Raw genomic sequence first — 144,179 nt, 5'->3', positions numbered from 1 at the left:
GAAAATCAAGTACAAAAAAAAAAAAAAAGAAAAGAAAAAAATCAAGTACCTTGGAATCAGTTTAACTAAGGATTAGTTAAACAGTACAAAGAAAACTACAAAATGCTACTTCAAGAAATAAAAGAGGACATGAGGAAATGGAGACACATCCTCTGCTCATGGATTGGAGAATTAATATTGTCAAAATGGCAATACTCCCCAAAGCATTATACAGATTCAATGAAAGAAATAGATCAATACTTCTGAAATTCATATGAAACAATCCCCCCCCCATCCTACCCCATAGCTAAAGCAATCCTTGGGGGGAAAAATGGGAGGCATCACCTTCCCCAACTTCAAACAATACTACAAAGCAGTAGTAATTAAAACAGCATGGTGTTGGAATAAATTCAGACATACAGACCAATGGAATAGAGTCGAGTTTCCTGACACAGACACCCAAATGTACGACCTTTTAATCTTTGATAAGGGAGCAAGAAATGTGATGTGGGACAAGAAAGTCTCAAGGGAGCAATAAATGTGAAGTGGCACAAGGGAAGCCTCTTCAACAAGTGGGCTGTAAAAACTGGACAACTACATGTAAAAAAAAATGAACTTAGACCTCTAATGCATAAACCTCAGATCAAAATGGATTAAAGGCCTAAACATCAGTCCTTAATTCATTAGGGATGTAGAATAAAATGTAGGCAAAATAGAAGGATATAGAAGGAAATGTAGGCAAAACCTATGTAGGACATAGAAGAAAATGTAGGCAAAACCCTCTATGCCACTGAAGCTAAAAGTATCTTCAAAGATGAAACACCACTGACATAGAAGGTGGAACCAAAGATAAACAAATGGGACTACATTAAAATAAGAAGCCTTTGTAACTCAAAAGAAACAGTGACCAAGATACAAAGATAGCCCACAGATTGGGAAAAATTATTTACCCAATACTCATCTGTGTAATATCAAAGATGAGTATACAAGGCACTGGTAGAACTTTTCAAGAAAAAAATCCAACCCCATAAAAAATGGGAAGATCCTTAAAGAAGAAAGTCAAATGGCCAAAAGGCACATGGAAAAAATGTTCTACATCACTAATCATCAGGGAGATGCAAATGAAAACAACAATGAGATATTATATCACACCACAGAGACTGGCACACATCCAAAAGAGCAAGAACCAGTGCTGGCGTGAATGCGGGGAGAAAGGGGCTCTCATTCATTTGTTGGTCAAAATGTCAATTGGTCCAGCATTTTTGGAAAACAATATGGACATTTCTCAAAAAATAAAAAATTGAGCTCCCATCTGACCCCACAATACCACTTCTGGGAATATACTCTGGGGGCCCCAAAACACACAGCAGTAACATCATCTGCACTCCTATGTTCACTGCAGCACTATTTACAATAGCCAGAATCTGGAAATAACCCGAGTGCCCAAGAATAGATTATTGGATAAAGAAACTATGGTACATCTACAGAGTGGAATACTACACAGCTGTTAGGAAAAAATGAAGTCATGGAATTTGCTTACTACTGGATGGACAAGGAGAGTATCATGCTGAGTGAAATGAGTCAGAAGGAGAGGGACAGATATAGAATGACTGCACTCATTTGGAGATATAAAACAAAATAGTATGAGACTAATATCCAATGTGAGGGAAAACAGCAGCCAGGAGGACAATAGTTAGAAGTCAATGGTTGGAAGTTACCACAAGTGTGTGTGGAACAGAGGACAGTTAGGATAGAGAAGGGAACTATATGGCAATAGTGATTGAAAAGGAGCACTCTGGATAAGAACTGACTGTTGAAAGTAGTTAAAGAGATATACATGACAACATTTCAGTATCTGTATTGCAAACCATAATGTGTGTGTATGAGAGAGAGAGAGAGAAAGAAAATAAAGGAAAGAAGGAAGGAAGGAAGGAAGGAAGGAAGGAAGGAAGGAAGGAAGGAAGGAAGGAAGGAAGGAAGGAAGGAGGAAGGAAGGAAGGAAGGAAGGAAGGAAGGAAGGAAAGAAAGAAAGAAAGAAAGAAAGAAAGAAAGAAAGAAAGAAAGAAAGAAAGAAAGAAAGAAAGAAAGAAAGAAAGAAAAGAAAGAAAGAAAGAAAGAAGGGAGGGAGGGAGGGAGGGAGGGAGGAAGGAAGGAAGGAAAGAAAGAAAGAAAGAAAGAAAGAAAGAAAGAAAGAAAGAAAGAAAGAAAGAAAGAAAGAAAGAAAGAAAGAAAGAAAGAAAGAAAGAAAGAAAGAAAGAAAGAAAGAAAGAAAGAAAGAAAGAAAGAAAGAAAGAAAGAAAAGAAAGAAAGAAAGAAAGGAGAGAGAGAGGGAGGGGGGAGAGAGGGAGGGGGAGAGAGGGAGGGGGAGAGAGGGAGGGAGGAAGGAAGGAAGGAAGGAAGGAAGGAAGGAAGGAAGGAAGGAAGGAAGGAAGGAAGGAAGGAAGGAAGGAAGGAAGGAAGGGAGAGAAACACTTGCCATAGAGGCAGAGAGGGTGGAGGAAGACTGGGGATTTTGGTGGTCAGAAACGGTGAAGGGACTGGGCATTGGAACTTGATATGACTGAAATCCAATCGTGAGCAACTTTGTACTTTTTGTGTATCTCACTGTGATTCAATTAAAAAAATATATCCAAACAAAAAAATTCAGTTGATAGTAGTCATTAATTACACTGATTAGTTATATCTTGCAATCCCTGATGGATCTAGGCAGTAAGCATCAATGACTGCTAAGAACATTCATTAGAACCTAATGAGGACTATAAAATGGATAGTCCAAGCAGACAACATCTGAACTAACTGATCAATCTTGACATCATAAAGCCAGAGACAACTGGATAGTGTGCGCTCCTGGCATGCATGCACAGCACCATTTACCAGATTATTACCACCTAAAGTACTAAAGTAAGAAATCAGAGCAAGCCTTGAGCTTACACCATTCCTCTCCTGGGAAGTAGAGAAACAGAAAAATCATCTTGGGCATGCAATCAGCAAAATCCAAAAGCTGGCCAACTCTACAGATGGATGGCAAGGATAAAAAGACATACGTGGGGGAACTGCTTGGTGCATGAGAGCCTTAAGAGACATCACCCTGAGGCAATCTGTGGTCTCTGTGAAGATTCCTTAAACAAACAAACATTGCTAAAATAACAATCCTGAAGCTAGAAAAAATGTACAGAGTGTAGTGTGTTTGCCTTGCATGTGTCCAATCTGGGTTTGATCCCTGGCACTCCATAGTCGACCCTCCTCTCAAGAACTGCCAGTGATCCCTGAGCACAGAGTCAGGAGAGAGGTCTGAGCAGAGCCATGTATGGCCTCCAAACAAACAAAAGTTATTTATGAGACCATCAGGGAAATGAAACAATATATTTGATGATATTAGGAGTTGAAATTTGTTTGGTTTTAATAGTAGCATTGATACCTTAGATTAGGCAGCAACGTTCTAGAGAAATAAACTGAATTTCCCATTTCTCCGCGCCCGCACCCCCAGAATGACTGACGAAGAGGACGGAGCTGCTTGGGACACCGGCAGCCCACCAGCAACCTGCAGTATGTGACTTGAGAGTTTCCGCCAGGTCCCCCGAGCGGGGGCCTGGCGTTTCTCTTTTTTTTTTTTCTTTAATCTATCTCTCTTCCCCTCAACCTCTGGGCACAGCACAGCATCTATCCCACTTCTGAGCACAAAATGGAGAGACGCACCCAAGTGCGCGGCGCGGCTGACGGGGGATCGAGGGCGGGGAAGTACCGGTCTCCGCCCACATCGGACACTTAAAGAGAGTGCAGCCACGTGGGCTTTCCCATTTCTCCGCGCCCGCACCCCCAGAATGACTGACGAAGAGGACGGAGCTGCTTGGGACACCGGCAGCCCACCAGCAACCTGCAGTATGTGACTTGAGAGTTTCCGCCAGGTCCCCCCGTGCGGAAATCTCTCTCTCTCTCTCCTTCAACTTTCTCCCTGGACTTTAGACAGAAACCCAAAACCGCGCGGCCGCTGCCGCGGCCGCGCGACTTAATGTCATCTTAGTATCAGCAGTATGTAATGGTTCCTTCTTAATGGGTCGGACTTTTGTGGGTGATCCTAACAAGAGTAGTAAGTATTTTGTTGAAATATTGAAGGCAATCAAAATGGTAGCCATCTCTCTAGACTGAACTAAGCTATATCCCCACGCTGGCTGAGAAGAAATATCCTTCTTTCTCGGGAAGAAACGTGGCGTGGTGTCAAACATAGTGTGATGTCCATTAAGCAAACAGACCTGGTGGCGTGGGAATGGGAAATAAGGGGAAAAATTAGGTACATGGACCAGTGGGACGCTGGTGGTATCTCGAGCCGGAGCCGATATCAGCGCAAGAGCTTTGGTTCCAGAAACTGCTTCCAGACACTCTACTAGACTATCAACTAAGCCAGAGCCCCACGCCGGCTGATGACGGGAAATAACCATCCTCTTCGGTTTTTTTTCCCTTTGTCAGACAGCGTGGCGATTACTAAACAGGCGTGAACTCGGTGGCGCGGGGCAAGGGGGAAAAAGAAAAGTTATGTAACAAACAGCAGGACTTAATATCTCTATATGCTTAGTAATGGAGAATTATCAAATGCCTCATTGGCAATAGGACTGTCTTTTTCTTTTTGGGGGGAAACCCCAGCAACGGTAGTGAGTTGTGTGTTGAAACATGGAATGTAATCGAGATAAGCGCAAATGAAGTGAAACCTATCACGTATAAGGGTGGGGACTAGGGAGGTGGGAGGGGGCGGCAGATAGACTGGGGGGGTTGGGAATGTAAGATGGGCACTGGTGAAGGAAGGGGTATTTGAATATTGTATAACTGACATAATCCTGAGAACTTTGTAACCCTCCACTTGGTGATTCAATAAAAAAAAAAAAAGAAAAAAAAAAAAAGAAATAAACTGAATTTCATCAAAATTTAAAACTGGCTTGGGTCAGAGAGATAGTCCAGGGGTGAAGGCACTTGCTTTGCACATGGCTGACGGCAGTTTGATTCCTGGCACCACATATGGTGCCACTGCCAGTGTGTCCCCCACCAAAGAATAAATTTAAAAAATTCAAGAATTCTATCCAGGAGCAGAGATAGTGCAGAGTTTAAGGTATTTGCCTTGCAAATGGCCACGCCCCAGTTTGATCCTAAGTACTCTGAAAGCAAACCCCCAAGAATAGTGCCCCTCCCCCACCCAAATAAAGGTGATTTAGCATCACACATTTGACATGCATAGTGCCCCTCCCCCCACCCAAATAAAGGTGATTTAGAATCACACATTTGACATTCACAGGGAGGGGTCAAGACATTTGCCTCCTACCTTGTCCAGCCTGGTTTGATCTCCAGCACACTCAGCCGAGTGTGATCCCTGAATACTACTGGGTGGGGCCAAAAATCCAAAGAAAAAAAGAAACAAAACTTGCATGAATCATAGGACACCAAAACAAAAGTAAAAATATTAGGAGAAAATATTTTCAGATCATATTTCTGACAAGAGTCTAGGACTGGAGAGACAGTGCAGTGGGTAAGTTGCTTGCCTTGCAACCAACTGGATAAGATTGACCCCCACCACTCCTCCCTATTTTTCCTTAAAACATATACAAGGGCCTGAAAGATAGTACAGTGGATAAAACACTTGCCTTGTACAAGCTCGCTGAGTTTGGTCCCTGACACTGCATATGATGCCTGAGTGCAGCCAGACGTGATCTCTTGAGAGCAGAGTCCGGAATAAGCCTTGAGCCCTGCCAGGTAGGGTCCCCAGACAAAACAAAACAAAAATTTTAAATCAACCTGTTGGTAACTGTCAAGTCACAGACAAGCTGGCGTTGAATGAAAGCTGCGGAGTCAGAGTACACTAAGCATGAATTGGACCTTACAAAACTCCTGTCACTTTGCTCTTTTCTCTATAACTGTGGAACTAATTTCCAGAGAAAACAATTTACAGTCCGGTTTGGAAATTGTAAGAAACATTATCATACATAGCTTGGGTTTTGCAGGCTGGTCTCTGTTACACTGAATAAGCTCGATTGTCATAGAGAGGAGTCAGATGGGCTGGCGAGTTAGTGCAAGGTCAGGGCATTGATCTTCATGTGCCGCTTGAGCACTGCTCGGTATAGCCCGGGAAGCCCCCCAGAGCACAGCAGGCACCACCAAGGTGGCCCTGGAAGTCTCTGGAACAGCAGGGATCTCACAGCTCTGCTTCTATGGGCCCTGGCATTTGGCTGAGAATTGTTGGGAACGGCCCCCAAGCCACACTCAGGAGACACATATTAGGAAAAGAAGAAAACAGGAAGACACTATGGAAACAATATTCCAGTGTTGGGCAGGAGAGATAGTACGGGGCTTAAGGCACATGCCTTTCACATGGTGACCCCAGTTAAAATCCCTGGCACCACAAATCCCTGAGTCCCTCCAATATAGTGATCCCTGAGCTAAGAGCCAGGAATATGCCCTGAGCACTGTCAGATGTGACCCAGCCCTGCCCAAACACCCAAATTCTTGTGTTCTAATAAAAACTTTGTTTTCCAAGTGTATTGCTTATTATTTGATGTATGGATGGATTTGTTCATAGATGATGGATGGGCTTACAGGTACAGTTTAATTTCTGGTCTAGGAGAATGAGATGTCCAGTGTCAAAATCATCTTCTCTAGGCTAAATTACAGAAAAAAAGAAAACAAAGCCCACTCATAGAAGCTGGAAATTCTAGAACTAAATGATGTGTCACAAGAAACTTAAAAGGAAGACAAACACCATCTTGAACCAGAACCTCCCAACATCAATTCCTCACAATTTCACTTGGATCTACAAGTGTATGGAGGAGTATGGCACCCTCAAAGCATTTTGTTCTGTGAAACAGAAATCAACTAAAACAATACACTCTAGCTGTAAATAAAAACAACCTCGAAATCCAACCAAGAGGAGATATATTTTAGAAACTCTTTTTTCAAAATAAGACAGTTTCTAAGTCCTGAGAGAATGTACAGTTAGTAGGGCACTTGCCTTGCACACAGTTGACCTGGTTTGATCCCTGGCACCCCATATGGTCCCTCAGCACTGCCAGGAGTGATTTCTAAATACAGAACTAAGAGTAAGTCCTGAGCATAGTCGAAGTTCACCTCCCCCAAAAAAACACCCTCAAATTAAAAAGACAATATCATACATATTCCTGGGAAGAATTGTTTTAAAGTTAGTCTTTTGATATCAAATACTTCAGGAGAAACTGCTATCTCTAATCCTGATTCACTGTATCACTGTCATCCCATTGCTCATGGATTTGCTTGAGGGGGCACCAGTAACGTCTCCGTAGTGAGACTTGTTGTTACTGTTTTTGGCATATCAAATACACCACAGAGAGCTTGCCAGGCTCTGCCGTGAGGGCGAGATACTCTTGGTAGCTTGCTGGGCTCTCCAAGAGGGTTGGAGGATTCGAACCCGGGTGGGCCGCATGCAAGGCAAATGCCCTACCCACTGTGCTATGGCTCCAACCCCTAATCCTGATTAGCAGAAATAAATAAAAGTAAATATAATTACTCCTAATATCTAACAAGTCTTTCATTTGTGCCAGATATTGTCATACAATTTGTAGTCACATTCAATCCTTGCAATATCTAAATCTCTTAAGAAAAGCCCAAGCAAACCCTGGGTGCAATGGATTTTTAAAGAATGCTGGAAGATAGATGGTGGTAGACGAGTTAAGGGAAGATATTAGAATTCAGAGGCCTGAGAAGTAGGACAGGACATAAGGTGCTGGATTTGCATATTACAGACCCCCGTTACAACCTCAGCTCTGCATATGGCACCTGGATCACTAGAAAAACATACCAAAACCAGAACTCAAAATACCACCAAACTGATGCCATTTACCCTTTATTTTATCCTCTGGTGTCATCCACTCCTGTACTAAACTTCGTCTGTTGCGTTTGAGAGCTGAGAAATGGGCAGAGTTGGCATGAACAATAACAGGAATGAACAGAGTTCCAGGAGAAGCCTTATATATTGGTGGGGGAGTGGGGAATAGAGAGAGGGGGTGAGGCGAGGATAGTCCTAAAATCCAAAGAGTTCTCCTGCTTTCTCATTTCCCCTTTCTATTTTGATTGCGCTCACACTTCCCTGGTGTTGGTTATGGAGAATTCAACTAGGGCCAGAGCTAAGGAAGGGAGACTTCCTGATCAGTTAATGAAGCTAAGGCCCATAACCTGTGCTTTCCTTTCTCCCTCCAATCTTCCACTGCTCAGATCAGTAGGTGACAGAGAGAAGGCTAACTAAAGCCCCACTATTTTGACCAAAGAACCTAAATGAAGAGATCCAGGGAACCAGAAATTACTGGGAAATTGCAGAGAGCAACAACAATCTCAGAAAAGCTAATCCATAAATTCTTACTGTCTTCCACCCTAGTTGAGACTGTGATCCTAATGGGTGCGCCAAACACTCTGAAAATTGACTCATAAGAGCCCAGCATGGAAACTGCAGATTGATCAGTGGCTGGTGCACATGAGGGGATGGCAGGGAGATGGAAGGTATGACAGAAGAAAATTGGCAAAGGAGGGGTCAATATAATGTAACTGTTCTGTATACTGTGTTGGAGTCAAAGCAATAATAAAGCAGGTAGGATGCTTGCCTTGCATGCTGCCAACCTGGGTTTAATCCCTGACACCTTATATGGTTCCCGGAGCCCACTAGGAGTGATCCCTGATCTCAGAGTCACGAGTGACCCTTAAGTACAGTTAAGTATGGCCCAAAACAACAACAACAAAAAATTGTTATGTGATAGTGGTTACATGAATTTATGCACTGAGAAATTATATATGTATGTATTACATATATTATATATACATATTTCACATGACTTTTACCCCCTGAGTTTTCTTTTTTTCCTTTTATGGGGACACATCCAATGGTGCTTAGGAGTCCAAGTAGTGCCAGAGATCAAACTCAGGATCTTGCAGATACTTGGCAGTGAGATATGACTACCTCAAGGATCTGTGATGCAAGCACCAAAAACGGACTTGTTTACTTAAATCAAAAAGGGGTTCATATGAAGATTGATTGGCTCATAGACTTAAGAAGCACAAAGAATGAAGCCTGGGAAGGTGCTGCTGTGGGATCTTCAGGTGAGGACACCCCACTAACTTTGCTAAGTCTGGGTGCTCCATTTCATCACACTGCCTCTATCCTACAGGTGAGAAACCCCAGAGTGTGGTGTTCCTATAATTTGCCTGAGTTCACACAACTTAACAGGACTTAGCACTTGTGTTCTTCCCCATTGGGCAATGAACATTAAACATGGACCTGGGGCCCCAGTGATAGTGCAACAGGTAGGGCATTTGCCTTACACACTGCTGACCCTGGCCCAATCCCTGGCACCATATATGGTCCTCTGAGTTCCACCAGAAGTGATCCCTGAGCACAGAGAAAGGAATAAGCTCTGGCACAACGAGGTGTAACCCACGCACCACAATCTCCACGCCCCCCACACCCCAACACTCCCCACACCACAAGAGCTATATGGAAGCCATAAAGCTTCTGTTTAAAAGTGAGAAGAAACTGAAGAGAAACTCTACTTCCACCTTGTTCTGTGATTCAAGGGAATTCTAAACCCTACTGTTTTACTTCTTAATTTTGCCCAATAAAATATAAAAATGGAAATTTCTTACTCTATGTGATGATAGACTAAGGAAGTAGCATCTAAGCTTTTAGTTGGGGTTATGATTCCCAGCCAATTGGACCAGGAATTCAGTGCAGGGCCCCAGAATACTCCTCAGGGGGCCTGATACTGTGATGGCAGAATTAATCTGGGTTGGGCCCATGTTAGGCATGTACTATTGTACTATCTCCCAGCCCCGACATCTAAATTTTCTTCACCATATCCATCATCAGTTAATACTTTTTCAATATCACCCCCAATGTGTGTGCATTTAGAAGAATATATATCATGATATTTATATATTGAGTGAAATCTAAGTAACACCTAAGAAGGAAGAAAAGGATAAAACAATGTTTTATTATACCAGAAAAGGGGCAGAGAGGTAGTACAGGAGTTAAGAAGCTTGCTTTGGACATATCTTAACCAACCCCTTTATTACCCCCCACCACACACACACTCACATACAGACACACACACACAGACACACACACACACACACACACACACTAAAATCTCTAGGACCCCTGGAACACAGAGCCAGGAATAGCACTGTTGGATGTGTTCCCTAAAAATCAATTTTTTAAAATATCTCGCCCACACAGCAGAACCTGGCAAGCTCCCTGTAGCGTACTCGATATGCCAAAAACAGTAACAACAAGTCTCACAATGAAGACGTTACTGGTGCCCGCTTGAGCAAATTGATGAACAATAGGATGACAGTGCTACAGTACAGTGCTACTATAAAAATAAAACAGTACAAAATCATTTCTTATTTTATTGAGAAATATTCATGTGTGCTATGCTTTGCATATGGCTCAGATCCCAGGTCCTAAATTCAGCTTATTTTCAGATTTGTTTAAAATGCAAGCTATAATTAGGAAAAAATTTACAAATACATATAAATTGAAAGAAGTACACTATTAATTACCTGTGTTTATGAAACTACCATTCTTATTTTTTGAATCTCCTTTACCAAATATACAACTGGGGAAGGAAGGAAGAACCTGGTTAGCAAATTTCCATTTCTCCTCCTGTTGGGCAAACACTTGGAAATTGTTGTGGTTTTGTTTGTTTCTGGTTGTTGGGCCACACCTGGCGATATTCAGGGGTTACTCCTGGCTCTGTGCTTAGGAATCATTCCTGGCAGTGGCTCCAGGGATCAAACCCAGGTCAGTCATATGCAAGGCAAGTACCCCATCTGCTCTACTATCATTCCAGCCTTGGGAATTGTTGCATTTTTGTATTATTGACAAATGACTTCAAGTGTCACTGCAATTTTTTTAGCTAGGAAAATTTGAATAGACTAGAAAACACAGATTCTTACTTTTTTCTTTTGCAAGGGGCCTACCCAGCAGTTCTTGGTCTAAGGACTAATCAGTGAGGGTCTAATGGTTCAGTACTAAAAGACACCAGGGCTTCCTTGGCCCCTCCCCGTCCCTGGCAGTGTTGATGAGGCCATGTGGTATCTAGGGTTGAACTTTCGGCCTCGGGTAAGTCAGAGAAGAAAGACAAACACTTCTATTGTACTCAGATGTAAATGAATAAATAAAACTAAATAGAAACAAAACACTTAATCACAAAAACAAAATAGTGGCTATCAGAAAGGACAGGGGAAGGGGCCTGGTGGGGAAAAGGATTAATTGTAGAGGTAGTACTGTTGCACTGTTACCCTGTGCCGTTGTTCATCGATTTGCTCAAGCAGCCACCAGTAACATCTCCATTGTGAGACTTGTTACTGTTTTTGGCATATCGAATACGCCACGGGTAGCTTGCCAGGCTCTGCCGTGGGGGCGGGATACTCTTGGTATTTTGCCGGGCTCTCCGAGGGGGGCAGAGGAATCGAACCCGGGTCAACTGCATGCAAGGCAAACACCCTACCTGCTGTGCTATCGCCCAGTCATGGGCAATTGTATATGAAAGAGAGAAAATAAGACTTGGTGCTGAAAATAATGTGGTACAATTAGATATTGACTAACATCATTATACACCTGAAACATAATGTTATCAGCAATGTTTCATCAATAAAGGGTCCTTTTTATTTCTCAAAAAACTAGAAATTGAGTTTCCATTTGACCCAGCAATACCACTTCTGGGAATATACCCTGGGGGCCCAAAAGCACACAGCAGAAACAACATCTATGTTCAATGCAGCACTAATCACAATAGCCAGAATCTGAAAACCACACGAGTGCCTGAGAACAGACTAATGGATAAAGAAACTGTGGCACATCTACACAATGGAATACTATGCAGCTGTCAGGAAAAATGAAGTCATGAAATTTGCCTATAAATGGATGGACATGGATAATATCATGCTGAGTGAAATGAATCAGAAGGAGAGGGACAGATATAAAATGACTGCATTCATTTGTGGTACATAAATATATATATATATATATGTATATATATATATATATTGTAGATGACTAATATCAATGGTCAGGGAAAACAGGTGCTAGGAGGATTGGTCAATGGTTGGAATCAACCACAAGTGTTTGTGGGGCAGAGGATAGTTAAGATATAGAAGAGACCGGTATGATAATAGCTGGGAATGATCACACTGAACAAGAACTGAGTGTTAAAAATAGGTAAAGGATCAGACCAGAATTCATCAGGTGTATTGAAGACATGGTTGGCAAAACCCTCCACAATATTGAAGCTAAAGATATCTTTTAAGGCTACATACCAATGGCCAAGCAAGTGGAAACAGAGATAAACAAATGGGAGTACCTTAAACTGAGAAGCTTCTGCACCTCAAAAGATACAGTGACCAGAATACAAAGACAGTCTTCAGAATGAGAAAGAATATTCACCCAATACCCATCTGATAAGGGGTTGATATCAAGAATTTACAAGGCACTGGTTGAACTCCACAAAAAGAAAACATCCAACCCCATAAGAAAATAGGCAATGAAATGAACAGAAACTTTCTCAAAGAAGAAATTCGAATGGCCAAAAGGTACATGAAAAAATGCTCCTCATCACTAATCATCAGGGAGATACAGATTAAAACAACAATGAGATACCATCTCACACCACAGAGACTGGCCCACATCTGAAAGAACAAAAGCAACTGGTGTTGGCGAGAATGTGGGGAAAAAGGGTCTCTCCTTCACTGCTGGTGGGAGTGTCGACTGGTTCAGCCCTTTTGAAAAACAGTATGGATGCTTCTCAAAAAATTAGAAATTGAGCTCCCATTTGACCCAGCAATACCACTTTTGGGAATATATCCCGGAGATGCAAAAAAGTATAATAGAAATGACATCTGCACTTACATGTTCATTGCTGCACTGTTTACAATAGCCAGAATCTGGGAAAAAACCAAGTGCCCAAGAACAGATGACTGGTTAAAGTAACTTTAGTAAGTCAACACAATGGAATACTATGAAGCTATTAGAAAAGATGAAGTCATGAAATTTTCATATAGGTGGATCAACATGGAAAGTACCTTGTTAAGTGAAATGAGTTAGAAAGAGAGGGACAGACATAGAAAGATTGCACTCATTCGTGGATATAAAGTAACAGAATGGGAGACTAGCACCCAAGAACAGTAGAGATAAGTACCAGGAGGATTACTCCACAGCTAAGAAGTAAGCCTCGCATGCTGGGGGAAGAGGCTGCTCAGATAGAAAAGGGACTACCAAGTAAAGGGTACTAGGGGGGCCTATTCGGCACTGGAGATGTGGGCTGAAAGTAGACTATAGACCGAAATGATGGCCACTTAATACCTCTATTGCAAACCACAACACCCCAAAGGAGAGAGAGAACAAAAGAGAATGCCCTGCCACAAAGTCTGGGCATGGTGGAGGGGACCGGGTGGGGGTGGTGGGAAGAATGCTGGGACCTTGGTGGTGGAAAATGGGCACTGGTGGAGGGATGGGCACTCAACTATTGTATGACTGAAATACAAGCACAAAAGTTTGTAAGTTGTAACTGTACCTCACGGTGATTCACTAATAAAATTTTTTTAAAGTAGATAAAGGGATATTCTTGATAACCTTTTAGTAACAATTTTTCAAACCACAATGCCCAAAAGGATAGAGAGAGTGAGAGAAATAGATGAGAGAGAGAATGAGAGAGAAGAAGAAAAGCACCTGCCATAGAGTCAGGCTGGGGCTTGGGGGGTTATGTGCAATGGGAGGGAACCTGGGGACACTGGTGCTGAGAAATGTGACTGGTGGAGGGATGGGTGTTGCAACACTGTACAAATGAAACCTAATCATGAAAAGTTTTGTAAGGGTCTGCCTCACAGTGATTCAACAAAAAATAAATAAATATAAATTTAAAAAAAAAGGGTCCTTTTAAATGAGGTCATGGTGAGGCTGGAGCAATAATACAGTGGGTAGAGTGTTTTACACTATGAGGTCAACCCAGCTTTGATTTCCAGAATCCTGTATGATTCCCCAAGCACTGCCAGGAGTTATTCCTGAGAGCAGAGCTAGGAGTGAGCCCGGTACATCACTGGGTGGGTAACCCAAAACCAAACAAGAGGATAAAGCTAGTCTGAAGAGGTTAATGCTAGCCAAATCTGGGACAACTAAACATTAAAATAAAGAATATAATGTGTTACAACTTGTTGAAAAATCACAGGATCACACTTAGTGAAATAAAGACATGTGGAAAAGAGAAGTATCAACAAGTATTGTAAAAACAGATACCAAAACCATCTGAAATAAGTTTGGTGACTGATGAATAATAGTATAACAACAAAAAGAAAATATTTGAGATGTCAAATTACTTGAGTTTCCACTGACCAATGACAGAACTATTTTAACATCAATGAATAGAATATCTGTAATTATGTGCCTCTTGTGCCATCTTAGCACACCAACAGCCCTGGTCCAGAGACACAGCAATGAGTCCTGGAAGACACCACAGAACCAGAGATTTCTCCAGGCCCCATTCTGAGCCAGTTTCACTGGGGCATCCCAGATGGAGCCGGTGCAGTCTCCCCGCCTACTCCAGATGGAATCCCGGTGACCAAGAGCTTCCACAAGCAAGGCCCAGGTATGCGGGTTCCAGGACTAAATCTCTATGCCGCATGGTGGCAGAGATGCCGGGCTGTGCCTCCCTGGTTCCCCGCTTTCTCCTCATCCTGGCTGTCACCCACACAATGTGCCTCCGGGCGTCATCTTAGTGCACCAATCACTTTGGTCCAGAGATCCCAATTGAATCCCAAAATGGATTAGTGCCCTACAGAAATGTCTCTGGAACTCACCCATTCACAATCTAGTACTCCAGAAGCATGTGGCTGCGGCACCCAAGATACTCAAAATGAGCAATGGACAATAAATGATCTAGCATCTGCCCCTGGCAGGCAGGCTTGAATGGTGGTGGGAAAATTCGAGCAAAACATAATGCCCAAAGTAGAGAGACAGTATTGGGGAAATTGCCTGCCTTGGAGGCGGGGTGTGGACTGGGATGGGGAGGGTATATACTGGGGACACTGGTGGTAGAAAGTGTGCACTGGTAGAGGGATGGCTGTTTGATCATTGTAGGCTGAATCTCGAACATGAAAGCTTTGTAACTGTATCTCATAGTGATTCAATTTTAAAAAAAGTAAGGTGGAGTTCATGCCCAGTTCAATCAGCTTAATCAAAGGCTGAATAAGTAACAGTACTCCTACATTTAAAAGAAAAAAGAGTATCTGTAATAAGCAAAAACTCATTAATTATATTTAAATACAAGAGATCATGCATGAAAAAACTTTAAAATATCTTACTGGCTATTTTTTGAAGTAAAAATGAAAATCTTGGGCTGGAGAGATAGTATGGTGACTAGGGCATTTGCCTTACAGGCAGCTGACCTATATTTGATCCCTGGCATCCCGTATCCAAGCACTACCAGGAAGAATTCCTGAGTGCAGAGATAGGAGTAAGCCCTGAGCATCACTGGGCATGGTCCGAAAGAAAACAAACAAAATCTTAATTTTATTATTAACCTGTAAAACAACAATAGTGTGTTGAACATAAGAGCTATAATACACTTATTACTGAATATAACAGATATATGAGCATATGTATGAATAAATATGGTATCATCTATTTTGTATTTTACTTTATGCACCAGGATTGATTTATCATATTGTTGAGTGTAGGCATTGGATTCCTAGCTACAGTAAACAGGGTTTCATATATACAATGTTCCAACACCCCTCCCTCAACCAGAGCAGCTGCTTCCCTCCACCACTGTCACCTTTTTTTGACAGATTCCAGGGAACCTCAGGTTAACTAAATAGTTGCTGAAAGAAACTTCTCTTTACAGAAGTATCCCAGCTAAGAACAAAGGGTAGATAAAGGAATGAGAACATTTCATTTTGCAGTCTCTAATGAGCTCATGGAACTAGAAGGTAAACATGGACGGCTGATAACATCACTCAAAGAGGACCATCTGCACGTAACACACATGATAATCCTACACTAAGCAACTCTGAAGTAAGTCATCACAGAGAGAGACAGGAAGCAAACAAAAAACAACCCTGCAGCTGACCAAAGATCTAGAGCCAATTTCCAATTCTTGATAAAATGCCAAGACTGTTTATTCACCACAAAGTCAATTGGGTAAAATCCAGACCAGTCACTGGAAACTAAAGAATGTGTAGGGTACAGGAAAGAAATTAAAAGACTTAAGAGAGACATAAGCTAATTACAGCCTAAGAACCTAAGTCTTGATTTAAACAAGCAAACATTTAAAAAAGAATTTTCGTGGCAAACAAGAAGAAATGAAAATCAACTTTCATTCTTGTTGGTATTAAGGAATTATTATCAACTTTTTATGATCATTGTCATTGCTTATATTTTTAGGATCCTTTATTCTTCAGAGATACTACTGAAATATTTTTTGATAAAATGATATAGATTATATTATAAAATGATATAGATTATATTGGCAGAATCTCTTGCCCCTGGCCTGGCTGTCTTCACCCGGGCCCCTCAGAGAGGGGTGGGTTGAGTTCCCCTCCCTGCCCCGAGCAGAGTCCTGGCAGCCGAAGACCTCTGGAACCCAGCCACAGCCATGCCATGCTCAAGGCCACTCTCCACACGTTCAGAGGAGCCTCACGAATGAAGGAACTGGAAGAGGAACGCAGGTGTGCGGGACTCAGGACTGAGATCTCCAAGCCTGCTTGAATCAGGACTGGGCCTCCTCCACCCAGATCCTCCTTTACAGCAGCTAGGCAATCACACCCAGAAACTGCCCCCAGCATCGAGTAATTCCATCAATGGCCAAGATCCAGAGACTATAAAACAAAGCTCCTGGAAAACTAGAGTTAGACCATTTATTGTCTAGTTATCCCTCTCAGAGAACCCGGTGAGCTACCGAGAGTATCCTTCCCCCCATGCAGAGCCTGGCAAGCTCCCCGTGGCGTATTCAATATGCCCAAACCGGTAACAATGATGGGTCTCATTTCCAAGACCCTAAAGGAGCCTCCAATGAAGCATCGTTGGGAAGGATGAACAAAGAGAGGCTGCTAAAATCTCAGGACTAGGACGAATGGAGACGTTACTGGCACCCACTCGAGCAAATCAATGAACGGGATGACAGTGATACAGTGATAGATTGTATTATAAATGATGTAGATTATATTATATTGAATGGTATAGATTGTATTATACATTCAATACAATTCTTTTGAGAATTTTCTTTAAAATACTTGAGGAAGAAAGTCCAGGTTTACATAAAAGAGATTAGCCATGAAGATACGAAACAATCCAGCAAGGAGGGCTTTTGTCTTGCAGACCAGGAAACCAGGTTCAATCCCAGCGTCTGAGGTGGTTCCCTGAGCACCATCAGGAGTAATTTCTTAGTGAAGAGCCAGGCTAACCCATGAACATCATTGAGTGAAACCCCAAACAACAACAAAAGATTAGCCATGGCAATGCCCAAAAGTGGAGAGAGAGGGGGTCGGAGAGAGGAGGGGGGAGGGAAGGGGAGGACAGGGGAATTGGAGGGGAGAGGGAGGGAGAAGAGGAGATAGAGGGGAGAAGGAGAGAGAGAAAAAGAGAGGGAGAGGGAGAGAGACTTTCGTGTTCGTTGTCTCCAATACAAGGCCAATACATAAAGTGCTCACGGGGCACTATCCTTGTTAAGACAGTGAGTGAGTACAGCAGTTCTGCCCTCACCACCCTTGCCTCACCACTCACCACTTAACCCCGATGAACCCTGGCATCAGCAGGAAGAAAGAATATGGCTATTTTTTATTTGTTATTTTGTTTGTTTGGGAGCTACACCTGAGTATGCTTATTCCTGGCCCTGCACTCAGAGATCATTCCTAGCAGTGCTCAGGGGGTCCCTATGGTCCCCCTCTTCTGCCCCAGGAACTTGTTTTACTGAAAGGTTCACAGGCGGGACCATCTTTGCTGTCAATAGTGAAAAATCCTTGATGGCTGTAGCACTTGTCCGGTCTGTACAGGCACCTGGTTTGATCCCCTGCACCCCATGACCTCCTGGGTACTGGAAGGTGTCATAGCTCTCAACACTGCTGGAGAAGTCTCCCCTTCTCTCCAGAACCCCCCACCCCCCAAAAAAATTGCAAGAACTTAGCAACTCTTAGGACACTTTAGATAGGGATGGCATTCCAGAGCTGGTATCATTGAGGACTTTTTTTCCTCTCTAATTTGCACAACTGCAGTGGAGCCTGCACCGGAAGCCCGGATGAAACCAGGTCACTGGCTGTTTTCCCAGGGAGCGGCACGATAGTACAAGCTCCTGGCCGCCAGGGGGTGCGTGATACTCACCATAGCGTCGGGGAAAAGCGTCAGTTCCAGTAAGAGGCTTGGAGGGGAAGCGCCAGTCATCCGCCCTATCATCCTACTCCAGCCCTGAAGTCCTGAAGAAGGTGCGGATGGCCTCCCACACGCACGCACAAACGCCACCCTGCACTGGAGGGCCTTCTTGATTTCCCGTAACCCCCCCCCCCCCAACCCCACCCCACCTCTGCAATCCCCGGCGGGGTCCATCAGCCTCCAAGCGCCTTTTGCTAATTCCAATCAACTGTGCCAAACTGTGTTCCCAGATGAAATCCGTGCTTCCTTAACCAATCAGGGTCCCATTCGCAGTAGGTGCATTTCAAAAGGGGGACTGACTTTGTTGTCACTGACATCAGGATGTCACTGACATCAGGACGGGTAAAAAGACGTTTCAATGTCAGGTGGTCAGGGGCCAGGAAATCACTTTTTCAATTTGGGGCACAGGCAGTGTCATTCTGCAATCCTCCCACCCCCCTCCCCCCCTGGACAAGGCCAGCACAGACTCGCAGCGTCACACACACACACACACACACACACACACACACACACACACACACACACACACACACACACGTGTTTGCAGACAAGAGAAAAATGCCAATTCTCAGACTGGCTGCTCCTAGTTTTCCTCCCTGGTGATTTCCCCCGACTTGGCTTCTGCAGGAAGCAGATCTGCTGTTCTCCCAGAGGAGGCCAAATGTCACAACGATGAGAGAGGGGGGGGGAACTGCTAGCAACAAGGGGACCCTAAAATGAGAGAGCAGGGGAAAGGTTGGAGCCCAGATCCCAAATAGATCATTTTGCAGGAATGGAGTGAGGGGGAGGGAAGGGAGCTGAGGGGGGATGATGAGAGGGGAGAGGAGAGAAGAATAGGGGAGAGAGGAAAGAAAGGGAAGAAGAGATAGGAGAGGAAAGGAAGGGAGAGGAAGAGAGAGGAAGAGAAAGCAGGAGGGGAGGAGAGAGGTGGGGAGGGAGAGAAGAGGGGAAGGGAGAGGGGAAAGAAAAAGGGGGAGGGGTGGGGGTAGGGAATGAGAAAGGAGGGGAGGGAAGGAGAAGGGAGGGGAGAGGCTGTACTAAAGCTGATTCCTTTGCTGCAGATCCCTCTGGTCCCTTGCCTCTGCATTCCTTCCTGGATTCTGCCCCACCCCCACAGAGCCCCCTTCTCTGCTGAGATCACAGAGTGATAGGTTAGCGGGATGCTCATCCCAGTGTCACCTAGCAACGTGGTGTTCATAAATAACCACAATCATCTCTTCTCCAAAAACGGCGAAAACTTCTTTTAAAGACATCAGGGAAAATGCTTAAGCTTTTTCAGAGGTAGTGTGAAATATTCCCTTGTCTCGGCCCTGCTATTCCCAGCCTTCCTCTTCCCATTGGCAAGTTGATCTCCCAGCATGTTTATTGTTTATATTCTGCCTTTTTTTAAATGCACATTTCCTTCTTGGGGTCACTAGCAGCTGTTCATGTAAAAATCTCCCAGTAGTTTTGTGAACTTCATTCAGCACAAAAACAACTCAAAGGCCAAAAACATTCCTAGTTGAGCCTCATCCCGTGCACTTTAGGAAAAAAAATCAAATTAAAAGTTGTCAAGTACTAACACTGGAAAACAATTACTTCTGGGTAAGTTAAAACTGCACTAACCAAAGCAATGTTTTACACTTAAAAGATTGAATGGGAAAGAACAAAAAGGGTTCCTTCAACTATACTTTAAATCTGCACTGTAGCACTGTCATCCCATTGTTCATCGATTTGCTCGAGAGGGCACCAGTAATGTCTCCATTGTGAGACTTGTTACTATTTTTGGCATATTGAATACGCCATGGGGAGCTTGCCAGGCTCTGCTGGGCGGGCAGGATACTCTCAGTAGCTTGCCGGGCTCTCTGAGAAGGATGGAGGAATCAAACCCGGGTCAGCTGCATGCAAGGCAAATGCCCTACTCACTGTGCTATCGCTCCAGCCCAACTTTAAATCATACATGCAATATTCATAATTTGGTCTTAGATACATCTCGAATACTGTGCTAGGTAATGGACGACACAAAGAGAGATGGTTATGCCATTAAGAGGTTAACCCCATAGTGAGAAACATTACAGAACTCTCATGGCAGGCGAGCTAAGGCAGCATTCAGGACAAGTGCCAGCCTTCTAATTCTGTCAGTGTTGTAGATGGGGGAGTCACTTCTGAGCATCCTTCATATAAAAACTGCAAGCACTCTGCAGAACGCTGATGTTTTATAGTAGAATTGAGTTTTAGGTATTTGGTTTGTGCAAGGAGGTGCAAGCTGCTGCTATGTACTTTGGGGAGCAGACTGGGCAAGGGGCTGGAGCTGTCTCTTCCTATGTTTAAGAGAGACAGAGGTCCCTTTTTGCACAGGATCCTATTTCAGATGTCCTCAGTAAGCATGATCAGCCAGAAACCAGGGGCAAATGCAAAACGGAAAACTGAAAAGAGCTGAACGGCCTATGGTCAAGGAGACCAACATGGGGTGGAAAAGTTCCCTGAGACCCGTCACAGAACATACCAGGAAGGAACATACAAGGGGAGGAAGGGGAAACCAGAGAGACGAGCTACAGAGGAAGGTTGACCTCACAGTCAAGGAAAACTTCTAACCCACAGAGCAGACAATGAAAAAGACAAAGAAACAGTGAATGCAGGTGCCAACCTCATTCTCCTCCTGCCTTCCTAGCTCCTGCCAATGCCTTCCACTGGGTAACTGGAGGCCCAAAGACAGGGCCCAAGGACAGGGTGATCCTGCAGAGAACGGGGCCTCAGAAGAGGTTGGAGAGGGGAGAGTGACTCTGGGGATGGGGGTGGGGGGAAACAAACAATACCCACAAGTCACATGCAAATGGAGATGTTAGTGGTTCTCAGTTATGCAAACCTAGGAGTCAGGGGAAAAGGTCAAACACAAGGACATATATTTGGAAGCTCTTCCTTCGGTTAATAGATAGTGATGAAAGCCATGTTTCCAAAGGAAATCAATCACTCAGATAAAAGGGCTGAGTCCTAAACCTGAAGACATAATTTAACCTTGGTCGAGAAGGAGAAACTAGCTAATGAGACTGAAAAGGCAAAGCTCAAGAATTTGAGGAAAAAACCCAAAAGCCAGGGAGATGGTTCAAAGGGCTGAGCATAAGTACAGACTTCATATGTGGGAGGCTGGAGTCTGATTCCCAGCCACACACGGTCCCCTGAACAGTGCCAGGAATAGCCCCTGAGCACCATACTGGGGCTGAGACTAGCAACCAGGGGTAGACCCGGGCACTGCCAGGTGTGCCCTTCTCCCACAAATAAAAATCAGCAGGTGATATTCCTAGAGGTGAAAGAAAAGGGGCCATAGCGATAGTACAGCAGATAGGGTGCTTGCCTTGCACATGGCTGACCCCGGTTAAATACCGGACATTCAGCATGATCCCCCAAACCTGACTGGAGTGATCTTTGAACAAAGTTCCAGAAGTCAGCCCTGAGCACCACTGGGTATGACCTCCCAAAAGAAAATGTTTCACGAAAGGAGAAGATGAGCTACTGTCCTGCATGAGGCTGAGAAGTTCGAGCATTTTTCCTGTCCACAGTAGCAGGAAGTAGCACCACCAGGCACCAGTGGAATCATTTAAGCTGAACTTTCCAGATTCAACCCACATACAAGAAGCCACCTTCAATTCTTTTCTCACCATCACCTTCAGAATGATGAGGAATGGGGCTGCTTTAGCTTCTATCACTTGGATAAAACTGAGGAGTTGCCCTTTTTTCCTGCTCACTCTCAGTTGTAAGTACTCTCATTTTTCATGGCTACCTGGGTTTTCTTCCCTTTGGGTTCTCAGAACCAGAAAGGTCCTTAGATCTCAGTCCACACAGTGTTCTCCAAGTGGACAGACCAACAAGCAGAACCAGCCTAGAGAACACAGGAAGCAGGAATGTCTGATCTCATCTTCTGCACTTTCCGATTCTCCTTTCAGCATCCAGTCACACCATGTTACTAAGAAAACCCCCAAATGAAAAATGATCTCAGCTCCCTTGCTGGTGGCTTGTGATCACCAAGGAAAACAGAGATGGTAAATTGGGGGACTTTGGTCCTCGGGACATGTGCATCAAGGGAGAATCTGAAGAGGGAGGAAATGCACAACACTACCTGTTACTTAAACAAACAAAAAAATGTACAGTGCTCCTATTCTCTTAGGTGATGGACATTGAAATGATGAATACTAACCCACAGGGAAGGGTCCGAGGAAGATGCTGCTGGAGAGAGGAGCTTGAAAGAAGAAATTGGACTAAATCAGCTTGTGCCAAGGGAGATGCCAGAGTTACCCTCGCCCAGGGACTTTCACCCTCATTTTAATGATCATGTACAAGAGCAGAAATCAAACATACTAATGAAACATGCAACCCTTGTCAGAGCACAACTCCACCCGGGGCACAGCTCAAGGAAGACATCACCTCTACCTATTGTGAGAAACTTGAGGCCAGGGGCGATCTCCTGGTTTGCTGTGCTTAAGAGCAAGAACTGGCACAAGTCCAGGGGTGCATGCATGCAGCCAGCCTCAGTTCAATTCCTGGGTCCATTTCCTTCCTAATACCCACTTGAAAAGACTAGACCCATCAATTAATTTTTTAAGTCCCATGGAATTATAATGTATGTAATCACATAAATCAATGTTAAGTATGCTCATGAAACTATAGTAGGCATAGCTAGTCAGATGTTTGTTCAGGAAAAAGCTTTTTTTTCTGAGCTCCTGATGAGCAGAAGTTGTCAGGAGAATGCATGAAAGCTAGACAGCCTAGGGCAGGCATGAGCAAAGGCCCTGAGGTGGAAGGGAGGAAGCTTAGACAGAAATAAACCATGGAATGGCCTGGAAGGTTCACAGAAATGCTATAAAGGGTGTGTGTGGATGTCCTGGGGTCAATGGAAAGGGATCAGAGGAGGACAGCTCTTGGTCAGATTTTAAGTAAGAGAAGGAGAGGAAGGGAGATAGGCCGGGGCATGGATGAATATGAACTAAAAAGTTTAACAAAATCCAGTCCTGACACCACGGCAGCTCAGAGCAAGGAGGCCTATGATAGTGGCCCCCAGAATGGGAATTCAGGGGTGGTAGATCCAGAGGTTAGGTTACTAGTTAGGTTACTAGATTGGTCAGCTGATGATGACATTTACCAATATCTGCAGTCAGGAAAAGGCAAATGATTATAAGTAATGTGAAGATCACTACTCCAGTATCATTATTTCTCAGTCTTTTTCTGACTGTGACCACCTTTTTTATTTTTTTTCCTTTTTGGGTCACACCCAGCAATGCTCAGGGGTTACTCCTGGCTCTGCACTCAGGAATTACTCCAGGCAGTGCTTGCGGGACCATATGGCATGCCGGGGATTGAACCCTGGTGGGCCGAGTGCAAGGCAAACATCCTACTCACTGTGCTATGGCTCCGTCCCCCTGTGACCACCTTCTGGTCTTGTTTACTTCCTGTGCCCCATCGTAATAGTGACTCCCTAGTCTCACACCATGGCCCCTCCCTTTACACAATTTTCACTTGCGGTCCACTCTGAAATATCCTGTGGGTCTGCTGGAGACCATATCGTTCTAGTGGAGAAACAATGCTTTATACCCTTAACAGAACCTACATGCGACTGTCGTTTCTCTTTTGTAGGCAACCATTAAGGACTAAATGATCACCAGTTTTGTTGAGGAGACAATGAGCTACTGAATGTGGTGCTTCACTCCTCACTACAAGACAATGATTTGTATAAAATTCGTCGGCCTTTTCAAGGCAGTTTACGTCATTCAGCATTTTATTTCATCTACACCAAAATCTCAGCAGTTCCCTGCTGATCCTTGAGGACTGGTGCATTCAGTCTCCATGCAATTGTGGTGTGTATTTCTGGGCATGGCATCAAAACCTGCAGCTGCTAAATCCATTATGAAATCTTAGAATCTCAGGTTTAAGGGAACATTAGCTCTCCGTTCCTTGCAAACCACTCACTCTGCGACAAGAGGCAGAGCTGGGCTTACAGTCAAATAAAACAAATACACATCCAATTAGTACTCACAACCTCTGGCAGTCACTGTGTTACTTTTTTTTTTCTTTTTGGGTCACACTCAGCGATGCTCAGGGGTTACTCCTGGCTTTGCACTCAGGAATTACTCCTGGCAGTGCTTGGGGCACCATATGGGTTGCTGGGAATTAAACCCGGGTTGGCTGCGTGCAAGGCAAACGCCCTACCCGCTGTGCTACCACTCCAGCCCCTGTGTTACTTTAATACAAGGATTTTAAGGAGATGGTTGGAAAACCGAAGACTTGCCTCAGCATTAGTCCCTGTCATGCTAACATGACAATCTATTCTGATAATCAACAAGTCTACATCAACCAGAAAACAGTGTGTGGTTGCAGGGCTGCAGGCACCAAGACACAAAGTTAAACAGTCCCTCACCATGTCCCTCCTGGCCAGGCTATTTTTGGCTAAGGGTGTGGAGTTTTTGCTTGAGGGGACATCTGTGGTGCTTGGGGGATCATCTGTGGTGCCAGGGATTGAACTGTGGTCTCCTGCGTGTAAGGTGAGCCCTTTAACCCCTCTACTAAAGTGCCCACACCAGGCATTTTTTTTTCTTTTTGGGTCACACTGAACAGTGCACAGGGGTTACTCCTGGCACATGCACTCAGAAATTACTCCTGGTGTGGTGCTCAGGGAACCATATGGGATTCTTGGAATCTAACCCAGATCGGCCACATGAAAGGCAAATGCCCTACCTGCTGTGCTATTGCTCCAGCCCCATACTAGGCATTCTTAACTTTTCTCTTAAAAAGTTATTCCTATGATCTTGACAGAAGCCCAGGTGAATAGGCAAATGTGATCACTCTGTGCGCTCCAGCAGGCTGATTTATAGAAGGCACCCTAGGGTGTAAATCAGGTGGTTGGGGAATTTAAGGTCTACTGTACTGCTGAAGAGAAAAAAGGAGATAAGAGATAGTGTGACTGGAGCGATAGTGCAGTGGGTAGGGCGTTTGCCTTGCATGCAGCCGACCTGGGTTTGATTCCTCCGCCCCTCTCAGACAAGCTACCAAGAGTATCTCACCCACACCGCAGAGACTGGCAAGCTACCTGTGACGCACTCAATATGCCAAAAACAGTAACAACAAGGCTCCCAATGGAGAGGTTACTGGTGCCCACTCGAGCAAATCAATGAGCAACGGGATGACAGTGACAGTATTAAAAAAATAGAAGCACTTGCCTTGCAGGTAGTTGACCTGGGTTCACCCCCAATACTGCCTATAGTCCCTAGCACCACCAGATGTGCTGAGCACAAAACTAAAAGCAAAAGCAAATAAACAAACAAAATAACCCAACTAAACTTCTTATATTGACACTCAACCCCCAGACTTCTGAGATCATAACCATCTTCACAAAGAATTGGTGATTCCTTTCTTCTTCAAACCCCTGAAGCTTATTTGGTCTGCAGGCAAGACATGAAAGAGTTTCATATCGAGAATCCAATCAAACTGCAGTCACCTTGAGACATCCATCTGCCTCAGGTCACCCATTTAGCAAACATTCCTGAAAGTCGTTTGTATTCAACTGTTGTATTAGGGTCTAGTTGCTTGATAAAAACATGGAAATTGGGACTAGAATAGTACAGTGGGCAAGGTGCTTACATTGCTAGGACCTAGCTCTCAGGCCTTGCTTGAAATAGTCTTGTTGTCAGTGGGGGTGGTGGGAGGGATACTGGGGACATTGGTGGTAGGAAATGTACACTGGTGGAAGGTTGGGTGTTCGATCATTGTATGACTGAAACTCAGTCATGAAAGCTTTGTAACTGTATCTCATGGTGATTCAATAAAAAATGTAATTAAGAAAAAAGAAGTAGTCTTCTTGTTGTTCGTGTTTTGTTTTGGCGCCATACCTGTGCCCAGGGCTTTCTTCTGGCTCTGAGCTCTAGGATTACTCCTGGCAGGTCTCAGAGGGCCATAGGGGATGCCAAGTATTGAAACAGGGTTGGTCATGTTCAAGGCAAACTCTTTATGATCTTATTAAAAAAGATAACTCCAGGGCAACTAGACTGCTCATAGGGTGATTTAAACCAGCAATATTTTCCCAGAAGTAGACACTGAATTAAAGACAAAGATAACCTAGGCTGTAATCTTTGGTCCTCCAGCATTCCAAACAGGATTAGGGATGAAAAAGTCAATGAAAGAAAGCAAGGGCCATCTTCCTCTACGTTCTAAATCCCATCTTCTTGTCACTGCCACTATTTTTCCTGTCCCTAACCCTAGCCTGCCACTCCTGGCTACTATTTCCAAAGACAGAGGTAGATAGGAAGGCTTAAAACTCAAATGCAAACATCTGAAATATTTGGAGATGTAGTCCATACTCCTTTCTCTTCCATCCACTCATGCAGAAACCACAGTATCATTAGTTAAATTATACATTTAAGTATTAAGCAGAATCACTGTGTGTGAAAGATTTTGTTCAAGAGCAATATTATAATCAGTATTTGTAAGTCATAATGATTTATCAAATAGAGAGACAGATTAGAAAACCTAATTATATGAATTGTACTTGGTTCCTTTCTGGGAACACCTGGCTGTGGTCAAAGCTTACTTTTGGCTCTGCTCAAGAATCTCTCCGGGCTGCATTTAGGGGACCAAATTGGGTTCAGAGGATCGAGCCTGTGTTGGCCATGTCTTAATTTTCTGTTATATTTCTCGTGTCCCTGAATTAATACTTGAAAACATTAGTATTTGTACCTTGCAGAAAAGGAAACTAAATTTAGGGGGAAGGCATAAATTAAATGCTTACTAAAAGTTGCTTAACTTTATATTTTTCCACTTCTACAGCTCTTCCAAAAAAAGTTCGAAACTTCTGGGTAAGAAATATGAACACTGGGTAAATAATGGAAGTAAGGAATCTACTTTTGAGACACTGGGATTACATCCTGCTGTGCTCAGGGCTTACTCTTGGCTCTGTGCCCAGGGATCACTCCCAAAAGAGCTCAGGGAACCAAATCATTCCCCAAAGGGCTCAGGGAACCAAATCATTCCCAAAAGGGCTCAGGGAACCAAATGTTACAGTAGGGCACACAGAGAAGTACTTATATTTTAAAATAATATAACAATATAATGCACTGTTGTATTTCTCTGGCCCAGAAACATACTTTTTATTTAATGTTGGAATATAAAGGTCTATGGAAAACAAACAGTAATAGCTGATAAACAAGGTATTAGAAGTAAGATAATTTGGGGAACTGAGAGTAGGATAAAGATATAAGAGTACCAGTGTCCTGATCAAGCTAAAAAAGAGGTAAGGCAAAAGCAGAGCAATCAAGGGACAGCTTCAGAGAACATGTACATGAGATGCAGAAGGGAGGGACCCTCAGAGACATGCCCTTCTCTGCAGTGCTTTTATATTGCACCCATATAGATCTAAGTAACATGTAGCCAAACATTGTTTTATTTACCAAATATTCACTGAATTTCTAAGCACTGTAGCACTGTAGCACCGTAGCACTGTCATTCCATTGTTCATCAATTTGCTCGAGCAGGCACCAGTAATTTCTCCATTGTGAGACTTGTTGTTATTATTACTGTTTTTGGCATATCGAATACGACACGGAGAGCTTGCCAGGCTCTGCTGTGTGGGCAGGATACTCTCAGTAGCCTGCCGGGCTCTCCGAGAGAGGCGGAGGAATTGAACCCAGGTCGGTCGCATGTAAGGCAAACACCCTGAAGGATAAACAATGTTTAAATAAGTCACTACCCAGAAGAAATGATCTTTTTGTTATAGAAAATTTGATATGTACATGAAAGAACTACCCTGGACAGGCAGAGAACGTAAGGTTTTCAGTGGATTTTTTCCCTTTGACAGAGACTTGTGGAGACGGAAATTCTGTCCACAGTATCTATTTCTCAGAATGGCTTTCCGTGTTCTGGTAATGGCCAGCATCTGGAGGCTGACACCTTTGCTGAAATGTGCTGGGGCCAGGCTAGAAAACGAAAGCTTCCCGTGGAATATTATGAAAGGCTGGCGCGGGGCCGTAAGTACAGCTGGTACGGTGTTTCCCGTGCACTCGGACAACCTGGGTTCGATCCCCGGCATCCCATAAGGTCCCCCAAGCACCACTAGGAGTAATTCCTGAGTACTAGAGACTAATCCTTCTAATCCTTGAGTATTAACTGGCCAAAATGTTCGGTTTATAGTCTACTTTCAGCCCACCTCTCCCATCCCAAGCGGGCCCTCCTAGCACCCTTTACTTGATGGTCCCTTCTCTATCTGAGCTGCCTTTTCCCCCAGTATTCGAGGCTGGCTTCTAAGCTGTGGAAGAATCCTCCTGGTACTTATCTCTGCTGTTCTTGGGTGTTAGTCTCCCATTCTGTTACTTTAACGTTCCACAAATGAGTGCAATCTTTCTATGGCTGTCCCTCTCTTTCTGACTCATTTCACCTAACATGAGACTTTCCATGTTGTTCCACCTATATGCAAATTTCATGACTTTATCTTTTCTACCAGCTGCATAATATTCAATTGTGTAGATGTACCAAAGTTTCTTTAACTAGTCATCTGTTCTCGGGCACTCATTTTTTTTTTTCCAGATTCTGTCTATTGTAAACAGTGCTGCAATGAACATGTAAGTGCAGATGTCATTTCTACTATACTTTTTTTTTGTATCTCCAGGATATATACCCAGAAGTGGTATTTCTGAGTCAAATGGGAGATCGATTTATTGAGAAGCATCCATACTATTTATCAAAAGGGATGAGCCATTCGTCATTCCCACCAGCAGTCTGTGTGTGGTTGACTTCTATCTTCAGTGCATCATGGTCTGCAAAGATAATTGATGCAATTTCTATCTTCCTGATTCTATTGAGATGTTTTGTGGCCCAGTACATGGTCTATTTTGGAAAATGTTCCATGTGCACTGGGAAAAAAATGTGTATTCTTTCTTTTTGGGATGCAAAGCCCTGTATAGATCTATTAGCCCTCTCCTATCTCTTCCTTCAAAGCCAGTTGCTGAGTTTTAATCTTGTAGGTCTATCTAGAGGTGATAGGGCAGTATTGAAATCTCCAACTACTATTGTGTTGTTAACAATGTCCTTGTTAAAATCTGTTTGCAGTTGTTTTAAGTATTTAGCTGGTCCCCCATTAAGTACGTACACGTCTAGGAGTGTGATTTCTTCCTGCTGTACATATCCCTTGACTAGTAAAACTTGGCCTTCGCTGTCCCTTCTAATCTTTTTCAATCTGAAATCTATGTTGTCGGATACTAGTATGGCCACCCCAGCTTTTTTTTTTTTTTTGAATATCATTGTTTTTATTCTGGATAAAATTCTTTTTTTTAAATTTATTTTTTATTAGTGAATCACTGTGAGGGTACAGTTACAGATTTATACGTTTTTGTGCTCATGTTTCCCCCATACAAAGCTCGAGGACCCATCCCTTCACCAGTGCCATTCTCCACCACCAGTAAACCCAGCATCCCTCCCACCCTCCCCAGTCCCATCTTCCCCCACCCCATACTGCCACTATGGCAGGGTATTCCCTTTTGTTCTCTCTCTCTGATTAGGTGTTGTGGTTTGCAATAAAGGTGTTGAGTGGCCATTGTGTTCAGTCTCTAGTCTACATTCGGCACGTGTCACCCTTCCCCCGTATGACCTCCGACCACATTTTACTTGTCATCTAATTCATCGATTTGCTTGAGCGGGCACCAGTAATGTCTCTATTAGTCCCTGTCGCGTGCTAGTGTAGCCCAATGTGTCTGCTTGCTCCAGGAACACGAAGAGCCTCAAAAAGTTTATTCAAGGTCTTGGTGAAGAAGTCTGACCATCTTGTAAGTGGGTGGCCATCACCCCAGCTTTTTTGAGGGAGTTGTTTGCTTGCAGGATTGTTCTCCATCCTTTGACTTTGAGTCTGTGTTTGCTCTGACTGTTCAGACATGTTTCCTGTAGGCAGCAGAATGTTGGGTCTAGTTTCTGAATCCATTTTGCCACCCTGTGTCTTTTAACTAATGCATTTAGACCATTGACATTGAGGGAGATTATTGTCATGGGTTTTGTGCCATCTTTCTGTAGGGGTTTGTTGTGCTTATAGGGTTTATTTCTTGTCTTATAGTAGCCCCTTTAGTCCTTCTTTTAAATTTGGTTTTGGGTCTATGAAGTTCCTGAGCTGTTGTTTATCCATGAAATCATGTATCATTCATTCCCTCAAGTTTGAATGAGAGTTTAGCCGGATAAAGTATTCTTGGTGAGGTGTTCATTTAATTGAGTTTTTTCACTGTGTCCCACCATTGTCTTCAGGCTTGGAGGATTTCCTCTGATAGGTCTGCCGTAAATCTAAGGGGTGCTCCTTTGTATGTAATTTTCTTCTTTGACCTTGCTGCTTGCAGCTTTGTGTCTCTATGGCATCCATAATTCTGACTATGATAAGTCCTGGAGTCTTTTTACTAGGGTCTCTTTTAGCTGGCACTCTTCAGGTTCCTTGGATCTGTATGCCTGCATTCTCCAGTCTGGGAACGTTTCAGCAATGATATTTTTAACTGTGACTTTTTCATTGTGGTTGTCTCCCTGTCCTTCTGGTACTCCGATGATTTAGTGTTGTTCCTCTTGAAATCATCCCCTAGGTCTCTGATTCGCCTAGGTCTTTTGCCACTGCTTGTTGTTGCCTGCAAGCTTCCTGTAGCTGATCTTCAAGCTCACTGATTCTGTCTTCGGCTGTGGCCATTCTACTATTGAGGACACCCACTGAGTTTTTAATTTCATGTACAGAATCCTTAATTTGTGACACTTTATTTTGTAGCTTTTTTATATCTGCTCTCGTTTCTTCCTGTATTTTCTCAGCTGTCCGTTCATTGTTTCTTTCATGTCCTCCTTTAATTTCCTGGATGTCTGTTGAGCTATTTCTTTGAATTTATTGAACATCTTCAATATTCCATCTCTAAATTCTTTATCAGAGAGATCATATTTGTGGGCAATGCTTGTTGAGGTGCCTGGACCCTTTTCATCATCTTCTCCTTCTGGTGGGGATTTTCATTGTTTCTTCATGTTTTTGTAGTAGTGTGGTGGTGGAGGAACCTTCCAGTTCACTATCAGTATTGCTGTCTTCCTCTCAGGTGCTCCTCAGCTACTTTGGTGAGGCCTCTAGTGAAGTTTTGGAGGATGTGTTATTTTACATTGGGCTTGTAGAGCTCCTAGTGACACCAGTATTATGGTGCAATTGGAATACTCTATTGGACTATTGTCCTAATGTGTTTGAGATGGCCAGGATAATCTCCATAGAAGTAGGTAATGGAAATGAAGACATGATTCCTGAGTGCTAGGAAAGGGGAAAATAACCCAAAATAGGCCACACCAGCTTCTGCGGAGGCCACGTCCACTACCTCGATGTGGTGAGGTACCAGATGGGATACAGAAACCTGGAAAAGGAAGAAAACTGGGACTGGCACTGGAGGGTGGCTCAGGGGCAGATGGTATGGTGCTCGGAGAGGTGGGATAGCTCAGGGTCTGAGGAGACAGCCGAGGTATGGGTGCGGGGGAAGTGGCATTCCAGGTTCGATTACTGACCTGGGAAAACAGATGACTTCTTATATTTATTGCAGCATGACTCTTCTAGGGATAAATTCTTTCAGTCTTTATTTTTACTAATAAGTTTTTATTTTATCTTTGCTCTTGAATTTTTTTTTTTTTTTGCTTTTTTTGGTCACATCCAGTGATGCACAGGGGTTACTCCTGGCTCTGCACTCAGGAATTACTCCTGGCTCTGCATTCAGAAATTAAGCCTGGCAGTGCTCAGGGGCTGGAGCAATAGCTCAGCAGGTAGGGCATTTGCCTTTCACGCGGCCAACCCGTGTTCGATTCCTCCGCCCCTCTCGGAGAGCTTGGCAAGCTACTGAGAGTATGGACCCCGCACAGCAGAGCCTGGCAAGCTACCCGTGTGTATCCGATATGCCAAAAACAGTAACAATAAGTCTCTCACTGAGAGACGTTACTGGTGCCCACTCGAACAAATCGATGAGCAACGGGAATTCATTCATCCATTCAGTGCTCAGGGGACCATAGGGGATGCTGGGAATCGAACCTGAGTCGGCCGCATGCAAGGCAAATGCCCTACCCACTGTACCATTATTGCTCCAGCCCCTGCTCTTGAAATACATTTTTGTTGGATATAGAAACCTTACATGTTTGTCCTTTGTTTACTTGATCCAATCTTGCCAAACGTTTATAGACTTTATTAGTTTTCTCAAACCCCACATTGACTCTAGTGATCTTCAATATTGCATGTTTCCTAGTGTATTCAATCCCAATTATACCTTTTTCTTTCTTTATAGACTTTCATCAGTTCAATTTTACTGTTTTAACCTTTCATAGTGGATTCTTCAGTAGTTCATTAGTTTTACGATTTTTAAAATATTTGCATTTGAAGCTATAAATTTTTCTGCAAGTACTGATATTACATGTTTTGATGTTTTTATAAGTTTTTACCAACTATACCTTTCATTCACAAGTTATCTAGCAGTGTGATCCTAATAGTCTGTTTTTTATTTTTTTATTTTATTTTTTTCCTAATTATTAATTTTTTAAATTCTTTTATTGAATCACCATGTGGAAAGTTACAAAGCTTTCAGGTTTAAGTCTCAATTATACAATGCTCAAATACCCATCCCTTCACCAGTGCACATATTTCACCACCAAGAATCACGGTATACCTCCCCCCTCCCCCCATCTTCCCAGGCCCCCACCCCGCATATTGTAACTGGTAAATTTCACTTTACTTTCACTTTACTTTGATTACATTCAGTATTTCAACAAAAAATTCACTATTATTGATTTGGAGTTTCTCCCCCCTAAAGTCAACCTGCTGAAAAGAAAGCATTTGATAATTTGTTTTCCATTGCTGAGAATGAAGAGATATGAGGTCAGGAGGCTGCACTAGCAGCCACATGGTTTTGGATTTCTGTATTTTAGTATTTTAGTAACTAAGTCCAGAGAAATATCTGCCAGAAATCGCAACATTGTAAGCTTATACCTCTCAGCTACTTTATATTCCACATATGAGTGCAATCTTTCTATGTCTGTCTCTTTCTTTCTGACTCATTTCACTCAGCATGATACGTTCCATGTTGATCCACTTATATGCAAATTTCATGACTTCATGTTTTCTGACAGCTACGTAGTATTCCATTGTGTAGATATACCAGTTTCTTTAGCCAATAGTCTGTTTTCTTTAATTGCTCCTTAATTTCACAGATGTCAGATATGTGAATCATTTACATTTATTTAAATTTTGTTTTAGGGGCTGGAGATATAGTACCTTGGGTAAAATGCCTGATTTGCACATGGGTTACCCAGGTTGGATCCCCATCACTCCATATGGGTTCCAAGGCCTGCCAGGAGTGATTGAGTGATCCCTGAGTATAGAACCAGAAGTAAGCCCTAAGCACACCCAAAAATAAATAAAAATAAATAATAAGGTAAAATTTGCTTGGCCAAATAGCCATAATTTTTAGTTTTCTAGGTATGTTTGTAAAAGCATATTCTATAATTTCATATAGATATAATACATTAGATTAGGTTTTTAAATTATATAATACTGAACCTAAAAGTCCCAGAAAATTAAAACTGAAAGTCAAGGTCCAAATTATTTCTGTACAAATTTTATATCTGATTTGCTTTTCAAAGCTATATCACTAAAAATGTAATACCTAACCCTGCTTCCCCACCAAGATTACTCCTCAGGCTTATCCACATTAACATTTCTCTAGACTTAATTACCCAAATTATTCTATTACTTGTTCTCTTCTTCCATTCAGCCCATTTAATTTATTAGGATATCCTTTTCATTACTCTTCAAAAACCTATGTAGATTTTGTCCACATCTCTGATCTTCACCACCATTTCTCTGATCCAAACAACAGCAACTCATGAAAACTAGAACTTCCTAATTGATCTTCCTTTTGTTTCCCTCTCCCAAGTTTTCAGCTTCTGTTTTTTTAAATTGCGAATTTTAATGCGCCCTTTAACCTAAAATCTTTCCTGTCTTTTCTATATAGAATGAACATGAAACTCCTTACTTTGATTTGTAAAGTTTGTATGATTTGGCTTCTGTCTCAAAGCTCATTTTGCTGTGAGTCTAGCTTTTCTGTAACCCACAAAGCTTGTCCCCACCTAAAGGACTGCATTTGATGGGACAGACAGGTTATGTTATTCACACAATTCCCAAATCATACAAAATATTCACTGAGAGTAGACCATTCTCTGGGAAATCCTTGTTCACAAGGGCACTCAACAATCCAAGCTTCTTCAATCTTGAGGTTCCCAGATTTCAGTATGCAACTTTAATATGATTATTATGGCAAAGTAAGTATTATCAGGTACTACATTAGCCTAGATATTATAACTATCACATCTTCAGAGTAAATTTTTCACAAATTGCTCACAATCCCACCTGGGAAAAGTGTTAGCCTCATCTATATCGGAGAAAATCAAGACAGATGTGACTATCAAGCTATTTCCTACTCCTGGAGGTCATGCCCTACTAATTTTTATGGTTTTGCTTTTGGGTTTACTCCTGGCTCAGGGATCACACCTAGTAGGCTCAGGAGACCATATGGGTTGCCGGATCTAACCCAGGTCAGCCACATGCAAGGCAAGTACCTTATCAATTGTACCCTACCATCACTCTGACCCCAGTCCTGCTAATTTTCACATTGTTGATTTCATATCATTATCTGGTCTTCCATATCAAAAGTCATTTTCTTGTGCTGTCATTGGCTACCTAGCCAGTGTGTCCCTGGGAAAATCTTAGAGATGTAGAGAGGCACAGAGATTGGGTAAACACAACTAAATTCTGCCTTAATTATGACCTCAATAATTGCTTTGATCCACACACAAATCAACCTACACCCAAAGGAGACAAGCTAAAATACTATATTATTACTGCAGCCAGCCTAATGTCCTATTCTTCCAAGTGATATGTTTCTTCTCCACAAATCTTTAAGCTAGAAGTTAGCTTATCTGCTCTCACTCCAACATATTTAATATACAATGCTGAAGAACAGAGTAACTACAACAAAGACTTTCATTTGAAAAGAAGAGAAATAGTAATATAAAGCAGCGAGTAGTCTATAGCAATTCTCCCACTTGGTAGAAACACCAGGAAGGTCTTTGTTAGAATTATTGTGTTATAGGGCCTGTCTGGATAATCCAGACTATCCTGTCACACAAAGAACCTCCAGCCAACATTTGTAGGCTCCAGGGACCCATACCTGTCATATTTGGGGACCATTATTCAGCCTACAAAAGTGAGTTATTCTTTTGGGACTGGAGAGAGCACAAGGTGTAAGGCATTTTTCTTTTGCAGGGCAGCAACTGGTGCAGTCCCCAGCATCACCTTCTTTCTTTCCCTCCCTCCCCATCCCCACACACAAGCCCAAGCACTGCTGGGAGATAAATCAGGAATAAGCCCTGAGCACTGCTCAGTATGGCTCTAAAGCCAAAAATAACAAAGAGTTATTCTTTGTAACTGAAGGGCCTCCAGAGGCCACACAGACTTCTCAGCAGGCTTCCTTCAGGTGGAATTTGAGTGGTCCATGAGTCTTGGGGAGGGGCAGGTCACAGTAATGCTTAGGGCTCTGCACTCAGGAATCACTCTTGGTGGGGGTCCGGGGACCATATGGGATACTAGATTGGCTGTGTGCAAGGTAAGTGCTTGATCTAATGTACTATTGCTCTGGCCCCAAAAGGGTCTTGTTCTGAATTAAAGTTTTTACTATAATTTTCTAAATCAGATCATTCGTGAGTTGAGCAAAGGGGAGCTTGAAAAGAAAACTTTTACAGAAAGCATGCCTAGGAGGTGTCAGGCTGGGTTGCATCCCTGGGTTGCATCTGCAGTGCAGACCTGGCTCTACCCCCCGAACACTGTGGTCTGTAGCTCTTGGTAGCCCCAGTACCACCTGGATGACCTGATGAACAAAAAGCCAGTCGTCGTCATCATCATCATCATCATCATCATCATCATCATCATCCTGTTGATCATCGAATTTCTCGAGCAGTCTCAGTAACAGCTCCATTCATCCAACTCCTGAGAATTTAGAAGACTCTCTCTACTCATCCTTCCCAATGATGCTGCATTGGAGGCTCTTTCAGGGTCAGGGGAATGAGACCCAGCTTGTTTCTGGTTCTGGCATATTAATACACCATGGGGACCTTGAGAGGCACTCCCATGTGGGCAGAAAACTCCCAGTAGTTTTCCAGGTATCCCAGAGGAAGAAGTAGGCTATGAGATATTACGCGGCCGCTATGCGTCTCTTTAAGTCTCTTTAAGATAAAGTGCCGGGGCTTTAAGTCTCTGGATGCTGGCCGCTGAGGGATTTACACAGCGCCTGGCGGGGTGGGGGTGGGGGTGGGGAGGCAGTCCCTGGGTGTGACTGCCTAGCTACTAGGAAATGGGGAATCTGGGTGGAGGAGGCCCTGTCCTGATCCGAGCAGGCTTGAAGGTCTCAGCTCTGGGTTCCACACACCTGGGTTCCTCTGCCAGTATTTTCATGCGTGAGGCTCATCTGAACGTGTGGAGAGGGGCTTTGAGCATGGCTGTGGCTAGGGTCCGGAGGTCTTTGGCCACCGGGAGCTCTGCTCAGGGCGGGGAGGGAAGCTGGAGCCCATCCCCTCTGAGGGGGCCCCGGCGAAGACAGCCAGGCGTGTGGGCAAGAGACTCTCAGTCACGTATTATTAGGCTTTTTTTGGGGGGGGGGGTGGGGAGGCATAATCAGTGATGCTCAGGGGTTACTCTTGGCTCCTGCATTCAGGAATTGCTCCTGGCAGTGCTTGGGGAATCATATGGGATGCTGGGGATGGAACTCTAGTTGGTCATGTGTAAGGCAAGTGCCTCACCTGCTATACGATGACTCCAGCCCCTAGATTTGTTCATTTAAAAAATTAAGTGAAGGGGATGAAAGGCCTAAAAAAATTAATTTTCTATGGAAAGCTTTTTCTTTTAGAAAGTGCTAAAAAATAGAATGATCTATTAAGACACACAAAAATTAGGGCTGGAAAATGGCTCAAAAGTCTGAAGCACATGCATTGACTCCTGGGCTTGCACCCTGGCATTGCAGGGTAATCCACGCACCGCTGGATGTGCCCTCCCTCCGAAGAGATACACATCATAAGAAGTAGACATGATTTTAATCAGCTGTACATCAAACCATATGAGTGATACCAGCATTTACTAAGCACAATAGATTTAATACTGCTTTATTATCAGGAAGCCAGTAAAGGTCACTTTGTCAGAGTGTAAAGTGTTACAAAAATCGTATCACAGAAGCTCAATCTGACCTCCCAGTAAGTCACTTCCCCCCCACTCCTTTAATCTTCAAAGCCCTCTTAACGCCTTTAAATGGCTTTAATACTGTTGGCAATTATGGGGCTAATCTTATACAAAGTGCTCTGAAAATCTAGTGTTACTTGAGTGTCATTTGTGGGTAAGAGTAGGTCAGTGGGCATAATAGAAAAGCCAAGATGAGAGAAAAAAAGCAACGAAGGGCTTTGAAGAGAAAACCAATGAACTAGAAAAATGTAATAAGGGAGTAGAAATCAGAGCAGGGGAGAAATCAGAGACTTCTGTAGGATACCATAAAGAACACCTCCAGAAGCCAAATGATAGAAACACCTAGGTTTGAGTTTTAGTTTGCCCCCTTCATTAGGAATATGGTGACTTTCTTAAACCTCTATATGTCCTGTGTCCTCCTCTGTGAAATGTGAACAATCATAACAAATTAAGTTACAGTATCTGATTTAGTTTTTGCTTTGTTGTTATTTGCCTTTTGGGCCATACCTGGCAGTGCTTAGGGGTTACTCCTGGTGGTGCTTGGGTGACCATATGGAATGAAAGGAATTGAAGCTGGGTCAGCCACTTGCAAGGCAAGCACCTGACCCACTGTACTATTGCTTCAGCCTCATGTTAGCAGGTGTTTTGCCTTGCACACGGCTGACCCGGGTTCGATTCCTCTGCCCCTCTCAAGAGAGCCCAGCAAGCTACTGAGAGTATCTTGCCCACACGGCACAGCCTGGCAAGCTACTCGTGGCATATTCAATATGCCAAAAACAGTAATAAGAAGTCTCACAATGGAGATGTTACTGGTGCCTGCTCGAGCAAATCGGTGAGCAACGGGTTGACAGTGATACCGTGATAATTAAAGTTAAATTCTCTGTCCTCATTACCTGCTTACAAGGTATAAGTGGAAAGAAAAGGAGCAAAGTTGACCAAATATCTAATTTAAGAAAAAAACATTGTGAAGCTGTAATATTGAAAAATGTATTCAACAAACGTAAGTAAAAGGGTCTGCGAGTGGTAAGTGGCTGTAGAAGTGTAGGCAAGAAATAAATGGAAGTCTGAATTGATACAGCAGTGGGGTACATGGAGATATCTTCCCATTTGAAATCTACTTTTGAGTCTTTTGAAGATGGTCTGAATTGAGCAAAATGACCTAATTATTAGGGGCCAGAAAGATAGTACAGGGGTTAAAGGACATGTCTTGCATGCAGCTGACCCAGCTTGATTCCCAGAATGACATGGCCTACTGAGCACAACTGTGGTCCTGGAAACTCACAAGCACTATTAGATTGACCCAGGTAAATCACCCAGAAACTCCTCTCAGCAGTTTAGGAGAACTCAGGTAACCCCGCCCCACCCCAAAGATGAATTATTGAGCAACTGGGTAAATTATAATAATGAAGTAGACTGGTGGTAGAACAAGCTTGGAGGGAGGAAATTAAGAGTTCTGTTTTAGACTTATTAGTAGGTAGTAGGGGAGCTGGAGCAATAGCACAGAGGGTGAGGGTAGGGCGTTTGCCTTGCACATGGCTGACCCGGGTTTGATTTCTCCGCCCCTCTCAGAGAGCTTTGCAAGCTACCAAGAGTATCTCACCCACAAGCTACCCGTGGCATATTCGATATGCCAAAAACAGTAACAAGTCTCACAATGGAGATGTTACTGGTGCCCACTCAAGCAAATTGATCAGCAACAGGATGACAGTGACAGTGACAGAGGTAGTAGAAGACTAATTTCAGTGAAATAGTTAGGACAAAGCCTGAGGTACTAGAAAAAAACCAATATCTGAAACCAGTATACATACAACCTCTAATATCTGCAAACAGTACCTACACACAGTGTCCCATACCAAACCTCCTGGTACAATCCTATCACTCTCAGAATATAGCTGGACTGTACTTCTCCCAATGACCTAGAAGTCTGCACGAGATGACACCTGCTACTTCATCTCTGTAACATTACCTCTTTTCTTGAGTTCTTCTAGTCATAAAATCAAGTGCTCCACCAGTCCTAGTCATACAAACCAAACGTCATTCTGTTCAGTCTTTGCATTTGTTCTTGAAGCATATAACTGGACTATCTTTCCCTATTTTCAAGACTTTCTCTCACTACTCTATAAAATGGCACACCTTCCCAATATTCTTCAAGTAATTGGGTTTGCCCAATAATAGTTGTAATGAGTTTTGTATGCGGAAGAAAGCTCCATAGGGTAGTGTGTGTGTGTGTGTGTGTGTGTGTGTGTGTGTGTGTGTATGGGCGTGGTGGTGGTGTCATTTTCAGGGAAATTAATTTTAAAAGGCAAAAATTCAGAATATCAATCATCTGATTTTAATGTTTTCAAAATATTCCAAAATTTTCAGTAGTGAACTGTTTCACTCAAGCTCTCAGAAAACCATAACCACCGACAGACAAGCTTCTATTAACTTAGGGAGGGTTTGATCTTGAGGAAAAATAAAACAAAGTTGACCATTTCTATAGTTTGTATTTTACAGTTCAAATTGTTCATAATTCCCTAATTGGGCCTATGTGCTGATATTAAAAGTGACAGTTACACCAATCTGAAGTTCTCACCTTTCTTTGGTTGCTGGAGGTGAGGGGGGCAGTCATACCTGGCCGTGCTAGGAGCTACTCCTGGCTCTATGCTGGCAGATCACTCTTAAGTGCTTGAGACTAAACCTAGGCCTCCTGAACATAGACCATGTTTTTATATGCTTACCTCACTGAGCTAGCTTTCTGCTTCAAATATGTGTGTTCTTTTCTTTAGAGGAAAATAAATCTTTTATCTGGAGTTACATCCAAGCACAGTTCAGGAGCCATTCCTGCCTCCCAGCACATGTGGCCCAAACACCTCCTATCCCACATTAAAAAAAAAATCCGAGATTGAGGGAAGAAGGAGTTCTAATCTCAGCATTCTGATATGCATGTAAACAGTCTGATACTGTATGCAACTCTGGCTCAAAGACAGACTTTGTGGAATAACTGACAAATGGAGGAATGGCTCACCACTTGAAGAGGAAAAATACAGAAACACATACAAGACACCTTTGGAAGCAGGGACTTTGACTGCAAGGTATCATGATGTGTTGTGAAGGCCTCTATTAAATTTGACTGACTGTTTAGGTCAATGCCACAATTGGACAAAACGAGAAGAGCTTCATATTAGATAAATGAACATTTGAAAATGTTCATGCGTTATCACAATTTTACTCCCAACTCTTTTGTTCTGAGGTTCCAGCTAGTGGTGCTCTGGGGCTACTTCAGGTATGTGGCTTAGGGGGCACTGTAGTGGCAAGATCAAACCTGGATCTCTGGCATTCAAAGAATGCACACTCGTTCTCTGAGCTAATTCCCAAGACCTTATTCCCTCAGTCTTGGTGACTCCCATAAGCCATTCTGTAGATACATAAACACAACTAACTGAGAGATAAATGTAAGATCCAGAAACTAAACCAAATGTATGGGAATTAAGAACTTTAAAGTTATTAAAATTGTTCAACCTTAAACAATAGAACTTTGTGTATGTATGTGTGTAGCAAGACCGTTTTTATTAAACAAAATCTACTTAGAAAGATGCGAGTGGGAGAAAGGAATACATGTTCAGGAGAGAACAAGTTTGAAGGGCAACAGGGCAACAGATAGAGAAGCAAAGAAGACACATTTTCAAGGAAAAACAGACTTGAAACCAAGCTTAGGAATGTTTTTAAACCTCTTGAATCTTTTTAGTATGAGAATAATACTCATGGTATTTATGTATTAAAAGTAATCATTTAAAATATATGAATACTAGACAAAAGAATCATTTTCAACTACAATTGTTTTGTTATACTTTTTAAACCCTTATTCTAGGGATATCCCTAGAACAGCAAATTGAACAGTAAATTTTAAAACAATGGAGACCAATTTTTATATTACTGATTTTTGTTTCTTTAGGGACCATTGTGTGTGTCACTACACTGACAGCAAACACAGAAGTTCCTAGTTTTAGTGGCTGGTATTAAAAAATATTCTACTTATATGTAATTTTAACTCGATGTGAAGAATATAGAGAAAATTTCTGAAAACCTATAAATAAGCACAAGACTGATAAGTAAAACTAATTACTTCAAAAACTAGAAAATGCTTATTTTGCGTCTCAGCCTAGTAACTTTCATTTAAAACTGTGAAACTGACTCGGACAAAAGTTCAATAGACATCTTAGGTTAAAATTTTTCCACTGATAAATGAAGGTGGTTAATCTGAGTTTACCTAAGATTAATTGTCCCCAAACAACTATACTAGGTAACAGATTATGAAAACATTTGAATGCAAAGATGAATAATTATAATATACAGGACTTTTCAGCTGAAAGTGTACCTTAAAATTATGATCAAAACTTTAACTTTCACTACTGCTTTTTCCTCTAGTAATGATCTCTTACGCAATTCTTATGTTCTAGAAGAGTAAGAAAAAGTCCTTATATATTTCATGATAGGTTTAATCAGTAATTAAACAAATTCTTATATCATCTGATTATGTCCAATTACATGGGTCTGATGTAACAAAACCAGTTACAAACTTATATATGCATCTTTACATTAAATACCCCAAACTATCAAGCTATTAAACTAGTATCTAAGGAAATACATTATGACATGAGTTTAAACAAATTTTCATTGCTTATTAGAAAGAATGCAGTCAAGATTCTAATGGAAATATACAAGTGAGGCACTTTCAGGTCAAGAATAGAAAGCGAATGAGACTACACATTGGCAATGTTCACAAAAATCTATGTAAATCTTTAATACAAAGGTTTTTCAATTAGATTACTCTTGAAAAGTTTCCAACAAGCAACTTATATATTTTAGGACTTTCAAGAACAATGCAACATTTATCAATTTATCAAAGCATGTAAGTTTTAAAACCACCTGGCTGCTAGATAAGTTATCTTAATATCTTAAAACTTATTTTGGCTGATATAAATTACCCTCAGTTGTGATTTTCAAAAAATATTTGATTCATCACAAATGGTACTATCTTTGATTTGTAGACCAATTTAAGAAATGCAACAATAACTGCAAATTTCTAGCGCTTTCCCTTATACTTAAGAATGTTATTATGGATGTCATCACAACTTTGTTTTCCAGAGAACTAAAATTTTCAGTTTTTTTTTTAATGAAAGAAGATGTTATACTTGATGTATCCTCAGGTTAAAATTTAAAGCCAAATTTTTTTTTTAAGTCCTTTTCTAATGTGAAATCACAAAACCTGAATTTCTAAAGAAACTTATTTTAATGGATACTAAGAAATACCCCTGTGGCACTGAGAGAAAAAAGAAAAGGTAAAACTTACCTAGGATATTAGGATGGTACTCACTATACACATGAATTCAAAGTGCATTTGCATTAATTCAAAAGATCATTTTAGGCACTGCTGAATACCAAAAAAATAGGTAGTTTCATATTTTCCCCTTTAAACCTTAACCCCTCCCCAACACAATCTCAGAAGTATACATACACACACTCCCTTCTGAAGTTGTTATGATAAAATATAGGTGATGTTTATTCTTCAAAATTTCTCCCTGGTTGGAAACGGGAGGAAAAGTAATACCATTTCAATAATGGTTTTTCTGAGTTGAAATACTTGGCTTTGTAAATGCTTTAAATGTGACTACAGTTCCAAATATTAATAACAATTCAAAACAGGAAATATTTTTTAAAAATGCTTAAAATCTTTTGACTAGACACTTGATTCATTGTATATCACCGTGACCCAATAATTTTTTTTTTTAATAAGACACTTGGAAAGATTCACTTTCCCAAGCATATTCACTTGAACTATATTCAAGATTACTTCTTATTCCAGCTTTCTTCGTTTAGAGATGGGTCACCACTTAAAGAACCCTTTACAGGCGTCACCATCTCATGCCTCAGGTCTATAAATGATCCAGCAGGTGGTGCTGAAGTACCTCATGTCTCTTCAGAAATCAATGACTTCCCTCACAAGTGGGGAGCTGGGGGTGGGGGGTCATTAAAGAAACATCAATTTAGAATACAAGCTGACTAGAGCAAAATCTTTCTTGTAATATCATCTAATTACATAATTTTCGATATCTGCTGTTACCTAAGTAGTTTTGTTTAGCCATTTGCTTTTACTACCTGATTAAAAGAGAAAGATTTTAGAAGAAAACCAACTGGCAGTGCCAAGTCTGTACGCAGAACAAGAAAACGTTCTTGAATATACCTATAGTCATGTTTCAAGTGAGGAATTTAAACTCTGTTATTTGTTTTCATGTAAGAATACTTATTTACTCGAGAAATTTTTTCATAGGGAGTCAGATAACAGTCTTCTTAAACAGACTTGAAGACAGGGTATTAACTATAAAGATCCAAGGTGAAAGAAAAACCATTTCATCACCATAGTTTTTAATGAAGGAGACTTGTTTAAAATTGTCAAGGAAAAAAAATGGGGACGGGACAGCAAAATCTTAGCAGCAAAGTGGTTAAACAAATTGAAAATATTAATGCACAAACATTAAAATATTAAAGCATATATGTTGCATATAAAATACAGTACAGAACCAGGAGTTGCACTATAGTGATTAGTGCTTAACAGAGAAAATGATTAAATTTGTTCTTCCCAGAAGTATATACACAGTTCATTTCCACAGCATTTTCCTATATAGCCAGCAAGTTATTTTCTTCAGTTATCCACACCTTGCTCAAACCTGAATTATAAACTCAGCACTTACAAATATGAAGTCATTCACAAGGAAAACCAGTATTTTCATTTATCAATAGAAAGTAATTTTTAAAGTTAACAGTCTATTCTAGAAAACCAAGTTTAGCTGAAAACTTCAGGGATGAAGATCATCTAGTGCAGCAGCGCCCAAATATATAAACAGTAAAAATAAATTTAAAATTGCTGCTACAGTGTCATTTTTTGGACTTAGTTCATCCAATTGATTTTAGTACAAAACTAGAAATAACCTCTTTATAACATCTATAGTTATCAATATATTTTTCTTCTTTTCAATGTGAAATAATACTTCAAGATGATCTATATACACAATGTTGTCAGTTCAAGCTGTCATATAAATATAAATGCTTTTTTTAAAAAAAAAGTATTTTACAGACAGATAGTGTTATATACATTGCTCAGATTGATCTGGGGCAAAAGAAGAGAGCGAACAGAAGTGTGATATGTTAAAAAATAAAATAAAATAAAACCATACATAAACACCATTTAAAAACCTGCATAGAAAATGGTAGTGATTTTGATTTTTATCATCTCTGAAACATCAGGCCATTACAAAAAAGGCACACTTCTCGACCGTTTCCCTCTAAGGGAATGTTCTTAAAGAACTCCTTACTTGGTTAGAGTTTTAATGTAACACCTTAAAAAAAAAACAAAACCAGACAACTTGACCCTAAAGTTCTTTAAACAATCTGTTGGAACGTTTATCCAACTATTTTGTAAATAAAACATCCAGTAACACAATGCTCTGTAAAAGAAATAGATTTATATGTACAAGATATTTCATTAACAATGTTGGATTAAATACTTTGTGGGATAGTTTAACACATACCTTAGCATAAAATAATTTTGCTCCTGGCCAGTTTAAATAAAAGAAAATGCAACTGAGAAAAGTTATCATTGTTATGTGTATAATAAACATTGAGGATTAAGCTAGAAGTTAGTAACACAGCTGAACATATTCTGATTTAGCACAATGATAAATGGAAATCTCAGAAAGATTTGTTTTACACTAACTATCCAGTTACATTTTTTGCCTTGTAAAAACATTTGTAAATGCAATTAAGATTTTTTGAATGAGGAAACGTTCAAAGAAAACAACTTGCTGGTTTCAATACCACAAAAACAAAAAAAAAAGCAAAACAAACAAACAAACAAAAAAACCACCAACCCTCAAAAAAACAAAAACAAAATCAAAACCCTCATTTTTCTGTTTACTCAGTCTTTTTATATAAAAATAAGTGTTACATTCTCATCAGAACATTAGACAATTACATCTGTGCTTAACAAAAAAGTTGGTCACTCAGAAAGCTATTAGAATATTTTTAAGAATTTTAGATTACCAGAATGTACAGATAAAACAATATAAACTGTAGTGAAAAGGAAATGAGAATGAAAATATCAAATCATTCACATGAACAAAAATGTTATTCACTAGATGAGTAAAATATTCAACATGGAATGGAATGTGACAGTAGATATGTGTACATCTACTTCTGAACTAGGAAGGGAAAATTTTTTTAATATGCAATAACTCGTACCTTATATTTAGTTAAATATAAACATTTGTTATTTTACACATAAAACTGCTTTCAAAAACAACTAATAGAAGATTTAGTTGCACTTGTTTTATTTCTTAGAATTCCCAAGTGTTAACTTTTCTTAGACTGAAATCAAGTGTCTCCTAGTGGACTTTTAGTTGATATCTTAATGAATTCAAACCTTTAAAAGGCCCATCACCTAATGCATAAATATACAAAAACACCGAAAATTAATCCCTTTTAGTTGTATCATATTTTATGTCAATTTTATAGCCAGAACCCAGAAATGGTTTCCTTTTGCAAATACTCTTTATAACCTGTTACAAGGCATGCCATGTACTTCCCAGTAAAAGTTAGGCATGACTAGCATTTGTAAAATGCCAAGAACTGACTAGTTCTGCTGCCTCCGCCTGTGGCCCCAATGATACCAGGCAAGATTCATAGTGCTTGCCAAAAGCTTCCACAAATCCAAGTTAACTAATTCCTGGAAACAAAGGTTTTGAGCTCATTTTAAGCACGGAACCCTTTCATCCAGCGGCTTTATGTTTCCCACCACAGCATCCACAAGCCTCACCACAACGATGGCACATTCTCAAAGGGACATAGCAGCACATACATGGTACAATGAAAGACAAAGCTACTAGGGCTAACCATCGTAAGCAGAATTTGTCCTCACTAGTGTCACATGAACAGGGATCAGAAAAATCTCCCTCTGAGTCTGACATACAATGATACAACATGCTCTCTGCACAGAGCATGCAACTGACATGATATATGCATCTTTTAATAGGGTCTGGAGCATCCTGACACTTCCCCCTGCCATTTTCTTCGTGATTAAACCTTTCTTGGCAGTACACGCAGCGAGAACGTTCACCGTCTTCTTTTCTTCGTTTTGACTTCTTAAATTTTAATGAAGAAGGCTGTGTCTTAAATACCACAGAGTCTTTGAGTGAACTTAACTTCGTCTCATCCCCACAAGAGTACATATAGTCTGGTTTTTTATTGTCTAGTTTAGAAAACTGAATAGGGGATTCAGTATCATCTCTCTCCAAGTCATTTTTCCACATGTCAGGATGTCTGTAGTCTGCATATCGACGTATTAAGATATCTCGAGGGTTTATTCTGACAATTTCATCCTCATCTTGAAAGCTGACATGTCGGATGGATTTCAAAGGGACCTAAGATGATAGAAGGAAATCTGTAAATCACTAGTATCCATTAATCACTGAATCCCTGTCTTTGGATACTGACACTATAAAAATCAGCACCTGACCCAGGGCAAGCTGTTTATCAGACATTTTGGAATTAGAGTTAAAAATAAGTAAATAACCATATTTTTCAGGGCCTGGGAAACAGCTCAGACTTACCATGTCTGTGTGAGGCCCTGAAATAGATTCCTGGCATCACATATACACACACACACACAAAAAAAAAAAAGGTAAAAAAAAATTTTTTTTTTCCCAGGTCTGAGCTAATGGCAGAGTAACCAGTCAACTCCATTAAATTAACAGTAGTGCTACAGAGACAGTACAAGGGTTAGGGTGCTTGCCTTGCATGTGGTCTACTTTCGTTTTATTCCTAGAACTGCATTTGGTTCCCAAAGCACTGCCAGAAATACAGAAATAATGCCTAAACACAGTACTAGGAACTGCATTGTGAATACTGCCATGCCTATCCTCCTCCCAACAAATTAATTTACAATACACAGTGACTTTCTATCAGGTCATTACACAGGGGCAACCAGACTTAAATAAAAAAATTAAGTATCTAAGTTAATAAAGCTCACAATTACCCCTGCAGATTTATACACTAAAAAATTTTCTAATACAATTCAACTATATGAAGTCTTTAAAAACCTGGATTATTTTTGTGTTGTTATATTCCATATACAAAAGACAAACTAAGATAACTTACCCTATTTTGGGACTTGACACTTCCACATTCCTTAGATATTTGCCGCTGTGCATATTCTATACTTCTGCTCTGAATGTCTAGACCTGGATGACTGAATGTTATCTAAAACACAAAAATTTCTATTTAATTGACAAAAGAGTAAGTTTCTTATGTTTAACAAAACTTGCATATGCTGTATATCCCAAAACTTTACCTATTGGTAGTGAACAGCTTTAGAGTGGTTTGATAAAAATCATTAATTCATTTTTCTTTACAACTTAAATTCTAATTTTAAAAGTAGTACAGGGCTAGAGCAATAGCACAGCGGGTAGGGCGTTTGCCTTGCACTCGGCCGACCCAGGTTCAATTCCCAGCATCCCATATGGTCCCCTGAGCACTGCCAGGAGTAATTCCTGAGTGCGTGAACCAGGAGTGACCCCCTGTGCATCGCTGGGTGTGACCCAAAAAAAGGCAAAAAGGCAAAAAAAAAAAAAAAAAAAAAGTACAACCTTCTGGCCTCTGTGTTCCACATATAAAAAACTTAAAAGTTGTCCCTCTGTCAGAACAAGTAAAATACTAAAACAACAACAGTAAAGACAACAACGAAACTAGCAATTTCTATTGCATATATTAGAGGAGAGTTCAGCGCAAACCACTGCTTCCATGATGGAGAGTGAGAAGGAGACGCAAGTTTACCAGAGCAGAAACTCATGAGTGGAAATCATTGCAGAAGCCAGTATTGGGGTAGTAAAGTTGGAACTGTGGATGGCAAATTGCTAGAGGCCACAGTGAGGACAATTCTGAAAGAAACTCCAAAGGGGGTCCAGTCATAGTGGAACCCCCAAATTGTGAGTTTACTGCTAGAAATTCAACCATGTTTCCACAATAAATATCAAAAAGGTCCTAGGATGTCTCAAACAGAAAGGATGAAACAAGCCATTTTAAAATATGTCAAAGCATTCGATTCTTGGCAAGACCCAACCTTACGAGAAACTAATCAAGAGCCTGAGCAGCTGTGTATAATTAGGACCTATTTGAACTGGTTGAAGGGAAACAACCAATTCCTGCCAACTATACATGATCTTCATAAGGGGAGAGGGGGAAAAAAAACTACTATTCACAAGCATTTATTATTCGTAATTGATCTAACAATGTTTGCTCCAAAAAAAATATTAACAAGGGGTCAGAGAGATAGTACAGGAGGTAAAGCACTTGCTTTGCATACAACTGACCCAAGTTCAATTCCCGGGACCCCATATGAATCTCAAGAGTTGTCAGGACTGATCCCTGGGCTCAACGGGTAGAGGGTAGGGAGAGGCAATAATCCAAACATCAACAACAGACAAATGGAATAAAAATTTGTGGTGCATATGTGTGTGTGTGTGAGTGTGTGTGTGTGTGTGTGTGTGTATGAATAGGAATAGTATACAGCTGCAAGAAAACATGATGCACAGTAGCACAGTACTGGAAGAGTACTGCACTGAATGAAATTTGTCAGAGGGTGGAAGACAAGCATTTGATGATCTTGCTCATCTGTGAAACAGGGAAACAAAGAGAATAGGCAATGTAACTGGATAATAAACTGCAAGTACAACGAAACAAACTGAGAATGCCAGATTTAGCTGAGGTGGGGTGAGGGTGGGGATTAGGGAGACTAGTGGTGGTATAGGGGCCTGAATGGAAGCTACTGGGCATTTTGGTGGTGGTTAACTATATTACACCAAGATAGAGTAATTGTCAATGCCATCATACACAATCTTAATTATAATAAACTAAACAAATATATAGGGATTAAAAAAGAAGTACTTCAAGAAAAATTTAAAAGCATAATTAAAATTCTGTAAGACACTGAAAACTATGGGAAAACTGTGAAAGAAGTTCTTTAGTAAAAGCTAAGATTGCACACAGTAGGGGAAAAAACAAGTAATCTAAATTTCCATTTTGAAAATCTAGAAAAAAAATTAAATCATAAGAAAATAAGAATCATAGTAGTAATGAATTGACAGAAATCAAATGGAAAATATTAATGAAACAGGCTGGTCTTTTGAACACTATCAACATTATGTTCACAATTTAATAACCCGGATTAAGTGGATAAAATCCCTTAACAGGCATAATTTCCTAAAACTCACAAGAAGAAATCAGTCAACTAAAGAGAGCGATACATATTCAAGAAGTTGCATCAAATAGACTTCCAAAACAGAAGGACCAGATCCATATAGGTTCACCGGTGAATTCTACCAAATATTTAAGGATGTGAATAACATTTACCACAATTTTAAAAAGAGAAAAACACTTCAATTTAGTTCTTTTTTTTGGGGGGGTTGGGGCCATAATAAGCAATGTTCAGGGGTTACTCCTGGTTCTGTACTCAGGAATTATTCTTGGGCAGTACTCAGGGATCCACTGGAGGGAGAGGGATGGAATCTGGGTTGGTTGTGTGCAAGGAAAGCACCCTATCAACTGTACTCTAGCCCCTACAATTAAATCTTCTGATAAAAAGAAAAGATGGCCTATTTTAACATTAACACATATGTAACTAAGTTATCTAGTTATGCATTATGATAACGGGACCTCTGATTTTCCATCAGCTTTGGAAATAATAAAATGTGGTGACGATAAAGAAATTGGAATTCAGACCCGAATTCAAGAAGCCATTTCAAAATCCTGCTCAATTGGTAATCAACTATGGTTCACTTACCTCTCTGAAGTTTTCAAGCCTACTTGCCTTTTTCTACAAGGTGAATGCAATTTATAATCACCTCACCAATTATCACTGTAATTTTTGGGAGAAAAGTTTAATATTTTCACTTTGACCCACTAAGCAAAATTTAATCCCTCTGTCAAAAATGGCTGACTGGGTAAATTTCATTTTGGGGGATGGATGAGTATTAATTTATGTAACTTTGACGAACATTCACCATCTCCTCTCATTCTACTTTCACAACTATATTAATCAGTGACTTAGTCTAAAATGTGAATACCTGTGCAAAATGAATTTTCCTGTGGTCACTAGATATTGAAACAATTATATTTAACAGTTTTAAACTAGAGATTGTCCAGGTATAATTGCCTTATTCACTAGGATGACTAGAAATTTTTGAGTAAATAGGAGTCTGAGTGGATTGTTCTGAAATCCCAAAATCCTGGAGAAGGCATGTAAAGTCATTCAGACTTTATTCTTGTTATTATTTCACTCAGAGGAAAACTGAATCACAAATTTTTCCTTCTTGTGTTTTTTTAAATATAATTTAAAACCAGATCTTTTGCTTGCTTTCCCACACTGCCAGGTGAGATTCATCTCCAGCCCTTTTGAAACCAAAGACAGATTTCCCTTTCCTTTTAATGAGGTTGCTCTGCAATGGACCATATTAACCAACCTGTTGCCATATCTCGAGACACATGGCTGCATACATGGCCATGTGATAGCTCTACTCATCAAATTTCACACTGCTCAATTATATTTTCTATCACTGGGTGATGAGTGGCAGAGAAGAGAGAGAACAATTCCCAGCTTCATCCCTCAGAGTCTCCCAGGGAGACTAACTACATAGATTCACCCTCAGTACCTTGCAGGAACACTGCAAGTCCAATAGGGAAGAAGTGTAGAAGGCCAAGTTCAATGAGTGACAACACTAACACAGAAGACTCAACCAAGACCAGCAGTTCTACAAATCCTCAGAGAGTGACTTTAGTGACTCCATGCTATGTCTAATGAGCTCAAAGAAATGATTACACAGGGCAGGTAGTCAGTAAAATACAAGTATGAGAATAAAGTATGAGAGCTAAAAAAAAAAACAAAAAAACCCCTGTACAATCAGAAAAAGACAGAAGTGAAGAATATGGTAGGTGATATAAAAACTCAATAGAAAGCCTTGGCAACAGAACAGCAGCAGCTGAGGAAAACATCAAGGATCTCCAACATGAGATGAACGAAATCTCTATGAACAGTGAAAGATGGGGGAAAAAAACCTCTGAAAATAAATGAACAGCACACCAGAGAATGGAATGAGTTTAAGATGAATGGTAAGAGAATCAGCAAAGTCCTTTCTCAGAAACAGGCAAACTTGACAAAGAACAGTTAAATCATATACACAAATTTCGAGAGTTGAGGAACATAGGCAATCAAATGCAAGGGGCCTGAGGGGTACAAGCAAAAATATGCAAAAAGGGAAAACTCCAAGACACACTGTGCTCAGAATGATAAAAATCAAGGACAGTGACAGAATACTTATAGTAAGATCAAGACAAGGAACTTACATATAAAGGAAAGCCCTTAAGACTCACAGCAGATCTATCAAATGAGACTCCATAAGACAGATGAGAACAAAAGGATATAGTATAAAAATGAATGAAAAAAATACCTCACTAAGAATACTCTATTCAACTAGGTTTTCATTCAGATTTGAAGGAACAATAGAATTTCACAGATGACAACAGTTTAGAAAATCCACAGCCTTGAAATGAGTACAGCAGGTAGTCTTAAAGAACTTTAAAAGACAGGACAGAACTTAGTCCTATACTAAGTCCCTCTCCATCTGCAATCTCTCTTCCTTTCTTTTCTGCTTTCCATAAATATATGTATTTACTTCAATAAATACACAGAAGACAGGTCAAACTGTCTTTCCAGAACATGGCATCAAGTATGGGGCTCAGTCATGGCATTTATAGCTGCCCTCTATTAAAGTAACAAAGGTATGTTTACTCCAAGTTTGCTAAGAGATTTTATACATTTTCAGTATTTAATTAAGGTTTAATTTACACTGAATGTTTAATGACTGATTAGGTACGTTTTTTTAAATTCAGACTTTTTTAATTCTTTAAAAATTATAGTCTTTACCTATTACTAGAGACACTGAAGCATTATAATACAGTATGTTCTAATATAAAGCCCAATATTCCCTTTCTAAGAATAAAACTTTTATACACTTATGAATCACTTGTATCACTGTCATTCTGTTGCTCATCGATCTGCTCGAGCAGGCACCAGTAATGTCTCCGTTTGTCCCTGTCGTGTGCTAGTGTAGCCCAATGGCGTCTGCTTGCTCCAGGAACAAAGAGCCTCAAACTGTTTGTTCAGGGTCTTGGTGAATAAGTCTGGCCATCTTGTATTGTAGGTAGACGGCCAGGCTTTCTTTTGACATCCCGTGGAATCCAGTTGGTAACAGCTTTAGTCCAGCGGTTGTCTCTAAATCAAATCACATTATATCACATTACATGTCCTGCCCATCTGATTTTTGATGCCTTGGCAAACAAGACAGCGTCCCTGATTCTCAATCGTTGATGGAGGTCAGAACTGGATTACTTCTCTCACTTGAGTGAAATGTGATATTCCAAGCATAGCTCTTTCGGTTCCTCTTTGGGAGATCCGAATAGGGTTCTCATCCTGTTTTCATAGGGCCCAGGTCTCTGAGGTGTATGTTAGTGCAGGAAGAACGGTGGAGTCGAAAAGATGTGCCTGGAGCTGAAGGTTCTTCGTCCTCTTAACTTCTTCGATGCTCTTGAAGGCGTTCCACATTGCTCTCTTCCTCCTGTGCAGCTCAGTGCCAAGTCGTTCATCATGTTCAGTTCTTGACCCAGGTATACGTAGCTGCTTCATTCAGAGATATTCGTTCCGTTAAGAGCTAATGGAACATCAGGAACTAGTCCATTTCTCATGAACATTGTCTTCGTGATATTCAGCTGCAGTATGACCTTTCCACAGGCATGGTCCAAGTCGGGCAGCATTTGTGACGCTTGGCTAATGTTCGGTGTTATTAGAACAATGTCATCAGCGAAGCGGAGGTGGTGTAGTTGCCAACCATCTATCTTCACTCCCATTCCTTCCCATTCCGGTCATCTCATGACGTTTTTGAGGGTGGCACTGAAGAGTGTCGGTGAAATGGTACTGCCCTGCTGAACCCCTCTCTTTACATCAACGATCACTTCCTTGTAGAATGGTGAGATCCTGGTGATGAATCCGTAATACAGCTCTCAGAGGATCCTGATTTACTGAGTTTGAACACCCTGTTTGGCTAGGGCTTCGATGACCACTTCAGTTTCAACAGCATCAAAGGCCTTCTTTAAATCAATGAACATTAGACAGAGCGGCATCCTGAGCTCTCGTGAACCCTCAATGAGTTTGGTCACCGTGTGGATATGGTTGATTGTGCTGAATCCTTTCTGGAACCCGGCTTGCTCACATGGTTGTCCTTCATCTACTGTTCTGCCAATCCTATTTAGGATGACTCGAGTGAATTAACTTGTAGATGACAGACAATAGGCATATCGGGTGATAGTTGCCGATGTCGTGGATGTCTCCCTTCTCGTACAACAGGAGGGTCCTGCTGGTTTTCCACTGGGATGGAACCTTGCATTTGGACAGGTAGCGTGTGAAGAGCTGAGCCAGTGTATTGACGAATACTGGTGGCAGATTCTTCAGGTGTTCAGGTCTGACCTTGTCTGGACTGGCTGCTGTACTCGTCTTTACCGACAAAATGGCATGTCGGATTTCTGATGGAAGAACGCTGGAACGACATATCCATCCTGTGGAATTTGGTATGTGGGCAGGTGGACATGGTTACCATAGAGATCTGAGTAGAAGTCGTTAATAACCTTTTCCATTGCCCTTCTGGAAGACATGATAGATCCATCAGGATGTTGGAGGGCAGTCATCTTGGTCTTGGTAGTTGGCGAAGGACAGGCAAGTGTTGTGAATACTTTCCCCGGCTTCTACCTCATCAGCCAACACTGCTGCTCTTCTCTCTTTGAGGTCTTTCTTTATCGCTTCTCTGCACAGCTTTATGAGCTCAGACGTTAGCTTGTGACTGCCTGAGGCTCACGCCAAACCACGTTGGCAAATGAACTTGGTAGTTTCTGAAGACAGGCGTCTCTTTGTGGCTTTCTCTCTCTTGGCATTCCTCGCACAATCATGGAGGTGCTGAACCAGTCGATAGTATTCCTCGATGATGTTGTTGATGATGGCATCTTGCCATATTCCTGCAATAGTGCCAAAGAGCTCCCAGTTGGTAGTCATTCTGGGAGTCAAAACTTTGCAGCCCTTTCTCCCCACTCCATGAAGTAGAATTTTGCATGAAGTTGATGGTGGTCTGATACTGTTTGGAAATTTGGGATGACAGCGATACTGATCAGACAAACTGTCCATTGAATATGATGTGGTCAATTTAATTGTGGAACTGTCCACCGGGAGACTCCCATGTCCAGCGTTTAGATTTGGCCTTCTGGAAGTGCGAGTTACCATGGATGGTCTTGGTTAACATGATGAACTCAGTCTCACTCTTACCCTGTTCATTCCATTCTAGGCCGTGGGTCCCAATGTGGAGTTCTTCGGATGACTTTCTGAATGGTCCTATCTTGCCATTAAAATCACCAACAATCAACCTGTACAAGGTGTGGTCTTCTTTATGGAACTTCTCCAGCTCCATGTAGAATTTCTCAATTTCTTCTTCATCGTAGTTTGATGTTGGTACGTAGATGACGAAGACAGAAACTGCCGGCAATGAGCCACATCTACTCAAACGTAAGCATCCGATTCGAGTTGTTAGGTAACACTTATGAATAAATAAGTTTATTCAGATTTGTAAACTTATGAATAAGTTAATTCATATTTTCTTCTTAAAAGTTTCTTCTCTTCACTCTTAAGTCTTAACAATTGTGGAATTTACCTATTTCATGTAATTTTTTTAATGTATTAGCACAGAATTGTTCACAATACTAATTTTTAAAATATAAAAAAGGAATTTTTTTTTAAAGCTTTGGGGCCATACCTGCCAATATTTAGGGGTTGCTCCTGGGTCTGTGCTCAGGGAATTACTCCTGGTGGTACTCAGAGGAACATATGAGATGGCAATTGATTACCTGGTACACCATGTTCCAAGGCATGTGCCCTATCACTTGCACTATATTTCCAGTCCCTCTTCACCCCCCCATCCAAAGAAATATAGTTTTTGAAACAAACTTCACCAACTTATCATTGACATAATTTTATACTTTCATCTATGTGTGTAGGTGTCAGCATCTTCACATAAGAGAGACTCCTCCCATATATAGAATAAAAAAATAACATAATAAGGGAGCAATATAGTCCAAGTCATCGGAACTGAAAATTCTGTCTACAGAACTGAGCTTAAATGGAAGAAGGGGTCCTTGAGACACTGGTGGAAGGAAGTAGGCTCTCTGGTAACGGATACGTAGTATTAGAATAATGAATATATGAAAAATATGATTAATAGTATCGCAAATCCTGGCACCTCAATTAAAACTTTTAAAATTTTAAAAAATATAGTACACATGCATAAACTAAAGCTAATTCTTATCCCCAAAATGAGGGTGCTACAACTGTGAAAATTTTCAGGGTTATATTAGTAAAGGTGCTTTGAACAATAAATCTAACACATATTAGGCACTGACTACAGTAAAGAATACCACCCATAATCATCAGATTCTATGAAATACGAAGCTGCTTATTTATCATGGGAACATTTACTTTATTATTACATATTATGCCATACTTGGCAGGGCACAAAAGACTAGATAGATGCAGTGCTAGGAGTCAAACACTGTGTCAGCTGCAGCTGCATACAAAGCAAGTGCCTTAACATCTGCATTATTTTAAATATCATGGCAACATATTAATCTGAACTAAGGAGGGGGGAGAAAAAGAAGAAACAAGTATCATTTCTAGAAATATCATCAATAATTTAGTAATTACTAAATTCATGATTAGTCAAATTCTTAATGACTGCATGAATTTTTCACTGATAGTAATGAGAATTTGGCATGTTTTACTAATGGAATCAAAAGCACTTGGTAAAGCTCCCAAGCAAGCACTATAAAATCTCATTCTTATTTTACACTTTCCCCTCAATTTCTAAGATAATTACAGGTGGAACAAATGTTTAAACCTAAATGTAAATGTTGTGCATTTACATAATTATTAAAAATACTAAGGATTAGAATTAAAGTCACTAACCCTACTCTTGTCCTCCCCACAAGTAGAAAAGATTTTTAGAAATGTCACTGTTGTCTTTGGTAATTTTTTCCCTTTCTGCAAAAGGTAATAAAAGACACCAGGCTGAAATACTTGCAGGGTTCATTGTGCCTTCTCACAGTTACTTCGATGTAGAGGGGGAAAATGTCAAGAATCAACATTAATTTCAATTCTACGAAAACATACTGGATAAACAGACACATTACAAAATAGTAATCTTCTTACAAAAAGTGTGTGTGTGTGTGTGGGGGGGGACCTTAAGCAAAAGATAAAAAACTGGCTTGTCTGATAAATGGTCAACATGAAATGCAAGGACTATAAATTAATGTGATGTATATGGATAACTTCATTTAATAATTAAAATTTGTGGAGTTCATGCCCAATTCAATCAGCTTAATCAATGACTGAATAAATAGCAGTAATCCTAGATTTAAAAAAAATAAATAAAATAATTAAAATTTACTTGTCATACTTGTAATGACATAATTTACTTGTCAATCTTATACTTGGATACCATCTAAAAAAGAAATTGGAAGTGTGACACTGACTATTCAATTTACTAAATGTAGGTACTATGAACACAACAAAGACAAAACCAGAACATCTCACATAACTGTTTTCATTTGTAAGGTTACCATTTTAATTTGTAATTCTTTATTCACTAGAATTTCTACAGGGTTAAAGTATAATAAATAATCTAATGCAGTCTGAAATAAGCACCAGCACTGTGCCTTAAGAGTCTGACACAGATTTTAGGAGGATTGTGAAATCACTGCTCTCTGAGCAATCCAGTCCCTGAAAGCCTAGTCACTTTCAAAAGCCGCAGTGTTCAACAAGGAAAAGCTTATGCCCCATACAGGATCCATGCTGTCATCATGACTCTTACTGAGACTAATTTATTGTAAGTGACCCACATTTCCTGGAGGTTTAAGAAATTACAATCTTTAATTACTCTGGCCAGGCAACCTTCCCTTTCTTCCCAACTGGGACCATAAACAGCATAAAAACTAACCAAAGCTTATTTTTCCTGTATCTTACCGAGTCTCTAATTCAGTTATAAGAAAATTAATAGGTTTATAGAACAATCTCTGGGCTTTGAAGATTTCACCTTAAGCCAGATCAATACATCAACCAACAAAAGTCAGACCAATTGGTATGTTCTATCTCCAAACAACAGACAAGCTCATGAGCTTATTTCTGCATGTGGTGGCATATGTTCAAAATCCTATGAGGCTAGGCCAATTACTATTCCTCATCTAAGGCAAAGTCGAAATAACACCTAAAATAATCTGATCTTTTATAGGGTTTCCTCGGGTCTCCACCTGAAGAAAACTTAACTAGTTGTCACTTTCATGGAACCCTGAAAGTTCTCTTTGGATATTCCATATCCAATCTACTATAGCTTACCTAACCATCTATGCTATATCTAATCATTTCTCATTACTTCTTCTTACTCAAACAGATCTTTTATTATAGCCTTTAAGTTGTTCCTAATTCCACACTGACCATATTCTATTTCCTAAATAATACCCAGTTTTTAACTTACACATGATACTTTAATTACAAATTAAAAACCTGCCCTATATCACACTAATAGCAACATCACTCACCAAAGTATAATTACACAAGGCTTTCTATTTCTCTAAAAACTGAATTCCTTATAATATCTCTCCCAGATTTTCATATGGCTGATTTTATATTAGGGGGCATCGATGCAAGGCATCGATCCCTGGTAATACATGGCTTCGCAAGATTGCTATTTGTAGACTTGGAGGTCCCCATACTTCACAGAGTGGTGGCCTTGAAGGTTCCTGATCATTACAAGTGTGGTCTTGGGTCCCCGGCACCACAGGGCACAGCACCACATATTTTAGGCCTTGGCACTAATATACTGACCAGGTTTGCCAAAGAGAACCAGGAGTATACGTCCAGGCACCCTGAGAACCGTGCGTGGGGCATACCCTCAACAACCCATGTCTATATAAATACCTCCTCGGAGGCTTTTCCAAAGCCTTTTTCTATAGAATCCTGTCTCAGTACAATTTCCCATGACTTTGCTTCACTGCCCTTAAAACTGTCTAAAATGCAATTTGTTAACATATTTGCCTACTGACACTAGCATCTGCATCATTTGTATTTCTTTCCCTTTCCCCTGCTTCCTTTTATTATTCTTATGGGGCTGGAGAGATATATCTTGCACATAGCCAACCCAGGTTTGATCCTTGGTACCCTATGGTCTCCAGGATTTAAAAACTGCATTTGCCTGCATCTAAAAAATTCATAAAATAATATCTATATTACATATATGTATCCTACATATATATGTATTCTACATATATGTCATATATGTGTAATATATATATGACAAATATACGTAATATAGATATATGTAACAACACTGTTGTCCCATTGTTCGTCAATTTGCTCGAGCGGGCACCAGTAATGTCTCCATTGTGAGACTTGTTGTTATTGTTTTTGGCATATCAAATACGCCACAAGTAGCTTGCCAGGCTCTGCCATGCGGGCGGGATACTCTCGGTAGCTTGCAGGGCTCTCCGAGAAGGACGGAGGAATCAAACTTGGGTCGGTTGCATGCAAGGCAAACGCCCTACCCGCTGTGCTATCGCTCCAGTCCATATATATGTATAGATATATAAAATATATGTTTTACAAACCTCTCTCTAAAGTTAGAAACAGATTATCTTGTTCTATTTGATTGTTTTGGGGCCATACCTGGCAGTGCTCAGGATTTACTCTTGGCTCTGTGATCAGGAATCATTCCTGGCAGGGCCTGGGGGCCATGTGTGGTGCTGGGGAATAAACCAGGTTTGGCTGCAAGCAAGGCAATCACCCTACCTGGCATATTATCACTCCGGCACTGTTCTTTGTTTTTAGGGTCCCACCTGGCAGTGCTCAGTTCTTATTTCTGGCTCTGCACTCTGGGATCTCTCCTAGTAGGCTCCAGAGACCACTTTGGGTGCCAGGGATCAAAACCATGTCAGCCAAGTGCAAGGCAAGCATTTTAACTGCTGTACTGTATCACTCCAGCCCGAAGTTACTGCTCCTTCTTACAAAATATGGAATTAGTTTAGATTATTAGGTCTAGGCTGGAATGCCACGTAGACTAAAGGTCTGAATCTGATATTCTAATAGTCACAACATAACTATAAAATGATGTCACACAAAGACTTTAAACCATGCAGATATAGAATGAACAGATGTTTAAAGAGAAATGGGGATAAATGCTCATAGGTGGATGTGGGGAGGAAGGGGAGGGAATGAGGAGGGAGCTATCTAATGACTTTCCAGATCTTTTTAAAGAGGCTTAAGTGCATTCATTTTTAAAATAACAAGAAATGAGAAAGCTTTCCTTGGTTAGGAATGAGTGTTATCGGCAACCAAACGAGCCTAAATTTATCAAGTTAATCGAACTGGAGGATAACAAGATTAGGAGTAAGTTTAGAGTCAATAAAGGATTTAAGTTTTGTAATACACGATTTTTCCCCAAGGTGATGTTTTAATTAATTATTTTTCTTTCAACAAATGTTTACTGGATGCTACCCTATTCTGAATTTTTTTAATGCATCTAATTTTGTACATGTGAATACTGCACATATTTATCTTCTTACCTGATTTTGTAAATAGCCTCTTCTGGCATTCAAATCCTCAAAGGGAGGTCTGGAGCTTCTAAAAGGCTCACTGGTGACAACTGTGTCTTGCTGGAAATGATGATCTTTCACTAGAGAACTGGAGGAATCTTCTTCAACTGCCTAAAAGAAACAGCCTCAAATTCATCAATTGCCAAGGGGAAAAAAAAGATACATATATTTTCACTCTAACAAGTACTTAGCAAATCAGTATGTACAATGAACTCTATCTCACTAAGAACGGGCAACTCCCCGAACTCAAATCTGTATACCTTGTTTAAATATAAAATTTCAAAAATCAACTTTCTGAGCAAAATGAGCTCTTTTAGAAAGGAATCTAAGAAGAATTAGAATACTAAATCTGCTAACTAAAACAGCCAACTTTAAAAAGATCTTCATTATAATTTAGACTGACACTGGATACACCTACAATAAATTATTAGAATGAAAATACAATTCAAGTGCTAGTTTGCAATTTTAAGAACTTTGAAAAACAGAAAGTAGGTAACAAGGACTGTATACAAGGAATTTAAAAACCGCTATGTGTGGGGGTTGAGAGGGAGGAAGAGACAGCATAACACAGCAGTGCCAAGCTAGCCCTGCTCCTCAGCCATCCAGGATTTCCACTTAGTCTGCTGCCTGATCTGAGGAGGAAAATGCAGTGTCAGTGTCATTTACCTACACTATAGAATGAAAGTATTTTGCTATTTTCCAAAACAACCATCTCTAACATTCTTATATTTAAAATTAATCAAAACTAAATATTTGTTTTTGAGACACACCTAGTAATGTGCTCAAGGCTAAATCCTGGCAGTTCTTAGTGATCCACACACTATACTGGTGATTCAATCGAGGACTGGCCACATTCAAAGCAAGTGCCTTACCTCCTATACTCTCTCTCCAGTCCAAAATCAAATCTTTCTTAATTTGGATGAATACAAGCGTCACAACTCAGTCAAACTTGAATAACTTGCACTGAACTAGAGTCCCTTAAAGAAGAGTAGTACAGGGCTGGTGACAGCATAGCAGGTAGAGTATCTATCTTGCATGCAGTAAGTATATCTGGGTTTAATCCCTACATTCTATATGGTTATCCCAACTCCACTAGGAGTGACCCCTGAGTGCAGAGCTAGGAAGTAAGACCTAAGCACTGCTGCAGGATGGGTGTCTCCCTTCCACCCCAAAGAAAATGACGCTTTTTTAAAAAAAAAATTTATGACCGAAAATGCCAAAAAACTTCCACAAGAACACAAGTCTAATAAATGATATGTACAATGACTATACATATATATGCATGAGAGGCCAGAGAGCCTGCAGGGCACTTCCCAGGTTTGTTTGCCAGCACCCCATTCGGCCCTGTCAGCTCCAATAGGAGCATACCTTGAGCGCAGACTTGGAAGTAAGCCTTGAGTCCCACCAGTGTGGATCCCCAAATTCCCAAAAAAAAAAAACCAAAAAAAAAAACACCAACAAACATATTTGAATGAGTTCTAGCTTCAGAAAAATCCTCTGCAGTAGTGCTATGTACCCACTTTAAATGTTTTTATTTTTGTGTTGGCAAAGGCTCATTTATCTTATCTATAAATCAACCCATACCAATATTTAATGTACCATGGAAACCTGTTTTAACTATCAGGAGTTGGTGTAATTATTAGCCTATGGTTGCTAAGAGATTATTTATCTTTTTCCTTTTCCAAGACTACTATAGCAATTTTGTCTTTAGAGGCAAAAAGATACCAGGGTAAAACAAAGTAATTCTAGCTGTAGCTCTCCATTAGAACATTAGGCTAGATAACAGCTCTAGAGAAAATAAGAACACTGCTTCTTCTCTTTCCTTCTATTCAATCTGGGGCTATATGCACACACATTTACATACATACACACACTACTATTATGCATATCTTTTAAATGGATGATTCCAAATCTATTAAATGGATGATTCCAGATCTTTTAAATAGATGATTCCCAATAAATAATCAAATGACATATCACTCAACAACTTCATTTATATAATTGCATATCTAAAATCATAGATTTGAAAATGTGTGGCTGGGTCATATTCAACAAATGAGGATTTTATTGATAAAGGGTTTGTTTTTGTTGGGGGGGGTCATACCCTGAACGTGTTTAGAGCTTGCTTTTTTTTTTTTCCAAATGGAATCACCACGAGATATGTATAGTCAAAAAGTTGTTCATGATTGGGTTTCACTCCTACAAAGTTCCAATACCCATTCCTTTACCAGTGCGCAATTCCCACCACCAATGTCCCCAGTTTTCTACCCACCACCCTCTCCCCACCAGCCTGTGTCTGTGGTAGGCACTTTACCCCTCCCCTTGCCTTCCCCTCTCTTGCTCTCTTTTTCGTTTTGGGCATGATGGTTTGCAATACTGGTACTGAAAGATCATTATGTTTGTGCTCAGGGCTTACTCTTGGCTCTGCACTCAGGGATCACTCCTGGCAAAGCTCAGGGGACTATAGGGAATGCCAGGGATTAAACCTGGGTCAGCTGTGTGCAAAACAAATGCCCTACCTGCTGTACTATCGCTCTGGCCCCAATCAAACTGTTTTTAATGCTTGATATATTACAAAAAATGTGAGGATTTAAAAACAGAATTAAATGTTTGAACTTCTAAACAATAACATTTGAGTATTTTAAATCATACTCCAAATTTTGCAAACAAAAAAGGTATAGAAAAGGAGAAAAAATTACAATCTTACTAACATATCAAAATCATCATTAACATTTTGATGTAATTTCCGTCAGCCATTCAATTAAAATCTGACAGTTGTCTCTAATTCTGTTCATTGCTACTTTTGGCTAACTTAAGGATAATAAAAAACTACCCACCCTCTGAGCTAAATTTTTTCCATCTAAGACCTTTCTCTAAAAACAACAGTAACATATAGTATTTTCTTTCTTTTTGTACCACACCTAGCTGTGCCCAGAGATTACTCCTTGTTCTCTACTCAAGTATCACTCCTGGCAATGCTTGGGGGAGGCAAATACAATACTGAGGATTCAAACTAGGTATAGTCATGTGCAAGGCAAATACCTTAACCCCTGTACCATCTCTTGGCAGGCCGCCCCCACCAGCCCATCCATAATACACAGTATAAAACATCTGAACACTGTAATGAGTGATAAAACAATATGAAATGGATGTAAGTCTGAGCTGATTTTTTTAAAAGTTTGGCAAAAAATGAAAGGAAAACAATGTCTTCATTCTAAATTAATTGACAAAAAAAAAAAAAAACCACCCAACTACCTTTTTACTAAAAAGTTAGTCTGGTATTATTTATTTTGTTCAGTAGTGGTAGTTACACAGCTTCAGATAACCAGTTTAGTCTTTCTAAATATTGAAACAGTAAATTATCTTTCCAGTATTTTATTCTAGGAGTACAGTCAGAAATGTAAACTAAAAGTGACGTAAAAGGCAATGTGAAATAAATGTTCAACAAGTCGTCACTGACTAGACTAACATACACACATATGCATACATACAAATACTTACATGATATAATGGGAAAAATACAAAGACTCAGATTGTGTATGTGTGTGCACTCTACCACTGAATCACACCCCTGAGCCCAAACGAGATATAATTTTAAATTTAAATGACTAAGTTATGAAACCTTTCCAAGATATGAAATAGAAAAATGAACCAACAGTCTGTTTACTTATGATAGCTGACGACACTGAATTATTCAAAGTATAAAGTTGCTCACCAACAAAAACCTAAATGTCTTACAAACTATCGAAATATTTGTTGAATTTATAATACTTAAAATGCGATTTCCAGGGGGCTGGAGATATAGTAGAGCAGGTAGGGTGTTTGCCTTGCACACAGCCAACCTGGGTTCAATTTCCAGCATCCCCCATAGAGTCTCCCCCCGCAAAGCACCACCAGGGGTGCAGAGCTAGAAGTAACCCCTGTGCATTGCTGGATGTGACCCAAAAAGCCAAAAAAAGAGGAAATTTCCATTCCACTTTATTTAGCATCTTCATATATAAAATGAAATGCATATTGTTTATATTTCCTGAGTTTCAGAAGAATGACTCCTATATCATGAAAACTCATATATCATTAAATAAATAACAAACAAAGGTAAATTTAATAGTTTGGCAATTTTAATTATGAGTATTATTTTACATTTTACCAAATATAAAATATTCAAAAAATTGCCTTATATTATTACCATTTCCCTCTTCTCATGATAAACATTTAAATTACATAATTAGGCTCATTAGATTTAAACTTACTTCTTGGCTATGAAAGAGATGGAGACCCAGTCCCGATCTCAGGGCTGGGTCCTCCCCATTTTCCAGTAGCTTGGCAGCCACATCCACAAACTGCCTCCTCCTCCCCCGCTCCCTGTAAACCCATCAATGGCCAAGTTCCAGAGACTAAAAAACAACGCTCCTGGAAGCTCGAGGCTGCTTATAGCTTATTTCTCCCTCTCAGAGAACCTGGCAAGGTACCGAGAGCACACAAGCTCTCCGTGGCATATTTGACATGCCAAATACAGTAACAATAATGGGTTTCATTCCCCTTACCCTGAAAGAGCCTCCAATGTGGCACTGCTGGGAAGAACAAGTAAAGAGAGGCTGCTAAAACCTGAGAGGTAGAACGAATGGAGACATTACTGGTGCCTGATCGAGAAAATCGTTTATCAATGGGATGACAGTGATGAAAGAGAAAGAGAAGCAAGATATAGTATCACCTGTACTGAAAAATAAAATTTAACCTAGATAGTGTCTAAGAACACTGGGAAAGAAAGAATAGAATTAAGTGAGCCATAACTTCAAATACTACCTAAAATTCTAATTAAAGAAAAAGTTAAACTTCCCTTTAAGTTTATTGTCAAGTATTAATGCATAATAAATTATCACAACATAACTTTAAGCAACTTTTGTTATCTTATAGTTTCTGTGAAGTATTTAGGAGAAACTTAGTAGAACGGTTCTGGTTCATAAGTTTTTTTGTTTTTAATCAGGTTACATTATATCTACCTGTTTGTAGTTTTGTGAAGGCAAGCTACAGGCCAGATGACCTGCCTCCAAGATGACTTTACTGGTTGTTAGAAAAGCTCTAGTTCTGCCTTGATTCTTCGCAAAATCTCTTTATGGTACCTACTTAAATATCTGTACAAAGTAGCAAGCTTCTACAAAGTGAGTGATCCTAGAGAGCACATATTTGGCTTACTACTCCCTTTTCAAAATTAAAAGCAAGCCAACAAAACCCGAAAATATAATCACAACACCTACAGCCACCCTGAAAATCTACCTTCTTTAATGGAATAGGAAGCAACCCCCTAACTCTACCCAAGGCAACACATACTCCCCTCTGAATCATTCCAGTGCCTCCTAGGGGGAGGTATCACTACTCTGGGAAAGACAGGACTACAATATATACAGAAGTATGAAAAGAAACTACCATTGTTTGTTGGATTCAGAACAAATTATTTACATTTTTCTCATATCCAAAATACACTTATCCACACCACTCCCAAGATGCCCCCCAATTTTTATCCCTTTATAGCAACAATTTCAAATCCAGAATTTTCTTCTTCCTCCCCCTTGTCCAGTGCCAAGGACCAGACCCAGGGCGTCACATATGCAAGACACATGTTTTACTGCTGAGCAAAATCCCCAGATCCAGGATGTTATTCTTTTTTATTAATTATTTTTTTAATAGTGAATCACCGTGAGGTACAGTTATAGACTTACAAACTTTCGTGTTTGCGTTTCAGTCATACAATGATTGAGTACTCATCCCTCCACCAGTGCCCATTTTCTACCACCAATGATCCCAGGACCTCTCCCATCACCTCCACCTCATCCCCCCACCTCCACCCCGCCTCTGTGGCAGGGCATTTCCTTTTGATCTCTCTCTCCTTTTGGGTGCTGTGGTTTGCAATAGAGTCATTGAGTGGCCATTGTGTTCGATCTATAGTCTATATTCGGCACGCATCTCCCAACCCGAGCAGGTCCTCCTAATACCCTTTACTTGATGTTCCCTTCTCTATCTGAGCTGTCTTTTCCCCCGGCTTCCAAGCCATGGGGCAAACCTCCTAGTCCTTATTTCTACTATTCTTGGGTGTTAGTCTCCTATTTTGTTACTTTATATTCCACAGATGAGTGCAATCTTCCTATGTTTATCTGTCTCTTTCTGACTCATTTCACTTAGCATGATACTTTCCATGTTGATCCACTTCTATGCAAATTTCACGACTTCATCTTTTTCTAACAGCTGCATAGTATTCCACTGCGTAGATGTACCAGTTTCTTTAGCCAATCATCTGTTCTTGGGCACTTGGGCTTTTTCCAAAATTTTGGCTCTTGTAAACAGTGCAGGAATGAACATACAAGTGCAGATATCATTTCTACTATACTATTTGCCTCTTCGGGATATATTCCCAGAAGTAGTATTGCTGGATCAAATGGGAGCTCAATTTCTAATTTTTTGAGAATCACCATACTGTTTTCCAAAAGGGCTGAACCAGTCAGCATTCCCACCAGCAGTGAAGGAGAGTCCTTTTCTCCTCACACCAGGGTGTTATCTTAATGTATCCATATACAGATAAAACTTTGGGTACAGTTCCTTAAAGAGTTCCTTTGGTATAACTTCTCCCAATCTAAAGTCCTGTGAACTATAAAGACAAATTATCTGCATACACCCCATCTTCCTAATACTACGGTAGGACAGATAGACCACAACTGCTTCTTGTTTATAAGTGATAAAAAATAAAGATATAAAGTAATTCTTAGACATGGTAGAAGTTCCTTGAATAGAACGTAAGATCTGAGAATTACTTCTCCACAACTCTTGGTTCTGCCCTTTGAGATCTGAATGGTTCTCATTTCTGAACCACTGCTCTATTTTACAGTGGCTCATGTTCACATCTGTCTGGAATATTTCAACTTTCCTGATACAGAAGTGCCACTTTTCAGTTCACACTGGTGCTATTTCTACCAGTGTCACTTTTAAAAGAATATACGGATCTGAGAGCCAGGGATATGGCTGAGAGGACTGGAGCACATACTGTGTATGCTGGATCTCACACTAGGTACCAACAGTTGCCAAGAGGAACATCAAAGCACAATGTCGGGAACAGTTCAGGGGCACCAATGGCTGTGGTTCCCAAAACAAAACAGTATCATGGGTCTCTTGTAAACCTTATTAGTTCACTTCATTAGATAAAATGCAAATAATCTCCAATAAGAAATTATTTTCTAACTGAAATTCCTGAAATGTTCTAACTTAAATTTCAAAATTTCTGAAGCAACAGTATAGCAGGTAGGCACTTGTCTTGCACTAGGCCAACCCAGGTTTTATCCCTGGTACCACCACATAAGGTCCCCTGAACATACCAGGAGTGATTCCTGAGTGCAGAGTCAGAAGTTAAGCCACAAGCACCATGGGGCGTGGCCCAAAAGCAAAAACCAAACATAAAAAAACAAAAAACAAAACCCCAAACCTTTACTCCTTCAAAGCACTTATAAGGCCATAATTTACTTATATTGAAGGATGATCAAAAGTATTGTTTCTCAACTGGGGGTTGCAGGAAATTTCAAGGTAACTAGGCAGCCACTGCAGATGAGGAGGTACGGGGCCAACTGAACATGGTGGGGGCAGGTGTTTGTATATAGCCAGAAAGTAGTTGAGAATCAAATGATCTAAGGCACACCTTAGATCTCTGAAGGTCACAGTAAGAATTTAGTTACACTCTTTGTTTTAATCTTTAGATAAAGCTACTCTGAGTTTCTTGAATTTGATCTTTGTGAAGAAGTCATTTCCTAATTTTAGTATAGTTGGTAGGTATACTGAGGCAGAGAATCTTCAAAACAAGTTTTGGCTCCTTTTTATTTAGAAGAAGGCCTGTCATAGCCTATAGTGGACCATAAGCAGACAAAGCAGCAATAGCTTTCATCTTCTGCTGAAAAATTTTCTCTGACCACCCAGCCTAACACTAGGAACATTTTCTACACCCTGATATTTTGTTGTAAGTGACAGTATTGCTAAACTTTTTGTCACTATACAATGAGTCCCTTTTCCAGTTTTTAAAATAGTCATTCTTCTCTCCCCATCCCACTTCCAGCATCTTTTTCATTTAAGACCATGCAGTCTCCTAAAAGGTTAACATTACAGCACCTAACTACTGGCCAAGTTCCAAAGTCTCTCCATATTTTAAAATTAAGTATATAATTACAACACCAAGGCTGAAGCATTCACTTTATTAGTTGTATACATCTATTTGTTTACCAAATAAATTATCTTCTTATCACTGCTAATGTGAATAAATGCTATTTTGTGTCATGACACTTTTATCAAGACACTAAAAATCATTTACTTAGGGCTCTCTATGTACACAGTAGTGTGAGGGTAATAAAAGTTTTATTTAAAAAAAAAAAGTCTCTCCATTCTAAAGTATTCATTATGACAGCACCACATTTTTAGGTACCAAAATTTGGACTTGTAATAAATGACCCCAATTTAGTGAATAAAGAATAAAGGTTATTTAAGCTAAATATTACTGAGGGTCACAGCTCAAGGAACAGCTTAACTAGGTGTTTCTAATTCACAGTGCCTCAAGAGGTTGCAATCAAGACACCAGTTAATGCTGTAGTCATTTGAATCCTCACCAACAATGTGATTCCAGGATAGTTTACCACACAAGCAGGGTTCAGGGACCTATATATGGTACCAGGGGTTGAACATGGGTCAGCTGTGTGCACGGCAAGCACCCTACCTGCTCTACTACCCCCGCAACCCCAACACATGCCCGCAACCCCAACACATGGACATCCTGATAGCTGCCCAAGTGTCCTTAGGAGCATTCTTCCAAGTAAGTGTACAGGGTCTTTTCATGACCTACCCTTGGAAGTCTGCTGGTTCTGGCTAAGAAGTAATCCATTAGGTACAGAACACATACTCAAGGGGAGGAAAGTCAGCTTCCCCCAAGAGAAATATTTGAAAAATTATGGGTAAGTCACTTGTGCAACCAACTGTGTAACTACCTCCGCTCCCAGGATCATAAATAGCAATGATAAAAGGAAAGAAAGTTGTCTTTTAATTAAGGCCAGTGATTTCCTTTTCAAGTCAAACTACTTACTTGTAAATCATCTTCTGCTCCTTCAGCTTCATTTTTTAATGCTGGGCATCCTAAGAAAAGAGGTTATAGTTAATTTAGCATAGAATCTTAGCATTTAATATTTTAGTACTGCAGATTATTTTATCATACCATTTTACCATTTTAGAAAACTGATTAGAGATCATTCTTGTCTGCCTGGCACCTAAACAGATGTTGGCCACTCATACTTGCTTTCTTAGAATAAACAAACTGATTGCTTTTATCTCATACAGGTAAATTCTTATTACTTAAAAATCACCCCCCCTCCCGCCCTGAATATGTATTATAATCTCCAAGTTCAATTCCCCCCCCAAATACTTAAACTGCTAAGGAGACTACATACATCACATTATCTGATGCTTAGACAACATGTATATACTATCCATTCACTTTTTCTCTAAGTGCTGAGGCAAGAAACAGCAATTACTACCCTGAATTAAGTTTTCAAATGCTTTGGGAAGAAAGGACAAGATGAACTGAATCCACAGCTATCAACAACCAATTACTGTTACAGACCTCTGTGCATCAATGTTTCTTTATGAGCCACACCTGGATGCACTCAGGGATCACTCCTGGCAGGGTTCTGGGTTATGGGTACCAGGGATCAAACCCAGGTCTGGCCCTGTGCAAGGCAAACACCCTCCCTACCTATTGCACTATCACTCCAGCCCAGATTATTTTTATTATGGAAAGTTATATAAGATAATTTAATGGGAGTGTTTAAAATCTATATACTGATAATAAAGTTAACCAGACTATTTTTCAAAATAATACAACAGGATGGATACCACAGTGATTCTAACTGGTTAAGAGTTTGTAAGATCCATGTAAAGTACCTTTTAAAAGGTTTAAACTTAATTTATTTTGCTCTTAGTGAAAGAAATAAGCTCTTATGGGAACATGAATGTAGGCTTAAAAGTAATTAAAAAATTTAAACCACCTAAATTCCAGCAGGCATGGATAATGACTTTCTCTTCGAAGTAGAGATTCTTTAACACTATTAAAATATCTGGGGAATTAAAAAAAAATATTCTGATACCAAAGTATAGTCCCAAAGCAATAATGTCAGTCTCTGAGGGGTCAAAAATAAGGGTAAAACATGTCTTTGAATTTTCAAGTTTCTTACAGTGGTTTGAGAACCACATCCATTGCTGGAAAACACATAAAGATCAGTATTCATCTTACATTACCAACACTCAAATTCAATCTGAATAATATAATCGTTCACTACGACAACATTTTCTTATCACATTTGAACTGCCTGGGAATTTATTAAAGCTCCTTTCCAATTCCGAGTGAGCCTGACTTAAGTGATAGAGTGAAAAAACTGGTCATTTTATGTTTCAAATATTAAGCAAAAGCTCAACAAGTCACCTGGCCAGAATTAAAGGGTTCTTATAATAAAGATTTAAATGACTGCTATCATTTCATGGAAAAACCTTTCTGAATTAGAAATCAAGTATTATTTTTACCAAATTCCAGTATTTTAAAGCAATTAAGCTATTTAACCAATTTCATCCATTAACATTACTGGCTGTTAGTATGCATTTCTATGTATTTCTCCGTAGTCTGTTTCATAATTTAGTTTATTTATTTTAATTTTCCAACTGAAAAGCTGTATTCAAAAATATAAATCACAATACTATCTGGCATATTTTGAATCATTTGCTTTATATAGGTTATTGCTACTAAGAGATAATTTTCTTTCTCAAAGAAAACAGTGGGGCCAGAAGATAGGAAGGTGCTTGCTCTGCCTGTACCCAATTCTGGTTTAATCCCCAGCAATATATACGGTCTCCAGAGCATCACTAGGAGTAGTTCCTTAACAGAGAGCCAGCAGTAAGCCCTGACAGTTATGTGTGGCCCAAAGCTCCCCCCAAAAGAAAAAGATAAAATATTAATAGCAATATTAGTTAAAAGGATTTTAGTAGCAGTCATACATATAACTTTTCCTCCATTAGAACCTCCATGCTTTATAATTAATAATCTTAACTGACAAGATATAAAAAAATCAGCCATTAGTCAATAACATGAGATTAAGAGTGCTACCACAGAATAACTGGAATTTATTCTATGAATTCTAGTCTATCATTAAGAAAGATATATCATTGCTTTCACATAGACAAACACAGAAAGAGAGAGACCTCAGTGGTATTCTGACTGCTCTCTACACCTTCTAGCTCTTTTTAAAAATAGTATTTGAATTATCTTAAGGCATTTATTGATAGGCTTTTAAAGATAATAATGTACTTGGTACAGACTTTGATGTAGCAAACATAGAATAGATCCCAAAGTTCATTAATTTATCTTCACCAATAGTGAGTTTTTAACACATCACAAAAGTTGACCTGTCTAAAGTTCACGGTATGCAACAGCAAAACAAATTAAGAAAAGTCAAAGGAAACCTACCTTGAGAAATATCCTCTATAGCTCTTCGAATACCTCTATCAAAAGCCCTAGCATCGGCAGGACTTTGAAAGGTAAGGCCAAACTTCTTGTCATCTATCTTCCAGTGGTGAAATGTTGGAGTGACCTTATTGTAAATGAGGTCTTTTTTAAGCATACATTCCAAAACCACCTGCCAAAAGTTAAATGCCAAAAATTACTATACATATGTTACACACATTCCAAAGTAGCTCCTAAATATAAACAGATTAGCAAAACGATTTTATGTAAATTTTTCCTTTTGGGGGTAACAGGGTGTCACAATTCCAATTTAGCTTTTGTGGTGAATGCATCTGTGAAGTAGAGCTTAAGAAGCAAGATCTCCATACTGTAAGAAATACTGTTATTAAAGTATACCTTTTGCCTGAGCATTCAACACAAATATGAAAATGGAATCAAAGAGCACTCTGGGAAGATGGCAGAATAAAAATATCAGGAATATGTCTCTATACCGCCCCCTCCTGTCCCTTTCTCCCCTATCCCTCAGAAACTGCACTTGAATCTAGGGTGAAACTGTCGGTGGGAAAGGCATGCTACTTCCATTGAAAGACATGACAGCAAATCAGGGTAAATTTTGGTCAATTTCAACTATGAGCACAGCATTTACTGTTCCATATTCTGTCACTTTAGCAAGTAACTGTGTACTTAAACCTGAACACAGCTTTAAAGGAGCTATGGTAAAAAGAACCTAGCCCTCCAAACTTCTGAGGTTTTTGTTTTGATCAATGCACTTTTGAGAACAGAGGTAAAGAAGTTAGTCATTGTCATTTCAATGTTGTTTTAAGATCCTGAATGAAGTAAATGTCAAAGTATTTAGTGGGCGTGTTTTGGGGGGTGGGATGGCAAGACGCTAAAGGCCAGAGCATTAAAAAACACAATTACAGGGGCTGGAGAGCTAACAGAGATTATAGGGCACTTGTCTTGCATGCAGCCAATTTGGATTTGATACTAGGTACCACATATGGTAGCCCAAGCCAAGGCAGGAGGATCCCTGAGAAGAGCAAGCTCTGGTCCACAAAACAAACAAAAACGAAACAACAAAAAACCAACTGCACAGAAAGGATCTATTAATGCAAGAGACTATGAAAGTCCTGAGAAAGGCCCAAGGTAAGGTAACGAGTTTCCATTTCAGGATGTTCACTGGCATGGAGACAGTCTACAACAATCAAAGAAAAATAATAACCAAAAAACTGTAAATTCTGGGAAATAAAACAAACCTAATTTCCAGAGTTACCACACTATAAAGTTCAAATACAGAGTTCAACTAAAAATCAAAATGCATATAATAAAGCACTGGCCACTGAAAGAACAAACTATCTGAGAGAACTATGTAATAAAGGCTTTAAAGGGGACTTAAGATACTCCAGAGAAAAATGAGACCTGAACAAAACAGAAACAGCAATTTAAAAAACAAAAACCAAAACCACCACAACAACCAGAAAACAGAAAAAACCTGTAGCCACGGAGACAGCTCAAAAGTAGAGCAGAGGAGGCCCCAGCATGTGCTTAAGACTCTGAGTTTGACCCCTGGAATCACCAGCCATTCCAGTTACTTCTGGGTGTGGTCCCCATAAATTAAAAAAACTTAATACTTAAGTAAACTACACTGGAAGCTTTAAAACAACAGTGACGAAAAACTGAATAAGACATTAACAGAGCAGACAAAACTGCAATGTGAACTATAAATTACATAAAAGCACTGAATTGGTTTTAAATTTAGTGGATTTGGGGGTGATACTGAAAATCTTCAGTCTTTTTTCAATCTAGAAAAATTTTTTAAGTCTTTTTTTGTTTCATGACACTTAGGAAATGTTAGCTGGAAGTAATTTTTAAAAACTAAGTTGTATAACTGTATAATCTGATAGATTACAATATAAACAAAACCACTGAAAATCAATTCATAGTTGTTTAATCTTGTAATTATCTTTTTCTTTAGTTGTTTATCAATTACATGATACACATACTAGGTAATGGTTAGTTACTACTGTTCTCTTCCAAGTCCCATACACAAATATGCCACGAGAAGTGAAATCAGTCATGGTAGAAATATGTTAAGACTACAAATCACTGCCCTTTGCAACCCCTCTCCTCAAAAGCTATTAAGGTTTAACCAGTATCACTGAATATAAGGAGTTCTTCTGACACTAAGATTTATTCATTCTGAAATAGTGACCTTATTTCAATAAACTGGCTAATTCCTGTCCCACCTGCTGAATCACCTCCACAGTCTTTCTTTCAATTCTTTGATGATACTACAGATGTAGAATTACCATGGGACCCAGGGTTAGTATAAAAACACTAGCACATAATCACATCAGTTTACACAGATAAACTATTTGCCAAAACATTTTAATAATATAATAACATTAATTTAGAAATTTAGTATGTTAAAATTGATGCTATGAGTTATCACAGTATTTTTTCCCATCTACATAGTGAGAAAAGTATGTATTCTGAAGAACAATTCTAATCTGTAACTGCTTTAAGAGAATGAGAAGGGGAAGAAAAGTAGCTCAAAGTGGAGGAGTATATATTTAGACTGTTCAGGGACCCAGAGTTCAATTCTCCCTATTGCAAGAACCCCAGTACCATTATAAAAAAACCAAATAATGGAAAAAGAAATAAAAGTTTAAGAAGACATAAACAGAAAGTAGTTGTATGAAAATACCAGAGGTGCCAGAGATTGGACCTGGGTCAACTGGGTGTAAGGTAAGCACATTTTCCACTGTATATTACCTATAATATATTTTCTAACATATGGGATATAAGAGTGTATTTTTGTCTTTTAAGGAAAAAATAAATCTTCTAAGCCTATTCAGATTTCCCTTAACTTTTCATTTAAAAAAATCCTCATTCTTATGAAACTGTATATTTGCATGATTAATCTATTTGATGCAAATTTTTAATGTATTAGGATATTATTCATAATATTTTAAAAATTTATATACCTGGGGCCTGGAAAAACAGTACAGTGGGTAGGGCACTTGCCTTGTATGGGCCAACCCAGGTTCAATCCCCAGCACCCCATATGGTTTCCAGTACCATCAGTAGTGAATCCTGGATACAGAGCCAGGAGTAACACCTGAGCATCACCAGGTGTAGCCCTCAAACAAAAAACAAAACAAATAAAAATCATGTACCTGTAAAATTTCTACCTTAAATCAATTTATTATTGATTTATAATTTTACATAGTTTCAGTTTAGCTTTATTGATCTATGTGTTTAGATATAGATCTTTCATCTAAAAAAAAGTAATCTTGGGCGAGAGGTAATATAGTACAGCATGTAGGGTTTCTGCCTTACGCCTGGCTGACCTGGGTCCTATTCCCTGCACCACATGTAGTCCTCTGTGGCCCACCAGGAGTTATACCCGAGTGCAGAACCAGGAATAAGCCCTAAGCATCTCTGGGGTGTGCATCTCCTAAACATAGTAAGATCTCATACATGGAACATACACAAAGGGAACAAATGAATAAAAATTATTTTAAGTCTATAAAATACATCAACTCGAATCTATCTTATACCTAAAATGTAATTTATTACATTAGTAATATGAGCAAACTGCAGGTGAAGTTTCTGCATGAGACTGAACTGAAGTTGATATTAGCATAATTAAGTTGTCATACCTTAGGACATTCTATGCAATCCCCAAGGAAATTCAAAAGACATCAATCAAGTATTTTCAAAAGGAGATTAAAAAAAAACTAGAAAATTCAATTAAATACAATGAAAGAAAATGGAGGAAATACTAAATTACTAAAAACAGGCTTTAAGATGGATTTTTAAAATAACAAAAAGTCAAATGTGACTCCAATCACTTCAAATTTATATGGACTGAAATAACTGATCAAAGGTTGGAGTGATAGTACAGAGGGTAGGGTGCTTGTCAGCGTGCAGTATTGTCCTGAATTCCATCAGGAGTGATCTCTCAGTGCAGGCCAGGAGTAATCCCAGAGCACAGCTGGGGTGTGGCCCCAAAACAAAACAAAATACCCAATAGAATCAGTCATATTTAGTCTCATAGCAATGACATAAATCCTCTACAGTGTTCACTAAATGAATCCTATATCTCAAGATAAAAGTAATATTAGCAATAATGTTCACAGAAAGCAAGGCTCAATGTTTGTCATATTTGTGATTAATAGCACAATTAACAAAAAAAGCTACAGAAAGCAGCAATTACACTGCTGCCAAGAGATTACAATCAACCAAACCAACACTACCAAGTGAATTATCTATTGTGTAGGAAAAACAAGGCAATGGGATAAACGATTTCTGGCCATCATGGAATTTTATCTGTAAATTATTCATGTAGTTGGTGAAAATGCATTTTCTAGCCTAACTTCCTAAAATGTAGGTCTTTCATAACTGAACATAGGAGTCATGAAAAAAACTGGCAACTCTAAAAGGTTTCCAAAGTTCTAAAGACCAATGATGAGTTCAAAATCAACCACATAATGAATCTGAGTTGTTTCTGGCAACACTTGGATTTCTATGAGGATTTGTAAGAGATAATGAGTGAAAAAAGTTCCACTCTTCTAAAATACACAACTTACATACCCTACTCGTAAGAACTTCATTCTTTCTTTTGGGGGGCCACACCTTACAATGTTCAACGGCCACTATTCACTGGCTCTGCACTAATCACTTCTGATGGTGCTTGGGAGACCATATGGAACTGAAAGCCAGGTCAGCCAGGCAAACCAAGTGCCCTATCCTCTGTTCTCTCTGTCCAGCCCCAATAATTTTTTTGTGAGAGAAGATATGATACAAGGCAAGATGACTAATTCTAAATTTTGCCAAGTCTATCCTAATGCCAGCGTCAGAAGTCATTAAAAATACAACCTTACAAGGTTTGGAAGATACAGCTAATGGCTAGTGTGCATGCTTTACATGCAGAAGGTCCAGTTTTGATCCTCAGCAATGGGAAAGCACTCGCACATGTGAGGTCCTGGATTTTATTCCCAGCACTGCAAAATCCCCAGAGCACTACAGGGAACAACCCCCAAGCACCAAGCCAAGAGTAGCTCTCAATAAATTATTTGCCATAGAGGCAGGGGGAGGGGTGGAAAGGATACTGGGGACACTGGTGGTAGAAAACTTACACTGGTGGAGGGATGGATGTTAGATGTAGGACTGAAAGTCAAACATGAAAGCTTTGTAACTGTATCTCACGGAGATTTAATTTTTAAAAAAAGGGAGGAAAGAGAGTAGCCCTCAAGGACTACAAGGTGTGTCTCAAAAACAAAAAGCAGAGAGAGAGCGCAAGAGAGAGAGGTTCTCAAGAATGATGGTAGAGAGCGGTAATTTATATTAGTAAAAATTACCCCAAAACAAATTCATTAAGGTTTGAATAGAATCAGGACACATACTTCACAAAGAAAAAAGAAAAATATTATCTAAGAGAGCTTCTTAGTATAATAAATGAGGCTTGCGAGTTTTTGAGAATTAAAGGTACTGCTTGAGTAGTGCACTGACTACTCAAGCAGTACCACCTAATACATAGTAAACCTTTCCTTCAAAGGAAGACTTTTTATTAAGTTAGAGGAGAGGGAGCTCAGAGCCTTCAAACAGCTTGGGAATTGAGTCTATGGAACTTAAATTAATGGATTGTAAGACAGTAAAATGATTTCAATCTCCAAAGCCTTTTCCTTCTGAGAAAAAGTCTAGGGTGTTTTTATAGAAATGGGTGGGTTGGGGCAGGGAATGCTGTGGCCACTAAACTGAAACTTCTTAAGATATATTCCAAGTTATTTTGGGAAATATAGAGCAAAACTCTCATCATAAAATTACTGGACTGCTTGCCAGTAACATTTAAAATAGACCATGCCAAAAACGGATATGAGTATATTTTTGTTTCACTAATAACTAATAATTTGGGAGAAGGGAAGAAAATTAAGTATGTGCTTTAAAACTGTGTACTTTATTATAGTTGCTACCTTACAAAATAATTGTATGTTTACACATAATGTTATCTCAGAGTTGTATAGCTGGTAACAAGACAAACATTTTGTTAGTTTATTTCTGAAACACTTTGACTCCAATGAAAATACATTTTATTTTTAAAATAAAATACTCCAGATAAAAAGATAATACAGTGGGCTTTGAGAAGTTTGCCTTGTTATGTACCCGATTTGATCCCTGGTACCTCTTATTGTCCCTGAGCCTCATTATAACTGATTGCTGATGTTTTTGTTGGGCTTACCGGGAGCCAGGAGTAAGCCCAAGAACTACCAGAAGGCACTCCCTTCACCACACCCCCCACACCCCCACACACACCGTCTCCCTCCCTCTCTCTCAATTAATTAGATTCACATTATAAAGCCCAGGTTTCAGGGCGATATAAAAATGGGTATTTTTTATAAAGGAAACCAAGATATTCTATGAAATACAAAATTATAGTTAGCTGGGTTGGGGAGATGGTACAGGGGTTGCATACAAGAAACCCTGGTTCAATACCTGACACTGCATGAACCCTGCCATAACCTGTAACCCACCTCCCACTCCCTAACCCCCTACCCCACTTCCACATATACACCTAAGCACTGCTCAGAGTTGCCTTGGTGGCCCCTGAGTACCCGAGGGCACCCGAGGGCCCTAGCATTCAAATATACAGCCCACTTAGCTAAGAATTGCCAGGAGTGACTGCCAGGGATCCCAGACCACAGCTTGGAAGTCATCTACCCCACACCAATTGTATTATTTCATAGTGAGGTAACATTTATGTCTATGTGTTTTAATTATTCACAAACAAAATCAATAATATTTCATATTTAGCACTGTGTTGTGAGTCGAGTAGCATTTGTTTTTTTAAAGAGCAACAGTTTGAGAGACTAGCAGAGTAACTCAAGGACTGTAGCACAAGCCTGGCATACACTAGATCCTAAATTTGATCTTCATGCACAGCAGGCCCTCTGAGAGCTGCCAAGTATAGCCCAGGAGGCACCTAAGCACCACCAGGGTTGTCCTAGTGTTTCCCAGCTCTACAGGGTCCTAGCATTCCTAGTATGTCATCACAAGAAACGGTCCTTGGCCCCCGTAAGGACTGCTTGGAAACCCTCACTCCCTAAGTAATAGAATAATGGCAGTGGTTCTGTTTAGGTACCACAAAGAAAGGAGGGAGAAAGGGAATCAAAATTCTCTAAATATGCTTATGTTGTGAGACAAAGACTGAGTAAATACTGAACACAAGAATTTAAAGAGAAGGTCTGGCATGTCACTTAGTGGCAGAGTATGCACCTTGCATCTTTGAGACCCTGGGTTTGATCTCCAGCACCACAATAAAATAAAAAGAGAACAGAGACAGGTAAATGTTGCATAATCTTGTACTGAAGAAACAAAAGACTGTTGATGAGACAGCTGACAAATGAACTACAGACTAAAGTACTAAATTAATGTTAAATTTTGTAGGTACAATAGTTACACATTAATAATCTAAGAAATTATCCAATTTTTAAGATAAGAGACAAAGTAGGAGGTATGCAACTAATTTTAAATACTTCAAAAATAAATGTATGCGCAAGTGTGCACATGTACATGAGGAAATGGAGACTGATAAAAACATGCTAAACATAGAGAAGTCAGTAAAGGATATACAGAGTTTACACTATAGCCACAATGGATTCTTTTCAAAGACCAGTGACATTTTTTAAAAAGTACAGAACAACAAAAACCCATTAGAAACAATGAAAAGAGGGACAAAACTAAAGGCCTAGCTACTATCTAGAAAGTGGTAAAAATACAATGCAAGATTTTATAAATTAAAAACCTAAGTGAAATAGTTTTTTGGGGGAGGGGCATAAACTACATAATTTACTGCAACTGGGTGAAAAGAAAAATAGAAAAATATCAGAGATGCATAAGCACAAAAGAAAGCTAACAGAAAGAAAGAAAGGTAAACACTGTAAAGGCCTGAGAGATAGGAGTTGAGTGCATTGGCATTCATTAGCACTTCTGAGAAAGGGGTCAAGCATTGGCAAACAATAGATTCCAGCCAAATCCTATAGAATTTAGTTGGGAATACACTAACAAAAAAGATGAGGGTACTACAAACAATTTTTTAACTAGGACACTTTTGGGTAACTTCTGGTGGCCACAATAAAATACAATATAAAATTCTGGGGCACAGACAATATCCTCTACTTCTTTACCTGGCTCTTTCCCAAGTCCCCACAAATTCTTCACCCTACATTGGTTAAAAAAATTCCCTTCTCCCTCAATTGGGACTGAGTAATCTTGAAAATGGCTCTTTTAATTTTGAGAAAAATCTCAATGATCCAAGGATTAACTGCCATAAAATTTTAATTAACCAATTTACACAGTAATATCTACACATACAATAACCATTTTAAATCACAAAAATATCCCAAAACAATGGTAGTCTGAGATCTTCAGCCTTTAATTTGAAGTAAAACTAAAGGTTTGAATAATTTAATACATAAGGTTAAACTCCAAATTCAAAGCTTTGTATTACTGTGAACTGAAGCTTTAGGCTACAGACAATGGAGTGAGGAATATCTCAAATTAATGAAGTTTCAACCTCAAGAAACTAGAAAAACAGTTAAGTAAAAACCCAAAGCAAGAAGAAAGAAAAACCAAAGAAGAGCAAAGACAATATAAGAAAGGTTGGGAGATTGGAAGAGAATTAAATAAAAAGCAAATGAAACCAGTAAATCTTTAGCAATACGGACATTATCAAGTTATGATCTAGGGGACCAGCAATGTGACTCAAGTGCTATCTTGCATGCATGAGAGTTAAGTTCAAACCCTGGCAACCAAGCCCCACATCCTGGTATCCCTACAGTAACAAATACTGGTGCATAGCAACCCACACACCACCACCAAGTGTGCACCTCCTTCCTCCACAACCTTTGCAGCACTTCAAGAACAAAAAATGAAATAAACAACCAATTTCAGGAACAAAGGATCTCACTGAAGAGATATGTGTAATACCTGTGGGCAGAAAGACAAACAAAAATGGAGCAAAAAGAAAGACTTCACACAAATCGGCTCAACTGATTTTTCACTGGAGATGCTACAGTTTAAAGAATACAAAAGCAGTTTAATGGAGGAAGAATAATCTTTTCAACACATGCTACCAGAAAAACCGAACATAATAGGCACTGGCCTATATATCATATTTTTTATAACAATCAACTAAAAATAAATGGACCACAGACTTAAATATAAAAGGTAGAAGCATGAAACTTTTAGGATGGTATCAAGGATGTGCCTCATGTGGTAGCGCACATGCAAAGCATGTGGTGTTGAGCTCAATCTCTGGTACCATATGGCCCTCAGTGCACTACTGGGTGTGTTCCCTATAAAAATACTTTTGAAATTAAAAGTTCAGCTTTAAAACACAGGAAAACTACTTAGGACTTAAAACTAAAGAGTCTTGGAAATAACACCAAACTGTAATCTATGAAAGGAAAAAATGAAAAGGTACAAATCTATCAAAATTTGTACTTTTGTTCCATACTTTGCTCCCTGTAAAGAGACAAGAAATACTGCAGGTTAAGGAAGAGCTTTCAAAGCACACCACCACCACCACCCCTCAAAAAAAAAAAAAAAAGACTAATGGGAAAATAGGTATTAGGACATGAAATATAAAGGTATAGTACAAATAAGCAGCCCACTACTAAAATCAACATCTTTAGTACTTAAGTAAATGTAAATAATAAGTACAATAACAGAAACAGAAATAATATCAACTACCCAAAATGCTGACAAAAACCTTAGAAACTAGATTCTTCATACACTACTGGATAAATCTTAGCAGTTTCTTATAAAATTTAACATGCAACTACTGTAACTAGTAAGTATATACCAAATAACTAAATACCGAGTCATCTGCTTAGTAACTATATACCTAATCATCTCCCTCACAGGAATAAAGCCTCTATTTCCAGAAAAATTTATGCACAGAAGACCGTAATACCTTTTATTGCAAAACAGCCTACATGTCCTCCAACGAGTAAAGGTTAAAGAAACTGATATCCATCATGGAGTACTAGTCAACATTAAAAGAAACAAACTCCTGAAACACTTATCCTAGGTGATCCCTCAAGAAAGTATGCAGAATAAAAAAACACAAACCTTGGAGGTTACTATAATCCCAATTACATATCCCGTTTTATTTTGCTTTTGTGGATGAGGACTTAATCCTGGCTTTGTGCTTACTCCTGGTTATGCTCAGGGGACAATATGGGTACTGAGGATCAAACCAGAATAGGCATGCGAGGGAAGTGCCCTGATTGCTGTACTATCTCTCTCTGGCCCCACATGACAAAAACTGAAAAAATGAACAAGTGAGTGGTTGTCAGGCTAAGACCTAAGAGGCACATGTAGTTATAAAAATGCAACTACAGGGTGATTTGAACTAATTTCTATTTTTCCGGTGCGTGGATACAAGTGATTCAACTGGATAGACCTGTAAATATATAAACCTACATACATCCAAATAAGTACAAGTTAAATTGGGGAAATTTGAATAAGATACATTTGCTCAAAGTAAACATTCTCTTAGTGATATTCTATCAGTGTTTCTCAAAGCAAGAGTTACTGCCTCAGGGACAAATTTGGGGGGTAGAGGAAGTACTTTCTATAAAGGTAGATTCCAAGGGGGAGTTAACTTTTCTGAAAAGAAGGTATTAGGCCAACTAAGTTTGAAAACCTACTTTAATTTATTTGCTCTGGTTTGGGGGGCACACCTAGGAATAGTCAAAGTTTACTCCTGGCTCTATGTAATCACTCCTGGTGGTGGTCAGGGATAACATGTTATACTGAGGTCCAACACAGCTGTGTGCAAGGCAAGCACCTTAACCTCTGTACTATTCTCTTGGATCTAAAAACGTGTTTTATAGATTTGCAAAATACCACCATTGAGACAGGAAAGGTCAAAGGACCTCTTTAGACTACTCGCGATAGCAATTAATAAGCTATATTATTTCAATTAAAATGAATTATAAACAAGCACAGAATATTTGCAAAACAAATCTCAAAAAAAATACAAGTTGGGGTTATAGCTTTCTGGTAGAGTACATACTTTATGTGCTTGAAACTGATGTTTGCTCTTTGATATTTTGAATAACAAAGTAAAATTCTGGTGAGGACATTTAAGAAATGAAAAAAGACATTATAATAAAAGAAAGCACCACTGGGTGTGGGCCTCCCCTCTAAAAGGCAATTTAAAAAAAAATAATAAAGCCATAAACCACAGAACTGAGCGACAATGTAAGCATAAAATTCAAATTAAAAAACTTGAAGAAAAAAAAAAGCTGCCACAGGGCCAAAGAGACAGTACGGTGGTTATGATATTTGCCTTGCATGTGGTAGATGGGATTAGAATCCCCAGCACTCCATATGATCCCCCAAATCTGCCGGGAGTGATGCCAGATGTGGTCCCAAACACCCCCCCACAAATGTTCTGCCTGTCTAGCAGGAAGATAGGTGGGTAGGAAGAAATCTGGGGATAGTCACAGAGGGAAACTGACATCTTATAGCAGGATTGGAGTTGTGATATTTTATGCCTGAAACTCAACTATGAATGTTTGTAAACCACGGTGCTTTAATAAAAAGAAAAATTTAAAAATACCAAATGATAAAAAGTTGTACAAAAGTCACAAAAATCTTTTAGGTAAACAAGAAAATATTTAAGTGAATATAACGAAATGGGAAAAATAACAGTAAACTGTTTTATTGAGTTATGACAGGAAGAACAAAAAAAAATATATCCCCCAAATGAGTGAAGACAACAAATAACAGCAATTAGAAGACTAACGATATAAGATTGTAAGCCATATGCAGTATTGAAATGATCTTAAAATATACGAATCACATAAAAATAAACAGATGGAACTGAATGGGAAGTAGTATGGATTAAATTGGCATTTCTTGCAATCTAGGATAAGATCCAAAGACCAAATATCTTGGACTTTTCTCCTGCTATAAGAGTGAAAAATAAATTTCTGCTGTCTAGTCCACGAGGTCTATGGTGTACACCATCTAGCACACAGACAACACACAAAAAACTACTGATTAATTAGAATAGTATCAACCAATTAAAAGCATGGTATACTCAGACTGAAATATAATTCTAATAGTGCAAATATTTGTGAGACAATATTTAGAAAAGTAATGATCAATAATCTGAGATAGAATCTGAATTTATGTATTAGAGGCTACTGGTTATATAATAATGTAATGGCAGTTGGAATAAAATGGAAGGGATGTGAAATATATTATAGTATTAGTTTGCTGTTATTTTATATATTTTCTGTTTCTTTGGGTGACACCTTTCGATGCTCAGAGGTTACTACCAGCTTTGCACTCAGAAATTACTCTCGGTGGTGCTCAGCGGACCACATGAGATTCCAGAGATTAAACTGGGGATGGCCAGGTGCAAGGCAAAGCCCTACCCACTGTACTATCGCTCTGGACCCTGAATATATTATTAAATATACCACAATCAGTATAAAAAGATGGAAGCCAAAATAATGCTGAAAAATCATCTCAGTCAGTACAAACTAACAAAGAACATACTGATAACAGTTTAAAGAAAACGACTGAACAGAAAAGACAACATAGAAAAGAGCTGGAGGGAAAAAAAAATAGAGGAAAAAAAGAGCTGAAGTACTGAAATTTTACAAAAAGAAATGAAGACAACCAGGAAAGTAATATGGAACATATTCTAAGTTTTAGTTTTCAGGAAGCAGCCAGTTTCAAACAGAAAAAGAAGAGAAATGCTAACTGGGGCTTTTCCCCTATTTAATAATTAGGGTGGAGCGATAGCACAGTACAGTAGGTAGGGTGTTTGCCTTGCACAAAGCTGACCTGGGTTCAATTCCGCCGCCCCTCTGGGAGAGTCCAGCAAGCTACCAAGAGTACCTCGCCTGAACGGCAGAGCCTGGCAAGCTACCTGTGGTGTATTCGATATGCCAAAAACAGTAACAAAAAGTCTCACAATGGAGACGTTACTGGTGCCCGCTTGAGCAAATCGATGAACAACGGGAGGACACTGCTACAGCGCTAACAATAATTAGGAATACTGAAGAATGTACTACAGTTAAACAATTACTAGAGAAAGGTAAAAACTCCTGGCTTCTCAGGAAAATAAATCATTAATACAACCATCTTATTTTCTTTATAATCTTATTTTTTAAGGACTGACCCTAAAATGAACATATAATTTTGGACTAGCTGAATGTCATCATTATTTCTTCCTATTCCAATTCTAAATAAACCTGGTTTGCCCATGGTGCTTTCTCTAACTTGGTGTTTCTTATTTTCCCATCTACGACTTACTTATTACAATAGAAAGGAAACTGTTAACTGCCACTGTTTCGTCAGACTAACTATCCATCCACATTCTTGACTCTACTTAAGCTCTTACTATGCTATCTTTGGGCCAGAGTGATAGTATAGCAGGTAGGGCATTTGCCTTGCACAGGGCCGACCTGTGTTCAATCCCTGGCATCCCATATGGTCCCCCTAGTACTGCCAGGAGTAATTTCTGAGCACAGAGCCAGGAGTAACCCTGAGCATCTCCAGGTGAGACCAAAACAGAAAAATGCTATCTTTATATTAAGCTAATTTTAGGGAAATGATTGCCTTCGGGATAAATAGGAAAACAGATTAAAGGATGTGAGACAGGGCCATATTATAAAAGTACTCCGATGCTATGCTAAGAGATGAACTGTCTGGAAGACTGAAATACTAATGGAAGACTAGACCCAAGTTTTAGAAAGTTCATTATGACAATATAAAAATGAGATAGGTTTTAAAAAATGTACTGGGGTTAGAGAGATAGTACAGCAGGTAATGAAAGCACTTGTCTTACACAAATTTGGCCAGGGTTCCATCTCCAGCACATTTTATGGTCCTCTGAGCACTGCCAAAAGTGATTGCTGAGCAGAGCTGTAAGTAATCCCTAAGCACTGCTGGGTGTGCCTCGCACCCAAAAGCAAAACACAAACTTCTCGGCAGTGCAAGATATGAGAGAAAATGGGGCAAAAATGATAGTATATTGTGTAGGACATTTGCCCTGCACAAGACTAACCTGGGTTCAATTCCCAGCATCCCATATGGTCCTTCCTGAGTAAAGAGCCAGAAGTAACCCCTGAACATCACCAGGTATAACTCAGAAATTGAAAGAAAGAAAAAAAAAATGAGCCAATGAACTAGATGCAATAAAAAAAACTATCTGAACAGCGAAATGTAATATTTAGATTTGACTATAACTGATAAATCTTTTGTTAACCTTTACAAGATCTGCAACTATGTTCCAAGTTCATGTAAGCGTAGTTTAAGAACTTAACCCAAAACACAGATTCATACTAAAGATATCCAAAATTAAAAAATTTGAATATAGTAATCTAAATAAAAAGGCTTGTTCATGTTAGAAACCTTTATTCAAATCTACCTATATTCTCAATATTCTAAAATTATTTACATACCTCTCTACAGGAAAAAAACTCCCACCACTTTTTCCTCAATTTGTTCCCCCCTTAAAGTAGAACACTGCAGCTATATTTTATTATAATGTTTCTGGTTCTCATAAAAACGTATACTCCCCAAAGAATTGGAATTTCTGGAATAGAGAACTCAATGATCAGAAATGCACCTATGTTTTGTATGCAGAAATGGTTCACCTGACACCATGAAGTGCCCCTCAAGCGCTGCCCGGAGTGACCACTATGTATACCAAGCTGGAAGCAGCTTTTCAGCACTGTCAAGTATGGCCCCAACCCTCAAAAGAATTCGGATTTACATTTACATTACCTCCAATAATGTAAATATTAGGCTTGGTACTGTGCCTAGTATAATACCTAGCATATAATAGGTATCCAATAAGTATTTATTGCATGATATACAAACTTTTAAAAGGGATTATTCCATTAAATAATACAAGATAACGTTCCTACAGTATAAAATCAGGCACAGAGCAGCAACGTATCTGTCTATTGAAATATGAATGAGTGATACAATTGACAACAAAAACAGACCGGATTAAGAAAAAGTAAGAAACACACTAAAGCCAAACTAAAATAAAACTAGGAGGAAAGAGAAAACATAAAGTACCAGAGTAGGCACAAAACTGAACAGCAGGAAAAGGGGAGTGAAAAAGAAAGGACAGGAAATTGTAAAATTCCTCAAATGAACTGTTCTGGGTAACAACCAGATCCAGGAAAGTAGCCTGCTGAAATGAAGACCAGAAGGTCAAAACTGCAAGGAAAATAGGAATGATGATGAGGCTCAGATGTGAGAAAACTGGCTGTGGGAAGGAATAAATGGAAGTTAGTACATTAAAATGAAAGCTAGATGCCATTGGTAATTTGAATATATAGAAGTGTTTCCCAAAGTAGTGATACTACTGAGTGATGGGGTAGGGCTAAAACGCTGGGGTGTGGGTAGAAGGGTGGGCAGCAGTGGTCTCCAAGTGAGATTTATATAATTTTAAAAGGTAACAGAGTAATACTACTGAGGGGAATAGGAACCATCTCTACTCCCACAGCAACTTCTTTTTCCTTACTCTGTACTATGGTGAACAGGAGAACCATTTTCAAGAAAATGATGCTAGGGTGGCTAAATTGTAAGAGGAAAGTTACTTAGTTCATCTGGTTTTCAAAAAAAGAGCTCTGTAGAAAGTTTAAGATTTCATAATGAAATAATTCTCAGAGGCACAGTGGGAAAAGCTAAGCAGGAAATCGCTGTGCTGTACTTTCATGAAGTTCAATCCAAAACAAGGAAGATGTTCCACTGACTTTTTAAGGTTGTCCATAGTGGAAAGGGGGCAAGTCTAATTTTTTAATTAAAAATGCTTCTATATTAGATAAGCTTTCTTTGTAGGATATAAATACTCTATTTTTGGTTTAGATACTGATACTTCGGGGGTTAGAAACCATTTTTTAATTGTTTTATAAAACATCTGATATAATTAACACTTTAACTTCTGTAAACTAACTTTTAATCCATAACTTAATTACCTATTAATCTGAAATTTTTTTTAGGAAACTATAAACTTGAATTGCTTTCTTTAGCCTTTCCTGTATCACCTTAACTTTATCGGACAGCTACCTTGTAGTTTTGCTTTGACAAAGCACTGCACCATTTTTTTCTAAAGAGCATATTGGTAACCCAGGTGTTTTACAAGTTCTATGCATCGTTTAAAAATGTACTTCATTTTTTGGTCATCTTCTAGAATATACTACACTTAGAAAACTTGAGAGACAGGGGAGAGCAGAGAGCTTACTGGTAAGACACCTGCCATGTAAGTATGAAGAAGCCTACATTCTGGCAAGCACAACTGAAAGTAAATTTTTTAAAAATTCGAAACACACTTTCTATAGAAGTAACAATACAGATGCTAAAATGGCTAACAAAATATTTAAGGGGCATTCTAACTATTTTCAAGCATCTTAGAAATTTGGGGCACTTTAATTCTCATTTTGTTTTTAAATGTAGGTTTCCCTTTCACTTGAAGCAGCTTTTCAGACATAATTAGAGATGGATATGACCTCACAAACAAAATACAAGATCTCACACTGAAAAAAAGTAAACATCTGATAGTATCAATGGCTGGATTCAAATTTTAAAATGTACAGATGTTAAAAACTCATCTCATACAAGATGAAAATGATCAAAATTAAATTGGACACCAGGTAGCACCGAGTTTAGAATATACAATAGGAAATGAAGAAAAATAAACCTGAGAAAACTGGTGTCCCCAAGACAGAAATGAACAACAGTTTTCTATAAGCCTGATAAAATTATTGCCTCTGCTGCAACTGCAACTCTGCCATAATATGAAAAAGCAGTAACAAAAATGAATGAGGTTGGTAACGTTCCAATAAAAATTTATAAACACTTTAATTTGAATTTCAAATAATTTCCACATGTCACAAAATCACTTTTGAGTTTCAAATAAATTTCACATGTCACAAAATTCCTTTTCTATTTAAAGATGTAAAACCCATTCCTTACTCAGAGCTCATACAAAAGCGTGACTAGTATAGATTCGGTCTATAAATTTTACTTTGAAAACCTTTAATCTAAGATATAATAGGGAGAGGAGGAGGCAGGGGAGGTTGGTTTTAATAAGGAGGTAAGTTATGAAAGTTTTTATATTGCACCTAACTGAAAAAGTACTAACTCTATGTATATGTGAATTTCATTTACAAAGAAACTTGCAAATTTCAATACATTTAACATGGAAAATGCTCCAATAGTGTAATTGCTCAGAGGCAAAACCAATTCTCATAAAGGACAGTATACAGTAATCATAATTTCGAATGGACAATTCATTTTAAGCCTTAAAATTATAGCAATAAATGCATTATTCATTACCATTTTGTCCCTGAGTCGTTCTCCATGGATAAAAAAGTCAGCACAGCCATTCTCTTCCTGATGAGGGACTTTGAAGACAGTGACACAGCTTAGTCCACTCCCTCCAAGTGGTAACCATCCACCGCTTGAGTCATCCCGGGTCATCACCACAGCTCGTACTCGTGCATAACTATTACTGAAATAGATGCAAAGATTAGAAATTAGCTTTTCCATAAACAAAAACCAGTCAAGCCATCAGTCTCATTTGAGAACTAAAGACCACATTAGTTAGTATGTGGAAACTAAATTGCTACTTCCACAGAAAGCACCTACATGAAAGGGGTCAAAACCCATTAACTAACATAAAAAGGTTAACTTTCATCTTAAAGGGCAATCTCACTATGGAGAACTATGAAAATCTTATTTCAACTCATTACTTGAACAGTGCAAACAATGTGACTGTCATAAAACAAGTATGAATGACCTAAGTTACATGCACTGGGCAAACTGAAGGCTACTGCTTGAATGTATATATACACCTATCTCCTGCAGCAAATATAGCCAGGAGAAATCACTATCGTATTATATGATTGTGGTATTTCTAGCTAGTCCTAACATTTCTCAAATACGAATGCTGAAATAAACATGTTTTCTCAGATACCATATTTTTTTGTTCTTACAAACTGGAAATCTAAATCATGCAAATCACACAAATAAACTTCGTAACTTAACAGAAATGGTCTACATGACTTCCTTTTTCCAAACTATTCATCACTGCTCATCGATTTGCTCAAGCGGGCACCAGTAATGTCTCCACTGTGAGATTTATTGTTACTGTTTTTGGCACATTGAATACGCTATGGGTAGCTTGCCAGGCTCTGCTGTGCGGGCGAGATACTCTCGGTAGCTCTCCGAGAGGGACGAAGGAATCGAACTCGGGTCGGCATTGTGCATAAAACTGCATTTCATTTCATTTTTTAAATATTTATCTTAGCAACATTTATTGAAAAAAATACAGCCACCTAATGTCAACTCACCCTGTTAGCTCCCGTCAACATTTCATTTTCAATCTCAATCACTTCTCAGTAACCATAACTATGTAAGAAGTGTTTCATATACTATTACATTTTAGAACTGACATCTAAGCACTTCAGTTTTAAAACTTGTACAACAATTAGTAAAGTTCTTTCTAAAAGCAATGGACTTTTGCTGACTTGAAAAATTTAGAGACAGTATAACTTAAGTTTGTCTTGGTTATTCTGAATATAAGTTGAGGTCCTATGTAAGCACTATGTGTCTTTTCATATTGTAATGTCAGACTACCTACCAGTTATCATAGTGGTTATCTAAAATTCCCCCCTTGCCCTGTTTTACTGAAGAATATTTCACTAATACACTAACATGCTTGCTCAAAAAAAAATTTAACCTGTTAACAATTCGTAAAATAATTTTAAGAATTTTACAAATGTAAATATATATTTGCACAATCAACATGAACATTTTCTGGATTTCAGGAAATTCTCAATCAGGAAATTCTTCTTCCTATCAAATAGCCATTTGTCTGACTTTAACATAAACATTAAGTTTTATCTGTTATAGGTCTTCTTAGAAATAAAATCAAATAGGATGATGTCCAACTTCTTTTCCTCATTACAAAGTTCAATCCTTTTAATTGCTTGGTATTCTCACTAAATAAATAAAATCTCACTAGTTTACACAATGACAGAATTCAGAATGTTCCTACTTACTGCCTTTTAAGAAACAAAACTATAATAAACATTCAGGTATGTCTTTTATAAATGTATGCTTTAATTTCTTAATTACCTAGGAATGGACCTGATATAGTTTATCTACACATTATCAGTTTTCAAGTCTCCTAAAAATTTACTGTTTTCTGATGTCTAGTGATGTTGAGCATCATTAGGACTTATTGGTCATTTGTATGCCTTTATCGTTCTTTTTTACTTATCTGTTACTCTTTTTGTCACTAATTCTGAAGAAGTTCTTCTTGACAGAGGTTTTCTGTTATTGAGCTGTAAGCTTCTAGATTTTTTTAAAAAATCCTATTTCTTTATGAACTTTTTTTCTATACATATATATATATTTTTTTTTTTTTTGCAGGGTTTGGGTCACAATTCTCTATTCCAGGATAAAACCAGGGCAAGACTTGTACACAGCAAGCACCTTGTCTGCTATACTAACTCTCCATCCAGAGCTGTGAACTTTTACAGCTGCACTGTGCACTGTGCTTGAGTCAGGAATCTAGAGTCCAACTTTCATAAGCTGAATTTTTTCAGCTAAGCAATATACCAGCTGTGTATCCTTGAGAAAGTTGTTTCTATTTTAATAAACAGAAAATAGAAAAGACTGTCATGCTGGGACTAGAAACATGGTACAGCAGCTAGGGCGCTACACCTATCAGTTCTGGAAGGACCTGGTTACTCACTGCAATCCTCTGCCTGGTCAATGTTTGATCCAAGCCTAGGGGCACCCCCATGGCCTCCCAGAGCACTGCTAGATGTGGTTCTGGTGGTTCCTAAGCACTACAGGTAGGACCCTATTTAAAACACACACACACACATCCAGTCTATAGGACAAAGGTGCACATCAAGTAATTTTAAGGTCCTACAATCTGCTACCTGAATGCTGGCTACTTCACACCATCCTTAAGTAAATCAGAAAACTGTTACACTTACAGAACTGTTAAGTCACACATTACAAAGGAAACAAAATATTAAATAATATTCCAACAGTGCAATGTAAGATGAATTAAAGTGAGTGAGGAAGACAACCAAAGGGGTTTAAATGTTATATGGTTTTGTTTTAAAGTGTGAGTGTGGGGGGGGGCATGGCTGAGAGGGATAGTGCAGTGGGTAATGGGCATACCTTGCATTAGCTAAATCCCATCCTGATCCCTGCTAACATGTGGTCCTCTAGTATTGCCAGGATGACTTAGGTGACTCCTACATCACAGGACTCAAACAGCACTACATCCTCAGACCCACAGAGTGAACCTGCCATCTTGTTAGCCGGGAGGGTCCCAGTCTCATGAACACTGTGGGACAGAGATCACAAAATAAGGGGAGTGCAGAACAGGAAGTTTTGAAATAATGGAAAAGGTAAGGAAACAGATTCTTCCCTAAATTCTTCAGAAGGACTACTACCTCATCAACACTTACTTTTCAACATTTATTGTAGTTTAGACGTGGTAACACTAGTGTTAACATTTTTAAGAAAAGACCATCAAGAATCCAAGGCTCACCCTATTGACAACACCCTTGGAATCTATTTAGAAATCCCAAACAGGGCAGCTTGCAAAAACTCTTACTATAAAACGAACCTAAGATAGGTTCCCTCAGTCCTCTCCCCTCTGAAGCCTGTTTCTCTCCCTCTTTTCATATCTTTTCTCAATAAAACTTGAAAAATTAAAAAAAAAACTTGAAAAATTAAGATGTTACAACATGTACATTCTTCAGCTGTCTAAATTTGTTCATTCCAAATTTATGATAGTTTAATATACTTAACTTAGGAGACAGTTCCCTATTAGAACTTCTTATTTTAGAAGAGATTATTAACCATAACTAAGAATAGGCAATTCTTCTAAATATTACTTACAAGAAAAAAGCATTATTTATTTGTTTTGGGGCCACACTTGGCTGTGCTCAGGGCTTAATCCTGGCTTTGCACTCAAGGATCACTCCTGGAGGGGGTTGGGGGACCATATGGGGTGACTGAGATCAAACTCAGGTCAGCCATATGAAAAGCAAGTGCCCTACCCACTGTATTATCTTCGGCCACAAAAGAACGTCAAACCAAATTAGAGGCTTCAGGGAATTCTTTTGAGGGAAATGAAAAACTACAATTCTGAAGAACAAATAAACAGAAATGCACATGCTATCCTTTTCAGATCAATCATTCTCTATTTTGCTAGATAACATCAATCTTCCCAACAGTTTTGGAAAAACTTTATATGCCTTCTGCTTCTGGCACTGCCACTGTTCATTCCTCTAGTTTCTTAATTATCAACACGGATGCTATAATTTCATCATTCAAGTTGTTCTCTACGCCTATGTTAGAAGAACTAGCAATAAATAAAGGTTTCATTGCTGTAACTCAGAATGTAAAACATAGGAGGCAAACACCAATACTAAAGTTTGGGACCTAAACTTTAGTATTAGTGTTGACTTCCTATGAAGTCATTAGAAAAAAATAGAGCAAATTACTTTTTTTTTTTTTTTTTTAGTCAGGGGAGGCTACTCACTCTGTGTAGGACAGGGGAGAGGGACATGCAGTGCTAAGGCTGGAACCTCATGTGCCTCACTTATCCATAGACCCTGCTGAAAATTTTAATAAAGCAATTCATTTTCACAGTGACTTTAGTATGGTAAAATAAGAATTTTACCATTTTAGTATGGTAAAATAAGAATCATAGTAAAATTATAAGATAATTTAATAAGGGGGCTGGAGCAATAGCACAGTGGGTAGGGAGTTTGCCTTGCACGAGGCCGACCCAGATTCGATTCCCAGCATCCCATATGGTCCCCTGAGCACTGCCAGGAGTAATTCCTGAGTGCAGAGCCAGGAGTAACCCCTGTGCATTGCCGGGTGTGACCCAAAAAGCAAAAAGAAAAAAAAATTAATAAAAATCAAGACCAAAATGTTGATCTCATCTATGTTATCAGACATATTAGTTTTAAAAACTGAGTTAAAGAACTGAGATAAAGCAGTAACTCTTGAATTCATTAAAGTGCAAGTGTATTTCTTCAAAAATACTTCTTTCTGAGCAGGGTACACTAAGTCTGTTCAGAGGTCCAGTACATACTCCTAAGAAAGTAATTCTTTCCCAGTATTTTTAGATGTCTTTCACTAAGGAAACCAGTAGAATCCCTAACAGTTAATACCCATTAGTGTCAATATATTGTCTGTTCCTATGGAACAGTTCTGTAATGTCATCTCATTCAATAAAGGTAAACAACCACACAGCCTCATTTTTTTGAATGCATAAATACTGAAGCATTTAAAGCACAGCGTTATCCATACTGAGAATACATGTAAAGTTCTGGCATTTAATATGAAGAAATAAGAACTACAAAAATAAGCTGCCAATCCAGCATATGTCAGAAGCCAGTTCCTCAAGGATCAGGCAAACAAGGCTAGGAAGATTTAAAAAAGAAAAGTTATAAATTCAGTGGCATTCATATTAATTAATTAATCACAATAATCTCCCAAGAAAAAAAAATAAGTATCTCCATATAGAGTACTAAAAAAAAAAATCACCAAATTGAGAATGTGACTTGAAAGTAAATTGGAGTGTGTGCCTCCATAAAACAGACATTTAATAAACACTTCTATGACTGAATAGAGAAATTAAAAAGAGAAAATCAGGAAGTCCTTCTTGTATCGGGAAGAAGAATTTTTAGAGAGAATCTAGACAGTACAGGTGATTTAAGCATTAAATTGAGAATCTAGTCAAAATTCAGTAAGTTTTCATGGTATAATTACGCACATAAATATACCATGTTAATAATGCTTCATCCTACAAAGAGAAATTTAGCCTATTTCTCTGAAAATGCCATAGAAGTCTGAGAATAAAAATAATTTACAAACAGCAAATCCTAACTGTGCAATTTTATACTTTTCCCCTTCCAAATGGAACATAAACATGGATTTAATTTTCACCGAAAACTTAATATCCTGTAACCATGTTGTACAATAGAAATATAAACCATACATATAATTTTCAATTTTCTAATAAAGTTATATTTAAAATAGAACAGTACTGAAAATGGCAAAGTAGCTACAAAGGCTCAATTCTAAACAGAAATGATAGTAGTTTTTATAAAAACACAGCAAAAAAATGGTATCACTTTTGTCAGAAGTCTAATAAACAGCCAAAGGTTCCCAGAGACCAAGCAAGTACTAAATCAAGAAAAAGACAACTTAAAACAGTAGGAAAGCTTTGTTACCCTTTCTATTTTCTCTAGACCTAAACACTCCCAATCCCTTTCCTTGGAGGTGGTTCTGAATAATGGCCACCAGCTCTGCAAAGAACGGAGACAATCTTACTCTGAAATGTTCACTCTCTATCACACATTTGCAGATAATTCCCAAATGCTTTCCCTTTGTTATAAACCAAAGTAGGTGTCCAAGAGAAAAAGACATGCACACATTATTTTCTTATCTGGAAGACTCTATAGCAACCTCAGGGACTAGAGAGAAGAGAACAACAGTAAAGCATTACCTGGCATGAAGTAGACCCCAGTACAATTCCACTCAGCATGTAAGGTCCCTGACCAAGCCCGGAATAAGCCCTGAGCATCACCAGTGAGGTCAAAAAACAAAATTAAACAAAACTGAACTACTTTGAATTCTTAGCTTCTAGGGACTAATGCCTTCTTCTCCTCCTAGTAAATTCAATGTATTTAGCATCAACAATGTTCATTACGAACTTACTCTTGATTCCCTATCATCTGTGATTAACGTCAAGCTTTTTTGTTTTCTTCGTTGTGAGCCACACTTGGCCGTCATCAGGGGTCAATTCTGACAGTGATGGGGTGCCAGATGGCTCCCCGATGCAGAACATGCACTCCAGTCTTTGAGCTAGTTCCCCAGTCAGTAACGTCAAACTTTTATCTCAATTTTAGTTCCCTGTTCCACCCTTACATGTAAGAGTTCTATTTAACATTTTCTTATTTTATCAAAATCTTTCTACTGTAATAAGAGTTCTTAAGACAGATGTTGTTAATACCAAGAGTATCTTCACACAAGAACAAATAATTAGATAAAGCTACAGTACTTTTATACAGTGGAATACTACTCAGCTGTATGAAAAGATGAAGTCCTGTAATTCATTGGTAAGGAGAAAATCTGTTGATATCATGCTGAGTGAAATGAGTCGGAGGGAGAGGGACAGACACAGAATGATCTTGCTCAGATGTAAGACATAAAATGCAGAAATTAGAGGGAATAACCAATGCCCAGAGGGAATAGAAATGAAGATCTGGAGAACTGGCCCTTTGGGGAAACTTGCCCCCATGGAAGGACTGGGAACAGGTCTGGGAAGGGACCACTACGACCATGAGAGAATAAAGTGTTCATTCTGGACAAGGGCTAAGTGCTAAAAGGAGGTGATAAGATACTGCATCAGTAACAGTATTGTAAACCACAGTGAAAAACCTAAAAAAGAAAAAAAAAGAAAAAAAATGCTTGCCATAGTGTAGGATGGGGAACAGGAAGGAAACTGGGGAAATGGTAGAGAGAAGAGGATACTGGTAAAGGCACTGGTTGAAACACTGTATGCCTGAAACCTAACCATAAATACCTTTGTTAACTTTGTAATTCAGGAGATTCAATTTACAAAAGAAAAGAAAAAGTATCTTTAACATCTATTCAATGAGTTGTTAACATCTGTTCAATGAGTTATTATTTGAGCTAAATAATCAAGGTCCACATAACCTAAGTAGGCTATTCTGCATCCTAAATTCGAAATAAGAAGTGCAGCTGCACAACCTCAGGATTTCATATTGCAGCCGAGGAATTCTTTAATACCACAATGGGAAATATGAAGGAATAAAGTATCATAAGTAGAAGAAACCACTTCTCACTTAAAAGGCTTATACAAGAACCAAAAGATCTTGAAATAGTCCCATAGACTAGTTTCTTGAAATCCTGGCAAAGGATTTACCCAGGTACACTGAGCTCTGGGCAGATCAATGCTTTCCGTAAGTATGTAAATTCACTTATAATCCTCTTAGTCCAGATCTTGTTTATCCATCAGTAAGAATGCAGTAAGAATGTCAGTAAGAACCACTGACATTCCATCTTCATCAGAATCCCAGAGTACCAGAGTTTAAGAAATGAACTAAAGGCTCATTTTCCATTAAGGACAGAATAAATTTGATTGTGTATTACTTTAAAAATTTTCAAAGAATGCAGGAAACAGCATTCATAGATTATCATGGTTTATAGGGTTTATAGGGTGTAAGAGCACTAGTTCAATACCAAAAGATACTACATGTGTGGGGCAGACTAGATCTTCTGTTTATGCCTGGTTGTATCTGCTGCCTGTGATCCCAAGGACAGGTTTCTAGTTGCACCACACCCAGGTGTTTATGAGCAACACTCAAGGCTCCAATACCCAGTGAGCCCATGCAAGCATTATGGTTATGACTTTTGAGAAACAAGTATGAGAGAATCTCACCAACCCCCAGAAAGCAGTAAGAACAGATGTGCAAGATCACCACAAGGGCTGGAGCGAATAGCGCAGTGGGTAGGGTGTTTGCCTTGCATGCGGCCAACCCGGGTTCAATTCTCAGCATCCCATATAGTCGCCCGAGCACTACCAGAAGAAATTCCTGAGTGCAGAGCCAGGAGTAACTCCTGAGCATTGCCAGGTGTGACCCCCCCCCACACACACACACACAAAAGAGAAAGATCACCACAACTAAAGGAGTGAGTCCTATTTCTAGCAGACACTATGGTCAAGTGTGTAAACATACCACCCTCTCCCCTGAACCACTCTGAGTCATCACATCAACAAAGGAAAGGGGTAAAGTAAAATAAACATTAAAAAGCAATCTTTTTTCTTTTTTGGTTTGGGGACATACTGCACTCAGTGCTCAGGGACCATTCCTAGAGAAGCTCAGGGGACTGAGCCTGTAGTTACAGGGACTGAACCTAGGTTGACTGCATGCCAGATAAGCAGACCTAGACCTTCTGTTTATATCTGGTGTATCTGTTGCGTGTGACAGTACAGTAAGTGGGTCTGTATCTCTCCAGCACCTAAAGAAGACTTTTTAACATTTGTTAAAAGGTAATGTTTAGGGGCTTAAAAGATAGTACAAAGGGTAGGGTGCTTACTTTGCAGTGGCCAAGGCAGGCTCAATCTCTAGCACCTCATATGGTCTCCCAGGCCCTGGAAAGGAGTCATCCCTAAGTACAGAGCCTGAAATAACCTTGGACACAGCATGGTGGCACCCCCCCCCACAATTTTTTTGGTAATCTTTTTAAAAAGTTACTATCTAGGGGCGAGATGGATAGTAGGGTGGGGTAGGATGCCTTGTATGAGGCTGATCCAGGTTTTATTCCTGAGAGCAGAGTCAGGAAAAATCCCTAAGCACTGCCAGCTATGGACTCCCTAACCCAAAAGTTACTATCTAAACTGCTAAGTAGATGAAGACATATTTACATATGCACTGAAAGAAGTTTGTGTTTGCATACTATAATTTGTAATGCATAATTTCAGTTATCCAAATATGAATATTGCCTCATTATGTTATAAATTTTCATTGTGTAAAAATAAAAATCAGGAAGAAAATCTAGCAGTACACATATCTGACAATCTAAGTTGTAAATCTGAAAAACATTACTGCTAAGGTAACAAAAATACATCACCTAAAATCTCACAAAAACAAGAAAAAAATATCTAATAACATCTTAACAAAAAAGTGAGTAAATATTTTGAAACATTAAAGCAGTTTACACCATCAACTAGTTTATTTGTGCTGCAGGGGAGATTTTAAAAGTGGAGGTAGAAGACATAGTCTCCTCCCTATCAACACTTCTGAGGAGAAAAGTCTGAGTTGCCAATTAACCAAAAGAACAAAAATCCCTTTGGGGATCAAAACAAAAGCACTCTCTCTTGAAAAATGTTTTCATTTAGACTAAAATAATTAAGCCTTCATTTTAGAGCCAATTTTCTTATAGTGAGATTTCCTTAACCCTCAATGTCTCCATACCCATTACATAAATAGTAAAGTGATACAGCAAGGATTTTTTTTTTTTTAAAGTCTTTTGAATAAAGTCTTTGGGGCTGGGCTGATACAATTAAAGAAAAAAAAAACCCAACAGAACAAAACAGTATTCATGTTATATGTATTTAAGCGAAATTAATTTATCTTATTTTTTCAGCTCATTCTCATTTTATCAAAAAGCCATTGGATTTGTGTAAAGTTAAAAAGGAATCCCTTTTGTACATGTGTATAGCCATACAATGTTTCCATACACTGTCTGCATGTGGACGCAATATGTGACAGTCAATACGGGAAACTTAGCAGAAGCTCTACTATTAAATTATTCAACTAATACTAGCAAAGCTTCAAACTAAGTTTTAATTTTCAAACAAAACTGATTTCATGTTATTTTATTTATTATTTATTTTTGGTTTTGGGGTCACAACTGGCAATGCTCAGTACTCCTTGTTCTGCCCTCAGGAAATTACTCCCACTGGTGCTTGGGGGATTTTGGGATGCCAGCATCAGCTGCATTCAAGAAAAGCGCCCTAGCCACCGTTCTATAACTCTGGCCCCAAAACTGATTTCATTTTAGCGTTGATTCTGGTTAAGGTTCCTCTTTCCAATTTCCTCAGTAGTTCTAAGTACACAAAATTCTTAAGTCATAGGAGATAGTGACTCTTTGCAGAATTCAAAAATACAGATATTGTGTCTCATTTCTCTGCTTCATTATGGGTTGGTTACTAAAACAATCACATAAGGGAGGCAAGGGAAGGTCTTTGGGGTGAGGAATGGAGGACAGGACTCAAACTAAAAATCTTGACAGTGAAGGAAGTATGACACCAAGAAAAATTGGTACTATTGAAAGAAGAGATAAGATATGCTTGGCCCTGAAACTCAATCCTAAATAATTGTCGCTCTGTAATTCACAGCAATTTAATTAAAAAAAATTTAAGATATGCTTGGCAAACTGAAACAATATAGATGACTTTTACAATAACAAAGATATTTTGTTTAGTGAGAGAACAGTTGTTTCAGGTAAACAATTGTTTAAAGTGAATGGTCATTATATGGATGGATAGCCAATGGGCATGTGAAAAAGTGTTCAATGTCAGGGAAATGCAAATCAAAATGACAATAAGGTATCACCTCACACCAATGAGAATGCTATATATCAAAAAATGTTGGTATCAACTATTGATGGTGTGAATGTGGTCTGGTCCAATCTCTATAGAAAGCAGTATGTTGATTTTTAAAAAAATAAGAATGTAATTCCATGTGATCCAGTGTTTCCACTTCTTGGCATCTACCCTTGAATATTAATTTGAAAAGATAAATGCACTCCCATGCTCACTGCAACACTTACTATAACAGTCAGGATATGAAAACAGCTCTACTGTCTGTCTAACAACAGATGAATGGAGAAAGAAATTGTGGTACATATACAGAGGAAATACCATGCACGAAACCATGCAATTCACTACAATGTGGCTGGAACTGAACTGAAAGGTGTTAAAGTAAATCACAAGTAAAACAACAGATAATCTCATTCATTTGTAGAAGAGACAAAACAAGGAAAAGAGACAATGAATACCTTTGACCTTGGATCACAAAGCAGATTAGTAAGCAAAGGAAGAGAATGAAAATCAGACTAGCGGCATTAGCTAAGGATGATGGTATTTTGGTGATAGTGGGGTGCACTATCTCCGTACATTATTAATATGTAACGCTACGGTAGCAATGTTACCCAAAGTATTTGTTTAAAATGGATAGCCGAGCCTGGCAAGCTACCTGTGGTGTACTTCGTATGCCAAAAACAGTAACAACGGCCCTCATTCCCCTGACCCTGAAAGAGCCCCCAATATGCCATCGGGCCATACTAGCACATGACAGGGATGAATGGAGATGTTACTGGCGCCCATGTGAGCAAATCAATGAACAATGGGATGACAGTGATACAGTGATATATAGTCTTTAAAAGAAAACAATAGAGTATGCAGCAATGCATATTATTCCTGCATGAGATGGAAGATTACTGAAGAGAACAACAATAAATAAAACTAAAACAGGCAAGGTGATGGCAGGCAGTAGATGCAGGTTCAATCCCTGGAACCAAATACAGTTCCCTGCAGAGTAAGGGTTAAAAACGAAGCACAGACTGGTGCACCCCCCCCCCCCCCCCAAATAACTCAAAAAGGGGGCCAGGTTATATGAAGACAACAGCACAGAAGTCAAAGATTTCTGGCCTGGTTTTCAAATATGCTAAGAGCACTCCAAGAAAGTAATTAATAATCCCTAACAACATTAATCCTGGTACATAATACATGCTGGTTTTTAAAAAAATTCACAAAATTGATGGAAAAGGGTCAGTCACAGTTGCAGCTTTTCCTACTAAGATGAAGACAGAGGGCTCAATTTTCACCACTGGCTCTGAATATCTTACTTCTTTTCCGTCAGTTTGACCCAACAGATCAATAGCAAATCTGACTAATGAAGAAAATTTTAAACTATTTGGGAAATGCAACAACCCAACGTCCATAAACATAATTATAAAGTCGTAGTGATAGTAGTAAGTACATCAATCCTATCACCAGAATGGCTATGAATTTGACTGACCATAATTTATATATGGAGGGGACAATTATTAAGCTCTTTAATCATGAGTCTTTGGATGTAAACAACTTTACAGATGTTTTAAGTAAAAGAGCGAATGTAGTTGTTTTTATCTGGGAAATGCTCCAGAAATTTCTTCCTATGGGAGTTCTTCATAAAGTAAAAGTATGTGAAACAGACAGTAATATTGTAGTCTATAAAAAAGAATAGCTCCTAGGGACTGGCACTATAGAGAGGCTGAATTCTTTCCAAATTTAAAAAAGATCTTTATCCTCTTTGCCTATAAAATCATCCCACAGGCCAGAATGATAGTACAGCACAGCAGCTAAGGTGTTCGTCTTGCATGAGACCGACTTTGGTTTGATCCCTAGAATCCTATGGTCTCAAAGCACAGGGCCAGGAGAAAGACCTGAGCCCCAGAAGATGTCCCCTACCACCCCTTAAAAAAAACAATGACCCCATAACAGTTGTACTTTCACACTGAGTTCTGGAGAACCTAATTTATTAAAATCATTGTAAAACCTACTTTAAATTCAATTTATGTAAGACCAAATTTGTAATGTATCATGGATATCATTAAAAGTCTTTTATCTATGGATTTAAAAAATCACTTCCTTTTGGGCCTGAGAGACAGAACAAGAACAGCAGGAAGGGCGCGTGCCTTGCACGTGGCCAACCCAGGTTTGATCGCCAGCATTTCATATGGCCCATTGAGCACTGCCAAGAATAATTCCTGAGTGCAGAGCCAGGAATAACTCCTGAGCACTGTGGAGTATGGCTCAAAAAGCACCTCCCCCAAAAGTATCACTTCATTTTCATGAAAGAATCAAATATATGGATATATTAATATATAGATATAAGCCAATTAATTATATCTATATATAATTAATTCAACAGAAAATTTACCAAGTTTCTGATTGATAAACTTAACAACTAAGATGCAATCCACGTTAAGAATTCACATCACAACTAACCTGAAAAAGAGCAAAGTTTCTTAATCACCATCAAAATTCAGAAGCACAAGAGGTGAATTCAGGAAATAAAAGTTATGAAAAAGAATTGGAAAGTAAGAAGATAAGTAGAATTGCAAGGCAAGTGGAAACTACTAATAAGACTGAGCTTTAGGGAAAATATGAATAGGTATCTCTTAATATGCAAAAGAGAAACTGAACTTATTTGGGAGCATGATTTGAACACAAAAGTACTCATAGAATTTATACAAAGATGTGGGAGAGCATTTCTCCAGTAATAAAGTATAATCAAAGGACTAATTCAGTCTATTTTAAGATAGCCCAACTTTTAATAGAAAAATGTGAACTTTCATCTAATGTCATGAAGATTCAGATTCAGTTTATACGAATACAAGCATCTTAGTTATCAAACTAAGTCAGACAAATATATAAGTAAAGATCACTGCTTGAAATACTTACAATACTTGCTTTGGTAGAGGTTGTAGCCATCTAAAGGGAAATCTTTACATTCCACTCCAGCAGCTAATGTGCAGGAACTCAAGCTCAGTATTATATGAATGTTCTGATTTTCTTAGAGAAGCTGGAAATCTTGACTTTACAAAAATCTTACAAATTTTACCTCCAATCTTTAACTTTACTTAAAATTAGAAATAAATTTACTTACTTAGAAATACTTAGAAATAAATTTACTTACTTAGAAATACTTAGAAATTACTTAGAAATATTCTTTATTCATTAGAAATAAAACTATTTTTATCCCTGTATTTATCTAGTTTTATAAAACTAGAATTCAAAGTGCTGGAGCAATAATACACCGGGCAAGATGCTTGCCCTGTACACACTGATCCTGCACACACTGACTCAGGTTTGACCCCCGGCACCCTGTAATGTCCCCCAGCGTACTAGGAGTGACCCCTGAGCACCACCAGATATGGCCCCCAAACAACATATTCTCAGAAAATGCTGTAACTAGTGTATTAATCCACAAAACGATGCAAGTAAAATTTCAAAATATTTAATAATTACCACACAAATGAACAAGGAACCATGGCAAAATATTCCAAGTAAAAATTCCACTAGTTCAAATGAAAGGAAATTTTTGGTTGTTTTTGCTGGGAGGTGGGGATGTGCCATATCTAGAGGTACTCAAGCTATTTCTAGCTCAGTGCTCAGAAGTGACCCTTGCCAGTGTTTGGAGGACCATATGTGGTGCTAAGGATCAAAACGGGGGTGGCAGCAAACAAGGTAAGAGGCTTTATTTCCCTTACTATGTCTATTTCAGAAGTTTCTAAATTCAGTTCTGCAAATTGACTCTACCAATACTACCAGGAGTACTTTTTAAAAATACAGATTCATGAGGTTAGGAACATAGATCAAATGGTAGAGTACAAATCTGCCATTTGTGATTCTCTGGGCTCCATTTCCAGCACCACAATGAACGCCTCTCTCCTGGTCCCTGCCCTGGGTACTAACAGGATTGGCCCATACTATAAATAAAAGATGCCCAAGATCCACTACCTGACTCTAAAGGGATGAGGCTTGGCAAAACTGTATTTTAATTTCCAAAGTAGTTCTTAAAATATATTATATATAAAAAAATTAAATACATATATAATTTACATTTTATTTTTGGAAACAATATAAAATTTCAATGTTTCAAATTATTACATTTACACCTATGCCTTGATTAGTCTGTGAAAATAAAAGCAGTAATAAGTTTCTAGCTATAATAGGAAACAACGAAGTTTGAAAATATATAAATAAATCTCTGAAGCAGTATGTAACTCTGATGTGTAACTGTATTGGGGCATGATTAAACAAGTGAAAAGTTATCATGAAATGGCATTTAGGATAAATATATTTCCTATCACACTGGTGGCAGTGTATGGCCAGCTTCTATGGTTTTACATAATTTTTAAAAAGTTAAGCTCCAAGAAAAACACTAAATTGAAAACAAAAGTCAGATAAAAAAAAAAGCTTAAAGACCTTCTTTAAAAGATTACCTCTCCTGTTTACCATCTCCAATCACAACAGCATCCTTTCTACTCCTTAAACAGTTTATTTCCATCCCAGAACTTCAGCCCTTGCTGATTCCCTCACCTGAATTCTCCGAAAAGGATTTTAGTATCGGCAAATAAGAAGCCTCCTCAAAGTAGATCCACCCCATCTAAAGTTGCTCCAAGATCTAGCTTCCCATTCCCCTTATTTATTCAATTATACTACTTCCTTCTTGTTTTAGTTTTTGCTTAATGATTTTCCTCCCCACAACCTAAAATACATCATTTGCTTAGATCTTTAAGATATTTTCTATTCAGAGTATTTATGTTTCACATGAGCAGGAATCTTGTGTCCATAGCCACTATAGACAGTATAAAGCAGAATACTATCTGAGATGTTTTCACAGTATGTATGAAAGTTACATTCTTAGTCCTATTCTCAACATACCAGCATGTCTTATCTATGAGCCTCTATAAGGACAATCAATATTTTACAGAATTTTGGTTTGAAACAAGATTAAGGTGTCTTCTTTTCCCAGTCTCCTCCGTTTTTGCCTCCTCTTGAGCTCTCTTTATTTAAGAAGCCATTACCCTGTACGCGCTCAGATAGTTTTGTCTTGAGGGTAAACATCAGGAAACTACAGAAGCAACTCTATGGACAAAGAGAGGAACAAGTAACGGTTTATAATTCAAGGAAAAAACCCAAGGATAGAACCTTGCTCAATCATGCAGCTTTCAAAGAACACCTCAAATTTCAGTGATTGAACTATTTCCAGGAACCAAATGCACTGAGTATAAGTTGAAAATGAGTAGAGAGAAAGGGTGAAGTAAAATAAGGAAAATAGTTTTCACTGCCTTCCTGTTGCTCATCGACTGCTTGAGCGGGCACCAGTAACATCTCCATTGTTGAGACTTTTTTCTTACTGTTTTTGGCATATCGAATATGCCACGGGTAGCTTGCCAGGCTCTACCGTGCAGGAGAGATCTCAGTAGCTTGCCGAACTCTCCGAGGGGCGGAGGAATCGAACCTGGGTCAGCTGCATGCAAGGCAAACGCCCTACCACTGTGCTATGGTTCCAATGTAAGATTCTTTATGCAAAGGTCACTCCACCCAGGAAGTGTACATTATTTCTTCTCTCAAAAAATTCACAACAGCTTTCTGCCCAGACAAAACCCTGAGCAGCCACACACAAACGGCTCCTCCGTCCCGGAGCAACCATGATCCGGGAGACCCACTAACTACTTTCGGCACCCAGCAGCTTCTTGCAGAAATGCCTCTAGACTGTGAACTAAGCTACAGCCCCATGCCACCCCGGAAGGGGAAAGGTTTTTCTCTCTTGGCCTTTCCTTTCAGTGGTGGCGGCAGGATGACATCTTTTAGAGTCCACTAAACAGACGTATGAGCTTGCAGTGATGCGACTTCTGGCAGAAATTTCCCTGGACTTAATTGCTAAAATATCAGAAATCCAAAACTGCGCAACCTCATATGCTCTTCAGTCTCAGCAACGGAAAACAAATTATCATATGAAATGATGCCTTTTCAGCAGGTCTGACTGTTGGGGGAAAATTCCAAATAATAATAGCGAGTTTTTTGTTGAAATACTAAATGTAATCAAAGTAAAGAGAGAATAAAGTGAAAATCATCTGCCACAAAGGCAGGGTGGGGGGGTGATGGAGAGGTATACTGGGGTTCTTGGTGGTGGACCATGTGCACTGGTGAAGGGTTGGGTGTTTGATCATTATATGACTGAGACTTAAACCTGAAAGCTTTGTACCTTTTCTCAAGGTGATTCAATTAAAAAAATAAAAATCACAACAAAATAGTATGATTATAGGCTTTTCACACCAGGAAAAAGAGGTGCAATGGGGGAGTTCTATTTTGTTAGCTTAAAGGGGCTGATTATTCTAGAAAGGTACTGAGTGTTATCTTCCCCCCCCTCCCCTATAAAGGGGCAGTAAGAAAACTAAGTTCCAGAACCTTAGCTTCAAACAATACAAGTTGCAACATAGCATTTACTTTTTCTGTTTTAGTTTTGGTTTGGGGGCCACAGGCAGCTCCACTCAGGACTTACTCCTGGCAGATTCAGGGGGTCATACCAGGTGTCAGGGTTAAATCTGGGTCTGCTGTGTGCAAGGCAAGCTGTCCTACCATTCCAACTCCCATAAGGATCTATTTTATGAATAAAAACAGAAACAAATAGGCAGAGTCTTAACTTTGAAAAGTTTAATAAAATGGGACAATATTTTTACCTAGTTTCCACACCAAGATTCAAATACTAAAAGGGAGTTAAATTGGAGTACTGTATCAGGAAAGCTCTATCAGTTTGGAAGATGCTTTAAAAAAAAAAAGTAACAGTAATTTGCAATAGTATTCTTGGAAAAAATGTTTCAGAAAAATAATTCAGTAATGGGTATTTAAAACTTAATTACTACATCCCAAAATAAAATACTGGGGGCATTTTTTTTTTATAAATAGGTGAGAACTAAGGAGGTTAAAAACAATAACCTGTTTAATAGAGAAAGAAGGAAAAGAAAAATGAAGCACAAAAATTAATATTATTCTTATGGATTATTTCCTATCAATATGCAATAAAGTTGGTTGTCACCAATCTGCATTAGCAAGTAAAAAACTGAATAAACTAAGTATTTCCAACTCTTTGATGGTAAGAGAAGTGAAGTCAAAGGGAAACAAACTTGCTGTTCCCAAAATTGTGGAGAGGCAGATGAATAAAAAAAAAAAAAAATCAAAACTAGTCAGAGCAGAAAGCCTAGAACAGAGAGCTCTGCAGGAATCATTTCCTGCCAGGGTAAGAAAAGCTGTAACTGACAATCACTGGATGCTCAGTATGAATAACTCTAAAATAAAAACTTCAAAGGAACCCAGCCATCAAATTGTCTCACTTTTGTTAGCTTTACCTCAGAGAACTCTACAAGTTCTCACATTAAATATCAGAAGGAAAATCCCTTTATGCTTTCAAAAGAGGAAGGGGGAATGGAAACATTTTGAAATATAGCATCATTGTTTCCTTTAACATAGTTTGCCCTATAGAGAATTATTTAACTAGAGCCTAACCTGAAGTTTTATCAGAGGCCTATAAGTGTAGGAAAAGGGAAATACCCAATTACATCCATCAGTCTTTAAGCCATCAGTCTCACCTAAGAGAGGGTGGTAAGAGAAACAACTTAATAGTCCAGAGATACAGGATTACTCAAGACTCAGGGAGGTCTAAACAAGCTCAGGAAATCTAATGTACAGCAATGTGATTATAATTAATAATACAACAATATACTTGAAATTAGCTGACAGGCTAGATAGTAAGTGTTCTTTAAAAAAATAGCACTGTACAACCTAATATAAATACATATTATTTTAGATCAATACTTTACTTCACAAAGAATACCAACAATGACATCAAATACAAACCTAAACATAGACAATTTTAATTTATCAATTATACCTCAATGAAAATGTATGAAAAGACAGACCTAGTAGTAGTAAGACATTTCTGTACTTTCCCCACACTTTACTAATAGTTTATTTTTAGATTATTAAAAGTTTATAATAAAATTTATTAATGAAGTCAAGAAAAAATCACCAGGCATACCAAAAAGAAAAAACCTACAACTTATGACAAAGTATTAATATTAGATCATTCAGCTGAGTTTTCATGTTGCCTTAGATCTGAGTCTCCTGAAATGCTAAGATCTGCCTTCTATAGTTGAAGATAAATACTACCAAGCTGATTCTGAAGTTTATATGAAAGGAAAAGAACCAGAGAATCCAAGCTAATACCTAATGCAAACTAAGTAGGAGGATTGACACTACTCAATTTCAAATTTATTAGAGTCATCAGATAGTATAGTACAAGCAAATAATAGGCAAAGAGATCAATGGGACAGAACAGAAAGCCCAGAAATCATCTCATATAGATAGTCATTTAACTGTTATCATCTGAGGAAGTTTCAAGAATAACATAATGGAACAAAGCTAAGTGTTCTAAATAAATGGTGCCAAAACAACTGGACATCTACATGCAAAAGTGACTTAGAAGTTATTTCACTCATAAAAAAATAAAATGTGGTCAAGATCAAGGGTCAAACAGAACATTCTGCTTACAAAGCTTACAAATTTAGTTAAAATTTTCCTTGAGGCTGGAAACGATGGATATCCGTGGTAGAGCTTGTGCCTTACATGTTCAAGGACCTAGATTGGAGTCCCAGCACCACAAGATGCTCCAAGCACTATCAGTAGCCCTTGTGGCCGCCCAGCACCACTGACGCCAACAAACCACCAGGTGTGGCCTCCATACCAACAGTAACAATACAAATTAAATAAAACAAAAACAAAATTAGAACTCACCAAAGCAATTCATCATCATCATCCCCTTGATCGTCGATTTTTTTAAGCGGTCTCAGTAACATCTCCATTCGTCCTAGCCCTGTGACTTTAGCAGCCTCTCTTTACTCGTCCTTCCCAATGGTGCTGCACTGGAGGCTCTTTCAGTGTCAAGGGAATGAGACCCATCTTTGTTACTGATTTTGGTATGTGAATATGCCACAGGGAGCTTGCCAGGCTCTCCCATGAGGGCAGGAAACTCTTGGTAGCTTGCCAGGTTCTCCGAGAAGGAGAACTAAGCTATAAGATGTCGCGCAGCCGCATTTGCTTCTGGGAGCTTGGTTTTATAGTCTCTGGATGTTGGCCACTGATGGGATTACATGGGTACTGGGGAAGTTTCTGGGTGTGACCACCTAACTACTGGAAAATGGGGGATCTGGGCGGAAAAGACTCAGTCCCAATTCGAGTAGGCTTGGCTATCTCAGGCCTGGGGCCTGCACACCTGGATTCCTCTGCTGGTTCCTTCATACGTGAGGCTCGTCGGAACATTTGCAGAGGGGCCTTGAACATGGCTGTGGCTGGGTTCCAAAGGTCTTCGGCTGCTGGGGCTCTGCTCAGGGTCGGGAGGGAAACTCAACCCAAGCCCTCCAAGGGCCCCTGGTGAAAACAGCCAGGTGCAGGGACAAGAGACTCTGACCAAAGCAATTACTCAGATGCAAAGCTATTTCTTACCAAGACCTTTTTGGCTACATGACAATCTGAATAGTGCATTTATAGAAACTTTTATTAACCAGCTGCTCAGATTAATGAATTATTTGGAGGTGGGGAAGGTAAGTGGATGCAGGTATCTAGCTATGATCAGGGCTTACTATTGGTAGTGCTTAGGGGAACATATATGGTGCCAGCAAACCCACGTTTGCTTGCAAGACAAGCACCTTACCTGCTGTACTATCTCTCAGGTTCCTGAAGGTATTCTTAATACAAACATTATTCCATCAGTCTCCTTTAAAGGAGCAAATTACTTTTCCAAATTACACTGTCTATATTGTAGAAATTAGAAGTTAGTGGCATCAATGATCCCTAAAAATAAAAAGGATGTAATTTTCCTTAATATAATTAGACTGGGTTTCCCTGGTTATACTGTGGGAAAAATTGGCAGTGGATGAATACTGAATTAACAGTTGTGAGGCCAAAGTTCCCACTGAGACTCACACAATGAAACTCTCTTATCTAGGGAAGTCACTGAATTCATCCAGAATTTAGTACCTTTATGTGAGAAAAAAATTGAGTTGAGATGCTACTTAAAGTCTTTTTCCATTCTAAAGTTCTTTAACTTTATGAAATATCCAAAACCTGTAAAATGTTCCCAGGTAGTTCACCATGAATGTCATATATTATTTGTTGTTTACTCCATGGCAGGAACATTTAGTGTTTCTTTTTGAGGAGTTATGACTATTTAATATATTAATAAGTAGTTTATGATAAGGCAGTGCGATATAACAAAAATACTGTAGGGGCTGAAGCGATAGCACAGCGGGTAGGGCGTTTGCCTTGCACATGGCCAACCCGGGTTCGATTCCCAGCATCCCATATGGTCCCCTGAGCACCGCCACGAGTAATTCCTGAGTGTAGAGCCAGGAGTAACCCCTGTGCATCGCCAGGTGTGACCCAAAATGAAAGAAAAAAAACCTCTAGAAAAGATCTAACAATAATGGTGATGGTAGGCTATTCACATTTCAGGAGGTGCTTTGTGCACAGTTCAATGCTTAACATAAATTACACTTAATCCTAACAATAATCTTCCCAAACAGATATAACTATTCTTTTGTTTGTTTGTTGTATGTGGTACCAGAGATCTAACCCTAGTTGGTCACATGCAAACCTTGGTTGACCACATGCAATGCAAATGACTTACCTGCACTGTACTCTCTCTCCAGCGCCTTACTATCTTTGATTTTACTGATGTTAATTAAAGAAAAGTCAAGAATCACAAAACTAGTCACTGAACAGTATCTGGACAAAATAAACTCAAAAGCTCCCACGAGGTGTAAAGAATGCATATTCATCAAATCTTCAGGTTAGAACTAAATGATTCTGAAAGTATTAACAAAGTACAAATATAATGTACAAAATAAAAATAAAACAGCATGTGACAGTCAACTGTATAGAAATTGGATTAAAATCCACAATTTATTAAGCCCTTTGGCCTTGGGGAAGTTACTTATCTCTTTTCTGATGTGGATTATGGAAAAAAAAATTCTAATTCAAGATTCTATAGTAAGAACTGAAACTATAAATTGTTTGGGACTGGAGCAGTAGTATAACATGTATGGTGCTTGAAGTGCACATGGCTTTGGCCGGGATTCAATTCCTGGCATCCCACATGGTCCTCAAAGTCCACCAGGAGTGATTCCTCAGCACAGAGTCAGTGATCCCTGTGCCCCACCAGGTGTGACCCCCCCCAACAATTTTTTTTTTAATTTTTAAAAGAACATAAAGTTTGCTTAAGTATTTTAGCAAACAGATCATTTAATGGCTAGATAAATATTATGAAATGACGATATACTGAAATGAAGCACAAATAGATATAAATCTAACAAGATAAATATTTGGATTAATAGGTAACATTTATAATAGCCATATCATACAACCTACCTATAACCCTTAATTATATATTGAGGAAGGGAAAAGTCACATAAACAAACTTAAGTTTTCAAGACACTGCTCCCTCCATCATATATACATAAATGAAACATAACCAATGTCTAACATGTTGCCTACTCAGAGCAAGGACATAACGTGAAAACTGTATTTTGAAATAGCCTATAAGTGAGTATCTTCTGTTTTAAAATAGAGTATTCTTAGCAAATAATTTTTTTGGATGTATTTTAGATTGTGCCCTATTTTTGTTAGGAAAGACAACTAAACTATTGAAAAATACGTACAATTATAGCTACAGAAAAAATATATTCATGTTCCAACTTTATCACTTCTACCTGGCTGTTATGAACAAGACTCGGAAACTGTACCTAGCTTTTCTTTCTATAAAAGGGGGTTAGTATTGCCAATCTTGTAATGGCAATGAGCACACAAAGTACAAACACAACAGTTTGTAAATATTAAACTCTTCAACAAAAGGACTCACAATCGCTTTGGATAAATGGAATGACTCTTAGTGAAGAAAAAATGAGATGAACCTAGAACACCTTACAATTCTGAAAATCAAGTGCCCAAAAATAATAAAAAATTTCAAATGCCGTGAACATGATGGCACACTGAATAACCTGAGCACCAAAGTTATCAATGGACTATAAGTCATATTGATAGTAGAAGGAATAAGAGAAATAGAAAATCACCATTAGGTGAATACAATAATTGCTGCACACAGAAATCATGAGATGTTAAAAACAGCATATGACAGGAAATAAAATATTTACAAAAATTTCAAAGTATTTCCCCAGGAGTGTTTACTACAAAGATATTTTAGCAGCCAAAAAGTCTAGCGGACACTATCTTAACCAAATAATAAAATTCACTGGTATAATTAAGTACCACCAACTCTACAGTACTGTATTATCAAAAATTATTGAGTATAATCATAATTAAGAATGGTACAGAAGGTGATGGCATTTGGCTTGCACATGACTGACCCAGGAATCTCAGCACCCCATATGGTTCCGAGAGTCCCACTAGGAGTGTTCCCTCAGCAACCCAACTTTAGGCCCCCCCAAATCAAACCAAAATATAGTAGCAGAAAAGCTCTTAAAATTATATAGGCTGGTAAGAGGTGTAACAGAACAGTATGTTTACATGATTCTATTGCTGCTTGAACTGACCCATGAAATCCCAGTTTCTAGTACAAATACCTGAAAGGAAAGATATATGTAGCTCAATAGGTTCACATCAAGTTATTTGAAGAATTTGGAACCATACCCATGTTCTTCACCTAAAGTTGACATTAGTTTTATAAAAATATATGCTCTCTGAATCTTGTATCTGACTTAGCAATGCCACATCTTATTAAAGTGTGACTTTACTGAGTAAATTATAAATCAGTCATTTCTAAGCTCTCAGTGATAGTATAGCACTTGCCCAGCATGTGTGGTAATGCCCTGAGTTTGATCACCAGCACACATATCACAATAAAAGCTTTTGCTAGCGAAATAAAATAATTTTTAAAAAGATGATTTGGGGAACATACCCAGCAGCACTCAGGGGACCATTAAGCAGTGACAGGGATAAAATCAGGGTCTGCTGCATCTAAAGGCAAATGTCTTAATCTCTGTACTACCTCTCCAGCCCTAAAGGAGATAAATTTTTGAAAAAATACATAGTCTTATAAGAAATAAGATATCACTGATACAGTATTACAAATATATAAAGGCTTACTTAACTTTACCAGTAACTTCTTAATATTTGATCCATAGAGCCCGGCAAGCTACTGAGAGTATCCCACCTGCAAGGCAGAGCCTGGCGAGCTACCTGTAGCGGATTTGATATGCCAAAAACAATAACTGACAAGTCTCACAATGGAGATGTTACTGATGCCCACTCGAGCAAATCAATTAACAACGGGATGACAGTGCTACATCTTAAGTGAATCAATTAACAGATAGTAAATTTTCAATTTCCTTACACAAATTATCTTGCCATTCAAACTCAAAGTTAATCAAAGACAGCAGAAACTAGCTACTCTGTCAAATCACAAGACTACTCAACTAGAGATAAGCATCCCCTACAAAGGAGCTGCTTCAAAGTAAAGCAGCTTTTACTTTCAGCAGTTTTTCTTCTAGAAAACTTTTTTCCTAGTTGGAATCAGTATTCCAAGTCTGTCATTACAAATAACTCATCATTTATTTTCTAATATCAGATCAAAAACTCCTTGAGGCAAATAAGTGGGGGGTGAAGGTCACACTCTTAAGTGAAGCACACAAGATTGTGGTTTTTGCCTAGGATGACTGCATTGCTCAGTGTGTGCTCTTCCTTCCATGGTGCTTGTATGTCCTTTTAAAATGTGGTGCTTACAGGAGGTCATACTACCTTTCTGTAGTGCTTGCACATATCTGACCCTGATGTAGTCACCAGTAAGTTATTTATTCATCCCCATCTCCAAAATCTACCACCTTAATACCTAGAATGCTGTAGGCCTAAAAAAAAGTTAGTTCACAAGCCAGGGATGTGGTTCAATAGTATTAGTATCAAATTTCTGAGGTCCTTAATTCATTCCAAAATCCGGGTTTGAGGCCCTCTATTTCTGGGCCCAGAGAAAAAGCACAGGAGTTTGGGGCCCGAGTCCAAAACAAATGACTTGCCAGATTTAATGCTATGGGCAGCAGTGGGTAGGGCACTTGCCTTACACGTGGCCAACTTCAGTTTAAATCCTGGCACATGATCCCTCAGCTTTATCAGGAGTTACCTTGAAGCACAGAGTCAGGAGTAGGCCCTGATCACTGGCTGGGGGTAGCCCAGTGCCCCCGCCCCAAAGCAATTTTTTTCCTTTCATGTGGTATTCCAAAGCGTCCACGTTCTGAGGCCAGAGTGATATCACCACTGGTAAAGCATCGGCCTTGCACGTAGCCTATCTGGGTTCAATTTTGCCATCCCATATGGTCCCAGAGCTAAACCAGGAGTAATTCCTGATTGCAGAGTCAAGAATAATCCCTGAGCACTGCTGGGTGTGGCCCCAAAACAAAACAAAAAGATAGCTCCCATACTGATTCTGAGAAAGCAAGCTTCATAAATAAAAATGAAGATGTGTCCTTATAATTCTAAAATGTGCTCAGATTAAAAATGCTTTAATAAACTCTAGAAATATGCTTTTATAACTAATACTCAAAATTAAACAAACTAAACAATCAGCTAGATTTGGATATTTTAGTATTTTGCCCCACATTAGTTATAGTTACGTATATTCTAATTTTAACTCTGAACACAGAAAATCTTCACAATTTTCTGCTTTTCTGTTTCATAAGGTCTTTTAAGTTTTTCTGAGAAAATGCATTTTGACTTTTAAACTGAAACAGAATATTCTTAGCAGGGTAATAATCCTTTTTAAAAAGTAACTCTACCTTCAGGCTAAATGAAAATAAATGCTAGATTTTATGAATATAGTAACTTTCATCTCAATAACAATTCTTTTTAATATTCCCTTATCTCTAATCAAAAATTGCTACTGATGGAAGGAAGGGTACATTAATTTTAACATCCCTGTAAAGTAGGCTCAGTTATCCTGGTTTTACAAATAGAAAATCAAGCACAAAGCCAGACACATGACTTGCCAGATTTAGTGCTACAGGCAGCAGGATGTTAACTGTGAATATCAAGTTAAGGATAGAAAATTAATTTGTAAATTTTTATTTTCCAAGGTCTCTCTATAATTGCAGTACCCCAAAATACATAAAAAAACTTCTGTCAAAAACAAAGTAGTTTATTTGGATAAAGACCTGACCAAAATCAGCCAACATCTGGGGTAGTATCTCATAAAATTTTAAAATTCTCATCTAGGTAATTAATTCATATGTCTACTCTTCAGTTTCCTAATCCCCAACATCCCTTACCCCTGATAAGACCACTATTAGGAGTGATTAATTTCCAGTATTCTCAGCTCCTCCCAGCGAAGTCATTCCTTTTTCTTATCTCTTCAACCCCCTCTTTAACTTCCAATTCCAAAACTTTTATTCCCGTTCTTTGATTGTAGAGGCAGAGGTCAACATTCATATTCCCAATGTAAATCACTCATCACACATTTATTTTAAATACACTGATGCTGGCTCAGGTTTTTTCTTACTCAACTTTTGATACCAGCCCAGCAGCAAACTGAACATCAATATTGCTAACCTTTCTGGTATTAGCTCCTCCATACAAGCCATCCATTTCTACTTTAATCTTCCCTCGCATGCCGTGATTATGGAGTCTCTGTTCTCTGAGCAAAACCCATTTTTCAGTTTCTCCACTTCCATTCTAGATGTTCTTGAATTTTAGCAAAAGTTTCAATATCAAACATTTATCAATTCTGAGTCTATTACTTCAATTTCTTTTTTAACTTTAGACAGCGATTTACAATACTATTAACAATAGGGTTCATGCAATCATATCAATCTTATTCTTTAAAATATAGTCTACTGTATAAGATGTAGCATAGTATAAATATGCAATTTCAATTTCAGCCATTTCAATTTCTGCCGTTCACACCCTTGTGAGGCAGTGGACAAGTTGCCTAAGCCTCTCTCAAGACTGTTATCTCATCTGTAACTATGGATAGCTCTCAGCTCACATGGTCTCACCAAATGGATTAAGCAACCAGCAGTAAAAGTTTGTAAGACTCGATTATCCTGAACTACTCAATTACTCAACCATTCCTCAAATTTTTCTCCCTCTCCACTACTAACACCTTGTCCCCCAAAACTCATTCTCCTAACTTCCCCACAAATTATCTTATTCTGTTGCTGCCACTTCATCACTTCATCACTTCATCACTTCCCACTTTACAATATTTCTTCTCTGTACTCTTACCTCTTTAGACTTTACAATCTTTGATGTCTCTTCTGCACGAACCTTAACATTGCAGTTTCTCACGATTCATCTCTCCATCACAGTTAAATATTCTCCTTGAATAATTTTCTACCTTCAACAATATTACATACACTGAAGCCATCACCTCTAACTCTAATCTCTGGGCACCAAACCTGTACTTGAAACACCCATGGGACAAATTCTAACTTGATATATAACAGACACTCACAAATTAAGATTAAGGTTGTTATTTTGCCATTAAAGATCTCTGCTTTCCTGCACTTCATTTAAAAGTATCACAGCAGCCCAATTTTTAATGTTGAATTCATCTTAACCCACACTTTCTTTCCTCTTAAGTCCAGTCAAGTAATTGTATTGCTGGGTATGCCTCACAAATCCATACCCTAGTTTCAAATACCTAATTTCCAGATGCTTCTCCCCTTTATTACACCTTCCTCATTAAAGAACTCATTTTCTTCTCTCTCATATCAACTAACAGTTCAAAGGAGCCCCTGTTTTCAGTTTTCTATAAAATATCCCAGTCACAATTAATCTACCGAATGATAAAAAATTAAGTTCACTATTTATAATCATCATTACTAAGACCTGTGGTGAGGCATGAAGGAGAACTTAAATTATGTCAACGAACTAAGTTTCTTGTTTGTTTGTTTTTGTTTTTAATGAATCTCTGTAAGAGAGACCATTACAAAGCTGTTCATGATTGGGTTTCAGTCATACAATGTTCCAACACCCATCTCTCTCGACCAGTGCACATTTCCTACCACTGCACATTTCCTACCACCAATGTCCCAGTTTCACTCCCCTATGGCAGGCACCTTTCTTCCTCTCTCCTTTTGTGCATTATGGTTTTCAATACAGGTGTTAAGAGATCATCACGTTTGTTCAGAATGTTCAGTATTCTTATCGGGAAGGTACAGCTGGAGTAGCTTTTCTTAACTGGGTGGCAGCTTTGGGGTGTGGACGTGACTGCCAGAGCTTCTGGAGGTACAGCGTACATTTAAAAATGTGTATCAGTACAGTCATAATTTATTAATTTTACACTGTATTTTTAGCAATACTATAGGACACAACACAGAGAAAGTCTGTTACTTGTAAAATACGCATTTATTAGATATGTCTGATCATATGAAGTGGCAATTGCAATAGTAAATGCTACTGGGAAAATAATTATGATCTTCACTCCACGTCAGAATCATCTCTGAACAATACCTGTTATACCGGGGGGCCAGAGTGATAGCACAGCAGACAGGGTGCTAGCCTGGCTTGCAACTGACGCAGGTTGGATCTCCAGCATCCTGTGATATGTTGCCTACTCTCACTCCATCCCTAGCACTGTCAGGAGTGATTCATGAGAATCACTCTCTCCCTGCAGCAGAACCAGAAATAACCCTTGAGCACTGCTGAGTGAGTGTGATCCAAGAACAAATTTAAAAAGTAGTAATAGCTGCAATATAGATAAGATTTAAAAATGAAATCAGACTGCCATTAAATTTTAATTTCGATTACTCTTGCTATTACTTTACTTTTCGCATTCCAATTATGGAAAGAAAATATCTTCCAAGATCATTCAAAAATATCTCAGATACTGTATAATACCCATCAGTCAATCCTACATTTATGAATAAGAATGACATAGCAAAAATGAATTTCAGAAGCATAATGAAAGCACTTAGGAACTTATAGCTTGAATAAGTCATAGTTGATCATTCAACAGCTTTGTTTTAAATTAAAAAAACTTAAAACCTAAAATTCTGAGAAGCAGAAAAAGCTTATTAAACTTCTACTATAGACTTATAAATTGTGAGCATTACATATTAGACTATTTCTACAGCATTTATGATTACTTATTTCTCTCCCTAATCTTTACATATAATAAATTTCATAGATTTTTCTCACACTGATCCATACTTAGACTCTTGAGATAAACCTAGTTTTACTGTGAGGCTTTGTTTTCAGTTCACTGAATTGGGTTTGACTTGCCACTACTTGAAAATTCCTAGCCATTATCTCTGAATATTTCCTCTACTCCATTATCTCTTTCGGAACTATTAGCTTCATGTTGAACTTGTTCCTCTTATCCTTGGTGTTTCTTTATCTTCCTATTTTCTATCTTTATCTTTGGGTTCAGCCACTTGGCTGCAGTCTATGTAAAAGGAGATTTCAACCTTTTGTGCCACAGACATCTTTGGTAGTCTTGTGAAGCCTATGTTTTCCTTCACAAAGCAATATTAAAGGTGTGAAAGAAAACATGTAGGATTACCAAAACATACACTGAATTGAAATAATTACCAGTTACTTAAATTTTAATACAGCAAAATACTCTTATTAACGTTTTAGTATATAAGCTATGACAATGCCTTAATTACTATAGCAGTATCACATTGTGATAATTGCTACTTCAAGGCAGGTATCCGTAACATCAGAACATGTTATCTAATATATCTGTAATATCGTAATAAAGCTATCAGTTGTACTATAGAAATTATTTCTAGTAATGTAATGGATTGAAAATTGTATCCTTTCAAAAAATGGACTCCTAACTTCCCTAGTCAGTTCTTCAGAACCATGACCATACTTGGCAAGAGAATCACTGTGGAAGTACTATTAAAAGGTAACCTGAAATAGGATGGGCTCCTAATCCAATGATTGGTGTCCTTGTAAAAAGAGAGATGCACAGGAAGAACACCAAGTGATGAAGGTAGATAAAGGTATTAACCAACTGCAAGTCATCAAAAAAAGTAGTCAAAAGTCCATGAACCACAAGAAACTACAGAGAAAAGGAAGGATTCCCTAATGAGTTTCAGAAGGAGCCCTATCATGTTGACTATCAACAACATGGCTGTGGCCTTCGAAGCAATAGAACTTTAAAATTAATTTCTTATTAAGTCACCTATTATATCACACTTTGTAAAGGTAGCTCTAGAAAACTAGTACGACTGCTGTCCCACACACATATTGCTGCTATGACTTATTGTAATTTCCTTCAATTATGAACAGAAATTTCAGTAAGACACTGGGGGGGGTGGGGAGGAGGGAAACCAACTAAATCCTATTTTTTTTGGTTTGGGGGTCATACCCGGCGATGCACAGGGGTTATTCCTGGCTCTGCACTCAGGAATTACCCCTGGCAGTGCTCAGGGGACCATAGTGGATGCTGGGAATCGAACCTGGGTCAGCTGTGTGCAAGGCAAATGTTCTAACCGCTGTGCTATTGCTCCAGCCCCAATTCTATCATTTTTATGTATAAAGCAATTTAACATCTTATTCTAGAATCCGTTAATGAGCTATATTTAAAAAATTAGTTATATCAATCTTATTTTGTTATTAATTCAATACATTCTGAATGCTGCAAAATCATCTTGAGATTTGTAATGCCTTTGGTTCTAGACCCTAAATGAGATTATGACACAAAATATCATAAACTGACCTAAATGAAAACTTTTTTATTAAATGATCGTTTGCTAGTAGATTAATATATGCATAAATAACCAAATATTTATTTTTAGCATTTTTGGCCAATAAATACTGCATGATAGATGTTAACTTGTTTTTGTGTTTCTTTTAAAACTAAGCAACTTGCTATTTGAGATCAATAACCTTTTGCTCTTTTAGCCAATCAGAGGTCTTCCTCCCCACTCCCAAGAGCTCCTCAGGGTCAAAGAGATACTCTAAGGGTTGAGGCTCTTGCTTTGCACATGGCAGAGCCCAGTTTAATTCTCATCGCTATGTATGGTGGTCCCTTGAGCAACAACACCAAGTGTGGCCTAAAAACCAAAAAAAAAAAAAGAGAAAGAAACACGACAAATTTGTCCATCTGTGTACATATTTATCAAAGGCTTGTGTCTATTAGCCCAAAGTTAGGTACAAATATGCCAATTATTTTCAAATTTAACTTATTAAAAATTCATGCTCCTGGGGGCTGGAGCAATAGCACAGTGGGTATGGCGTTTGCCTTGCATGCGGCCGACCCGAGTTCAATTCCCAGCATCCCATATGGTCCCCTGAGCACCACCAGGAGTAATTCCTGAGTGTAGAGCCAGGAGTAACCCCTGTGCATAGCCAGGTGTGACCCAAAAAGCAAAAAAAAAAAAAAAAAAAAAAAATTCATGCTTCTACCACGTCATCCTAACAGATCTCAGGTCTTTTATTTCCTTTAACATGTCAGAAACAGCAGTATATTATAATCTATTAACACATACGTATTCTATGAACCTGATGACTTGCAAATATCTTATTACTACATTATTTTAGAGTAATTTAGCATAAGAAGGATCCACAACAATGTTTAACTCAATTTCTTGATTTCCAAGTGATCAAATTAGGTTTACAGAAGGAGCCACATGTCTGGAATCACAGAACTGCTAACAGCTGGGGCAAAAAAAGCATCTTCCAATTCTAAGTTCAATGTTCTTTACCTTCTTCTACCATAAAAGTTGGTAAGAACAAATAAATTATCTGCAACTGCCTTTTGCATAATCACTTTAATCTTATTCAAAAGTATTTCTTAAGGGGCTGGAGAGATAGCACAGAAGGTAGGGTGTTTACCTTGTATGCCACCAACCTGGGTTAGATCCGCAGCATCCCATATGCCCCCCACCCCAAGCATGGCTGGGAGTGATTACTGAGTGCAGAGCTAGAATAACCTGAGCATTGCTGGGTGTGACAAAAAAAAAAAAAAAAAAGGTGCTCCCTCCACCAACCAAAAGAAGTATTACTTAAGTCTGGTTGCCTAAACAAAATTTTGTTTTTCAAATATCAATTTTATGGGGCTGGAGTGATAGCACAATGGGTAGGGCATTTGCCTTGCACATGGCAGACCGAGGTTTGATTCCCAGCATCCCATATGGTCCCCTGAGCACCGCCAGGTGTGACCCAAAAAGCACTGCACTACAGCACTGTCATCCGTTGTTCATCGATTTGCTCCAGCAGGCACCAGTAACGTCTCCATTGCGAGACTTGTTACGGTTTTTGGCATATCGAAACATGCCATGGGTAGCTTGACAGGCTCTGTTGTGTGGGCAAGAGACTCTCAGGAGCTTGCCGGGCACTCTGAGAGGGGCGGAGTAATCGAACCCGGGTCGGCTGTGTGCAAGGCAAATGCCCTACCCGCTGTGCTATCGCTTCAGTTCAACCCATAAAGAGAAAAATGAACTTCATCTAGGTTTAAAAAAATTAGTAATATCTTAATTGATAATATTTTTTCTTTAAAGAGAACTGGAGAGACGCAAGTCAAAACACTCCATTTAAAATCCATTTCTAGAAATCTCAAGAAAAAATATTAATAAATTTGGATAAAGAAATAACTCAGGATCAAATGAAGCACTGTTTAGAAATAATAGAAATATCCAACAATAATAAACTGATAAACCCTAGAGTATGTTATACACTGAATACCATGTAGCCATTAAAAATCATGCCCTATTGCATGATGGGATATATTCACAATACATTAAGCTCTGATGTACCTACTATGCAATTCTGGGATGTTGGGAATACATGTATATACAATACAAACTATAAGTTACACATTCAAGAAGAGTTTATCAGAGTTTGACACATAGTAAAAATCTAATACAGAGGATTCATCATCATAGCAAAAGTCTGATTATGCACAGAACATGTTATCAAAGTGGTAGACATCCAAATCAATTATTTTATTTACTTCAAAGACAATTTTGCACGTTATTTGAAATGAATTATTACTGGTAAATGGAGAGAATTTTTTCCAATGGACAGTTTTAAAGCCGTTCCTACAAGACCTAAGAAGCAAAGCAAAATTCAACCTTCCCCAAACAAGACATTATATAACACAAACTACCACAAACTCTTACACATTAAATAAAGGCCTCAATAATTCTTGATTAAATACACACTAATATGTAGCATTATGTAGAGCCAGAATTCTAAGTTACTTTCAAAGTTAACAGAGCATGTAGTAGAGGGTTTCAAACCAAGGTTTCTTAAGGCCTTAAAGGTTTTTTAACCATAATGACTTAGAAAATTACTATTTCCCAAGATACAGTGATTTTCACTTCTTTAAAAGGTTGAAATGAAGCGAGAAAAAAAACTGGAGTAGGAAGCAATCTCTAGTATAAATTCCTACTGTGACTTTTAAATTTTTTTTTTAAAAGGGAAAAAAATATACAAGATCCAAATTAAATCTTTATAAGGCAGTTTTACACTATGATAAAATTTTAAGGATGCCTGGTGTAATAAAGCTCTTTAGTTTCTCCATAAACACACATGATTTACCTAATAAACTGACCTTTCAAAATACTCCCTACTGAAGATATATAAATTATTGAAATAAAAACATTATAAAAAAATTCCTCCTGTCAATGTACAATGTTGATTCTAATGAAACTAAATATCAAATGAAAATATCACTTTCTAATATTAAAAAGTAAGTAAAACCCTCAAATATCTTCCCCGCAAGAGGGAACACCTCATGGGGCTGGAGCATTCACACAGCGGGCAAGGCATTTGCCTTGCACGTGGCAGACCCGGGTTCAGTTCCCAGCATCCCATATGGTCACCTGAGCAGCGCCAGTAGTCATTCCTGAGCACCTGAGCCAGGACTAACTTCTGTGCATTGCCTCGTGACACCCCCCCCCCAAAAAAAAGCAAAAGAGTTAACACCTCATAATGAAACATGTTAAAACCAATTCCTGTCCTACCAAAACAAACATACCAAATGTCCAAGAAAACAATTATAAATAAAGTAGGATGTGTGTGTGAAAATGAAATTTTAAAAGTCTGGGGTGAGGAAACTTCCAAGTTGTCCCAAAGTAAGTATATTAAGTTTTTTAAAAGGCCATTATTTTTATAAACCTAAAAATGGTCATTCAGTACTTTAAATATCAGTATCTTGGGATTTAAAACATTGGTAAAATTTTTTTAAAAAATGTAACAGCTGCATCACCCACTGACAGCACTACCTCCAAAACTTGCACTCCTTTCAAACTCTGGCAAGTAGTATAAAAGTAAAACAGTCAGAAACAATGTATTTTACACGTATGTCAGTTCAGCCCCTCATTTGTTTTTTTTCTATTAGCTGTATTATCAAGGAGATATTGGATATTTTACTTTAAATGATACTCAAGACTTTTCCCATCAAAAACATAAGTTGATGTTTTAATCAAAGTTAATTTCCTAATAGAACGCAGTAAAAATCATCGTCATTTCGTACAGAATTGCTAGCAGTTTTTCTCCTAAGGAGGCGTTATCTGAGATACTTCTTGATCTCTCCAAGTAGGTCTAATCTGCGGAAGGCAGTCAGACAGTACAGCACTGTGAATGGACAGCCAGGTATTTTATGAATGGAGACGATCACGTGATCCCAGCACCTCCCCGAACTGATATTTCCCACATAACTGTGTCAACATTCTGAGAACAGAGGTAGCTGTTTGTGTGTGCGCTGTGTCTGTGAATTTAACCTGTAACTGCGAGCTCTCCTTACTTCCGCAACTTAAAAATCGACAAGACAGATGGCTAAAGCCTCAAGTTTTCTTTCCCTGGAAAATCCTTTCAAGATGTCCAAGGTGATGGATGCTTTAATTTTTTTTTTTTATGAATGAAGAGTGTGCTATGCAAATGAGAGCGATTCACAAAAAAAGAGAGAGAACATGGCGGCCACTTCTGCTTCTCGACTGCACTGACACTGCAGCAATTCTACCTTCTCCCACACCCGCCCGTCAGAGGAGTGAGCGTCGCGGGGGGAGTGGGGGAGGACGCTGCTAGGCATTTCTCAAAGCTGTTTTATGTTAAACAGGCCTCGGCTTCGGACTTTAAAGTCCTATCAAAAAGGTATGACTTGAGGAATGCATTTTATTTAAAGGAATGCATCCCAGGGCGAATCCTAACTCACTCCATGCGCTCCCACCCTCCCCTCCCCCTCCCCCAACCCCCCCGGACAAACAAAACTTGAACTTCACGGCAAAGAAGACGGCGGCGGATATTCGGCGTGGAATTAAATCCCGTCTCAATAGAAAACTGGGCGCGCACCGTTTCGCCCTCCCAGGCAGCTGTTAACGTGAAAGCAGTGCGTTTTTTTTTTCTTTTTAACAAAAAAGCAAAGATTCCATTTGGAAAATAGGACAGTGCAAAAAAAAAAAAAACAAACCAAAAACTTAAACCGGGAAGCCGTCTAAGTTAATGAATGGAGGCAATGTAAATACTGTTAAAAATCAACGTAAAACCATGTGTTCTAACACGGGTTGAGGGGGACACAAACTGGCGTCCACAACTCTTCCGTGCTCCACAGAAAAGTCAGATCCAGTATTCGAAATGGTCAAATACAATTAATTGTTCAACAGCTCCCACACCCCAGGGGGGCCTTAATCCTATTAAACTCTAAAAATACTTCCGAGCCCCATTTGAAAAAACAAACAAACCAAACCCCCCCCACAAAATCCCCCTCCCCAAAAGAACCTATAGTCGTAAGTTTAAAAGACTGGGGGGGGGAGGGGGCAGGCTTAATCGGTATTTAAGAGTCACTGACTCATCGAATTAAGATTCAAGAGCAGTTTGCTGCAGGAGGTGCTCCCCCACTTTAGTTTCCGAGAGGAACGTCTCTCTCTGAAGGAAGCAGAAGCAGCAGGATCTCTGGGGTGTGTTGACTAGGGGTGCTTAAGTGCAAAAAAAAAAAATTATACAGGACAGGGGGGCTTTTCCAGGCAAAGGGCTCTCCCTCCTCTGCCTCCACCCAGCTCCACCTCAAGGACATGCAACTGCCATCGCACCCCAACACTTCATAATGTCTCCCCCGCGCCGAAAAATGCAACTAAAATTGGGGGGGAGGGTTGTTTGCTCCCATGAAATAAAATGGCTTAAGAAATCAAAGATTGTGTCCAGAACAAGATGCACGGAACTCTGCAGGGCTGCAAGCTTTCCGGGCCCCCAAATCTCAGAAGGTCGGGGGAGTGAGTGGTGCTGCCTACGAAGGGGAAAGCAAAGACTGGGGTCGGGGAAGGGGGGGGTGAGTGAGGGTGGCCAGGGGGCTTCGAGAGCAAGCTAAGAGGCACTTACTCGTTGTCAGAAGTCGCCGTCTCCTCGCTCATCTTTCCCTCACCGTGATCCGATCTGGAGATGGAGGAGCAACAGCAGGAGCAGCAGCAGCACCGAGGGGCAGGAGGCAGCGGCGGCCGGGGGGGCGCGAGGGCAGCGGCTCAGGGGCCTCACCATGGTGGATGCCTCACCCGGAACGGTGCCCCCCCAGCCGGGATCCCCGGCCACCCCCGCAAGGGGGTGGCGGCAACAGCCTCCGCCGTGGCGACCCCAGCCTCTTCCCTCGCCCGAGTGTCCAGCCACGGGATCCGAGGAGGCCGGGACGGGTCGGCGGAAAAGGGGGGCGGAGGGTGGGGGGGTGTAAGGAAAAAAACAAAAACGACAAGCGAAGAGGGTCGGCGAAGGCGGCGGTGGGGCGCCGCTGGTCGGGCCGCTGGGGTGGAGTGCCACGGGGTCCGGTCAGGAAGCGGCGGGCGGCCGGCCGGACAGAGCGGCCGGGAGCTGAGGCGGCGCTTCCCTCCCTCAGGGATGCGGCGAGGAGGAAGCGGCGCTCCGCTCGGTGGGGGCCGGCGGGGGGGTGCCGAGCCCGGGCTCCGGGCGGCGGCGGCGGCGCGGTCCCGCCGGAGCCCACCCCACCATCTCCCGCCCGAGCCCGCCCGGCTGCCCGCTCAGCCCCCGGCGGCGGCGGCGGCGGCGGCGAGCGGGCCGGTCCTCAGGAACGGGTTGCAGCCGGCGAGGGCCCTGGCGGCGGCGGCGGCGGATTCCTCCAGACACGCTCCAGCCGGGACGACTTCAGAAAGGGGAGGAGGGGGCGGCGGCGGCGGGGAGCCTGGCGAGGCGGGAGCAGCGATCGCCCCCACCCGGGCCGGAGAAGAACGGGTGCGCCCGCAGAGGCCAGGTCCGGAGACGAGGCGGGAGGGCGAGAAGAGCGGCCGCGGGTCCCCCCGCCAGACAGTGCCCACCAGCAGCTCGGCGGGCCAGCTCCTCACGCCCGCCTGAGGGGAGTCGCGAGGGGGGCGGCGGAAGCGCTCACGCCGCCCGCTCCTTCCGCCGCCGCCGCTGCTGCCCGAACCGGGGGCGCCCGCGGGAGCAAGAGGCGAAGTAGTCCCTGGCGACTTCTCCCGGCCGCTGCTTTACACCCCCCCACCCCGCCCCCCGGGGGGGGCCACCGCGGGCGCGGGGAGAGGTGGCCGAGCAAGGCTGCCTGGACGGGGAGGGTGTGTGCTAGAACGACTAAAAGCTGCGGCCTCCGGGCGAATCACTGCAACTCGAAGTCGTGTGCAGCATAGCAAGTTTCAGGAAAGTAGTTCCCTCCTCCCTTCATTTCCCAAATCGTTGTTTGAGCCGCCGAGCGGGGAAAGGAGGGAGGCGGAGGGATACGCCAGGCCCTGCGCTCGCTGTATGCGTGCGCGCGCTCCAAACTCTTGGCACGCCGCGAAAGGGGGCGGGGGTGTGAGCTGCACGGGGAGCTGCCTGGGAGGTTGCATTGTTGCGACGCCTTACTCCCCGTTACTTGCTTTGGAATATCCGCGTCGTTCGAACGGAGAGATTAGAACTGACACTGTGCAGAGAGAGGACATTTGGCGGCCACCCGCTTCTGCCGTGTGTGAGTGTGTGTCTGTGTGTGTTTTTCTGGCACAGCAAAGAATGGAACTGGCACGAGTTCATCTTGAGTTGGTGGGGGTTAGAAGGAGGGACTGTACAAAGAGAGCTCCGCCTGCTGTCCCTCTGGTTGCATTGCTGCAGTTCCCTGTCTGTATGCATACATAAGCACAGTGTGTGTGTGTGTGTGTGTGTGTGTGTGTGTGTGACAGAGAGAGAGGGAATTAGTTTTAATGACTTGGATTTTTACTGCGCAAGAGGTATTCTGTGCAGGGCATTCATCCCCAAAAGCTAGAGTGGTTGTTAATGGAGAACGACTTCCATTGAAGCCCATGGTAGGCGTGTTACATGAATCTGGCGCAGCCAGAAGCACAGGAAATAACTCCCGCTGCGAGTGAGGTTGCATAACGATAGCGCAGAAGATGCCTCTGTGGCACGAACTGCTCTGAACGGAGGCGGAACGATTAGTGAATAGGCAGCTGTCACGTTTGCATTGTTAGAGGACAGTGTATGCATTCATCTCAAAATGTTTTTGCACAGAAACCTGCTGGGATTGTGCTCTGTAGTCTAGGGTGTGGGGACTCAAGAGGACCTTGAGGAGCCTTTTTATATTCTATCTTCTGCAAATTCTATTATGTCTTCTCCACCTGGAAAGCTAACTTGGACTTGGCCGGGTCTGGGGGACTGAATCCAGACGCTCCCAAGTTTCTGACACCCCTCCCAAGGTATCTGTTAAACTCTCAAGGCCTAATGCTTTTCTCTTCATTCTCAGGTTTGTGCAATCTGAGAATGAGGATTGTCACTCCCGCTACCTTGAGGGGGTAGAACAATTCCTGAGGCTAAAGGGGGTGGGGGGGGAGGGTTGGAAATGTGGAAGAACCTCCCAAACAAGCCAGCAGTCCTCTTCTGCCATCTGTCTCCAGGAAGTTTAAGAATTGTTCTTCTGGGGAGTGCAAAAAGCTAAGCTATGACCTATTTTGCACACAGTAGGTACTTAAATGTTTGACAGGGAAAAGCACAAAACCAGCGGGTCTTCAAAACAAAAACAAAACACATCCTGTTGATTCCTGAGGTTTCTTTATGCTATGTAACTTGCTTCCTGTCACCAGCAGCACAGGCCTGACTCAGAGTGAAGGAGGGGGGAGCAGTTTCCACCGACAGCGACAGAGGAGAAGCGATCTGCAGGGGGTCTTCCTTGAATCCTGTGACCCTGTAACTGAGTGTTGGTACTGGCTTGTTCTACTTGCACTGATTTGACTCCTCAGATACTCAGATTTAAATCAAGTTCCATTATTCTTAATGTATGTGTTCTAAACTAGACCCCTCTGTAAAACGGGGATAACTATCAAGGCCTTTCAGACCTGGTAACAAAGGAATAATGATAAAGCACTTAGAATAGTTTCAAAAGGCTGAATCTCGGCCCAACAATGATTTTGTAAAATGATCATAAACTCTATGACAAGGGGGTAAAGTTACTCTGAATGTTCACTGTAAAGCACTCTATATCCTTGAGTGAACAAATAACTTTGATTTCTTCCGTGTGCCATTTTAGCTAGAAGAGCCTGGCTTCCATTGCCTGACCCTTAGGAAACCATCAGTAAATGATAGCTCTCAGAATTATGATTAAGTAGAAGGAAAGTTGGATGGCTTGCAAAGGCTTCTTTTCCTTTTGAAGATTTGCTTCTGTTTGAGACTGAAGTGCATCAGGGAAATCATCAATTACGAGCTTTCGGAGCAAATAGCAGACTATCTTGCTTGTCCTGTGCAAGGCACTGTACTGACCATGTTCACACAAGTTGCTTTAACCTAAAGAAACAAGATACAATCAACAGCCCAAATGAACACTTTCATTGTTTTTCCCAATTCCATAAGCAGAGCTTTCATTACCTTTGACTTTACCCATACTAGTCACAGGAAACGTTTGTGCCCTTTTTTTTTTAATAGTGCGTTTGAGCATTTGTAGTTATCTCCTCTCCCATATCTCTCCAACATTCTTGGGGCGGGGCCTCCCCAGCTTTGCTCTGGAGTCTATAGCCCACTCTCTGTGGTACTTGGCCCAGCAATTAAGACCTGCTGGGTAAATGCTTTAGCCATAGATGCTTGGTCTGTGGTTCTGAGGTCAGGGGTATGTACTACTAGGAATTGAGTATCAGGCCTCACAGATACAAGGAAGAACTGACTGACATTTTAAAAATTGCCTTGCTCTGGTGAGTGTTCTACTCTGGAACAACCAAATGACCCTGTGATGAGGCTTAAGGTCTAGGAGTCTTCTAGTCTGTCAGGCTCCAGAAGCTCAAAATTCCAGAAGCCTCATCTAGTCTGTGCCAGGGTCCCAGAGATTCAAAGAAATAATTCAGGGTTAAAGCACATACCTTCCATGCAACCAGCTCTGGTTTGACCTTCAGCACCACATTTCCCCAATATCATGGGTACTCATATTGAACTAACAGCCCAGCTTGGCTGAGAATCACTGAGAGGCGAGGAACACTGCTAGAGAGGCTGCCCTAAAAAGAAAGAAAACAAGAAAAAGGGACTTTGTACAGGGATTAAGGCTCTTGTCTTGCACATCACTGACCTAGGTTCAAATCCCCATTACCACATATGGTTCCCTGAGCACTGCCAGATGTCATTCCTGAGCCCAGCTTGATAGGGACCAAAATACCAAAATAAATAAATACAACAACAAGAAGAAGAAGAGAAAGAGAGCTTCAGCATCCAAATGCAATGTGTGAAACATTATTTGGATCCTGAATTGAACACTTTTTTTTTTTTAAAGTTTGAGTGAGTGGGGACTGGAGACTGATGATACCATTTTTAAGAAATGGTGTTATGATTGTATTTTTTACATCTTCATTTGTTTGGTTTTTTTTTTTTTTTTTGAAGGGGGCTGGTAAGTGCTAGGGGGTTTGAAAACACCAGCCTTGGGAATCACTCCTGGCTCAAGGGACCATATGTAGTGCTGGACATCAAACTAGGCCCAGGTGAAAGGACAACGAATCCCTATACTGTTTTTCTGGCCCCTAAAGTCTTCATCTTTCAGAAATTCATCCTGAATTGCTTAAAAATTAAATACTTTTAATATCTGAGGTTTGCTTCAAAATGTTCAGTGTTTGAAGAGCAGTGAGAAGTGCTCACTTGGGATAGAGATGACTCAGTATTGGTTCATCATCATCATCATCATCATCATCATCATCCCGTTGATCGTCAATTTTCTCCAGCGGTTTCAGTAACATCTCCACTCGTTCTAGCCCTGAGATTTTATAAGCCTCTCTTCACTCGTCCTTCTCAACAATGTCATGTTGGAGCATCTTTCAGGGTCAGGGGAATGAGACCCATCACTGTTACTGGTTTTGGCATATGACTACACCACAGGGAACTTACCAGGCTCTCCCATGAGGGCAGGAAACTCTTGGTAGCTAGCCAGGTTCTCCGAGAGGAAGAGTTAGGCTATAAGGTGTCGCTTCCAGGAGCTTGGTTTTATAGTCTCTGGGTCTTGGCCGTTGATGGGATTACATGGCACTGAGGGCAGTTTCTGGGTGTGACCGCCTAGCTACTGGAAAATGGGGGATCTGGGTGGAAGAGGCCCAGTACTGATTTGAGCAGGCTTGAAGATCTCAGTCCCAGGTCCCGAACACCTGGTTCCTCTGCCGGTTCCTTCATGCGTGAGGCTCATCCGAACCCAGGCCTGGGTGGAGCAACCAGGTGCAGGCAGGAGGCAGTATTGATCATGTATGATAATAAGCAGAATCTCTTTACCTTTTTATCCACTTAAATTTCATTCCCTAATAAGATGTTTTAGAGGGGGCAGAGCAATAGTATAGAGGGTAGGATGCATGCCTTGCATATGACAGACCTGGGTTCTATTCCCAGCATCCTATATGGTCCCCGGAGCCCTGTCAGAGTAATCCCTAAGCACAGAGCCAGGAATAAGCCCTGAGCCCCACTAAGTATAAATCCCTCTACCTCCCTACCATGACCAAAAAACCAAAACGGGGCCAGAGTGATCCATTTGCCTTGCACTCAGCCGACCCGGGTGCGATCCCCAGCATTCCATACAGTCCCTCAACTACCACTAGGAATAATTCCTGAGTGTAGAGCCAGGAGTAAGTCCTGAGTATCACTGGGTGTGACCCAAAAAGCTAAAAAAGTAAAAACAACAATAAACAAGATAGAAAGTTTTACATAAACGGCACCCAGAGATTGTAATCACTCTAAACACTTCCCTAATTGAATTCTGTATTATTGCACAGTACCACCACCAACAACAAAAATGTCCAATGTAGATTCTGGGTAAATAATGGCCAGTACTGGTTTATTTCTCAGGTGGGTCTTTGGGAAGGATGCTAGTTACAGTAGCAGATGCAGTTGTCCCCAGTTTAGGAATTGGTCACAGCCATTTAACAACAGGTTAAGATAATTGTCAATACAAAGGCCTGGGGTATTGCCCCATAGCTAGAGAACTGCTTCATGAGTGGAGGGGAGAAGGCAGATGGAATAGAGAAGGGATCACTAAGAAAATGATGGCTGGAGGAACCAGTTGGGATGGGAGATGCATGCTGAAAGTAGCTAATGGAACAAATATGATGACCTCTCAGTGTCTGTGTTGCAAGGCCATAATGCCCAAAAGTAGATAGAGTATGGGGAATTTTGTCTACCATAGAGGCAGGGGGAGGGTGTGAAGGGGGGGGGGTATACTCGGGATATTGGTGGTGGGGAATGTGCACTGGTGGAGGGATGAGTGTTTGATTATTGTAAGAGTATAACACAAACATGAAAGCTTGTAACTATCTCACAGTGATTCAATAAAATTAAAAAATAAAAGAAAATTATCAAAAGCATCTGTTGACAAGCAACACAGTTGCCAAATAATTGCCACTATACATCTTCCTCGGCTTATGATGGTGTCATGTCCTGAATAACCCGTTATAAATTGAGAGTATCCTTAAGTTAAAAGTACATTTAATACACCTAATCTACTAAACACGGTAGTTTACCTTAAAATGGATTGCGAACAACTCTCAATAACCTATGATGGAAAAAGTCATCCAAACAGATGCCACGTGATTTATTGACTACTATACTGAAAGTGAAAACAGTTCATCGAGTATCGCTTGTTTATCCTTGCAATCTCAATGCTGATACAGGGATGTGACTCACTGGCCACATCACAAGAAACCTTCCCAGCTTCTATGAACCCAGCAGAAGATCAACATTTGAAGTTGTTTCTACTCAGTACATGCTATTTTCACACGAGTGTGAAGTTCAGAAATTCATGTAAACCACCACTAAATCAAAGATACAAAGTAGAGTATCATCTAAGGTCAGAAGATCTAAGGTAAGAAGATTCAAGAGTATTTTTCTCTGGCGGAGTGATAGTACAGTGGGTTGGGCGCTTCTCTTGCACTCAGATGATCCAGATTCAGCCCCTTGCATCCCAGATAGCCCCCCAAACACCGCTGAGAGTGATTCCTGAGTGCCAAGCCAGAGTAATCCCTGAGTGTCTCTGGCTGTGACACACACAAAAAAAAAACAGAAAAAAAAAAGTTTTTCTTGCCTCCAGGTAAGTATCAGACTTGAGCTCACAAAGAACAGCAAGGGTGTCCCCAGCAAATGACACAGAGCTCTATGAGTTCAAGGCTTTCCTTCCCTTGCCACACCACTCAGTCCATAGCAATCAAAATATTAATTCAGAATTCATCCTCTCAACTTTTTTATTTTGGACTTTGCTATTTTATACTTCAATTAAGTCTCTTGCTTTTTCCTAATAAACTTCTAGCGGGTTTAGATTTTCTTTCCAAGTTAAGTTTGATGCAGCTTGAAGGCTAAGGTTGCGTGTCATGGTTTGGGGGCATTTTCTTTAGCAGCAGTTGCAAACATAGGTGCTCTTCAGTTTGTTTGCACTTAGCTTTCTACAGCACTTCACAGATTTTGCATTATTTTTATAAGACCCTCCACCAGCAACAAAGAGTCATTTGTGAGAGATTCAAATGATGGTTAACATTTTTTAGCAAAACAATTAAAGTATTTTAAATAAACTATACAGTTTGTTTTGTTTGAGGCCACATCCAGAGGTGCTCAGAGCTCACTACTGGCTCTGCACTCGAGGGTCACTCCTGGCAGACACAGGGGACCACATGGGGTACCAGGGACTGAACTCGGGTGTCCGCGACTGTGCTGTCTCTACAGCCCTGAGCTATATTTTTAGCAGAATGCTGTTCCATACTTAGTAGACTATATTGTTATTTAAACAACACTTTTATAGGCACCGAGAGAGAAGATTCACGTCACTCTATTTGTTGCAATATTCACTTTCTCATGATGTTTTGGAACCAAATCCACAATTTCTTCAAAGAATGCCTGTAATGGAAGCTTCTCAAATGAAATATTACCCAAAGCCTGGTGTACATATATAAAAATGAAGCCGTAATGACTGACACTGTGATGGAAATCGGGTCTCTCCAGTTTCCTTTCCTGTTGAGACTTGAACATAACTGCAGCTTGGCATTCCATATATGCTGCTGTGCTAATAAGCTCTTAACAGATATTTGTGTATTTGCAAAGCCAAAAGAGGAGACAGCCATGATAAAACTTGATGTTCTGACAGTATATAAAATCCATGTACACCCTGCCATGGCTAAAATTACTCTTAATATTACCCCTTAGCAGAAGTTATTAAAATTATATATCTTAAAACTGTGACTAATCTGTGCTGAGATCAAAGGGGGCTCTATTTTCATGCTGTACTTTCTTTAATGGATTTTTGTTTTGTTTTGTTTTGTTTTGAGTGTAACCGGTCTCTTGGCTAATGAGCTCTGCCTCTCAGTGGAACTACTAAATGGTAACCATGTTTCTAAATCGTTTCCTTGCCTCTGGCAGAAGTCTGTTCTCCAACACTAGGATTTCCATGTTCTTCTAAACTAATACAAAGTATAAAGGATAAGTATGCTATTTTATTTTTCTCCCAGAGGACTGCAATTGTTGGTCTGGTAGTATCCGGTGAGTGTGAAATCAGTTTACTTTTAATGCTATAACTGCCTTTTACAGGAAGTTTCCACAAGATTACAACGAGTACAAGGGAAATGAGCAGTCTGCGATTTCCTTTATTTTCAGTATAATCTTAGCAAGAAGGATGCTTACCAGCTCCCCCAAACTACTAAATAAAGCACTCCTCCCTTAACCATCTTTCTACCGAATGGCTTTGGCCTGATCCTTTTTTTGCAGGTTATGTTCCGTTACAGCAAATATGAAGCACTGAAACATTCATTTAAAAGAGAGCATAATCCATGAATATTAAACAGAAATTTAGTACAAAAGAGTCTAAGTGTTCCTTGGATTTTGTTTTAAGTACAGTATTTCGGTTCTCCTTGAGTAATTGATTATTAATAGACTGGTACTATATAATCAATGATGCTGTTAGAAACTTAACATCCTAACACCTTCCCTACTGGTATTACTATCAATGAACTCTCCAGTCTCAAGAAATTAGGAACTGAAGATTGGAAAGGTTAGATGTCTTGTAGTTCACGCATTAGTAAGGACATAGCTGGGCCTTGATGTATAATCTTCTGCTTAATAAGCCTGTGTGTGTGTGTGTGTGTGTGTGTAACTTCTCAAGATGGGCTTCTTAATGAGATATTACTATGGATGATGAGTTGGCAGAAACCCAATGCTTAGTGTTACCAGTTTTCTTCAACAGGACTCAGATATGACAGTTACCTTATACCATCATATCCTAGTGTAATCTGGATACCTCTTGGGTCTCTATTGTAAATTGACAGCTATTTCTAGAATCCTGACAGGAAGAGCACTTCTATCAGGAGACAAAAAGCATCTCATTGTCTTTTAATGACCCTAGCGACTTTGATAATCATCACAGCCACTAGTTAAAAATTTACTCCCTCAGTTCTACTGGTCAAATTTCTAGTGCTCTATAGTCACAGATGGTTAGTGGCGACCACGTGGGACTGTCCAGAGAGAACATTTCTGTGATCTCAGAAAGTTCTTTTAGGCACTTTAATGTGCATCTGTGTTACTATAAACATCACAGGTAGTTGTCCTGTCCTTCTTGTAAATTTCTACCAGTGCCATGCTCTCAAATTGCTAAGAAGGTGAGAGGAAGGATATTTTACAATTAAGGTCTCTTATAAACCGGCACAAAGTATCTATATTGAGAAGCACTCATTCATTTATTTATTTTATAAAACTAATGTAAGTGCTCATGTGTAATACTGTAAATCCTTGTTCATCAAAGTTGCATTATCTTCACCTGGGGACTGGTTAGGAATGCAGATGCCTGGGCTTCACCCCAGCCCTACTGAATTAGAATCTGCGTTTTAACAAGATCCCCAGGTGATTCATCTGCACATTAAAGTTTCAAGAAGCTCTGCAGCAAAACATCCCTTTCTCTTGAATACATAATAAGTGACCCTTTCTAACCCTGACTGGGGAAATAGTTCTCCCCATCATTTCCAGTCCTTTTCCTGCCCCTTTTCTTTTTGCCTTTTCTTTCTGTCTCTGCTTTTGACCACTCAGCACTTTGTCTCTGCCCTTCTCGGCATAAAGCCGACTACTGTTTGCAGTCTTGGGACTCTTTCCCAGGACTGGGGCAGGGGTGTCACTTTCCGTATCCCTACCCGGTTTCCCTCTTCTCTCTGTTATCTTCCTTCCTCTCAAAAATTATTTCTTCTTTTTCCAGATGACATACTGAAGATTCCCTCACTGCACCTCAACACTTTCATTGGACTTTATGACACTTTATTAGATCTGTATAAAAGTATACAACTCACTCAGGGGTTCTGAAAATGATGCATTTGTTTTAACTTCTATTTGCTCTACTCTAATTTCAAAATCAAACATGTATAGCCTGTATTTATATAAAAGAGGTCCCTCCAGCCCTCCCTCCATTCGTGTTGGCAATATGTGTTTGTTTAAGATAATTACCATATATCCATAAACTGTAATAGTCATACAGTAAAGAGAAGAGATATAAAGGAAATGTCACTCATAGAAGGAAAACATACAGTGTTTTATATAACACTGCCTTATTTAAATGTTTCCTTTAGGTTTCCCTGCTTTCTTAGGTACCTTGTAAGATTTTGGAGAGCCATAAGACAGCTGTTGCCTTCTTAGTCCTTAGAAGAGAACAGTTACGGGCCAATTAGAGAGTTAGTACCGCTGGTAAGATGCTTGCTCTGAATGCAGCCAGGGTTTGATCTCACGCACCCCATATTTTCCCCAGAGCCCAGCCATGAGTGATCCCTGAGCGCAGAGTCAGGAGTAAGTCACAAGTGCAGATGGGTGTGGAATTAAAAAGAAAAGAAAAAGAGAGGAAACAATTAGGCCGTGATCTTGTTGGGACTGCAAAGGATAAGGCAGATAACATGCAGGCTGCAGGGTCCTCAGGATCTCTTCAAGTGCTGAGAGGAGGCCTATTTTCTTAAAACTGAGTCTCTCAGTGCCTTACACACAGCTAACCCACGTCAGTCCCTGACACTGGGCCCCCAAGTACTGCCAGGGGTGGTCCCTGAGCACAAAGCCAGGTGTTAAGCCCTGAGCATCTCCATGTGTGCCCCCAACAGTTCCCCTGAAAACTACCTTACAGCATCACTAGAGAGATATGGAAAACCAAAAGGAAACATTTAGAAAATACAAGATGTTGCGTGACAAGTAATAAAAATAACTGCTGCTGTTTTACTCAATAACACTAATCTTATTAACATCCCCAAATGTGTCCGTGTTGAGGTTCTGTAAAAATTTGAATATTTTTGAATAGTAATATGTTTGAAGGGCCACGGATATGACTCAGGTACCTTGCCCATGAGAGGCTCTGGGTTTTATGCCCCTCATCCGAAGCCTCACCATGTCCCCCGTCACTGCCAGATTGCACACCGCTGTGAGTGCCCCTCCCAAATTAAACAACCATTGTCTCAAAATTATTAGGTATTGAAAACCTTCGTTCTAGTTACTGGAACTGAGGAGGTAGTCCTCACCAGAAAGGCCAGTCACTGTCACTGTCACTGTCATCCTGTTGCTCATCAATTTGCTCCAGCGGGCACCAGTAACGTCTCCATTGTGAAACTTATTGTTACTGTTTTGGGCATATCGAATACACCACAGGTAGCTGGCCAGGCTCTCTCACCATAAAGAAATGGGGTTTTTTCCTCGTGAAGATGAAAAATCCTGAGATACAGACTTTCCTTTCTACCAGAGAATGCAATCCTCAGCTTGAAAGCCCTTTATCAAAAAGCCCTAAAACACTTCACACCCTCATTGTCCTCTGGGTCTTAGCCAATCTTTGTTTATTTCAAGTTTCCTTCCTTTATTGCATCATCGCAGGCCCTCTTCCTTCTGGGTCCCAGACAAGCTGTTCAAGGACTTACCCCTTCCCTCCTTACTTGCCTTATTGGCGTTGCTGATTGTAAGCACATCTCTTGGTATTTTTCCATGTAACTCTTTAGAATGGATGGAGAACAATGAAATTGCTTTCTATAATCCCATATTACTTGGGCAAATCTACATCTTCAAAATGTAGAAACTCTTTATGTGTCCATGACACCATTTAGGTTGGAGGGAGTGGAGGGTACCTCCAAAGCAGTGTTCAGGGAGCCCAGAGGCCTCTCTCTCTCAAGATACTTAGAAGTCCAATGCCAAGGGCCTGAAGAAGTGGTGTTGCTCAGGCCTTGGCAGTGCTGGGGACCAACAAGCCAGCCCTGGGGGTTGCTCAAGGGCCAGTAAAGCTGAGAGGGAGGGGTGATTTGTAGAACCATGGATGGTGGGCCATGGGGGGTTCTAACAGGGTGTTGGTCACCAGACCCCTGAGGTATCTCCCATCCCAAGACAGTCTTCTTAACTATGTATTTGTTTAGTGTCTATATTTAATTATCCATCATTTACGCATTTTTATATAATTCAACATTCATGCATATTTTACTTTTCATATAATAACTGCTGGAGTGAAACAAATGATAGGTGCTTACCAAATGTTATTTATAGAGTGATAGTAATTTCTTCCTCTAAAAAGATGACTTTATTTACATTTTGAATGTGTATCTTGAGCTCATCTCCGTCAAATGTGTAATGATATAAGAGATTTTGCCAAGCTTTCTTTCAAATTGGTAAATTCTATTTATGCATATTTGTTTCCTTTTAAACTTTGCATGTATCTAAAAGCAGATTGCTTTGGAAATCACACAAAGTGTAACTCATTTCATTCTACAGTGATCTGATTTAAATTTTTTAGTCTTCATTTCTACTTTCACTTCTGATATTGACCTTTTGTAAGACCAAAATTTATCATTAGTCTCTTTATGTTTCCATGTTGGAGAGCAGCTCAATAAGCCTGAGCTCAGTTTTGCATGCTGAAGTCTCAGCCTTGATTCTGGTGGCATATGGTTCCAGAACATTATTTCGCCAAGAAGCAGCTCCTCCCCACCCGCCCACCAACCATGGGAGTGGCCAAAAAACAACAAAAGAAAAGCTGCACTCATCAAAAGATAGACAAGTTACAAGAAAGTACCAATAAAATTCATGAAAGCATAGTGTTTAGGTCAGCTCTCAAAAAGCCCTTTGATCAGTTTATAAAAGATCTTTATTAGGAAGATTCTAGTTACTTAAGATACTTGATTAATTTTATATGCTAGGTTCAGTACTAAAGATTAAATTTAGGGACTGAAGCGGTAGGGCAGCAGGTAGGGCGTTTGTCTTGCATGCAGCCGACCTGGGTTCGATTCCCAGCATCCCATATGGTCCCCTGAGCACCACCTGTAGTAATTCCTGAGTGTAAAGCTACAAGTAACCCCTGTGCATTGCAGGGTGTGACCCAAAAAGAAAAAAAATAAAATTTAATTAAATTTAAAGATTAAATTAAATTTAAGATTAAATTTAAGATTCACTGTATCGCTGTTATCCCATTGCTCATTGATTTGCTTAAGCAGGCACAAGTAACGTCTCCATTGTGAGACTTGTTACTGTTTTTGGCATATTGAATACGCCACAGGTAGCTTGCCAGGCTCTGCCATGCGAGCAAGCTACTCTCGGTAGCTTGCTGGGCTCTCCGAGAGGGGCAGAGGAATCAAACCAAGGTTGGCCACATACAAGGCAAACGCCCATACCTACTGTGCTATCATTTACTGATTAAATTCCATGATTTCAAGTTTAAAGTTTAGTAAAGATATCAATTGGTAAGTTACCATTACTGTGATAAGTGCTATGAATAGTAATAAACTGGAGCGGCCACAGATAGAGTACAGTGGGTAAAATCTTGCCTTGCATGTGGCTGACCTGGGTTCAGTCTCTAGCACTTCATATGGTCCTACATACACTGCCAGGAGTGATCCCCAAGCACAGAACCTGAAGGAAGTCTTGAGACTCCCACTTGGTGCGACCCAGAAACATTTTTTAAAAAGTTATTAATAAAGTGCTATGGGGTGAACTGGTATTACTTCATATAAAATTTAAGATAGACAATAAGTGAGTAACTGTAAAATGTTATTGTGAGGTGAAAGAACAATGAAAGGAAAAACCACCCTGGAAAAGTCATCACTAATGGGTTCAAGAGTGTGAGCAGGGAAAAAAAAATCTGTGCTGGTGATTATGTTTATTTGTATAAATTCAACTTCCACAGGGACTATCAACACTAGGAGAAACTGGAGAAATACTTGATTTTTTTTGTACATTTTTTTTAACTCAAAGCCAGAATGAAATTCAGCCCCACAGGGGAAGCTCTCACAGACACTCTTCACCCATCAGCTTATATAAATATGTGATTTCGTTCACCAACACCTATTGGATATTTATGTAACTGGTTTGCTTGTTTTCAATCAACTTTTTGGCATTTATTCATTGTACAGATCCATTTTGTATGTAAATACTCTAAGGAAAATAATCTTTTACAGAATGCACTGTTTTGGTTCCCAGCTCAAGATATTTCTGTGGTTGCTTTATGTGTATTAAGTGCTCAGGGCTACCTTTTCTGCTTCTCATCTATTCCAACACAGTTTTCTGTTGGGCCAAACATGTATGATGTTTTATTCTAAAAGTGCTGTTGTTTATATTTTGACCACCAAAGTAAGGAAGCAGGGTCCCTGCTTTCTTACACTTCTTTTATCTACCTAGAATATCTAGTTATCCAATATCCATTGTCCATTGTTCTCTCAACAAGGTTGACTGACAGAAGTTATCTGCGGCCTCTCCCAAACTGGAAGGAAGTTCATGTGAAGGTCTTCTTGTACAATTCAGAACAAGCATTTTAGGGGCCCAGGAAAACCTACTTCATAGAGACTTTGCCTTGTTGGTTGAAGCGATGAGTTAGATCCATGGAACCACCTTCCATACCAAGTGCCATCCCAGTAGTAATGCTCTTTGAATTCCCAGCACCATGACTGAATTCCCAGCACCATGACACAGTGTGTAACCAAAGCTCCGAAACCAAGAATGAAGCACCCACTTTATCTCAACAACAATAAATGAAGAGAAGAGGGAAAATAAAATATGCAATGAAAAGAATACAATTTATTATATTTAAAGTAAAAAATTTTGCAGCTTAAAATGATTCATATGTAGATGAGAAAATCTATTTTTGTAAGTATGGGAATTTTTGTTTGTTTGTTTTGGGGTCATACCCGGCAATGCACAGGGGTTACTCCTGGCTCATGCACTCAGGAATTACTCCTGGCGGTGCTCAGGGAACCATATGGGGTGCTGGGAATCAAACCCGGGTCAGTTGCATGCAAGGCAAACGCCCTACCCGCTGTGCTATTGCTCCAGCCCCTTCATTTTACTTTTTTTATTGAGTCACCTTGAGCTACAGTTATTCGTGATTGAGTTACAGGCATACAATGTTCCAACACCATCCTTAACAATGCCCTTTCTCTATGTCTTCACCAAGAGTGTATTTGAACAATCTTGTTTAATTTTTACCAGTGTGGTTCCCTACCCCAACATAGAGTAGCTCATTGTTTTATTATTTCCCTGATCTGTGTTTAAATTTATCATATTCATCTATGTTTAAATTTACTCATCCTTCTCACTGAATATCCTAATTCATGTTTCTCACTCATTTTTCTTTGCCCGAGTTTTTTAAATTATACCCTTAGTCACATGTTGTTGAGAAAATATTGATCAAGCAACTAATTATCACAGGATCACTATCTCTTGTAAAAAATAATTAAAAATGTAAGAATTATTTAGGACTTTTTAAGGATTATCTTTTCCGTGTTTGATATTCTACTTTTATTTATATCACTGTCAGTGTCACTGTCATCCTATTGCTCATCGATTTGTTTAAGCGGGCACCAGTAATGTCTCTCATTGAGAGACTTATTGTTACTGTTTTTGAAAAATTGCTTCTTCTGGGGTCCTAGAGAGGCAACAGGGTAAGTTCACATGTTTTGTATGCAGGAAGCCCAGTTAAATACCCAGTTTTGCGTAGTCCCCCAGACACCTGACAGTGGACAGCCCTTTAGCAATGCACCAAGAATAACACCCTCCACTCAGCACTGTAAGATGTGACCACAAACATCCTGAATTTAAAAGTTTCTTTTTCTCTACGTATACAGCAACACTATAAACAGTATATTCAGACTAGCAGTAATAATACATATATTTTAGGAAGAAATTCACTGGAACTACTATACTCTGTTACTACAGAATGTTTATTTGTCCTTGTCTCCAACATAGTTAACCAGCACAAAGATATTTAGCAAAACTAACACTGTTCTCAGAAGTGCAATGAGACAGGTACCTGGTTATCCTTTCCCATGTCAGTAACGTAGAATAACCATCTCAGTAAATACAAATTGGCAAAAGTGGCTGAAACATTTTTGTGGCACTTATTCTCTGGTGGAGAACTTGAAGATGACCATACATTTATGTATATTTACTACCTATCAGGATCTGCTCCATCAACTTTTCATTGTTAATGCTAATTTCATCATGAAAGAGGCACTAACTTCATATTCCTTTTAATGGTAAGGAAATGAAAGTCCATAAGGTTAATAACTTGCTTAGGCAGGTTTCACAGTCAGAGATCTGACTTGGGCCATTTGGTTCCAAGGTCCCATTCATAGCCATGATGCTGGGCTTTCATAAGTAGTGTTTGACTAAAAGAGTGAAAGGAACTGTAAGCAGAAGACCATAGATAAGAGGAGAATAGATAAGTGGACAAAGGAAGGGATAAAAAAAGGAAAATAAAAATAAAAACCAAAGGAAAGAAAGAAATAGGGAAGGAATTTAGGAAATAAACCTGTAAGCTTCTCAGACCACCAATTCAGTGGACAGCTGTATGGGACTTGCTTAGCTCAGAAACAGTGAGGAATGAATTTGATATTCCTCATGTTAGCTAGCCCTTGGCCCAGCCACCCCACTCACACCCATATCCATACATGCTTTCTTGTATCTTCCTTTGCTGCACTTCTTTTGCAAAAAACGTGGGCTTGGTTCTCTGCTCATGGTCTATTTTGTTCCATCAGACAAAAATAGAAGGTAGTTGGACAGAGATTTGCAAAGTGTGCCCTAAGAAGAATATTTTATATTTTCACTTGGATTTCAAGTTTCCCTAATTCATCAGGTTTCACTTAATCTTCAGCACAGTATAAAAGAGAGTGATGATAATTCTGGGACAGTGGTTGCCACCAGTTTTGTCCCCCAGGGATGTTTTCAGTTGTCACAACGTGGAGTGGGGGTGGTGATGTCACAAGATTCATTCTAGTGAGTGAAGGTCAGGGATATTACTTAGGCATTTCTTCACAACAAAGAACAACTTGTGTTGAAATATTGACACCATCAAGGTTGCAAACACCTGTTTGGTAAAGCAATGCTGTGCAGGTAAGAGCTTCTCTCCAAAGGCATAAGAATTTGTACCCTAACTAAAATACAGGAACAACTACAGCCAAACTCTGCTTTTACATTCCAGCTCCTTCCTGTCTGGCATAAGGATGAGCCATTCATGAAAAACAAAAAAATGAAAGTGCAAAACAGAAGTGGTATAAAGCCAAAATAATTGGGTGCAATTTCTTGCCAGGATTTTCTATCCGTGGTCAAAGACTATTTTGCAAAAGGATTTGTGAATGAGATTATTTGGCTGTTTCTTTATAAAGTCATGAATTGAAATGAAACTGCTCAGATCAGAATGATCATAAAAGAAAGGAAAAATTATACTCTGCAAAACTGCTCAATAAATTATTAAAACTGCCTTAGACAGGATACTTGAATGAAATATTCCTATCTTAAGAAAACTTACTTTAAAAGTTTGAGTGCTATTTTTGTGTGTATTTATTAAGAACATGGAATAGTTAGAGATTATAAGATGTGTTTAATTTTAATAATATATTTGGGATTTACAAGCTATTTGAATTTGTGGGTGGGCCAAAACCAGCAGGACTTACTGCTTGCTCTGTGCCCAGGGGTTTACTTCTGGGTGTTTGGGGAACCATATGCAGTCTGAAGATCTAACCAGGGTTGGCCCCATGTACCTTCCCCTATACTATCTCTTTGGCCCTTGCTATTTAATTTTTTTATTAAAATATTATTTATTTTTTTATTTTTGCTATTAACATTTTTATGTATCAGATAATCTATACAGTTTATTGTACATTATTTCAAGTAAGCCTGATATGCTCATTTAGCAGATATGGAAATTGAAGCCTCAAAAATGTGAAATTACAGACTCCAAACTTACATAAGCCAGCAAGAAGCATAGCAGAATATGAATTCATATTCTCTCACCACGTGTAGCATTGTTTGTACAAAATGATTCTGTTGACCTCATTATCCCTGGTCCTAAGAGCATTCAAAGAATAGATATATAAAATTACTATATCTTTAATAGTAATTTTAAAAAATACAACCAATGTATAAATAAAGTCAATGTATAAATTATGTGCATAATTAACAAGATATGTGTACTATAAAACAATATAAAAATAAATTTTTAAGAATAAAGAGCAAGTTAAAAATGATAATTCTAATGTTATTCTTTTATCTCAATGGGTTATCATACTGCATATTCCCTGGGATTCTGCTACTGCCT

General features: G+C 39.5%; 1 protein-coding gene across 1 annotated transcript; it reads right to left on the bottom strand.

Moving 5' to 3' along the window:
* Positions 1-42,112: 42,112 nt before the first annotated feature.
* Positions 42,113-125,706, bottom strand: SPRED1 (sprouty related EVH1 domain containing 1). Its single transcript, XM_004609559.2, has 7 exons — positions 125,573-125,706; positions 89,386-89,560; positions 72,004-72,172; positions 69,577-69,626; positions 60,444-60,584; positions 47,847-47,948; positions 42,113-47,110 (listed from the first exon to the last, which is right to left on the bottom strand). The coding sequence occupies exons 1-7, from the start codon at positions 125,602-125,604 to the stop codon at positions 46,460-46,462; spliced, it is 1,320 nt and encodes a 439-aa protein (XP_004609616.1). The 5' UTR covers positions 125,605-125,706; the 3' UTR covers positions 42,113-46,459.
* Positions 125,707-144,179: the final 18,473 nt, after the last annotated feature.

Source organism: Sorex araneus, chromosome 3, assembly GCF_027595985.1.
Source record: "Sorex araneus isolate mSorAra2 chromosome 3, mSorAra2.pri, whole genome shotgun sequence".
Taxonomy (NCBI): Eukaryota; Metazoa; Chordata; class Mammalia; order Eulipotyphla; family Soricidae; genus Sorex; species Sorex araneus.
Note: the sequence above shows the minus strand (reverse complement) of the source record. Positions and strands in the feature narration are given on the sequence as shown.

What these genes read in the sequence shown, in the direction of transcription:
- SPRED1 (XM_004609559.2), bottom strand. Translation starts at nt 125,604, where the DNA reads ATGAGCGAGGAGACGGCGACTTCTGACAACGA. An exon ending in AACGACTCAGGGACAAAATG is followed by an intron (nt 72,173 to 89,385) that starts GTAATGAATAAT and finishes AACTTTTGGCAG; the next exon opens with GTGGTTTTGGAATGTATGCT. An exon ending in GTGTCAAGTCCCAAAATAGG is followed by an intron (nt 47,111 to 47,846) that starts GTAAGTTATCTT and finishes CTATCATCTTAG; the next exon opens with GTCCCTTTGAAATCCATCCG.